The sequence below is a fragment of the Coregonus lavaretus genome (assembly GCF_964263955.1).
Source record: "Coregonus lavaretus genome assembly, chromosome: 37".
Lineage (NCBI taxonomy): Eukaryota > Metazoa > Chordata > Actinopteri > Salmoniformes > Salmonidae > Coregonus > Coregonus lavaretus.
Window position 1 is genome coordinate 20,230,692 of NC_140024.1, and position 102,144 is coordinate 20,332,835.

The following is a 102,144-nucleotide window of genomic DNA, read 5'->3' on the forward strand; positions in this document are numbered from 1 at the left end:
TGGCATTTTTGAACATATTCTGTATTTCCACTGAAGAAAGCAATAATTAATCAACACACTACTGTAAATAAATGGACAGGGCTGTTCAATGTCAGCAGCAATTTCCAGTGAGAAATGCTCAGTCTGAAGCCATTCGGCTATGGGTTTATTTACAACCTATGGGGTATAAGATGATGGGAACAGTGGCATAGGAGAGTCTGAAATGAATGAAATACCGTAACCCTAAGCTATGTTCAATGTCAGCAGCAATTTCCAGTGAGAAATGTTCAGTCTGAAGCCATTTGGCTATGGGTTTCACAGCCCTATAATAATGATACAAGTTATATCACCTTAACAATAGTTTATTTACAACCTCTGAGGTATAACATGTTGGGCAAAGTGGTATTGGAGAGTCTGACATACAGTTGAAGTCAGAAGTTTACATACACTTAGGTTGGAGCCATTAAAACTCGTTTTTCAACCACTCCACACATTTCTTGTTAACAAACTATAGTTTTGGCAAGTAGTTTAGGACATTTACTTTGTGCATGACACAAGTAATTTTTTCAACAATTGTTTACAGACAGATTATTTCACATTAATTCACTGTATCACAATTCCAGTGGGTCAGAAGTTTACATACTGTACACTAAGTTGACTGTGCCTTTAAACAGCTTGGAAAATTCCATAAAATGATGTCATGGCGTTAGAAGCTTCTGATAGGCTAATTGACATCATTTGAGTCAATTGGAGGTGTACCTGTGGATGTATTTCAAGGCCTACCTTCAAACTCTGTACAAACAATTGTACGCAAGTATAAACACCATGGGACCACAAAGCCGTCATACCGCTCAGGAAGGAGACGCGTTCTGTCTCCTAGAGATTAACGTACTTTGGTGCGAAAAGTGCAAATCAATCCCAGAACAACAGCAAAGGACCTTGTGAAGATGCTGGAGGAAACAGGTACAAAAGTATCTATATCCACAGTAAAACGAGTCCTATATCGACATAACCTGAAAGGCCGCTCAGCAAGGAAGAAGCCACTGCTCCAAAACCGCCATAAAAAAGCCAGACTACGGTTTGCAACTGCACATTGGGACAAAGATCATACTTTTTGGAGAAATGTCCTCTGGTCTGATGAAACAAAAATAGAACTGTTTGGCCATAATGACCATCGTTATGTTTGGAGGAAAAAGGGGGACGCTTGCAAGCCGAAGAACACCATCCCAACTGTGAAGCACAGGGGTAGCAGTATCATGCTGCGGGGGTGCTTTGCTGCAGGAGGGATTGGTGCACTTCACAAAATAGATGGTATCATGAGGAAGGAAAATTATGTGGATATATTGACGCAACATCTCAAGACATCAGTCAGGAAGTTAAAGCTTGGTCGCAAATGGGTCTTCCAAATGGACAATGACCCCAAGCATACTTCCAAAGTTGTGGCAAAATGGCTTAAGGACAACAAAGTCAAGGTATTGGAGTGGCCATCACAAAGCCCTGACCTCAATCCTATAGAACATTTGTGGCAGAACTGAAAAAGCGTGTGCGAGCAAGGAGGCCTACAAACCTGACTCAGTTACACCAGCTCTGTCAGGAGGAATGGGCCAACATTCACCAAACTTATAGTGGGAGGCTTGTGGAAGGCTACTTGAAACATTTGACCCAAGTGAAACAATTTAAAGGCAATGCTACCAAATACTAATTGAGTGTATGTAAACTTCTAAACCACTGGGGACGTGATGAAAGACATAAAAGCTTAAATAAATCATTCTCTCTACTATTATTCTGACATAAAGTAGTGATCCTAACTGACCTAATTTTTACTAGGATGAAATGTCAGGAATTGTGAAAAACTGAGTTTAAATGTATTTGGCTAAGGTGTATGTAAACTTCCGACTTCAACTGTATAACCCCTAACTTGACTTCAGTCTTCACCAATGAGAACCAAGAGGAGCCTAGCTTCATTCTTCATGATTGGGAAAGGCCTCGATTCTAGGCGGTAGAAAATCCTACATCCATCTCATTAGATCAGAACAGGATGGATCAACAGTGATTCATATTACCGGTTTGCATCCTAAAAAAGGATAGTTGTGTTTTGCTGCATAACACACTATTTGTCTACCCATATGATGTGGATCATTGTCAGGTTATTTGATATATAAGCTTCAGTAACAAAAGAACACCATGGTTGTAATAACACTTTAAACAGGTAGTTTGTAAATGTGTAGAATGTGTTTGTTTTGGGTCCACACTAGTAAATTAGACAGTCAGAGATTATTTTCTTCTGAATAACTGGTCAGGGGATAGCACTTTCCATTCAGCTTCAGGCAACTTTGATGTAAGGTTTGATCACACCTGTAGTGACTACTTCTATCCGTCACGCCCATTGCTGCTTATCCATTGTTCACTAAATATATCAATGTAATTATACGCGACACAATGTTGAAAAACATAATGCTTCCCACCACTAGATCACATAACTAGACGCAAGCTGGATGTGATCCCAATGCTGCCACCAATGTAGCGGAAGAGAGTGAAAGCTGCAACAGGCTCTAAGCAGGGCTCATACATGGCAAAGTGAGCTCTAACGGCCGTTGCCATGAAAGTAGGCCTCTGGGTAGAGGCAGTAGTCCTACAATACTGGCATATGTGGTCCTCTGTAGCTCAATTGGTAGAGCATGGCGCTTGTAACGCCAGGGTAGTGGGTTCGATCCCCGGGACCACCCATACCTAAAAATGTATGCACACATGACTGTAAGTCGCTTTGGATAAACGCGTCTGCTAAATGGCATATTATTATTATTATATGCCTTGTTACAGCCTAAGTATATAACATGATTGACACGACTGTAATAATCAAGCCACACAAAAAAGCATAAAAACGCACGAAATCTGCTGAAATACTTTTTGTACATATTTGCACGAATTGAGTGCCATATTGTGTTGCCCAGTTACAGAGGGTCCCTGTAATGCCACATTTCTGAGACCTACACACCTATACTATGCTGGCTACAGCTCTAAGATGTCAGAATTGATATCATTCAAATGTATCACGTGAACTTAATTGGCAAAACTGCATGCAATAGACTAATGAGAAAATGTTTATCCACTCAATCTTTGTTGCTCCCAGGAGGGATCTGTATTATGGAGGTATTTACACAAAATATAAACAATGTTGGTCTTGTCTTGATGAGAAAGACCTTATGAATTGACCAATTATGAATATGGTAGCAGAATGTCCTGGGAGTCATTGTGCATAATGTCCTGGTGCAGCAGAGAACACTAAGAACAGAGAGGGGTATGTCTGTGCATGCCACTCTGATATTTCCTGTCCCTATCTCCTGTATCATCTTGTCCTGCATGCAGGATTTAACACTACTACGTGACTACGTACCATGCATGCCCCTCCTGTGGCTAGAGAGAGAGCGAGAGAGAGAGCGAGAGCGAGAGACGAAAGCAAAAACAAATGTCACAATAGGCAAGCTGAGGCTGAACAGTAGCAAATGGGCATTTATGTTTTTGAAAGTGTTATAATTACAGCTGCTTTTAATTGGGAGGTGGCGGTTGGGAGCTGGCTGAGAATCAAATGGGAATAAACTGTTCACACCTGACAGCCAAGGTAGTAGGACTGTTGGCAGATTGATTTGTAGCCCAGTTTGATGGGACACTGGAAGGCAACATCTGAGAACTGAGAGTCCAGGGGCTTTCTACTCCATCACAATAGATACCTAATCGTATCTCTATACTACAGTGCAGTTAAAGCGGGTATACTCTGCCCTGTAACCATTATAAAGGGCTATGCTCTGCCCTGTAACCATTATAAAGGGGTATGATCTGCCCTGCACCTATCATGTTCCTCCACACAGCCGATCCCGCAGACAGTCGTTAACTAACTAAACATTACAACAATACTTACTTTTACTTTGCATAATCAAACTACTGGTTTGCTGCCATTCTTCAGCAGGTTGATACAGGGCCAGGACAGGGAGCACTGGTTTGATTGAGTGTATTCATCTCCTGTCAGGAGCAGGAGGCCTGTAGGGGGTAAAGTGAGGGGATGGTGCCAAGCAGTTAATTAGACAGACAAACATAACGTTGTCTCCCCATGTATGTTACTGTATAAGCTATTGGATGAGGAGGTGGAGGTTGTTTTTCTGTTTGGGATGCTTGCCTTGTAGCCCCTGAGCCAGAGAGAGAGAGCTGGGGTGGGGTGGGAGGATGGGGAACACCAGGGCCCTGCGGGGATGGTTGTTTATTCAGGACAGGCAACACCCATGGGCATACACAAGCACACCACAGCAGGGAGAGTCTATCTGTTTCTCACTCCCTGACTGTCACTCCCTCCTTCTCACACGCATACACATACCGACATCAGCTACCATACATAAACACATAAACACACACACACATACACAAACACTCAGTGAAGGACCGGGTATTGTGCCATAGCCATGTGTGCCATTGGCCTTGTGGCATGGTGCCCTCAGAGGTCGTGGCCCACGGTGCTGTGTCTCCTTAGTGGTTCCTTATCACAGCCAGCATCTTTAATCTCCTGCTGTGTGGGGCGGTAGAGGCTCACAGGCCACCGGATTATAGCTTCTCCTTCACACAGCACAGGCAGGACAGCGACTGAATTGCAGTCAACATCACTCTCTCTCTCACACACTCTCTCTGTCTTTATCTCTGTCTCTCTCCCAATCTTTTTTTCTCCCACAACATTATGCAAAGAAAAACTCATTCTGAGCATACACAGAAAGAAAAAAGAAAGTGCTGAACCAACATGCACTTGTGTGATAGGTGATTTGAAGGAGTCAGGCGCAGGAGGGTAAATCACAGAATACAGAGTTTATCCCGTAGTACAGAGTTACGCTGGATAGCGTCAAACAGTCCAGTGTGCAAAACAGTCGCACTGGAACAAAACAGGCACACGGGGAAAATATACCCCGGCAATACAAACTACACGTAGCTCAACCGAGCTACTCTCTCCTCACATTAAACAATCACCCACAAGGACAAGGGGGTCAGAGGGAACACTTATACATGTACTAATGAGGGGATATGAACCAGGTGTGTGTAATAGACAAGACAAAACAAATGGAATGATGATATATTGAGCGGCAGTGGCTAGAAGGCCGGTGACGACGAACGCCGAAGCCTGCCCGAACAAGGAGAGGAGGCAGCTTCGGAGGAAGTCGTGACAACGTGATCCGTTGACATCACGAATATTGTCACAGAAACCCTTCCCAAGTAAACCACATGATTATCCGGACCTGTGTAGCTTTGTAGTAATCACACAAAGCATTAGCACCTATCAGGTCATCAAGCTTCTATTTTCCCTCTGCGTGTAATGAATCCAATGTGTCTGAGTCTTGGCATGCACAAATGATTAACTGGTGGTGAAGACAACTGATTAAAAGATAATGTCACGGATTCAGCCGAGGCTGCTCCTCCTCCTTGCTCGGGCAGGCTTCGGCGTTCGTCGTCCCCGGAGTACTAGCTACTGCCGATCGATGTTTCGGTGTTTGTCTTGTTTGGTCTTTATTGTTTACACCTGTTTCCCATTATGTTGGATTGTATTCCCTATATTACCCCCTGTCTCTCATTGGTTATTTTGTGTGTGATTGTTCTTTGTCATTTCGGCAGTTGCTTTGTATTACGGGTATTTGTGTTTTCCTCCCTGTTTGGAGGTTTGTTGTTTTGAACGTTTATTACTGTGTTCAGTAAAGTACGTTACCAGCCGCTCTGTGTCCTGCGTTTGACTTCGCTGACCGCATACACGTCGCGTGACAGATAAAGCCTTGGCACACAATGACTTTCAGCACTACGTATGGTGTGTACCTGAGAGACTGGGGCCTCCTCACGCAAGGAAGATATTTACATTTTCAGTTAATTTCCCCCTTGCATCCTCACACACAGATATCCCACATTGCACCTCCTACAAGGTCCAAATGTGGAAAAGAACATGTAATGTCATGATGTGTGTGTGTCACAATTACATGGGTTACACTGGTACATTAAGATGTTCAATGAATGGTAAAGTTGAACCTATAAACATATTGCGTGCTGTTCTACCATGTTTGTTCACAACAACTTAAATGGAGTAAGGCGGTTATGAGAAATCAGAAACATGTGAAACCGAGAGGTGTGAGTGAGGGGCAAAGATGAGTGTCGAATTTTACAAGTGGTAACCAGTAAAAAACTATCACAAAACGCTCGTGTGAGGTGAGAAAATAATCAGCAAAACAATAAACTCATATTGCTGATGATAACAGTCAGGACTATTGTCAGGACTCCTCCTATATCTAACGTTACTGCAATCTATAGCTGCTCACCCTGGGGTCACATCCTTAGAGCTGGTGGTGGGGGACCCATAGAGGAAAACTGCAGCCCCTGACACAGTATAACAGATGTCAGGGGTTCTGACACAATGCTATTAAACCACATGCAATGACTCAGAAGACTGACTGTGTGATGATGGCCTTGATGATGGACTTAGTCACTTTGCTACCGCAATAGGAAATGTAGGAATGTTCCATAGTACACATCATTACTGATTGATCCCTTTGACAAGTGAAGCTAGACCTAGTCTCTCGTGATTTATTTGTTTGTCGGTGCAGAGATTAATCTACAACAACATTGCGAGTCAAGCCCCCCAACAGTCATAGCAGTGATAACACACATGTGAGTGTGTAGGCTGCTCACTGCTCGCACACATCCACCCACTCAGTTGCCAGTGGTGTCAGACATCCTCTCTCAGTAGGATGAAGGGTATTGTTATGCTTGAACCGGGTTCAGTCCATTACTCAACAGAGCACTGGTGATAAGTATTCTGTGCTGTCCAAGAAAAACACTGCATGGTGCAGATAGATGCCTGGCCACAACACAACACACTCTCTCTCTCTCTTCCACACACTGTCCCACAGACTGACAGAATGCACACAAGATGAAACAACTCAGACAATAGATTGTTTTGACCATCCATTATCACTCTTTCGGCTAAGCAAGAATGTTTAAATTATTGTAAGTAATTTAGTAACTTTTTTGTGAGAGTAAATCTGCACATGGCACAGACCTTAACAAATATTAACACTTAAAGTGTAGGCCTAATACCAAAAAAATATTAGGCATATTGAGCATTTGTGCTTCCAACATTAGTTAATCTATTTGTACAGGAATATCCCTTTTCATTGGCTTTTTTTTTTTTTACACAATGAAACACAATTGAACAATGTAGGGAGATCTTTCTCTAGGCCTACTTCCATATCTAACGATTTTTTTGTAAATATTTCATGTCTGTTTGTTTTATGGCCAAACACTGATTGAAATATGCATTATAATGCACTAGTTTCTATTGACGAAATCCACATTTTAGTCTGGCAAATCTGCAAACTTTTCTATTTACAGAACAGTAGCGTGCTTCCCAAAAAACGGTCGGTGACTGTTTTGATAAAATGGGTGACCCGCGAGGCTGGCTGATGCCTCCCCTGCTCTCTCTGTACACAACCTCACGACCCTTGGCACAGCCCGAGCAAACACAGTCTGCACGCAATGGCGGGGCTGTGGCACAATGATTAACCCGTAAATGTGCTGTCAACCTGCTCCGTAGCCTGCAAAGCCCGCTGAGAGAATTGGAGGGGGGCAGACGAGGTTAATTTGTTTCACGCATGGCTCGTTTTGCGTGTCAAGCATATCCATATCTTCTTTCACTATATGGTTGTATGTCTGTCTTTGTACACGCGTTTCATATTTTCCTTTCGTTATGATGTGTCCTCTGTTTCCTTTTTTCGCTCCCACAGTTTGAGTCAGCGTAAAAAAAAAAAAAACATGGTAGTATCGTGCGTGACAGAAAGATGGATGACCGAGATATTTCCGCACGCAACTATTGTTTTTCCCGGTGAGCATTTTGAACTTTGGCTTGCATAAGGACAGAGAGAGACCGGGACTGTTAGCTCAGTTACTAATGTGGTATTCACTCCGATCCGTGAGGGGAAGGTGATACAATACCGGGACCGGCCCCCTCCTCTCCCTGTTCCCAACCCCAGCATGCCTGTTTGTGCACTTCGAGCCGGCCGCGGGAGCGAGCGAGACAGAATGTTTCTCAATTACCGTTTGTGTATAGTGTAAGTGATTGCGTGTTGACTTCCTTAAGCCAGAGGGGGTTTGTATGAGGTCACATTCACACATTCATGAGTAGTGTCATGGCCTACATTCTTAGAAAAAAAAATTCCAAAATGGTTATTTGTAGAGGGATAGGGTTCTACCAAGAAACGTTTTCATCTGAGGAATGAACCCTTTTTGGAAGACAAGGGTTCTTTGTTAGGCAAAGAGTTCAACCTAGAACCTTTTTCATCCTAAAAGCCGATTTTGGAAGAAAGGGTTCTTTGATGATTCTTTGGAAAGCAAGAAGGATTCTTTGGGAGGCAAAAAGGGTTCTACATAGAACCCTTCTGAATCAGAATAAGCTTCTTCTATTTATTTATTTATTTATTTTAAATTGTGCCTGAGCAACAATGTTTACCTCGTGTTTAAACTTTAACATCAGGAGTTTGAGTAATCAGATACATTTAGAAAGATAGCTGTGATAATTGTATATGGGAATATTTATGCATGTACTGTATCTGGTATTCCCTTAATCATTTTACATATACAGTACTGACATAGTTGATATCTTTGCCATGATTTCTGTTTTTCAAATGAGTATTTTCTGTGAATTTATTGAGCAGAGAGTAGGAGAATAGAAGGGAGGATGAGTGAACCAGCAATGTATAGTATGGTACACAGCTTATTGGCCAGTTTTACCTAGTGTTGATTTTTCAGTCTAACATTTCTAGTGTTGATTCAGGAGTTACATTCAACACTCAGTGGTGTAAAATAACCCCTGTGTTGGTATTAATATACAGAGTTGAGTGTGATTTTGTCATTTTTATCTGTGTGGAGTAAAACACTCAAAACCACGCCCATCATGATCATATTTCCCAGCATGCTCTATTGCAGGTTGATTTTCACAATTGTTTGTTTCAAATCAAATCAAATCTAATTTTATTGGCCACATGCGCCGAATACAACAGGTGCAGACATTACAGTGAAGTCTGTAATAGTTTTCAAGCCCTGCCACATCCGACGAGCGTCAGAGCCGGTGTAGTACGATTCAATCTTAGTCCTGTATTAACTCTTTGCCTGTTTGATGGTTCGTCGGAGGGCATAGCGGGATTTCTTATAAGCGTCCGGGTTAGAGTCCCGCTCCTTGAAAGCGGCAGCTCTACCTTTTAGCTCAGTGTGGATGTTTCCTGTAATCCATGGCTTCTGGTTGGGGTATGTACGTACGATCACTGTGGGGACGACATCATCGATGCACTTATTGATGAAGCTAGTGACTGATGTGGTGTACTCCTCAATGCTATCTGAAGAATCCCGGAACATGTTCCAGTCTGTGCTAGCAAAACAGTCCTGTAGCTTAGCATCTGCGTCATCTGACCACTTTTTTATTAACCGTGTCACTGGTGCTTCCTGCTTTAGTTTTTGCTTATAAGCAGGAATCAGGAGGATAGAGTTATGGTCAGATTTGCCAAATGGAGGGCGAGGGAGAGCTTTGTATGCGTCTCTGTGTGTGGAGTAAAGGTGGTCTAGAGTTTTTTTTCCTCTGGTTGCACATTTAACATGCTGGTAGAAATTAGGTAGAACGGATTTAAGTTTCCCTGCATTAAAGTCCCCGTTCAGCCACGACTCGGTGAAACATAAGATATTACAGTTTTTAATGTCCCGTTGGTAGGATAACCGTAATCTTAGGTCATCCAATTTATTTTCCAATGATTGAAGATTGGCTAATAGGATTGATGGGAGCGGCAGTTTACTTGCTCGCCGTCGGATCCTTACAAGGCACCCCGACCTATGTCCACGATATCTCTGTCTCTTCCTCATGCGAATGACGGGGATTTGGGCCTTGTCGGGTGTCTGTAGGATATCCTTTGCGGCCGCCTCGTTGAAGAAAAATGATTTGTCCAATACGAGGTGAGTAATCGCTGTCCTGATATCCAGAAGCTCTTTTTGGTTATAAGAGACGATGGCAGAAACATTATGTACAAAATAAATTACAAATAACGCGGAAAAACACACATAATAGTACAATTGGTTAGAGGGCTGTAAAACGGCAGCCATCTTCTCCGGCGCCATTTCTTGGTGGTTTCTTCAATGTCTGTGTTTTGGCATGTACATTAATTGGTTGATTAATCTTATGCTACACAAAGACAAATAACATACATTTTTATAAACTAATCCAATCTGTTACTATTTGTACTTATTGCACCCGTTACTGAGATAGTTGTCTTAGTTTATGCACAGCGTTACATTTTTCAAATTTGTTTTTTCTTGTTTGTATTGGTCCCCGTGGGAATCGAACCCACAACCCTTGTGTTGCAAGCGCCATGCTCTACCAACTGAGCCACATGGCTGATTTCCCACTGATCAAGGCATCGCTCCCTGCACTTAAAAAGACTACACATTCTTCCTTCTTTGAGTTTGGGCCATCTTCAAGTCAAAAGGAAAGACGGAGGCAAATCCTCTCAGATGATCGTCCCTAAAACATCTGCATAGTAGGAGATGTCATTAGCTTTTTCAGGGTTTACATTACTCCATAGAATTGGTAATAACAAAAGTGGTAATAACACAGTAATAACATAGTATAAACAGTAATAACATAAGTGTTGTGTGCTTTGGCATTGTGTGTATGAACAATGGTGATATTTTCTCTCTCTTCCCTCCTGTCTCTGTTCATGCAGCTGTTTCATTTTCCTGAGAGTTCAAAGAAGACACTTCCAAACCTCTGGTAGCACAGATAGTTATGTCTAGTGTCTACAGACTAGAATAAAAGACTGAGAGGGGAATGCACCAATCTGACCTGTCACCTGAGTGGTTAATTGCTCTAACTACCAGAGTCTGTGTACAGGGGTTAGTTGACCTTCTCCATAACAAACTCACATCCTCATGCACACACAACAACACGCCCTCACACACATGCAAACCCACTCACAAAAAATTCCCTCACTCTCACATAAATACCTGGTTTGAAGGTGTGTGACAGGTGCTTGGTTATTGCGTGCCAAAGGACTGAAGACTTCAGCTGCCTTTACAGTCATTACTCAGAAAGGGAGATTATTTAAGGGAGTTTCAGTTTGATGTGGGCTAAACAGTGTTTTGGTTATGATGTGAGCTCTGTAAATGGGCATTCTGGATGTATGTGTGTGACATGTCATGGACCCTAACCTGACTACTTGAACATTTCCTATTGATATTTGTCACGTTATTGTCCTCAATTGAATTCCATGTATTTGCAACTGTGATTGTTAGAGGTCATACAAATTGTTGGAGTTCATTGAGCAGGTCACTAATGATGAGCAGGGAGTGGCGTGTTAGACCATAACAACATGAACAGAGAAGCCTATTTCAAACGGGTGTGATCCTGATGATGTTTACGTTGAATGCAGGACCTGTATGGAATGTCCGTCCCATGGCCTCTCACGCTATCGTCTCCCTCTCCTCTCACAATGCTGTGCGTAATGCTTAGTGTGATTATATACTTTATGTTTATGCTTAATAAATCAGCCTTTGACTGTGTCCTTCTGTACCAGTGAACAGTCTCATTTGGAGCAATTGTTTTAAGCAGCTCTTTGAAATGTCATAAAATGTTTTCCAAGTTCACACGCGAAGGTACCTGCCATGGTTGGCATTACCGTGACTATCCAGGGCAATTGGTATTTGGTGGATTTAAGCAGTTGACTTCAGCCAGCCAGTTGCATGCCTGCGTGAAGCCTGAGTGGTAGATCGCATGACTCCAAAGCCCAAGATCCTCGCATTTAAAAGAAGCTATAGCGCGCGAATATGTGCACCTCCGTGACCAAGAAAAAGTATCACGTCCTGCGCTCTTTGTTCTGCAGTGTTTAAGACCCTTGTGTCTTTCCATGGGCTGCTGCCTTCGCGTGACTGACCAAGCAGATTTAGGATTGTCCCGAAGACCAAGCCCACCCCTCCGTGCGGGAGCTCCGCTTTCTCACGCGAACTGCAGGACCAGGGACTCAACGCTGAGGGGCACGGGCGGCGAGTGGGCGAAAGCCCATCGACTGGCATTATCCATCATATTGAGCATGGCAATAATACGGTGTGTTTTTCTATCTCGGAGGAGAAAAAAAGAAGCAATTTAGAGCTGGAAATAGACTTTACGCTTTTTTTTTACTCTATCGTCTCTCAATATTATTATAGTGTTCATACGCCTCAAACAGTGGTAAATTAGTGTATTGTTTTTCATAATTTCAATTACACGTTGGCGTCTTTTATCTTAGCTTTGGAGTGATACTTGACTTTCCTCAAAAGCCTGCACATTTTCGGTTGCCTTCTAGTTGTAATCCAGGATTCCAGGAATGATCATCTAAATGTTTAAACATTTAGGAAACTAATGCCTCTTTACACAGTTGTAAATGTAAATGTCGGGTGATGCTCTCTAATAGCCACACATTCATACACTGAAATGTGCAATGAAATGTCTTGAGACATCTTCAAGTTGAAGTATGCTAATTATTTAAATTGAACAATAAAGTTAACCCTTTGTGAATGGTACAGTTAACCCAAAACAGAGTGTATAACACATGTATAACACATAGGCGGCAGGTAGCTCAGTGGTTAAGAGCGTTGTGCCAGTAACCGAAAGGTCGCTGGTTCTAATCCCCGAGCCGACTAGGTGAAAAATATGTCGATGTGCCCTTGAGCAAGGCACTTAACCCTAATTGCTCCTGTAAATCGCTCTGGATAAGAGCGTCTGCTAAAGGACTAAAATTTTTTTTTTTTTTTATGGAAGTTGAAATACAGGCATACTGCCAAGACAAAAAATAGAGGCATATTGTCAAGTAGACAAAAGTCAATGAATATAAAGCCATTTACATGTTAGAAATTATGATATAGAGAACAACTAAAATAAAACAACAAAGAGATCAATGCTTAAAATAAAGCCTAATTAACCATAATTGTCTTCATTAAAAACTTAATTAAAACATCCTTGCCTTTTCTATGGCCTATGCCTACAAGCCAATAGTAAACCATTTCAGCGTGTTTATTTGTATATGGACAGGCCATTGTGGCCCGAATAATAGAGATATATAATAACGCATGTCTGCGCGTAAATCCTGCATCGATAGGAGATTTGGTTAAATGTCTAATTACGCACATGGATATTAAGTTAGGATTTAGCCGAGTGAGATTGAAAAGCCCATAATCTATGACATTTTCCCAGCAACAAATTATGTTTATCAATCAAAGCATATTGGCTAACAGCCAGCCTAATATGATGCTGGTTAACAGGAAAAGCTTATATGCATCCAAAATACGTTGTTGAAATAAGAACATTTAATTCTGAGGAACAGATTGTGTGCATGGTGTCCATAACCATAAAGCTTTCTATATCAATGGTGCTTATAGTCAATAGGTCCTTTTCAGTCGATAGGCTCATTACCGCTGAGAATGTTTCAGTCTATGTTCCAACTATGTTGGAAATCCCTCGTATTGCTGTGCAGACTCGATATATATTCACTGTCAGTAGGCTATCTGGAATAGGATGTACATTTCCCAAAAGAAGAGAGACTGTAAGGGTAATGAACTCATTTACCCTTTCACCCCTGCAGTGCTTATAGAATACCCCCCCCCCAACCAAGGGCTGGGGAGGCGAGGGCTTGGCCAAAGCGCTCTCACGCAACTTGGCCAATCTTTAACTCGAGTGCTAACAGGTGCACGCACGCGATGGCATTTGAACGTTTTTATCACGACTTGTTTCAAAACAGACTCCGCTCAGAATGGTGTGTTGTGGGTGTTGAGGTCTAGACGACTCTATTCTAGGTATTGATACATATAACTTACCTTTGGGTAAGTCCCAATTGGGATATTGATTAACACAACAGTGATCCGAAGTCAAACCCTTTGGATAGCTTACACAAGCAGACAAGACAATATAGTCTCTTATCACAATCGAATGTTTTATCCTCCATGACACACTTGATAGGTAGGCTACATTTGTTTCCTATAAGTTAACAAGACGCACACGTCTTCCCATTGTCCTTATATACTCCACCGTTTATACTGTTGACAGGTTGAGTGAGATTTATCAAACTGTCAAAGATGTCTCTTGATTAAAAGTCCTTCGGGCTGTAAGTTATCCCGCCTGGGATAGGCTACACCTTTGCACGCTATCGAAATCTGTTGCAACGAGTAGGCCTAAAGGAAAGATTGCCAAAGGGTCTATGACTTAATAATGCATGCATAACAATTTAAAAAGTATTTAAAGAGGAAATGTTGATGTTTGCTAATAATTATATATAAAAATGAATATCACTGGAAACAGATCAGACACTGATGGTAAATTTACTTTTGAAAATAGTGATTACGTTTGTGTCTTTAAATTACTTGTTGAAGAGTTGATGTTCAATAGATCATTGAGAATACATATTTGGATCAGCCCCAAAGTAATGTCATCCTTATACAGTGTGCTTTATATAATTGTTTTCATGAATATGTTCTATATACTTTTAAGATAAATAGCTCATAACATGTTAATAAGGAGTGGATCAATTGCCTTTTTTTCAGTTGGCTTGTTAGCCTACTGCCTACCATAGCCTGCAATATTAGGCCCAATACCCTAACATTAAAGGTAATAAACAAATAATAAAATACATATAAATATATAGGCCTAAACAAATAAATAAAACAAAATATACAAATATAATTACCACATCTATAACATTATACATTAAGCATCTCCAATCCAAAGTTAAATCTAGAATCGGCTTCCTATTTCGCAACAAAGCCTCCTTCACTCATGCTGCTAAACATGCCCTCGTAAAACTGACTATCCTACCGATCCTTGACTTTGGCGATGTCATTTACAAAATAGCTTCCAACACTCTACTCAGCAAATTGGATGTAGTCTATCACAGTGCCATCCGTTTTGTCACCAAAGCCCCATATACTACCCACCATTGTGACCTGTACGCTCTCTTTGGCTAGCCCTCACTACATATTCGTCGCCAAACCCACTGGCTCCAGGTCATCTATAAATCACTTCTAGGCAAATCCCCGCCTTATCTTAGATCATTGGTCACCATAGCAACACCCACCCGTAGTATGCGTTCCAGCAGGTATATCTCACTGGTCATCCCCAAAGCCAACACCTCATTTGGCCGCCATTCCTTCCAGTTCTCTGCTGCAAATGACTGGAACGAACTGCAAAAATCTCTGAAGCTGGAGACACTTATCTCCCTCACTAACTTTAAGCATCAGTTGTCAGAGCAGCTTACCGATCACTGCACCTGTACACAGCCCATCTGTAATTAGCCCACCCAACTACCTCATCCCCATATTGTTATTTACATTGTTATTTATTTTGCTCATTTGCACCCCAGTATCTCTATTTGCACATCATCTTCTGCACATCTATCAATCCAGTGTTAATACTAAATTGTAATTATTTTCCACTATGGCCTATTTATTGCCTTACCTCCACATACTGTATATATATTTGCACACACTGTATATAGATTTTCTATTGTGTTATTGACTGTACATTTTGTTTATTCCATATGTAACTCTGTGTTGTTGTTGTTTTTATCGCACTGCTTTGCTTTATCTTGGCCAGGTCGCAGTTGTAAATGAGAACTTGTTCTCAACTGGCTTACCTGGTTAAATAAAGGTTAAATCAAAAAATACAATAAAAAATTGGATGCGTAGTATGATTCATACGTATGATAGTGATTATAGGTCTACATCTACATGGTTGTGCCTTTGATTATGATCATATATTATGGTTAAGTGAGGCTGATTGTATTTTTGTATTGTTATTACACAATAACACATTTCAATTGCTCTACTTCAATTGCACATTTAATTGGTGATCATTCCACAAATCAATGGGTCCTATATTCCTCTTACCTGTCTGGCTTCTTCTGTATAGTCTGTTTTATAACTCCCTCCAACAGGCTAATGAACATATGAAAAGCGGCTCATCCAATCATTCTGATGTAAACCTCAAATCAAATCTAAAAATGTAAAAAATATATACAATAAAAAATTGTGGGACTATTTGGTCCCAAGTCATATGAACGTGGAGGAGCCTACTGAGAATGGCTTGTTCGAAAAGAAAACATGCAGTCTATTGAATTTCTCTATGGATAGACATTAAAAAAAAAAATTATAACAAACTATATGAAATTGTATGTATATATTTTTTCAATAGGGCCCATCACTGATATATTAGTGAAAGCATGCAATCTTAGACGTTTCTTTTGATGTTTCCGCTTAATATTTTATTATACCTCTCCTTCAGAGAGAGCCGCTGCTCCTGGCAAGCCAAGAGAGAAAGAGAGAGAGAGAGGTTTCGTCACTCTGACATCAGCCAATGGAGCTGAGAAGCGCTCTATAAAAGAAGTGCCCATTCTTACTTCTAAGTACAGAGAAACGGAGTTCTCTTTTAGCAAGAGAAAAAGCTTTGTATTAATTTAACCTCACCTGCAAACTTCTTCGATCTCCCTGCAAGACGGCTCATTTGGCTCATAACGGAAGGTAATAAAAAGGACTAATTCTGCGTGTAATTTATTTACATTTAACTTAAGAACAAGTAAACAGATGTTGGAATAGCAGGTGTCTTTTTGTTGTGAATGAAGTGTCGAAATGACATTTATTAACTATTTTTCACATAATATTAGTACTGTTTTACAAAATAACAAGCTCCAAAACGCATTATATAATGTTATCTTGTACCGTTTATTATTGAGTCTTCTTTTTAGTGTAATCTAATCGAAAAAAATGGCACTTTTACGTACGTGTAGGCAATATAACAGTTAAGGGCTTTAAAAAATATATATATACAGACTTTATGTAGCCTATGTTTACGCGACTGGTAGAGTAGGGTGGCTTGCAAAGAGCGTGAAAGGTGTGAGTGCGCCATGCGTAAAGTACATCGGACTGTATGCGTAAAGCAATGCAGTCAGCATGGGCACACTCTTGCGTAATTCCCCCCAATGCAATTTTCGAACAATGTTTTCAAGCAATGTTTATTACTCAGCTGGAGTATCTTTCTTGCTCACTATTAATCACTAAAACATGTACCTCTCCTTCTTACAGATTGTGCAGAAGCCACAAAAAAACAAAACAGCAATATGGTTCTCATGATACTACCCATTATTGGCTCAGTCTCTGTGTCTGAGGGGCTGGTGGCCATGGTAACACTATGCCTGGTGTACATGTTCATGAAGTACATGCACACAGAGATCCCAGAGGGACTGAAACGGCTCCCAGGACCAAGGCCCCTGCCCATCATCGGGAATGTGCTGGAGGTGCAGAACAACCCTCACCTCAGCCTGACTGCCATGAGCGAGCGCTACGGCTCAGTCTACCAGATCCAGATAGGGATGCGGCCAGTGGTTGTTCTGAGTGGCAGCGAGACAGTCCGCCAGGCTCTTATCAAGCAAGGGGAAGACTTCGCCGGGAGGCCCGATCTATACAGCTTCAAGTACATCAACGACGGCAAGAGCCTGGCCTTCAGCACCGACAAGTCTGGAGTGTGGCGCGCCCGCCGCAAGCTAGCTATGAGTGCCCTCCGCTCTTTCGCCACCCTGGAGGGATCGACCCCTGAGTACTCCTGTGCCCTGGAGGAGCACGTCTGCAAGGAGGGAGAGTACCTAGTAAAACAGCTGACCTCCGTCATGGATGTCAGTGGCAGCTTTGACCCCTTCCGCCATATTGTCGTATCGGTGGCCAACGTCATCTGTGGAATGTGCTTCGGCCGGCGCTACAGTCATGATGACCAGGAGCTGTTGGGCTTGGTGAACATGAGTGATGAGTTTGGAAAGGTGGTGGGCAGCGGCAACCCTGCAGACTTCATTCCCTTCCTTCGTTACCTACCCAACCGCACCATGAAGAGGTTTATGGATATCAATGACCGTTTCAACACCTTTGTGCAGAGGATTGTCAGCGAGCACTATGAAACCTATGACAAGGTAAATAATACATTGCATCATGTTTCAAAGATGTTACATGTTTCATTCCATGTTTGATCTATTGCTGTTTGTTGTCTGTGATACTGATTGTCCATTGTTCTGTTTTCAGGACAACATCCGTGACATCACTGACTCCCTCATTGACCACTGTGAGGACAGGAAACTAGATGAGAACGCCAACCTCCAGGTGTCTGATGAGAAAATTGTGGGCATTGTCAATGATCTGTTTGGGGCAGGTGAGTTGAGTTAAAATAACGCAACAGTTATGCTGAGTCACTCCATATCATTGAAAAAAAATGCACATTTGGAGGATGTTTTAATTATACAATGCGGCTTCTGTCTCCCTCTCAAGGTTTCGACACCATCAGCACAGCTCTGTCATGGGCTGTTGTGTACATTGTGGCTTACCCAGAGATCCAGGAAAGACTGCATCAGGAACTGAGTAAGTTGAAACTTGCTGGTTTTAACAGATAGTTCTGATCCCTAAATGAAATGAATCATCCACAGAGAGATACTATAAATCAGTTCTATATGTAATTCTATGGAGTCATGATTCCAAATATTGTGACTTACTGACCTGTCACTACCTGTCCCATTCATTTTTGATAACCAATGTTCTCTATTGTCCTCCCAACAGAGAAAAAGGTGGGAATGAATCGCACTCCCCGTCTCTCAGACAAAACCAACTTACCTCTGCTGGAAGCTTTCATCCTGGAGATCTTCCGGCACTCTTCCTTCCTGCCGTTCACCATCCCACACTGGTGAGTTGCACTTGCACCTGCTCAAAACACACATTTACAATATCAGCCAAACAGACATTTACAATAAAAGCCAAACAGACATTTACAATATCAGTTACACATTATAGACACATGGTCTGACTCTGGTATTGTCAATATTTTTTCAGCACGGTCAAGGATACATCCCTCAATGGCTACTTCATTCCCAAGAACACCTGTGTCTTCATCAACCAGTGGCAGGTCAACCATGACCCGTGAGTAGGATTTTTTAACTAAAACTGCTCAACTCCATTACTATGCAACTACTAAACTACTTGTTACTGTAGTAATTACAGTGTTACTACACAGGTATAACAAGAACTTAATGTAAATTGTTACCTCTGTGCTCTTCAGGGAGCTGTGGAAGGAGCCTTCTTCATTCAACCCTGACCGTTTCCTGAGTGCTGATGGCACAGAACTCAACAAGCTGGAGGGGGAGAAGGTGCTCACATTCGGCATGGGCAAGCGCCGCTGCATCGGTGAGGCCATCGGACGTAATGAGGTCTACCTCTTCTTGGCCATCCTGCTCCAAAGGCTGCGCTTCCAGGAGAAACCCGGACACCCACTGGACATGACCCCAGAGTACGGCCTCACCATGAAGCACAAGCGCTGTCAGCTGAAGGCTAGCCTGCGGGCATGGGGGCAGGAGGAGTGAGGGCCATGGTCACATTTATGATTCTCAACATCACTATAACTGACTTATAGTTAGCCCTACATACTTGATGGCATGAGCTGAGTTCAGATTTAAAAGCCAGAGGGTACATTTTCTCTCTTGGAAAGACCGGGCTTGACACCTCTCTTAATTCATAGGAGAATTAACAGTGAGGGAAAACTGAGTCAAATTATAGACAATTTGAAATCAATACAATTATAATCTGAAACACGGGTTGTAGAGGGATTCCAAACAAGTGTTGTATTGGATAAAGGACCTTCACTAACTCGTAGAGTTGATTAGTTTCTATGACCAGCAGACTACAGGCCCTACTAGAGGTTGTCAGGTGTTGCTTCAGGAGATATCAGGAGAGACTATAGCTGTTTAGCTGCCTTTTTGTCTACATCATCATGTTGTACTCTTCCTATTGCCTTGATCACAGCTCATATACTGTATCAGATCGCTTTAAAGAGGATCAATCTATAAAACATACACATAAACCCATGGTGGAATGTTAAAGAGCATTGCTTTTTAGTAGCATTTTTTAGTATAATTTTTTGCTACAGAATTTTTTGAGTGAAGAATGTTACAACCTACATGATAAAGTGCCTGCTCTCATACTTTTGAGTTATTGTTCAGGTGGTCATAGATCACAGACAGTTGAATGGATGTATCCTCCCATTTCTAAGCTTGATATTTTTATTCCACTGAGTAAATATGTCAAATGTGGACACAACACACTGAAGCTATGTTTGTATCCCACCAAAATGTGATTGATTGTTGGTGTACATATTTAAGTCTAGATGTATTTTGGAAAGTCCTTTTTTGAAATGTGCCTAAAATGTGTATATATTGTGGTGACTTATTATGGTGGCTTTGTATGACTTTATCAGGATACCAAAATAAATTATGTATGTATTACTGACTGTGTTATAAATGTCAACATTTTATAATGTAACGAAGGACTCTTGTAGACTAAAACCCCAACTGTATACACTATGCATTGTGTTGTTGGTAGCTATCTGGGTAGCTATTGAAATAAAAGCTGAAAATGAAAGAAAATCAATGAACTATTTTCTTAAGTGTGTTGGCCTATCTCATTGGCAACCCATGCATGCATACACAAGCTAATACACACAGGCCTACCATTAGGAGAGGACGTCTATATTTGGCTGACCAAAGAGTAAATCTGTGACACTACTAGCTAGATAAGATAAGGTTGGATATCGTCACTTACCTGTGTAAAAGACTTGGACTTGGGGGTGAAGGAAGTGACGTTGTGACCAGGAAACAACACAACTCTTCGAGTTCAGAAAGTGTTGTTAGCAAACTAGCAAATTCATCACAAAAAACTATCATACACAAGAACAAGGTATATCATTTTCAATTTTACCTCAAAGCGTTTCATGAATAACAAAAGGGTGGAGAGGATGGATATATTAATAACCGACGTTAGCCATGATCTCTGATTTAGCTACGCCAACGTTATCTAGTTAGCGTTCACAACAATTTGGCAGTAGCTAGCTATTTAGTTAGCTAGGTAGTTAGCCAGCTTTTAGATTGGAACAGCTAGTTAGTTACGTTATGTAGTTAGCTAGCTAGATACCGATTTAAAACAAATAGCGATAGCTAACTAGGGTATTTGACAGCTACATTGCCAGCTTATTTCCTAGCTAGCTAACGACGTCATTGCCAGAGTAGGTAAGTGATGAGTGAGTAGACAGCTTACATTAGGTAGCTAGTAGTAAACTACAAAGGGCTGTGGTTACCCTCTACTGTTAGCCCATTGTATAGCCAATGTAACTGGGATGCAACTCAAATAATTTTAGACCTGTAACCAAGTCCTTAGACTGTTTTACACCGTTAATTTCCCCTTGATCAGAACGCTATGATGTATTTGTGAAGTTGTTCTCCGTCTTCCATATATGCCTAGATCCAGAGAGAATGGCTGCAGACTGGTTAGGCAGTCTGGTGTCAATAAACTGTGGACCAACCCTGGGCATGTACCAGGGAGAAGTGTCATCTGTGGACCAGACTAGTCAGACCATCTCTCTCAGACAACCTTACCACAATGGGGTCAGGTGCCCTGTCCCTGAGGTCACCTTCAGGTAAGGCTTTCACATGGTGAAGTACAGAAAGATTAGCCTGAGTCACAGTTTCGGGAAATAATTTGCGGTGACAATGACATAGGAGTTTGAGTTTGCATTTGGCAAGACGGCACACACAGACATACTACATTCTGTGCATTGATCTAGTTATTTCACAAAGACATAGGGGCCTACTTATTTGTTTTAAGCAATCTGCTGTTAACATGCCTAACATACCAATGTTTACATTCTATGCAGTGCTATGGACATCAAAGAGCTCAAGTTCCTGGATATCCAAACTCAAAGTGGTGGCAGCAGAGCCAGTGCTGGACAGGGTGTCTTGTCTGATCCAGGCGTCATATCTTCAGGGCAGAGTGGTCAGAATAGCAGAGGTGGTTACCCTGCCAACAACACCCATTCCACCACCGCTCCTATTACCATTTTACGCAAAGGTGAGATGAGAGGACTAGTTTGAGAGTTTTATTTTTCAAACTGGTTGCAAGGCCCCAACGCAACATCCCCTCAGTTACCATCAATTGGGCTGGGGGACTTTTATACAGCGGTAGTGGAACACCACCTTCTATCAGCAGTTCTCCAGAAGCCACAAAGAGTGCTGTCTGACTGAGTGCATTTGAATAGGCCATGGGCTTCTTCAGTGTGTTCTAAAATGGCCACAGCCTTTCTTCTTATGCATTCGGAAAGTATTCAGACCCCTTGACCTTTTCCACATTTTGTTACGTTACAGCCTTATTCTAAAATTGATGAAATTATTTTTTTCCTCATCAATCTACACACAATACCCCATAATGACAAAGCAAAAACAGGTTTTTATAATTTTTTGCAAATGTATTAAAAATAAATAACAGAAATACCTTATTTACATAAGTATTCAGACCCTTTACGCAGTACTTTGCAACCAGTACAATTTTAGAATAAGGCTGTAACGTAACAAAATGTGGAAAAAGTCAAGGGGTCTGAATACTTCCTGAATGCACTGTATGTTTTGATAAGGTTTGTATCACAGCTAAAGTGGCCAAATAACTTCTTAAAATGAAGCACATTCATCCGCGTTACAAGGGGTTTAGAGCCTAAATGGCATACATAAGCAGCGCATGAGTTTCAAGTTTGGATAAGATAATTTTCACCATAAAAATTCACCTTTTATAATAAAAGCGTTACATTCATAATAGCATTTGCAGTCACTTTTGATAATGGTGTTTTCCCGCTAATGGAACATTTGCGCTTATAGCCTACTGCCATGCGCGCATTGCTGCGCTTATAATGTGAAGATATAGCCTAATAGTTTATCAACATTTTAAGCTAAATGTTCTGATCTGTTGCGTCAGCCACATTGCTTCAAAACGTTTTTTAAATTTGGGATCTATTGCTTCCCACAACTGTCCCAGACTATGTTTGGAATATTTATTTCTCGCACAGAATAGAATAGGTCGACTTTTGTACTATGGGGGATAGTAGATTGACATAGGCTAGTGCTTTTGCTGTTCGTTAGGCCTACTCATCTTGTTTGCTGACGAAAAGTAAATGTGGACAGTTCTTCCAATATCCTCAATATGCACCTCGGAATTGGATAAGGACGCGCGCAGTTGCATGCCCGATGTGTCTGACTTCACTTGTAGCCTGTGAGAAAGACCCGATCACGTGATGGAAGAAGGGCACAACGGCCACTGGCCGCAATAGGCATGGATTTTTTTAGGGTGCATTACGGCCACAAAGGGGATGCCGCCGTGATATTCGAGGCATTATCAAGTGCTTTTCAAATTGTGAATGAGAGACTAATGAAGTGTGGACAGCCTGCGCTAAAAACAAAGCAGAGCTCATGCCTTTCAAGCGACTTTTTTCAAATCATCATTAGAGTTGCATCATGCAGCCTTACAATGTATTAAAAATCTAAACATATAGCCCAACGTTTGTAGAACAACTAAAGTTACATTAACTCTAAATTAAGCATATAGGAGTACCTATTTCTTAGTTAACCGCTCAACACGGAGTAGCTGCACGTGCGCACTCTCTCAAATCGTTTGGTGAAAACATGTATATTTTATTCAGCTTTGTTCAATTGTGTTCATCATACTATAAAATAATGCCACGGAATTCTAAGCAAATCTTGTCTGCTAAATGAACTAGTGTAGCCCACAGCCATTTGGACAACTCAGAGTATTCTATTCTGTTCTTCTGAAATAGACTACATCTTCTTCATATCATGCTTCAATAAATAATGGATTTATTGTGAAGGTGTAGGCGATATTACATGGATTTATTTGACTTTTTTAAAATGTAGTTGTTCCAAATGTCTGTATCAGTGGCTTGTAGGCTATGTGTGGAAGCCAGGAGATGCTAAATGTGTGTATGTTAATTAACGGTAAATTACTGTGAGACTGACAGTTATTTGCTTGACAATCACCGGCTGACTAAATTTTGTGACCGCCACAGCCCTAGTAACGTAACAAAATGTGGAAAAAGTCTAGGGGTCTGAATACTTTCCGAATGCACTGTATATTGCACCAGAATCTTACACCATCACACTCAATGACTACATAACTTGTATCTCTGCCTTTGTTGCTTATGAGTGCGAGATGTAGGCTAATACATTTGACCTGCACTATATTTAGCCACTTCAAGTGTTTACTCATTGAATTTGGTGCCAACTGTAACAGTTAGTCCCATTTAGAAAGTACACTCAACACATTATCACATTGTGAATGAGGCTATTTCTCAATTATGACATGTTTACATAAGACAGTTTAAGCACAGCCATGAACATATTTCTCGCTATCTGACTGTGATTATAGAGCAGAAAGTTCTCATTGTTGATCTTTTCCTTATTAAGTGACCGGAGGAAATGTGAAACTAAAAGTATCAGTGTCACATGTAACTCCACTCCCTAATCTCTAGGCTCTGCACATTTGTCAGCAGTCACTGAAGCCGAGCCAACACATTGCTTCATCATAGTAACATTTATGCACTTTTCTGAGAGACACCTAGGCTCTGTGGATAGGAAGGGAAAGGTTGCCTCTGTGCAAAGGTTACACTTAGTCATGTTATGCTTTACCTGACCGGCGCATTCATACGTTTAGGGCTTCTGTTTCTTTTGTTTGGTCCCTGCTCTGTTATTTCTGTTTATCAGACACAGAAATCCCTGCAGTGTTTTGGCATAAATGTTTTAGTAAATGATTATCCTCGGCTGTACTATGAGAATAGTTTTCTATCATTTCTGCCAGGTATAATAACCACAACCCATAAAGCAGCAACCCTTTTAAAATAGCTACGTAGTAGTTATCTGCTTAATCAGTCTAGTTTATTTCTGTCTCTCTGGTGAACCGGTGTCCTTTCCTCTAGTCTATGGTGTCACCGGGTTACTATTAACAAGCCTGAGCCCCAGATTCCCATAGCGTGCTAAAGGCTTTTACCAAAGTTCCTCTTTACAATATGTGTGTGACTAAGATCAATAAACATTCCCCCCCTCGCTGTGTCTGCTCCTAAAGAGGAGGTTATGCAAGGCCTGGCCTACGTGCCTTAGTGCCCTTCTGTTCTCCGTCTCGTCTCCCTCCCTCTCTCCTGCTCAGAACAGGAAACCCCCCACAGGAAGCCATGTTGTCCCAGTGGCAGTGTGCTTGGAAGGGGGCAGACCATATCAATTGTGGAAGCACTGTTTACCTTTGCATTTTTTATTTTAATCTCCAGATTCTTGGGCCAACAGCCAAGGGCGCTAATGCACAAATTGCATGAGACCAAAGTGCTGAGTGGAAGGGGTTGGGCTGACCCTTTCACACGCAATGCCATGCCCCTAACCAGCCCCTTAGTGGGGGGCCATAGAAAGAAAGGGAGGTGGGGTTAGGGACTACTTATGCAAGATCATGGGCTATACAAATTATTTATAATTATCTGACATTAATGTTTCTGGGAGAGTTAGGATAGTCCTCTGCAAATCGAGTGGATTTTCTTGGATCTAAAATGACCTTGTTAAGAGGGTAATTGGGGGGGGGAAATAGCTCTTATTTTTGCATATACAAATGTTCCTATGCATACATGCTGTCAGCTTAGAGTCCTTTGTTTTTCCTGTGCCTCTGGTACATACCATTAACTGTACAGTAAAGCTCTTCTTTCCTGTTCTTGATTGGACAGTGTCACACACACATACACAGAGGGAGTTGTTGCGGCTGACTGACATGTTTTCCTTCTGTCAGTCTTAACTTGCATGTGAACACATTTCCCTCCACACAGCAACATGTTGACAAGCCTCACATGCTGTCACAGCACACTGTCACTCACTCCAGTTCCTGTGTGTTTATCTCACCGTTGTCATAGTGATTTATTTTTCTGTAAGAGTATTGGCCAACATTTGCTTGTAACGTGTGTAACTTAAATATGGGTCATGTTTAATCATTCTTTGAAATGTAGTTCACCGTGTAGTTTGTCAATGATGTTTCACATGGCTCAAGTTCATGTTTTGTTCAAATATCTCAGCCTTCATTGAACATAAGATTCTTTCTGTTCTCCACATTTTCACATCACTTCTATCAGACACTAGTACTAACTTGGTGTTCATTATTCTCTGCTTGACTTGGAGCATTGCCCAGTGCATTCAGGTATCTGATTCACTGAGATTTACAATAGACCTGTAGGTAATAATACTCTGTGTGGTTTCATTGTAATATGTTTGCCTATGTTGAAAAGCTAATGCACACATATGAACAGATTTTTTTTAAAGCAGTCCCTCACTCCCCTCCATTGTCGAAAATACATTGATATAGTAGCAAGTCTCAGATCAGTCGGTGTGATCGGATGACAACGCCATTGTGACAACAACAGTAGTGTGTACGTGACTTGACTGAGAGTCTTGGTGTGAATCTTGCGTGAGAGCCCAAAGTACCTAGCTGTCAGTGTGACACTTGCGTGCGACTGTGCTCTCTCTCTCTCTCTCTCTCTCTCTCTCTCTCTCTCTCTCTCTCTCTCTCTCTCTCTCTCTCTCTCTCTGTCTCTAGGTTAGCGTGAGACCTCAGCACGGTTAGGGTTGAAGACCCGGTTTTTCCAGTTTCTCATCTTAGTTCTTTTTGATTTGTTAGTGCGCCATGCATGTATCTAAACGTTGTGTGTTGAGGATTGTGTGTTGAGGATAGAAAACTACTAGCCTATATTATTAATGTTCTATTGACGTTGCTTGTTATCTAACTATAGCTCCTGATACAGCCATAGGATAAGATCAGTATTGAGGACATAGAGAGCAGACTGGAGTCCTGACAGAGATTAATGGACCCCAGTCTGAAAAATTACCCTCTTAACTGGGATTTGGGCTTGTGCACCATAATTGCTAGTCAGGCTACAGGCCTATGTACTGTAAAAATAAATCAGAATAAATCGTCCTCCTAATGTCTTGATTTATGTTAATCAGGTCCTCCAGCATCATCTAGTAACCGAGCGCCAAACCAGGCCACGCCGAAGAAGAACGGAGTGAAGAACGGAGTAGTAGGAGGAGGGGGGCAGATGAGGATCAGGGACGACGAGTGTTTTGGTGCTGAGGTGGACGAGGGTCTGGACACAGACTTTGACTTTGAGGGGAACCTGGCACTGTTCGACAAGGCAGCCGTGTTCTCGCAGATTGACGACACAGATTGCAATGGGGCACGTTCCCGTGGAACGCACGGTGGCGAACGCGGTACACCCACACGTTACCGTCACGACGAGAACATCCTGGAGGTCAAACCAGTCGTCTACCGGCAGATCACGGTCCCACAACACGGGGGCAAGGAGTACTGCACTGGTAAGAGAGAGAGAACAGAACACCCTCCATTGGCTCCATTCACATCCACCATGGGCAAGAGAGCGAGAGAGAGCACCACCCTCCATTCACATATATCTCACACATCCACATCTAGAGACCTGCTGCCCTGAGGGATAGACAGATAGAGCACTCTCCATTCACATCTGTCATCACACATTCACTTCCAGAGGCCTGCCAGTGCCCTTAGGCCCTGAGTGTCTCTCACCACAGCCACTGCATCTATTGAGGCGAAAAGTAGACCCATGAGTTTGGCTAAGCGAGCCAGACTAGTGGAGAGACTGGACATTGTGTACAGTTCTAAAATAGGCCTTAAACAAACAGGCAAGAAGAAAATTGCCCCTGTAATCGGACGCAACCGTGAGGGATTACAACAGTGTGGGTATTCTCAGTGAAGCCCATCGGGCTGGAGATGAGATGGGGGAGAGATATAGGTTCCTGTCACAGCCCCAGCCCGTGTGCAGCGTGTGGTTAAGAGGTTACGCCAGGCTGAGGCTCTCCCTCTCAGTAATCACTGCTGGCTTCTCCCTAAGGAGTGACACACCCACCATTCACACACTCTCTCTCTCACACACACACACACACAACCCTAATGAGCTACACTTCTCTGTCCATACACAGACTCTTGTTTGTCTTTCTCTCCTTTAAGATACTAGAATGTTTTTCATGTAGCTCAGAGATGGGAAAACCGCTGTAGATTGGTGACCCATTCAACCAGAGAATGGGGATTTACCATTAGATTTGTGAAAATTAAAAGAAATGATGAACGACAAGTTCTACCATCAGGATGTTTTCTGTTGCATACGTGTCTTGCGGACTGGTGATAATGAGTGTAGTGTTTGCTTTGGAATGTAGTTGAATTCCCCCTCCATGTCAGTGTTGTTGACTTTAGACAGAAATAGTATAAGTTCTCAGAGTGACAGTGTGGGTCTGATGTAGGCCTACATCTTGTGCTTCTGTGATGCAACACTGAAGCTCTTTGCTGGGTGTGGGTTTGACTGTCTCCTATAGGCCAGAGAGGGCCACCTCCCACTTTCGCAACGTGCTGGGCTGGCTGGGATCCTACTCTGGTTACTCTTTTGATTGAGGCAGCAGGTAACTTTTGAGCTTTGAGCTCACTGCCCCACCACACCATGCAGTCCCAATCTGGGAAGAGGAGCCGCTCTCCCACACCTCAACAACACTCTTTATAAGTGTGTTACATAATTGGTTTCATACAGGAGATAAGTGAATGGCACGCTATACTAGGCCCCTGGCCTGGATTCCAAGGTGTGACAAGAAGAGCAGCACCTATCACTCTGCTGGGCGCTGCAGGACTCACTGTAGGGATAGGGGATCAGTACCGGTCAAATCTGGTTTCTGGTGTTGGCATAAAGTGATATGGGTCTAAGTGGAACACAAGCTCACGCGCACAAACCGGCTCTCACACACGCATGCTCGCTCTCTCATTAGGGAAAAGAGGATAGCAATGCCAATACCATCGCTATTAGTCATAGAATGCATTCTGTGCCCCCATGGAGATAGGAGTGTTATGCTTCTGTTGCCAGCTGACTAAATACTCCCAGACAAAGATACTACACTGATACACCTAGCTGGATAACTTAATCCACTACGTGAAATGACTGACTACAAACATGTGAGCCTCAAATAGCCCGCTACACTACAGTACATACTGTACTGACATACAGGTATGTGCAATGTGCAGCAGTTTTTAGAAAGGGTTATGACATGGCACTTTTTTCTAAGTAGCCTAACATGGCCACCAGCCAGTGTTACCATGGTGACAGCAGTGCGGTGACTATGATGATGACAATGCGGGCCAGGCGGCCATTAAAAGCCTTGCCCCTGGTGCTGAGAACTGGGAGCTGAATGTGGACGCTTTTGTCTCCTTTTACCGAACAGGCTGGGCAGGTCTGCTACCTCTGCCTCTCTCTGTCTGAATGCTGTCATGCAAAGCTCCATCCTCTGTACCTTGTAATTATCAGACCGCTCTGAGCTTTACATAAACAGCACCTCTCATAGTCACACACAGGTTACCGCTCAAATGGCACCCTATTCCCTATATAGTGCACTACTTTTGCCAAGGGCCCATAGGGAATAGGGTGCCATTTGGGATGCATCCACACTACAAGTGGAACAAACCCTTACCCTACTCGAGGCTGCTCTCACCTGAATCCATTCCTATCCACAGCACTGTAAACATTTTAAATCAACAATCTGAGACAACAGAAAAGGGGCTAGGTTTAACAAATGTCTGGCTGCTAAGGTTGGCGTAACATTGTCTGTCTGCACGTAGACAAGTCGTCTGTAAGGGCTATCTATGTGGTGCATTATAGGCCTAATTATTCCGTTTCGATGGAAAAGGCATAGGTCTACTCTCCTTTGCTAATTCCTATGCGTGTTAAACCACTCTTCAACTACACGTCACAGGAGGTTGGTGGCACCTTCATTGGGGAGGACGGGCACGTGGTAATGGCTGGAATGGAAAAAGTGGAAAGGTATCAACAACATCGAACACATGGTTTCCATGTGTTTGATGCCATTCCGTTTGCTCCGTTCCAGCCATTATTATGAGCCGTCCTCCCCTCAGCAGCCTCCACTGCTACACGTGTACTCAAATCTCTTCAGTGCAAACACACTAAAGCCACAGAACAAATCAAATCACGGCCCTGTAAAAGTGACAGGAGAGAGAGCTGAGGACGAGTATGATATTCACAACTATTGATTCACTTGGTCCGGTGGCATGAGAGCAAATGGAACTTTCTAATCAGTTGACCTGCATTAATCTTAGTTATGAGGGCTGAGGTGATGGAGTCTTAGAGACTTGCACCCCCTTGGTACTGCAGCAGCAACAGGCCTGTAGTCTGGAGGAGCCTTGTGAAGCTGTGGAACCACACTCCCTGTTCTCTCCCTCTTTCTCTCTCCCCCCTCCCTCTCTCAGCGCCAGCCCTAATCACCCATGGCCCGCTTCCAGCCTGTGTGTGTGTATTGATTTCAGCTTCGACGTTCTCGTTGTCATGCTTGAAGGATTGCTTCCAGCTCAGTTTATTTTACTGCCCCTGCATGCTCCTGGCTACCCAGTTGAGCAGGTTGAGCATTGCGTGTAGTGGAGTGTGTGTGTATGTGCTGTGTGTGTGAGTGAGAGTACACAGGATCGGGTGGGGGGGAGCTGTAGCAGGGGAATTCCTTACAAACGCACCTAGCTGGCGGGATGGTTGAAAAGCAACTAGATTATAGTGCAACTCCCACTTCTCCCTCTTATTGCCTCTCCTCAGCGGCAGGTTGCATGACAAGGAGCAGTTGACTTTGCTGTGTGCTTATCGCTCGCGTGATTGGCCGAGGAATGGCGCAGCAGAGTAGACTGGGTTTCTCCCACCCCACTGTAACATATTACCTGTCTTTGTACTGGAACAGTGGGAGGGAGGTGGAGATACGGACAGGGAAGAGATAAGGTTCATTTCACCCAGGCACGACATCCGTCTGTCTGCTGTTTGCAGGTGTGTGTTTGCTTGTGTGTCACACTGCGTGTGTTCTGCCTTGAGTGATATGCCTATGTGTTTCTGATAGCTGAATGTGTGCCTGCATGCGCAGAATACATGAGGAGGGAGGACACGCTGAGCACTCAGTTGCCAGGCCAACGCTTTGGAACAGGCCATTAAGGTCTTACCTGCCTCCCAGTGGCTTCACTAGCCCCTCCAGCTAGTCTTTGATTCCTCTGTAGACTGTGCCATGGGCTATAGGTAGGGATTAGCACAGGGCTCTTTAAAGGGCTCCATGAGCAGCTACCAGAATAATGACACAGTCCTGGCAGCACCTAGGAGCCATGTGCCCTGGGCTGGTCTTTCCTAGATATCTTCTACTGTGTTGACACACAGACCTGAGCAGAGCTCTAGATGGATATACAGTTGAAGTCGGAAGTGTACATACACTTAGGTTGGAGTCATTAAAACTTGTTTTTCAACCACTCCACAAATTTCTTGTTAACAAACTATAGTTTTGGCAAGTCGGTTAGGACATCTACTTTGTGCATGCCACAAGTAATTTTTCCAACAATTGTTTACAGACAGATTATTTAACTTATAATTCACTGCTCATGGGCGGCAGGTAGCTTAGTGGTTAAGAGCGTTGTGCCAGTAACCGAAAGGTCGCTGGTTCTAATCCCCGAGCCGACTAGGTGAAAAATCTGTCTGTGCCCTTGAGCAAGGCACTTAACCCTAATTGCTCATGTAAGTCGCTCTGGATAAGAGCGTCTGCTAAATGACTAAAATGTAAATGTATCACAATTCCAGTGGGTCAGAAGTTTACATACACTGAGTTGACTGTGTCTTTAAACAGCTTGGAAAATTCCAGAAAATGTCATGGCTTTAGAAGCTTCTGATAGGCTAGTTGACATCATTTGAGTCAATTGGAGGTGTACCTGTGGATGTATTTCAAGGCCTACCTTCAAACTCAGTGCCTCTTTGCTTGACATCATGGGAAAATCAAAAGAAATCAGCCAAGACCTCAGAAAAACAATTGTAGACCTCCAAAAGTCTGGTTCATCCATGGGAGCAATTTCCAAACGCCTGAAGGTACCACGTTCATCTGTACAAACAATAGTACGCAAGTATAAACACCATGGGACCACGCAGCCATCATACCGCTCAGGAAGGAGACACGTTCTGTCTCCTAGAGATGAACGTACTTTGGTGCGAAAAGTGCAAATCAATCCCAGAACAACAGCAAAGGACCTTGTGAAGATGCTGGAGGAAACAGGTACATAAGTATCTATATCCACAGTAAAACGAGTCCTACATCAACATAACCTGAAAGGCCGCTCAGCAAGGAAGAAGCCACTGCTCCAAAACCGCCATTAAAAAGTCAGACTACGGTTTTCAACTGCACATGGGGACAAAGATCGTACTTTTTGGAGAAAATGTCCTCTGGGTCTGATTAAACAAAAATAGAACTGTTTGCCCATAATGACCATCGTTATGTTTGGAGGAAAAAGGGGAAGGCTTGCAAGTCGAAGAACACCATCCCAACCGTGAAGCACGGGGGTGGCAGCATCATGCTGTGGGGGTGCTTTGCTGCAGGAGGGTCTGGTGCACTTCACAAAATAGATGGCATCACGAGGAAGGAAAATAATGTGGATATATTGAAGCAACATCTCCAGACATCAGTCAGGAAGTTAAAGCTTGGTCGCAAATGGGTCTTCCAAATGGACAATGACCCCAAGCATACTTCCAAAGTTGTGGCAAAATGGCTTAAGGACAACAAAGTCAAGGTATTGGAGTGGCCATCACAAAGCCCTGACCTGAAAATGTGTGGGCAGAACTGAAAAAGCGTGTGCGAGCAAGGCCTACAAACCTGACTCAGTTACACCAGCTCTGTCAGGAGGAATGGGCCAAAATTCACCCAACTTATTGTGGGAAGCTTGTGGAAGGCTACCCGGAACGTTTGACCCAAGTTAAACGATTTAAAGGCAATGCTACCAAATACTAATTGAGTGTATGTAAACTTCTGACCCACTGGGAATGTAATGAAAGAAATAAAAGCTGAAATAAATCATTCACTCTACTATTATTCTTACATTTCACATTCTTAAAATAATGTGGTGATCCTAACTGACCTAAGACAGGGAATTTTTACTAGGATTAAATGTCATGAATTGTGAAAAACTGAGTTTAAATGTTTTTGGCTAAGGTGTATGTAAACTTCCGATTTCAACTGTATATACAGTACCAGTCAAAAGTTTGGACATGATTCCATATGTGGTATTTCATAGTTTTGATGTCTTCACTGTGTGTCCAAGCTTTTGACTGGTAGTGTGTGTGTATGTGTATATATATATATATATACATATACATACACACACACACCGTGGGGGAAAAAAGCATTTAGTCAGCCACAAATTGTGCAAGTTCTCCCACTTAAAAAGATGAGAGAAGCCTGTAATTTTCATCATAGGTACACGTCAACTATGACAGACAAAATGAGAAAAAAAAATCTCCAGAAAATCACATTGTAGGATTTTTAATGAATTTATTTGCAAATTATGGTGGAAAATAAGTATTTGGTCAATAACAAAAGTTTCTCAATACTTTGTTATATACCCTTTGTTGGCAGACACAGGTCAAACGTTTTCTGTAAGTCTTCACAAGGTTTTCACACACTGTTGCTGGTATTTTGGCCCATTCCGCCATGCAGATCTCCTCTAGAGCAGTGATGTTTTGGGGCTGTCGCTGGGCAACACGGACTTTCAACTCCCTCCAAAGATTTTCTATGGGGTTGAGATCTGGAGACTGGCTAGGCCACTCCAGGACCTTGAAATGCTTCTTACGAAGCCACTCCTTCGTTGCCCGGGTGGTGTGTTTGGGATCATTGTCATGCTGAAAGACCCAGCCACGTTTAATCTTCAATGCCCTTGCTGATGGAAAGAGGTTTTCACTCAAAATCTCACGATACATGGCCCCATTCATTCTTTCCTTTACACGGATCAGTCGTCCGTGCAGAAAAACAGCCCCAAAGCATGATGTTTCCACCCCCATGCTTCACAGTAGGTATGGTGTTCTTTGGATGCAACTCAGCATTCTTTGTCCTCCAAACACGACAAGTTGAGTTTTTACCTAAAAGTTCTATTTTGGTTTCATCTGACCATATGACATTCTCCCAATCCTCTTCTGGATCATCCAAATGCACTCTAGCAAACTTCAGACGGGCCTGGACATGTACTGGCTTAAGCAGGGGGACACGTCTTGCACTGCAGGATTTGAGTCCCTGGCGGCGTAGTGTGTTACTGATGGTAGGCTTTGTTACTTTGGTCCCAGCTCTCTGCAGGTCATTCACTAGGTCCCCCCGTGTGGTTCTGGGATTTTTGCTCACCGTTCTTGTGATCATTTTGACCCCACGGGGTGAGATCTTGCGTTGAGCCCCAGATCGAGGGAGATTATCAGTGGTCTTGTATGTCTTCCATTTCCTAATAATTGCTCCCACAGTTGATTTCTTCAAACCAAGCTGCTTACCTATTGCAGATTCAGTCTTCCCAGCCTAGTGCAGGTCTACAATTTTGTTTCTGGTGTCCTTTGACAGCTCTTTGGTCTTGGCCATAGTGGAGTTTGGAGTGTGACTGTTTGAGGTTGTGGACAGGTGTCTTTTATACTGATAACAAGTTCAAACAGGTGCCATTAATACAGGTAACGAGTGGAGGACAGAGGAGCCTCTTAAAGAAGAAGTTACAGGTCTGTGAGAGCCAGAAATCTTGCTTGTTTGTAGGTGACCAAATACTTATTTTCCACCATAATTTGCAAATAAATTCATAAAAAATCCTACAATGTGATTTTCTGGATTTTTTTCTCTCAATTTGTCTGTCATAGTTGACGTGTACCTATGATGAAAATTACAGGCTTCTCTCATCTTTTTAAGTGGGAGAACTTGCACAATTGGTGGCTTACTAAATACTTTTTTCCCCCACTGTATATGTATAAATAATGTGTATGGTCCTGGACCTGAGTATTCACTCAACAAGTCAAGCTGCAACACTCCCTCACACGCTAGCCATCATCATTCACACAGGTGTACCAACCAGTACACCTTAAGCTCCTGTTTTGAAGTTTCCCCTTTGTCATGGTACCCCTATGTTTAGGTGGAGCGCTCTGTGAGGTGTGGTGGTAGTGTGTGTGGGCCCGGGGGGGTGCTGCTGCCGGTGTCTTGCCCAGCCCAAAGCTCTGCTTTTGGGGATGCTGAGGGAGCTCAGCACAGATGAGCTGGAGCGTGATAACCCAGCCCCTCCAAAAGGCCATGGGGGAAAGCTAGGAGAGGCGGCTCACAGTTTTCATCCTCATGTTTTGTAAAGGGCTGCCAATCTCTTCTTTGTTGCGGTGGACAACAGTGACAAATGAGAGAGGAAGAAGGGAATCTTCCCTCCGTGATGGGAAAGAGATCAAGTCAAGGGAAGAGGCTTTCCCAAGGGAACTGGCTTTCCCAAGGGAACTGGCTTTCCCAAGGGAACTGGCTCCTCGCGTGAGGGGATGTGCTGCTTATACATAAACTCTTACTCCCTGAAGAGTTCCTGAGTGTGTGTGTGTGTGTGTGTGTGTGTGTGTGTGTGTGTGAGAGAGTGCGTTTGTCCTCATTGTAAAAGTTAATGTTGTTGGTGTATTATGCCTTCTAGTTCCTTTTGGGAATTTCCAGTTGCACTGATGATGAGGATTCTATGCTGTTCTATTTTTAGTGCCATTTCCATATTTTTCTGGAACTTTAAAAAAACTTCTGACATAAAAAAATACAATCCATTAATGGCAATCTCTCTCATCTCATAGCTACATATATTATAGTCTGGCACAATAACAACTAATACATTTTTATTTTCCCCTCTTGTCTCTCTCTCTCCTCTGACTGTAGACTCGGGCCTGGTTGTCCCCAGTGTGTCCTACGAGCTTCACAAGTGTCTTCTGGCTGCAGCGGAGCGGCATGGCCTGTCTCTGGAGCGGAGGCTGGAGATGACTGGTGTGTGTGCCAGCCAGATGGCCCTCACTCTACTGGGTGGCCCCAACCGGTGAGTGTCTGGGTGGGTTCCCTCTACGGTGGTGACATCACATCACATGCAACAGGCTTCATCGATACCAGAGTCGTGTTCAATAGGCACGAAACTAAAGAAAATGGTTTGAAACTGAGAGGTACTACAATATCTGAACTTCCCCAATAAGAAATGCTCGTTTTTGTTTTCAGTTGCAAAGCGTTTTGCTACAGTGTGCCCTAATGAACATGACCCAGGGTTATACAAACATGCCTTTGTCCTCCTATTTTTGTCAATTTTTCATTGTTTCTTGTATTGTTGCTGTGGTGATATACTGTAGTAAGGTGTTTTAAACAGGCAATTAACCTTAGAGCGCTCCCTGTAAAGCACTGATTAATGATGTATATAAACTCTAAATTGCTGATGCTATGTATTAGCCAATGAGAGGTTTTGAACCCACCGGTCAGACATATTGTCAGTCCTCAGAAGAAGTAGTCCTAGGAATGAATGGAATTCTACATTTTTTGTAGGAAATGTTTCAAGGACAAAATCTGATGTGTTTAAAGCTGCAATATGTATATTTTTGTATTGTATTTGTTCAAACGCTCTAATAATTCTCTAGTGGTTATCCAGTGTTATGCAACAGTAACAGTATTGTACCTCTAGCCTACCTGAGAACCCCTGTATTCATTGGTTTTCGTTTTCCCTGTCGGGTCAAATGTTGTGCTGCGCATAATGAGTTACGTGTTTCCGTCAGTGAGGAGGCCGTGCCACAGCTCAGGGATATTCTAACAGGTAGCCCGTATGATAGCTAGCTAGCTAGCTGAGCCCATGTCCACACTTGGCTTGCAGAGATAGCTAGCTTACAGACATGGCAGACGTGAGGGGTAAACGACCTGACCCAGCAGCAGCTACTCCTCCATCTAAGCCAAAGAAACAGAACTTTGGAGAGCAGACAGGCGAAAAGGGAAAGCTATAGAGCCCGGGCCAAGACTAGAGTAAACCTCGGATTTGTGTTCACAGTGGAGAGAACTAAGAGAGTTGAAAGGATTCAAAACCGACACAGTTTGCATTTTTTCTCCTGAAAGGTAAGACTTTGCTAGGTAAATGATATACATTTAAATTATGGTTTTGCAATTTAGTTGTAAAAATGTATGCGAATGTTATATTTTGGATTGCTTGTTTTGATTGTTTTCAAGCCACACATCCAATAGTTCGTATTAGCTTGTGTAGCTTGTTAGCTGGCTTTGTCATTGCTGCTTTATTTCATTTGAATATACAATTTAGCTTCACTAGTTAGTCCTAACTAGCTACCTAACTTATGTGTATAACGTTACTTGACCTTGTGTTATATTTCTGTGGTCTGAAAGTCAAGCTGTGATATTGGCTAACTAGCTACTTCACACACTACTCTACTGGCACGGAATAGCCATGATCATAAAGCTCATTTCAGATACACAAGATGAGACCAGATGCGACGGTTTGTTTGATCTGAAGGGTCTAGTTTTCCAAGGTTCAACATGTAGGCCCTGCGACAAGACGGATTCCAAGATTCAACATGTAAGTCTTGCGACAATACATATCAATTTAGCCAATCAAAGAACAGTGCGCTAACCATAGAGATTTGATTAAGCAGCTAACTAGCTAGCTAAGCAGAGAGCTAGATAGCTATTTTGCTGCACATAGCTAGCCTAGCTTGCTGACAAGTCACAAAGTGTACCCTGTTTCTGGTGCATGTATGTCATAACACTTGTTTGCTACAACACCTTGCCACAACAAGTGGCAGCTTTGTTTCAAAGTTTCATCACGTCATTGTAAAGAGTTACAGAGGAAACGGTGTCAACTGCACGTCTCTTCTTTTTGATCTGAATGCCCCGTCTTTAGTCAGCTGTTGTACAACACAACATTCTAAAACTAGCTAGTTTTGCCTTATGTCGGCTGTTGTATCTGAACTGGGCTTCATGGCTTGACGTCAAAGCTCTCAAAAATATATTTGAACTTGATATATTATTTTTATGTCATGAAAGGAATAAATCGACAACACCTAGCAAGCCTGTTTCCAGCTCCACCATTGTTGAGTATTGGAGCAGAATCAGATCGGTAAGCACAGACTTTAGCAAAGTGTTTTTGACCATGTTGTATGTTCCATCATTGTGTTTCCCTTAGCTGGCCAAGAACAATAATGTTTTACCTAATAACAAAGTAGCATATTTTAATGCTAGGAATCTATCTAGCTAATCTGTTTAGGAAAATGAACTACCCAGGATTTACTTTGAGTATTGATGACATTCTATCCCAACATTATCCTACTGCACAGAGATGTTACTATGTTATTCCCCATTTGAGATGTCTGGATGAGATGGAAACAGACATAGGCCAAAAGATACAGATGGATTGGGTGTATAAGACTGCAACATTACATTATATTAAATTACTGGAAACATGAATTCCTCATTCTGTCTAATAGCCTCCTTCTCCAATGAATGTATTTACCCTGGAAATATATGACTGATGGTCATCAAAGCAATTCTGCCATAGTTGTAAAATTGTATTCCATATTGGGATTGATGGGCAATGTTTTATTTGTTGTCTATCTAGGTCAGGGATGGTCAACTCCAGTCCTCGGTGGCTTGATTGGTGACAAACTTTTGCCCCAGCTGACACACCTTACTCCAATAATCAACTAATCATGGTCCTTACCTCATTTCTACCAGCATGTCACCTGTGCAACTAGAGGTGGAAAACACTAGATATCCTTTACTCCACACACAGAGACCCATACAAAGCTCTCTCTCACCCTCCATTTGGCAAATCTGACCGTAACTCTATCCTCCTGATTCCTGCTTACAAGCAAAAACTCAAACAGGAAGTACCAGTGACGCGCTCAATACAAAAGTGGTCCGATGAAGCGGATGCTAAACTACAGGACTGTTTCACTAGCACAGACTGGAATATGTTCCGGGACTCATCCGATGGCATTGAGGAGTTTACAACATCAGTCACCGGCTTCATTAAGTCCATTGATGACGTCATCCCCACAGTGACCATACGTACTGTACATATCCCAACCAGAAGCCATGGATTACAGGCAACATCCGCACTGAGCTAAAGGCTAGAGCTGCCGCTTTCAAGGAGCGGTACACTAACCCGGAAGTTTATAAGAAATCCCGCTACGCCCTCTGGCAAATCATCAAACAGGCAAATTGTCAATACAAGACTAAGATCGAATCCTACTACACCGGCTCTGATGCTCGTCGGATGTAGCAGGGCTTGCAAACTATCACGGATTACAAAGGGAAACCCAGCTGTGAGCTGCGCAGTGACATGAGCCTGCCAGACGAGCTGTGAGTGCTACAGGGCAAAAGTAATTTAGGCAGGTTACTTTGACGTTCTTGTGCACGGGGACTATAGTGGTCTGCTTGAAAGAAATTGGTATTACAGACTGGGTCAGGGATAGGTTGAAAATGTCAGTGAAGACACTTGCCAGCTGGTCAGTGCATGCTCTAATTACGCATCCTGGTATTCCATCTGGCCCCGCGGCCTTGCGAATGTTAAGCAGTTTAATTCTTAAAAGTCTAAGCCGGTGGGGGTTCTAAGATGACATATGCAATTGTTTTAAAATCATTTACCTATTGGATTTTGAATTTTAAGACCCATTTAGGTATAAATAAAAAATTAATATTGAATTTGGCCTTTATTACTATAGCCCAGAGAAACGCATTGTATAACACATTCATAAATGGCAACAAAGACAGTCCAAAAATAAATCACAAGAAACAAGGTTTTGAAGTGTCTGTCCTATATCTTGGAGATATAAGAAAGCAATGGGGGAAATAAATGGTCCCATTTTTATGGGTAGGCACAGAACTACCTTCATATTTCCATTAATTTTTTTACAAACCGGGACCGGTTACCTTGAGACGAGTCCCGTGGGGGTCGTAGAGTAAAATGGAGACCACCATCGTTAGAATATCCCCTTTCCATAGAGTGGTCATAATAGTTTGTAGGTCAAACCGTTCGGATGCTACAGACGTTTCCGTGAGAAGACCAATTTTTGGGATGTTTTATGGTTTGATAAACACAGCTCTAGTTCTGATACCTTTCACCGCAGATGTGGAAGTGCGACATAGGCGGATGCGGTGGATTGAGACGCATCCAATGCAAAAAAACATATCTCACCAGTGCGTCAATCGACTCAAGGGGATTTTAAAGGTCTTACTCGATCAGCTACGGAGAGCGAGATCATACAGTAGTCAGGAACAGCTGGTGCTCTCATACATGGTTCAGTGTTGCTTGCCTTGAAGCGAGCATAGAAGGCATTTAGCTCTTCTGGTAGGCTCATGTCGCTGGGCAGTTTGCGGCTGGGTTTCGCTTTGTAATCCATGATAGTTTGCAAGCCCTGCCACTTCCGTAGAGCGTCAGAGCTGGCGTAGTAGTTTCCAATCTTAGTCCTGTATTGACGTTTTGCCAGTTTGATGGCTTGCCGGAGGTCTTTGCGGAATTTCTTATAAGTGTCCGGATTAGTCCTGCTCCTTGAAAGCGGCAACTCTAGCCTTTTAGCTCAGTGCAAATGTTGCCTGTAATCCATGGCTTCTGGTTGGGGTACGTACGGTCACTGTTGGGAAGACATCGTCGATGCACTTATTAATGAAGCCAGTGACTGATGTGGTTTAACTCCTCAATGTTATCGGATGAATCCCGGAACATATTCCAGTCTGTGCTAGCGAAACAGTCCTGTAGCTTAACATTCGCTTCATTGGACCACTTCCGTTTTGAGCGCGTCACTGGTACTTCCTGTTTTGAGTTTTTGCTTTCAAGCAGGAAGCAGGGAGATAGAGTTATGATCTGATTTGCCAAAGGGAGGGCATTGTATGTGTTTCTGTATGTGGAGTAAAGGTGATCTAGAGTTTTGTCGCCTCTAGTTGCACAGGTGACATGCTGGTAAAAATTTGGTAAAACGGATCAAAACCAGACTGTAATATTTTCAACAGATGTCAACACTACACTGATGGTAATGAAATTCTATAGACAAAATACTCACCAAATATTATTCTATCTTTCAGCTAAAGGAGATGGTGTCTACGCATTGAAAACTGCACAGGACTACACCTACATCCCAGAACTTCAGAGAGCAGTGTTGAAAAGACTCTCAATTGGGGCTAACAAGGAGAATGATCCTGAGATCAGATGACCCAAGACTCCCTGAAGTGCCACCACCAACAACGGCTGACCTGCTACAAGTTCGAGGAGATGTCGACACGCAACACAGGATGCAGTTAGCACACCTTTGAGCGGGGAAGGACCTGAGCTCTCCGTTTTGTCAGACTTGGTCGTTCCCAGGAAGTGTGTGAACCTGTGGAGTACTCAGAAATATTGTTGAAAGAGTTGGGCCTACAACCAAACATATATAAATCATATAAATAAGGGATGTTTGTGTGGGCAACAATAAACTTGTGTGAGAAACAATATTTGTGCATTCTTTATCTAGCAAATTGGCATCATTATGGAATGGTTTTAGAATTATTTACTAAACTGTTCTCTTTTCCTGGATATCTATGCTCTTGGCAGTTTTCACTTCAAATTAGCAGACCTACAGGTGGGTAGATATCCAGAAAGACGGCTGTACCACCCTGGTGTAAATACAGTACAAAACAAGTCGGTCCGATTACACAGATCAGGTCAAATAAAGTTTTATTAGGGAGATTAACAAGCATATACGGTATTATCTTTCAACTTCCTGAAATAACAAAAGCACAGTGAAAGGAAAACATTCTGATAAAGTACTGAACTGGTAAAGTACTGAAGTGATGTCACCCAGACTAAGGACAAAATCACAAAAAGATTACTTACAAAGATCTCACCAAATGGAGTATTTTTCCTAATTGGGAAAGTGTTCCGTAAACATACTTGGTAATAAATCACTGAAATAGTGCAGTGGTGAAATGGCAGTGGTTGTGTTGTATGCTGTAGGAGTCTCCCTGCAATTTAGGCAGGTGCACCAGCAAGGCTGTCCGCGATGTGGGATGTCTGGAGATCCTGGGATAGCTCTCCGGTACTCCATGATGCCAAAAATCACTCCAGTTAGATTAACTTAATTACAGCATGCAGACAAATGTTGTGTGATAAGATTTGAATGTTGTGAAACATGTATACAGTACCACAGGTGAAAGATTTTTACTAACCTTAATCTCGGCCAGCCTCTCTTCTTGCAGTTGGGCAGATCTTTTCAAGTTCTTCCTGTCCAATTCTTTCTGCAGCCCTGCCTGTGCCCCTTATGGCCCACGGCTCTTCATTACTGGAATCCTACAGGAAATAAGATGTACACAACACTGTTATTATGATTGTATTGTAATGTTCACTACATGGTCTTTTTATGTATAACCAATATTGATTTTCATGCAGAAGGGTCGAGTATCACACTTCTACAATCACTGCACAACGTCTTCATATGTAGCCATAGCTCTCGAGAATCAAGGGGCCATCCCAGTAATATTATTAGCTAGCTAGTATAGGAGTCAGAAGGGCAAATGACTGAATGCATGCCAAAGTTATTTTACATGAATGCAGATCTATGAAGTCAAATAGCTAATTTACATTTTAATCATTTAGCAGACGCTCTTATCCAGAGCGACTTACAGTTAGTGAGTGCATACATTTTCATACTGGCCCCCCGTGGGAAACGAACCGACAACCCTGTCGTTGCAAGCGCCATGCTCTACCAACTGAGCTTCAGGGGACTAATGTACTAAGTTAGCAATCTGACGATAGCTATCAAGCTATCTAATATTGTATCAGGCAGGGAAATTCACGGTAGCTATTCTCAACCATGTAGCTAAGTTTGCTAGCTAGCTACCTTGACATTGCTAGCGTTAGCTACCTTTCTGGCTGACAACAACGTGAATATTTTTTATTAGAATATAAAAAACGAGGATTATAGCCGGCATATAAAAAGCCCCCAGGGGTCCCAGGACAAAGTTTGGGAAACCCTGCACTAGATAACACAGCCATAGCGGCTGTTGATGCTAAGTCATCCCATCGGCGACTACCAATGAGAGATGGGGTTTATGGGAAATCGTGTTCAAATCTAGAACAAAATACCGCATTCTTGCCAGAGGGATCTCCAAAAACATCTGTACACACATAGTTACGCAGTGAAGCTTTAACCATTTTTTTGTTGTTGTAGTGGGTACATTAACATTAGTACTTTCTAAAAATTATACTTTAAATAAATGTTTTTGGGGTTTTTTTTAAATATTTTTTTTGCTCACAAAATATAATTACAAAATATGCATTAAGGTGTCTGTAATAGAATAAACATTGCAAAAACAAATGTAGACATTAATTAATGAATTTTTTTGTGTAGCTTCCCAAAAACAATTTTTTTACAACGTGGAGGGAGTACCAAAATGGAGGCGTGGTAGCTTCAAAACAACGCCCCCTGTACGTCATCTAGTGTATATTCAATAATTTTACTGATTCTCCCTGTTAAGTCAGGGAATGTCTGACAGGCTGTGAATCTCCCATTTCCCCTCTGCTTCAGGCTTTTCTCTTTGTGCGTGTGAAGGAGTCAGTGCAAACGCCATAATTATGATGAATAGACGGTGGCTTTAGCAGTTAATCATGACAGAAAGCCAATACTTTGAATGGAAAGGTGTAGCAGCATATTGAAAGCATGAGGTGTTTATGATCGACAGGACACAATGCTCCACTGACCTTGATTACAATGACTGCAGATAAAGTCTTCCTCTGGTGTTTATGCTGTAGTTGAAGAGTAGTGTTTTTTATAAGAAAGGGAAACCCTTAGTTCCTAACTTTAACTTGCACAACAACCAGTTTTCAATTCATTATCTCAATTAGGACATTAAAGTTTGTCTAATCTACCGGTAATCAAATATCACAGGCCTTGGCATGTACTCTTTGTACTGATAGCCTAGCGGTTAAGAGGTTAGGCCAGTAACCGAATGGTTGCTGGTTCGAATCCCCGAGCTGATTAGGTGATATCTGTCAATGTGCCTTTGAGCAAGGCACTTATCCCTAATTGCTCCTGGATAAAAGCGTCTGCTAAATGACTAAAATAAAAATAAAATTTAAGTACAATGATAAGAAATCAAAATAAGACAACAAAAAAATCACAAATGTCTCTTGGATGTCCCCAGGCTGACCCCTAAGAATAATCACCAACGTCCCACGGTAGCCCTGCTGTGCGGCCCCCATGTCCAGGGGGCCCAGGGCATCAGCTGTGGACGGCACCTGGCCAACCACGAGGTGGAGGTCATCCTCTTCCTCCCCAACTTGGTCAAGATGCAGGAGTCCATAACCAACGAGCTCGCCCTCTACAGCAAGACCAGCGGCAAGCAGGTGGCCAGCATCAAAGGTACCGACTCATGCTGACTAACATAGATTTGTCCTCTGTTCACAAATATTATCTGCTTTTGAAATCATTAGATGTGATGAGACTGTAGATAGAAAGGTAAATGGACTGTAGGTAGTGAAGATAGTGAATCCACTTCCTTGTAGTGTGTTCTTTTGTTAGCATGAGCTGTATAAAAAATCCATTGTTTTCTAATCTAGAGTAGACACTTCCCTCTGTTATATTCACAACAAGCAACAATTTCAAAGATTTTACTGAGTTACAGTTCATTAGGCCCTAATCTATGGATTTCACATGACTGGTCCAGAGCATCCAAAACATGCTAAATGGGTGACCTGTCTGAGTATGTAGGCCATGGAAGAACTGGGACATTTTCAGCTTCCAGGAATTGTGTACAGATCCTTGCGACATGGGTCTGTGCATTATCATGCTGAAACAAGAGGTGATGGCGGTGGATGAATGGCACGAACATGGGCCTCAGGATCTCGTCACGGTAACTGTGTACATTCCAGTTGCCATCGATAAAATGCAATTGTGTGCGTTGTCTGTAGCTTATGCCTGCCCATACCATAACCCGACCGCCACCATGGGGCATTCTGTTCACAACGTTGACATCAGCAAACCGCTCGCCCACACAACGCCATACACGTGGTCTGTGGTAGTGAGGCCAGTTGAACGTACTGCCAAATTATCTAAAACGACGTTTGAGGCGGTTTATGGTAGAGAAATGTACATTAAATTATCTGGCAACAGCTCTCGTGGACATTCCTGCAGTCACCATGCAAATTGCACGTTCCCTCAACTTGACATCTGTGGTATTGTGTTGTGTGACACAACTGCACATTTTAGAGTGGCCTTTTATTGTCCCCAGCACAAGGTGCACCTGTGTAATGATCATACTGTTTAATAAGCTTCTTGATATGCCACACCTGTCAGGTGGATGGATTATCTTGGCAAAGGATAAATGCTCACTAACAGGGATGAAAACAAATTTGTGCCCAACATTTGAGATAAACAAGCTTTTTGTGTGTATGGAACATTTCTGTGATCTTTTATTTCAGCTCATGAAACATGGGCCCAACACTTTACATGTTGCGTTAATATTTCCGTTCAGTATAGTTAGACACATAAGGCACAATCAGCTAGACACTGTAAAATCAGTGCTTCTTGTCTGCTTTTAACAGTGGTACACTGAAACAATGTTGCCCTCTGCTGGAGGTGTAGCTACTCGGAAGCTTTAAGTTCAAACCCTGATCTCTGTCCCGCTCTCTCCTCCTCCTCCTAGACCTGCCGGTCAGCCCAGTGGACCTGGTCATCAACTGTCTGGACTGCCATGAGAACGGCTTCCTGAGGGACCAGGCCTGGTACCTGGCGGCTGCAGACTGGGCCAACCAGAACAGGGCTCCGGTGCTCAGCATTGACCCTCCAGTGAGTGGCCAGAAGCAGGCCGTGGAGGCCAAGTGGACTCTGTCTTTGGGCCTGCCCTTGCCTCTGGATGGTGGGGAGGCTAGGGTCTACCTGTGTGACATTGGGGTACCCAAGCAGGTGTTCCAGGAAGTGGGCATCAACTACCATTCGCCCTTCGGCTGCAAATTCGTTATTCCTTTACACTCTGCATAGCAGGACCTCCTACAACCCTGTGTTTTCATTCTAGTGAAATACAGAAGGACAATGCACACAGATATAGGACCAGCCTCAATTCCTGCAAGTCCTGATAGTTAGAGACTTCCAGGTGCAGTGTCAAGGCCTTCTTAGAGGGTGATGTGTACAGTTACTGAAAATAAGTTGTGGGGGGATTTCTTAAAACAGAATGTGCACTTAATTGTGTTGCTGGTTGGTATTTGTTTTCCCTTTGCTCCTGGTTGACCCCTGGGAGTGTATCGCGTGCCGTGAAGTACCACTGGAGAAGGGGAAAGCTCTAAGAGGAGGGCTTCCTGTCTTGTTGGGCTTTGTGATAAGGGCTATGTGTATGTATTGCCCACCTCTATCAGCCAGTCTGAGTATGTTATGTTTACAGAGAGCTGACTGACCGCTATGAGTCAGTCTCTGTCTATGACCCCTGACCCTGACCGTGTGACCAGCCCTGGGCCTGAGACACACATCCTGTTTCCTACCGTAGATTGTGTGTGGACTGGAGACAACGGGACCTGGCTGACCCAGTGCCCCACAGCAGAGCTCAATCTCTCTGGGAAAATCCCTATGATCTGAATTTGAGATTTTGGTTGAAATGCCCTGACTCTCACTAAATTAAATTGGTGTGTTTCTCTTAAATGTGACTTTTTGGTCAGCATCGATTGTAGCGATTTTCAATTGAAATTTGTAATTTAGCTAGCACTGGTATCAACTAGGCAAAAACCAATTTGTTTGTCCTCTTTTCTCAATTATCTCAGAAGAAAATGTTTAAGAATTTGTTTGTTTTTGATAAATAGGGAAGATGTTTTGCCTTTGTTTGAATGCATATATTTTCTAAACTGCATCTGGGCTATATTTTTAACAACGCTGCAAAGAAAGCTGTAAAGTGGTGCTCAACACTTTTGTTTCAGTGTATTGGTGTTACCATAGAAACAAATAGTTTCTGTCTTTTGCACTTCTCATATGAAATAATATCTTTGTTTGACACCTGTCAGATAAGGCCACATACAGGCATATAATAGTTTACAAGGGTATGCATATTAATCTGTTAAGTAGCTATACATGGTAGCGAGGTACACATCCTCTGTTGCCGTGGCTGTGTTCTTGCTTCAGGTTTTGGTAAAGTGTAATTTGCCAGACAGTACCATTTAGTTTACACTTAGTATTACAGCATTTGTCAAGAAACATAAAGGTCAAGTTAGTTTTTCTAGTAGTAGCCATTCTACCATTTAATTCACTTTATGATAGGATTGGGTTTGTATTTCATTTGTATAAGCAATATGTCAATTCAATTCCAAACACAAGCCTTAGATGTGCAGCTAAACAGAGTGGCCACAGTAGATAATACTTATTTTTTTACTTCCAATCATTTTGAAAGCGGATCTTTAAATGCACTTGAGCCAGAATTGGATTTGTGTGAGACGTTCGGTGGTTGTGTAAACAGATCTGTGATTGCAGGCCTATTTGGTCACGTACTGGCCAGGATGTCTGAATTATGTTTGCAAACGATGAGCAATTTTTTAAAACACTCGGTGCATCTTAGAATGGTTGAGTTTTGCTCTGCTGCAGAGTGCAGACATCCTGTTTTGGGGAGTTTTTGTGAATGGGTTAGATTTAGGTTTGGCTATGTTTCTCCCAGGGCAGTTTTCAGTCACTGGGCAGTCATTGAGGCTGACTGCTGTGTTGAAAACTGTATTTTACTCTTTTTTTTATTCTAAATCCAATTATTGGTGTGTTTGCACATCTTCATGGGTAGTCTATGAGGATTTATCTGAATTGATCGGGTTACAACTTTGCAAACATTCATATGACTTGGAAATACTATCTTGTCTGTGTATCAGCTCTGCTCTACATTTCCAAACGACCAAATCAGACTATTGTTAATAGTGCATTAAGTGCATACAGCGCATGTTGCTCCATTTCAAGGTCATGTAATACAGTGAATCAATGGCATCTGTCGCCAGTTGTGTTCTAGCTGGTAGGACTCTTTGAGTTTTCATTTGTTTTTGTTTATCTCTGGTAATGTTGCTCAATAATGCTGTGTTTCTCAACAATGTGTCGCAATGAGCTTTCTCACTTATTACAAGTGTATGTAGCCTATTTTTGTAAATGTATGCCATCTCACTTGCAGTGTCTGTAGTTGGCACCTGCAGTATCTACATAACATGTTATGATGTGAGAATAGAACAACACAATGTATCATTATAAAGCATCCAAGACACGTATTTGAGCCTAGTTGTTGGGCTCCTTGAGGCTGCTGCTGTTGTCAGCTTTGAGAGGAATGCCATCAGATGGCCTGTTCCTGCATGCGATGCCAGAGAGTTATGGATGCTGAGGTGCGAAATCTTACAGGAGATGCTTTTTTTTTGTCACCTAAAAGTGCTACTTTCAGAAATTTTTCCCAGGGAATTATTGTATTGTATTGTGACACTCCAGCCCAGACAGATGTGAATTTATTTTTAAGTGATTTATGGTCATATTGTTACAAAAGATTTGCCAGAAAACAGGCCATGTTTTTGCACAGACAATTAGTCATTTTCTTAAGGACTCACAGTAATTGTTTTTGGGAAGTGTCCTCGTGGTAGCTAGCAATGGGATAGTGGCTAATCTCATATGATGTTATGATGGAGGAACTAAACCATTTTTGTTTGATCATATCCTTACAGATTTCATCTTTTTTTTTTTTTCTTCTCTTGTTTACTTTAGTTAATTTTTTGAGGAATTGGTGTGTAACCTGGAATAATAAACGTTATCCTTTATCATAAAGGAATTTCAGCAAGGCAGATGTAGCATGTGACACCACAAGTATTTGTAACTGTGTATACAGGTATGGTCCAAGTTGACACTGTTCTGTATACTGAGATCAAGCTTGAGAATTCATGACTGGTAAACATTAAATGTGAAACTGCATAGAAAATATTCAATTTTTTAAAAGGCCTCAATTTTTCAACATACACTTCCATTTCAATTGCTGTTGACCGGTTTGTTGTAATAAAGACCACTTCATCCATTTTGATATAGAAAATACAGGGGGGCAAAATGTGCCACATGCACTACTTCTGTAGGAATTGAATCTTGAGAGCACACTTCATTTATTTTATTTGAGTTATAGCTATCCCACAGACCACAGCTACAATTTTGTTTTTTTTGGGGGGGGGACGTTTGTTACAAGATCATGTGTGGGAGTGTGTATAGTAATTGTTAAAGTTCTCCAAGCCACACTTTTTATGAAGCTGCAGCAAATGTACAGTGTTTTTGTTTATTAACTGGACGTGTGGCTACTCCGCATGTTTGTGTTCACATATTATTTGTATGGTGGGGTACTGAGGATGCATTTTCACAGGTTGTCCACCAGATGGTTCTAAGTAGCCACAACCTGCTGAAGCTACAAGGTAGCCTATGTAATATAATAATATAATAATGTGCTGGGGTGATTGGGCAATGTCAAAAGTTTCCCTCTGTTTCGCTTTTTTTTCATTTCTAATGGGAAACCCAGCCATTTTTAATTATGCTTAGTCCTGGCAGCTTTGAGATGAATGCATGCAATAGGTGGCGAAAGTCATCAGAATTGATACTGCCTAGGAGAACATTTAGCAAGATCAGGCATTTCATTCAAATGGTAAATTAATGGCATATCAGTAGCGAAGGACCATAGCATTAGGTATTCTTCTCTCTCGACATCTTTTTCCTGCAAACTGCAACTTGGCCGCATTTTGTTAGGGAGATATTATTTTTGCTTCCACATCACTGGTTTGACCACAAGGTCGTGCTCAGAGCTCACACTTCTTCAGTCAGCTGAAATGTCCTTGTGTGTTGCTGCAAATAAATTAGCGCATGCGTACTGCTGCTAGTTGGAAGGAGGGGGAGACCATCCATTTCCTTTACTAGGCCTGTGCGAACTCCGCATAGAGCGAGCGGCCAAACCTCAAATTGGGATATCTTCTTTTTACGGCAGACAAACTGAATGCTCGCAATAACAGACATCATCTTCATGGTCTGCCACGTAAAGTTGTAAAGACATCTGGTCAACCAACATAAAGCGTTATTTTACGGTGAGTTGTTGCACACTCAAGCAGTGTCTCTGGCGCTGTGCTGCAACACCATCTCAGCACAGGAAGCGAATAATTTGAAAGAAAATGTATTTTTGTAATGATTTTCTTACCACCGTTATAGCTACATCTATTAGCTAAATGTAATTCCAAGTTGTTTTGAATGGCTCAACAAACGGCTCCACCTAGTTAACCGATGCTATTAGCTAGCTAGCTACACTGGCGACCTCCGCGTTCCTTCGTTCAGTCACATTGGCTGACTGATGCCGCGACGAGGAGGGTCAGCCAATTGATGGAACAACGGGTTATTTGACGGGTAGTTTGTCTGAGTTTTCTGTGTTGTTGTGTCCGCTGACAGCTCAGTAATAACGTCAAGGAAGGCAGGAAGTAGGTATGTTACTGTCCGCAAGGCAAAATGTGTTACTGCATGCCTGGATTGTATTGTTAATCGCCTATCCTAGTGCACAGCTCAATCGAGTTACACTGTGTTGTGGGTCAATATTGTTCTGTGTTCCAAGCTAATATCTGTCAATTTGTGATTCGTTCATTGTTGTGATTTAGGTTTGTTGTGGTAATCAAACCTCTGTCAACATGTTTTGTAACATTGTTGTCCCTATCGTTACAAATGTTGCAATGTAACCCCATGTTATCGCGTACTGTGGCATGCCTGTCTGAAACAATTTAGCCTCACCTCACTGTTGCCACACTTAGCTACAGCCTTTGTCATTATGAGCCGTAACGATAATCATAAGCTAGAGCATTTAGCATTTGGTTGTTTTGGTTGTCTCTTCTTGTGGTATTAGTTAGGCTATAGGCTTACATGCATTGAAAGTATAATATTGTGAATGTGAGAGACCACCAGAATATATATTTTTTTACTTTTTTTTGGGGGGGGGGGGGGGGGGGTCACTGATAGTAGCATGTCACATGAACATTTTGGACATCACTGAGGAGGAATGAACAAAATCTCTTCTCTGCCCAACAAATGCCCCATCTTCACTATCTGGGTATTAAGTGCAAAGTGTAATGTAGTATGATACTGTAGCTTTGGGTTTTCCATGAGAAAAATCTGTTATCAAGATAGTGGGAGGAGATGATCCTGGCATCCATTATCCCCTGAGGTATTTGTAAACCAGACTGCAACATGTTCGGGATATGGGCCTTCTACTGCCATGTTGGGGTGTCCACCCGGTGAATGGAGGCTGAGTGAGTGGGCGCGTCCCAATTATCCCAGTGTGTGCTCTTGTGCACTCTCCTCAAAGTAAGTGAACAAGTGCACACTTGTGGCATAAGGGTAGGCTGTAGAATTGGGATGCAGTGAGTGAAGACATGGCTGGTCTCATCTCTATCTGTAAAGGCAAGCTGATACCCTGATAAAAGCAGTTGTCGAAAGGCACTATTGAAAATAAACTATTTTTTAAAGTGAACTTCCATTGTGCTACCCAGAGTTGCTGAATAGACGGGTTAGCTGACAACCTCACGAAAATGATGTGCGTGCTTCCATGGGGCAGAAGTCAGTGTGTTGTTGTGATTCTGGATGGCCAGATTGCTAGCAAGAATTTCAAGAAACTGCCATTTGGGGAATTGTAAGTGGCTCATTTCATCATGTTATTGATACCATGTATTGTTTTGAGGTGTTTTGCCTGATTTCATGTCAGTGCTAATATGGCTGAAATTCGCTTGCTAGTGAACCAACAACTGTAACAATACAGTGGGGGGGGAAAAGGATTTAGTCAGCCACCAATTGTGCAAGTTCTCCCACTTAAAAAGATGAGAGAGGCCTGTAATTTTCATCATAGGTACACGTCAACTATGACAGACAAATTGAGAAAAAATGATTTTTAATGAATTTATTTGCAAATTATGGTGGAAAATAAGTATTTGGTCACCTACAAACAAGCAAGATTTCTGGCACTCACAGACCTGTAACTTCTTCTTTAAGAGGCTCCTCTGTCCTCCACTCGTTACCTGTATTAATGGCACCTGTTTGAACTTGTTATCAGTATAAAATACACCTGTCCACAACCTCAAACAGTCACACTCCAAACTCCACTATGGCCAAGACCAAAGAGCTGTCAAAGGACACCAGAAACAAAATTGTAGACCTGCACCAGGCTGGGAAGACTGAATCTGCAATAGGTAAGCAGCTTGGTTTGAAGAAATCAACTGTGGGAGCAATTGTTAGGAAATGGAAGACACACAAGACCACTGATAATCTCCCTCGATCTGGGGCTCCACGTAAGATCTCACCCCGTGGGGTCAAAATGATCACAAGAACGGTGAGCAAAAATCCCAGAACCACACGGGGGGACCTAGTGAATGACCTGCAGAGAGCTGGGACCAAAGTAACAAAGCCTACCATCAGTAACACACTACGCCGCCAGGGACTCTCATCCTGCAGTGCCAGACGTGTCCCCCTGCTTAAGCCAGTACATGTCCAGGCCCGTCTGAAGTTTGCTAGAGTGCATTTGGATGATCCAGAAGAGGATTGGGAGAATGTCATATGGTCAGATGAAACCAAAATAGAACTTTTTGGTAAAAACTGTTTGGAGGACAAAGAATGCTGAGTTGCATCCAAAGAACACCATACATACTGTGAAGCATGGGGGTGGAAACATCATGCTTTGGGGCTGTTTTTCTGCACGGACGACTGATCCGTGTAAAGGAAAGAATGAATGGGGCCATGTATCGTGAGATTTTGAGTGAAAACCTCTTTCCATCAGCAAGGGCATTGAAGATGAAACGTGGCTGGGTCTTTCAGCATGACAATGATCCCAAACACACCGCCCGGGCAACGAAGGAGTGGCTTCGTAAGAAGCATTTCAAGGTCCTGGAGTGGCCTAGCCAGTCTCCAGATCTCAACCCCATAGAAAATCTTTGGAGGGAGTTGAAAGTCCGTGTTGCCCAGCGACAGCCCCAAAACATCACTGCTCTAGAGGAGATCTGCATGGAGGAATGGGCCAAAATACCAGCAACAGTTTGTGAAGACTTACAGAAAACGTTTGACCTGTGTCATTGCCAACAAAGGGTATATAACAAAGTATTGAGAAACTTTTGTTATTGACCAAATACTTATTTTCCACCATAATTTGCAAATAAATTCATTAAAAATCCTACAATGTGATTTTCTGGATTTTTTTTTATTCTCATTTTGTCTGTCATAGTTAACGTGTACCTATGATGAAAATTACAGGCCTCTCTCATCTTTTTAAGTGGGGGAACTTGCACAATTGGTGGCTGACTAAATACTTTCCCCCCCCCACTGTATATTTGAGACCACAAGTGCTCATTGTGTAAATGTATTACTTTTTTTCAATAAACATTGGACACGAAATATACATGTCAACAATCTAAGCCAACCCTGTCTGTTTTGCCCCGTAGTTGACCACGCCTCTGTTTGTTCCTAAACAACCAACTTGTCTATCTTTCACTTTGCTCCACTATTCATGCACCTTGGTTTGATAGTGAGACAGCGACAGCATTTCTTTTTTTTCATACCCCATCTACTGAGGCAGACCAATGCAGGTACGGAATACATCGACCACACCAAACCACCAATACCCCTTCCTCTGCTCTTTGTCAATAGCTCACTCTGCAGTATTGATCGACTGATTGATTGACTGATGGTAGATTGCATTAGCCACTGAGCAGGGCAGGCTGAAGAAGACTAGAGGTGTCAGCTGGAGCTAATTTCTGCTCTCCCTTGTCTCTCTATGAAGTATTTAGTATCTCAGAGCTCAGCTTACACACTCAGCAGGAAGGGAGGTAATGGCTGCTGCTGCTCTCTGTCTGCTGCACACTGTCTCTCATTAGACATCTTAAGCCTGGCCAACAGGCCAAAGACCCTGACATTTAAACAATTGCCACTTTCTATTCTTTCTTTTCTCTTCTCAAATGTATTCTTTCTTTTCTCTGGAATGCATGTTCTATTTCTTTTGTAGATGTGTGTAGTCCTCAATTGAAAATGGTATTAAGATGATCTGGTTGGCACTAGACTAGCGTACCTAGATGTTCCTGTTTTCATTCCCTTTTACCTCTGATCATCACAGTCAGTTAAGCTGGCTTGGCAAAGTTGTTTTTAGAGCAGCAATGTAGTTTTGAGATAACGGAGTTGGTTAGTTGTTGCGTGTGTCTGAGCGTTGCCTGTGTGGGTTGTTTGGGGCTGAGAAGGAAACATTTTTGCCCCACACCTCCTGCTGTCTCATTCAACAAGGCACTTCAGGGGCATGCATTCAAGCAACATTCTTGAATATCTAGCACTAGCAGTAAGACGGCGAGAGAAGTAGCCTAGGCCTAGATGGTGTTTGTTGAGATGCAGTCTGTCCCCTGGCATCGTGCTGCACCACCTGTATGTGTTGGATCATGCTAGGATCAATTTAAGTTATCCAATCAGAACCATGTCATACCACCATAACATAACACATGTTTTAGTAGCACCACCACAAGTGTACTACAATGCACTATAATTATTTTCACACGCTGCAGTCAGTGTGCAGATTTCACAGATACCGGCCTGGTAGCCGTTCAGCTTCATATTATTCCATGTCATTAAAACAACCCTGGCACTGTGTGGTCTCTATGTAACATGGGAGTGGAGGTGGCAGAGAGCCATATTAGCCCTGCTCTCTCCTCTCCCTCTGTTGCACCCTTGTCTCCCTCGCTCTGTTCAGCAGCTGTGGAAGGAAGGAGCAGTGTTGTGTTGGGGCCCACAGGGAGGGCGAGGGCCCCCTCCAGCCCTGCCTACCGTCCAGCAGAATGGGGGCATTGTGACGGCAGCCTCGGGCACAAACACAGTGGGTGAGCATCTCCATCTGGGCAGCGGCTGGCCAGGCAGGCAGCTCCTTGAGAAGGGCATGGATCTCCTGCTACTGGGCCTGCCAGACAGCCACAGGGACCCTCACACTTATTTTAATATTTTTATAAATTTTAATTTAATTTTAATATGCCATTTAGCAGACGCTTTTATCCAAAGCGACTTACAGTCGTGCGTGCATACATTTTTGTGTATGGGTGGTCCCGGGGATCGAACCCACTACCTTGGCGTTACAAGCGCCGTGCTCTACCAGCTGAGCTACAGAGGACCACTTATAAGGAGAGCACAGCCGCTGGCCTGACACACACACACACACACACACTGAGACCCAGTGAGACACTCACTTCCTGCTGAGAATCATTTTACACCAATCTGACCTAAAAACCCTGATTTAGAATAACTGCTTAAGCCGCTATTTGTTCATACTGTGTAATTGAGTGTTTGCGGGGCTGTGTAAGAGCACACATCCTCTTGACTTCTATAAAAGGTCCTACACGGATTTTGGTAGAATGTGGTTACCGTTATAAGACACTCACAGGTGCACAGGCTAAGAATCACACTCACACCACTACTTTTAGTAACTGTGGCCTTCACAGGTCAACCTCAGTGTGTGTACGTTGACATTGTGAGAATGCGCCCAGAGGTGAGGGGAGTTAACTTGACAAGCCGACAACAGCGCTGCCTGCCATATCTGAGAGCTGCTGCAACCTAAATCTTTATTATCTCAGTAATCACTATCAACAGGAAGTGATGCTTTAAAGACAGCACCGAGAGACATTCCACAGCTCAATATAGTAGACAGATTTATAGGAGAGGTGACTGAAGCTCAGTCACTGAATGTAATGTAAGTTCAGTCACTCAATGCTATCTATCCCTTGTTGCCTTTCCCTCCTATGTTTTCAGCCTGTTTTGACACAAACCTGCTTTAGAAAACCATTACAACCCCCTGTGGTGTGAACCGTCAGGTGGCCACGGTTAATTATTCAAATGTTGGTCTTTGGACGGCATCAGTCAGGGTTTTGTGTTTGTGGGAGCTGATTTGAATTAATGAGCAAAAGATAAATGTTGAGCCGATGGGAACAGAAGATCACTTCCTCCTCCAGACAGAGCCATGCAGAAGAGCTCACATCAAGATACTTTGTTGTTATATACTGGGCTGGCTGTGGCTGACTAACCTGACTGTCTATTACACTGGTTAACCTGATGAGGATAATGGCTGACAGGATGACGGACTGACCCTTGTTTGGCATCATGAACTCTGATCATGGCATTTGAAAGGCTGGTCATGGCTCACATCAACACCATTATCCCAGAAACCCTAGACCCACTCCAATTTCCATACCGCCCCAACAGATCCACAGATGATGCAATCACTATTGCACTCCACACTGCCCTTTCCCACCTGGACAAGAGGAACACCTACATGAGAATGCTATTCATTGACTACAGCTCAGCGTTCAACACCATAGTGCCCTCAAAGCTCATCACTAAGCTAAGGACCCTGGGACTAAACACCTCCCTCTGCAACTGGATCCTGGACTTCCTGACGGGCCGCCCCCAGGTGGTAAGGGTAGGTAAAAACACATCTGACACGCTGATCTTCAACACGGGGGCCCTTCAGGGGTGCATGCTCAGTCCCCTCCTGTACTCCCTGTTCACCCATGACTGCATGGCCAGGCACGACTCCAACACCATCATTAAGTTTGCCGACGACACAACAGTGGTAGGCCTGATCACTGACAACGACGAGACAGCCTATAGGGAGGACGTCAGAGACCTGGTCGTGTGGTGCCAGGATAACAACCTCTCCCTCAACGTGATCAAGACAAAGGAGATGATTGTGGACTACAGGGAAAAAAAGAGGACTGAGCACGCCCCCATTCTCATCGACAGGGCTGTAGTGGAACAGGTTGAGAGCTTCAAGTTCCTTGGTGTCCACATCACCAACAAACTATCATGGTCCAAACACACCGAGACAGTCGTGAAGAGGGCACAACAAAGCCTATTCCCCCTCAGGAGGCTGAAAAGATTTGGCATGGGTCCTCAGATCCTCAAAGTTCTACAGCTGCACCTTCGAGAGCATCCTGACTGGTTGCATCACCGCCTGGTATGGCAACTGCTCGGCCTCCGACCGCAAGTCACTACAGAGGGTAGTGCGTACGGCCCAGTACATCACTGGGGCCAAGCTTCCTGCCATCCAGGACCTCTATACCAGGCGGTGTCAGAGGAAGGCCCTCAAAATTGTCAAAGACTCCAGCCACCCTAGTCATAGACTGTTCTCTCTGCTACCGCACGGAAAGCGGTACCGGAGTGCCAAGTCTAGGTCCAAAAGGCTTCTTAACAGCTTCTACCCCTAAGCCATAAGACTCCTGAACAGCTAATCATGGCTACCTGGACTATTTGCATTGTCCCACCCCGCTGCTGCTACTGTTTATTATCTATGCATAGTCACTTTAACTCTACCCACATGTACCTATTACCTCGACTAACCGGTGACCCCGCACATTGACTCTGTACCGGTACCCCCTGTATATAGCCTCCCTACTGTTATTTTATTTACTGCTGCTCTTTAATTATTTAACTTTTTTTACTTATCTATTTTTTACTTAACACTTATTTTTCTTAACTACATTGTTGGTTAAGGGCTTGTAAATAAGCATTTCACTGTAATGTCTACACCTGTTGTATTCGGCACATGTGGCAAATCAAATTTGATTTGATCTGGGAGCGGGCATATGATAGAAATGTCATGTCAGTAGCTAGGCCTAGCCTACACGTCAGCCATATTGAGTGTTTTGTTAAATTGCTGTGGTCTGGGGGGCTTTGCCTGTTTTAGTCATTCTATTTCTGTTGGAGATGTGGTATTAATAAGTGACCCTCATTGTCTTGTCGAACACAGGGCTGAGGTTGTTCTGGCCCTGTGGTCACCTAGCTAGCAGGAAGTGTTGTGAAGTCACTGCAGGGAAGAGATGTATGCTGCTCGCCTGTCCTGTATTTTAGCCTGGGGTTTCCCCTGCTTTCCCTGCCCTTCCCTAGGAGCAGCTCTATGGTAGATGGCTAACTTTGGATTTTATGAGCCCTCAATGAAAGGGAGAGAAAATTGTTGGTGGTTGTGTAACTGTGATGGGGCCGTGGGGGGTAGACCCATATAGCCTAACTATACTGTTGTTGTTGACGTGACTGACCTGTTTGTATGGAACACGGGATAAGTCCTAGATGATAAATCTGTCTCAGTGGGGAAGCGATCTCCTACTTTCATCTGCTGTTTGATGGAATTTAGTCCAACTTGTACAAGCTAACTTCAAATAACAACCAGCATCAAAGACAGGAATTCTCAACAATGGATCAGTAGACACTTACAAAAGTCTAGATTTTAACTGTTTTATCTGACACCTTCTTTGAGCTCTTTGATGATAGGTTATAGGCTAGGCTTACTTCCTGAAAGCAGATAGGCCCATTTGTCCTGATATGATTTCAAGAAGGATTTGATCAGCTTACAAGTCACCTCTGAACTTGATGATGTAGCACATTTGACTCATCAGCTGTCCAATCAGGCCAAAGGCAGCCCTCATCCAAGGGCTAGCTGGCCAATCAGGATGTACCAAGACGAGCTCAGACATGACAACGGTTTCTGGAAAACAAGAGGAACTTGCATCAGCTATTGATTGATACTAAAGGAGGAGCATGAATAGTGATGTGCTTGTCTGCAGTCTCTGTCTTTCAGACTACTCTGCTATGGTGGGGGGACTGGTCATGTTCTCTGTGAAAGCATACCACAGTACAGCCACGTTGTGTTATCACACTTATTACTAAGAAAAGCAGCACTAGTTTAATTATCTCAAAGCTCTCTTCAGTCCTTGACTGGGGTGCAGTGTAGCTACTGAGTGTGTCAACTAGCAGTGTCATTAACACTGCATAAATAGCTATAATTACTATTTGCAGTAATTGTTACTACTTCACACTCAACTCCTGGAACATCTTCAATTTTGAGTATGCCAATTCAGTTTCCTGTATCTAAAAATAGTAGCTTCTGGAAGTGAGCTGACTGTCAGACACTGCTCTTGTTGTGGTTTATGTCTGGTATTTGACAGGCCACCTAGGTGGGATGGGCGCTGATGTCCAGTCTGAACAGTGCTGCTCTGCTCTTTACACACACACACAGCATTCTGCTGACAGGCTGCCTAGCTGCCGTGTCTCTCCAGGCCTTTGCCTCAGGGTCAGCTTTGGGGAAAACAAACCCCTGCCATCGCCAGTTTCTCCCCAACCAACTCCTCTGTTATAATGTGCCAGACAGTCATTCTGCATGTTCTGACCCTGGTTGGTTTGTTTTGCAGCATTAACCTCATTGTGGTGAGGCAGGGACTCTGTAGAGTTTGAGTAAATGTGAAAAAGCTCAGACACACCGGTAGGATTGTCAAACGTTTGCCTGCCGACAGTACTTAGCACCTCTGAACAGTGTCAGCAGTCAATCCATTTTTTGTGTTCACACAGCAAAGACCTTGGTAGTGGTCAGCAGCTCAGCCTTGTTAAAATACTCCAAACCAGAAGGTTGCAGTAGCGTTGTTTGGCAATGCCTATCCGTGCGTATTGTTTATGGTCTAGATTCCAAGCTATCTGCGCTAATGTTGCTATTTTGTAGAAATCCCTTGTTGATACTAGCCACATGGTCACAGCTAGATAACGACCTAGGAAGATGAAGACGAAACAATTTCATTCACTCTCCATAGTCTCATACTGCCAGTGCCAGCCCATAGCCAAATGTTTATCTAGCTAGCAAACGTTAGCATATTCGCTAGCAAGCACAACAGTGCAGTGTCCTTAGCTAGCTAACACGGGCAGCCGTTTAATGGAAACTTGCTAATCCATTGTGATTTAATTATGTCAATACTAGCAGCAGTGGTTAGCTAGCTTGGAGGAAGTAGATAGTGTTTTGTGCATTGCGTCTGTGCGCTTAGCTAGCTACCATCCTATAGCCTACATTGCATATGAAGTGTGACTGGCTCATCTGTAGATGGAGAAAATGCCCCCCTCCCCCTTTTTTTGTTGTTGGCTCCCCCACGTGGAGTTTTGTGCTCTTTGATTGGCTCAAAGTCAAGTTGTTGGCCACTGACGAGCATTGCGATTCTACAAGTAGAATCGGTAGGTTCGTCGCTATCGGGTCGGCACGCAGCAGGTACCGCTTTGGTTCTAGCAAGAGAAGGAACGGTGTCATAAGTACCAATCGGCAGTCTATCGGCAGTGAGATTCTGTGTGTTTCATGCTTTAGAAGTAGCTCTTGCCTTCATGTAGCCTAGTTGAATGGTTTCAGATGGAATGGTGTATTAGAGGTCCTCGCAGTGGGATGTACCCAGATCCCTTTCACTTATCTATCTCTATGGATCAATATTGTGATTTAGGGTTATCCTAAATAGATCCTACATTTGTGTAAGCTAGGGTTATCAGCACCCCAACCTCTGTCATGCGATGCTACTCTTTGCTCCCGCTCCATGGCTCTTTTCTCTGGACTTTGACCTCTGCTGGGCCTGACGTGGCTGGGGTGTTATCATTAGTCCAAACAGTTGAAAACGTTTTGCAACGAAAACTAGAGTTTCTATTCAGGTAAGCGCCCTCCCCGTTTTATTCCGTTTACTTCCGTTTGGTTCCTGGTGAATACACCCCTGCTCTCTGTCCCTATAGACCTTTAGTATGGCTGCCCTTTACACATTGCACCACTCTACATGGACCTGCATCAACAGGTAGTCTAATGTGCTATGTGTCTGCATTGAAAAGAGAGTAGAGATATACCATCTAACCGCAATGCAATGCTTTGTCTTGCGCTGTCATGCATTGCAAAGCACATAGCTAACAGCAGTCTGAAGCTATGGTTCCATCATAGACATGGAAATGCCAATGGCCTGTACGTGTTTATGTTAAGTTTAAGTCTGGACCAATGTTTGTGCATGAGGTTATCTTCACCCTCCGTATGTTAGGCTATTGTACGGTCATAAACAGAGCCTGTTGGCCTGTTCTCTCTGCTCCACAGGGCTGCCTGGCTGCCTGCAACTGCTGCCTCTGCAAACATTTGCTGTTTACTTTGCAGAAATCCTCTCTGAGCATCTCTCACTAGGCCTATGATCTCATTGATTCTCTGTCTCACACACACACACACACCTTATCTCTGATGGCCTCTTTTTATGCAGGTCAGACAAAAAGAGGCCTCTTTGTGCTGCACACACCCCATTTCTCAGCCCTTCTTCTGTCTTAATGGGCTCAATTCTGCCTGCAACTCTAGTCACTTTATAATGCAGTCAGTGGGAGTAGGATACCATGGCTTTCATTTTACCACTGTTGGGCATGTTTTAAGTTCTCTCCAACCCTACTTGTGTCTTCACACCCTTGAGCATTGAGGCATCTGCTTGCTTTCTTGCCCTCATTCTGTTAAATGTATTTCCTAATGTTGGTTGTTTGAGATTCTAATGAAGACTAATGAAGACGCCACACATGTCTTGGCACCTCTGTGTGAGAGGGAGACTGCATGCAGACCCGTGTGGTATTACCGTATAATGTAATTGAGAGAAGGATTCTTTATATCAGTAATGATGAATGGTTTGCCTCTGAGATGAGCTCTTCACTACTCCGCTCATACAAAGTCGGTGTTAAGAAAAGAACTGAACATAAGCATATGATGCTCGTGTGTGTTCTGGCTACATCTTTGTGTGCATCTTTCTGGCTGTGTGAGACTGTGTATGGTGAGTGTGATGTGACTTGATGTGGGCTATGTGAATCTAGGCCATATGTGGAGACTAGAGGAGGAGATCAAACACACTTCAGCACACAGTGCCCTGACCTGGAGCTCGAGGACTTGCAGTCTTGCACTCACTAAACCCTAATGTCTGCACCATGTGACCATTTTCATTTCCCTATCAAGAATGCGTTGCCTTCATTACAACGAAGGATGTTTGTTCATTCTGCCTTTTCATTTGTTGAATATCTTTATTGACATTTATCTTTGTCTCACATAGATTATATCAGAAGATATGAAATGTATTGTAGCCTACCACAATTGCCTTATTTTATCTCATCAGGAGCCTATATCTTTAAAGAGGATATATGAGAAATAGAATTCAACTCCACTCTCTGAGTGTACATTTGTATCACTGTGGAGGGTGCTAATGGAAGTCTGTGGTTAGGGATTCATTATTCGCAGGCTAGCTGTGTGTGTGATTTATTCGCTGTGCTGGCTGGTGTACAGTAGGGTCCGATGGCCGCGGGGGTGTGGCTCCATTATTCATGTTTAGTGTCAGAGTGAAACAACTCCCACAGGGGACCAGTACGGTAAAGTATGAAAATGTATGCACTCACTACTGTAAGTTGCTCTGGATAAGTGTGTCTGCTAAATTACTAAAATGTAAATGACTCACTGTCACTGCAGCAGGGAGCACCTCTCCTTTCAGCCCTAGTCAGCCCTGAAGCCTTTACCACAGCAGCACAGGACAGGCCTTAACCCCGCAACCTCTCTTCTCTATGTCCATCTCCCTAACTCGCCTCTGTTCTCTCCCCCTCCTCTGTCTTCCCTGTCACACTCTCCCCCTCTCCGCTCTGTCCTTCCTGTCACTCTCCCTTCTTCTCACTCTCCCCTGCCACAGAGTCTGTCAGTTGGAGATGTGTAATATGAAGATTTTTGTACCAGGACCCTGCTCTGCTGAACCCTCTCATTGCTGTGTGTAATGAGGCTCTTTGTCGCCTATTACTCCTGCTTCTCCTGTAGACTGAGGGGGGAGCTGTGCAGTGCAATGAGGCACATTGATGTAGGCAGGCAGGCAGACAGACTGCTTCTCTGCGTGTTTAAGACACTGCAGCAGTCTATTTGGCTACTAGTGCCGGTACCTTGCTGTCAGGATTGAGCAGTCACACTCAGCCTCCCAAATCCCTGTTCATGGCTCAAGCTCCTTCTTCCTCGATTTGTCTCTGTTCAAGGAACTCCTTCGTCACCCACTCCCCTCCTCTCCTCCTTAGCATGCATTCCTCCCCTCTGCCTCCATGCTGCTTCACAACCCCCCCCCCCCCCCCCCCCCTCCCTTTCCAGCTGTCCGCCCACCTTCCCCAGAAGAATTTCCTTTATAGCGTCTCTGTTGACAGCCTCTGCTGGGCGGAGAGAATCCCCTCGTACGTACACACACACACACACAGCCAGCTAATGTATGCAATTATGAAAATTAATGCAGTCTCACTTTGCCTGGATATGCAGATGATATAAATAGCATGATATTAGCAAATTGCCTCTGTGTGCTGAGATTGAGACCACAGCTAAGAGAGCTGCTGTGCCTCTGCTGCTGCTAACACAATAGACGGCCTCTCCACTCATCTGCTCAGCGCTCCCTCTCTACAGCTTCTGAAGGGAAGGAAAGGGGATTCTTAGTTGGACTACCATTTTGTTTTTGAACAGGACAATAACCCAAAACACACCTCCAGGCTGTGTATGGGCTATTTGACCAAGAAGGAGAGTGATGGAGTACTGCATCAGATGACCTGGCCTCCACAATCACCCGACCTCAACCCAATTGAGATGGTTTGGGATGAGTTGGACCGCAGAGTGAAGGGAAAGCAGCCAACAAGTGCTCAGCACATGTGGGAACTACCTCATGAAGCTGGTTGAGAGAATGCCAAGAGTGTGCAAAGCTGTCATCAAGGCAAACGGTGGCCATTTGAAGAATCTCAAATATAAAATATATTTTGATTTGTTTAACACTTCTTTGGTTACTACATGATTCCATATGTGTTATTTCATTGTTTTGATGTCTTCACTATTATTCTACAATGTAGAAAATAGTAAAAATAAAGAAAAACCCTTGAATGAGCAGGGGTGTCTTATCGTGAGTTCCCTGGCAATTCCCAGCCTTAGAATTTATGGTGTTTATATTGGAGGTATTAAATGCCCAGTGTAGTCATAAACATGATTTTCCTGTGTTAAATCTACTGTATATTTCCACACTATGAGGTTGGAATAATACTGAAATTGTGAAAATGATGAATGTCCTTTTTAGTGTAGGAGCTGTTTGAAAATACCACCTACATTGACTCCCGAGTGGCGCAGTGGTCTAAGGCACTGCGCTACTAGAGATCCTGGTTCGAGTCCAGGCTCTGTCGCACCCGGCCACGACCGGGAGACCCAATGGCTGCGCACAATTGGTCCAGCGTCGTCCAAGGTAGGGATATGGGTTTGTTTCCCGGGGGGGGCCAGTATGAGGGAAATAAACATAACAAAAATGCATTCACTAACTGTAAGTCGCTCTGGATAAGAGCGTCTGCTAAATGACCTAAATGTAAACGTACATTTCTGGCAATTTTTGTGGGATGGAGTTTTGGCCTGCCTGTTGACATCACCAGGCGGTAAAGTAGTTAATTGATCAATAAGAAAGCGTTCCAAACCTCTGCCAATAACAGCTAGTTTTCTGTTTTCCCTCCCCACTCAGAATACTCCTAGACAGTCCTAGCAAAATTAGAGAAATTGCTCTTAGCTAAGTAGCTATTTTAGTTTATTTTTGACCATTTTGTTTGAAAACGTAATGTTATCCAGAAATGATTTGATATTTAGATCAAAATGGCTGCATTGGGCCTTTTTTAATGGTAATATGGTGAAGGTCTAATAGTGAGTATTTGTATGGGCTTGGAATACCTGGTACTGCTGGGCCTAGATGAGATCCAGGCTGAGGACTGAAGGGGTCAGGTCAGGACCTCAGGGGGAAGTTGAACACGAGCTCTCTCTCCCCCTCTACCTCTCCTCTCACATGTAGTCAGCCTGTTGTTGTTCATCTGTCTGTCCCCCTGAAATGAAGAGTAGGAGAACAAGATAAACAACAGATGGGTCCAGCCGTTTCAGTGGGACTGTGAAGAACGGACCAGCCATTTCAGTGGGACTGAAGAACGGACCATGTCTAAAAACGGAGAGAAGCAGCGCTAGATAAAAGGTGGCGTGCAGCAGATGGTAGAGCCAGGCTCTGTTTAATGAGGTGGAGGGGAGCGCTACGGAGGGATGCCCACATACCTCCCTCTCTCTTTCTCCCTCTATTTTCTTTCTCTTTTCCTGTAGGCCTATCTCTCCTAATTTTTTTTCCCTCTCTTTTCTTTCTGTTTTTTTCTTTCTCCCCCTATAGCTGCTCCACATGACTCTTGAACAGAGGAATCCAGATCTAGGCTGATCACTTCACTCAGATATAATAATTCTGTTCTCAGAATGTAATGTTGCACTTGTTCCACTTTTTGTTTTGTGTATTCCCCACAATCAAGGGCTTGTGTATTCTATTTTTGTACCGAAACTAACCCAATTGTAAGTATAGTGTGTGCCTTATGTAGACTTTGACAAACACATTTACATTTACGTCATTTAGCAGACGCTCTTATCCAGAGCGACTTGCAAACACCTAGCGTGAGGGAAGCTTGCCAGCACCGTGGTTTAATAGGGACAGCATTTAATTGTTTTGCCAGAGAAAGTGCCATGTGAGATATTCGGAGTCACCTGTGTCTGTCTGCTCTGTGCTAGGGGTGCTGACCTGGTCCCGTCGTGGAAGTATCATGTGACTCATGAGCCCATGTTGTGCCATTTGTCTGTTATTTCTGCTCTGCAGTGCTGCTGGGGCATCGGGACACAGGGTTAGGGCAGACATGAAAAGAACAGAAGGGCTTATTAGACTCAGGGATCCAGGCTGCTCTATCTCAGGGCACATCGTGTCTCACTGCGCTAGCACTAATTGTAGCCCACTTCCTGGTTCCTGCTGCTAGGGACTGTAGGAGGGAGGCAGTAGACAACACCGTGACAGCCAGGCCTGGGCCTTGTGTCTGACTGCAGCTCACTGGAGCAGGTTAGCCCCTGATACTGTCTGTCAGGGCTCTGCTTTAGAACTGCCAACAATCCTAACAGGGCACAATGCCTCAAACTTCCACTGTGCACTCCGCTCTGCAAGGGAGGGTCCATGTTCAGTTCTCCTCACTCAGTTAGGCTGTAGAAAGTAGATGCTGTGAGGACACAAGTCACAACACTGGACTCACTGTCCTGGTCAGATAGGATTTTTTACACTATGCCTCTGTGCAGAGAGACTAATGAGATCTCACTTGTGTGCGTAGCACTTGTGATTTCCATACTCTATGCAATGACATCATGTTTCATAGTTGACCTATATGTTCTAGGTTATATCTTTTGCATGAATCATCACATGTGGTTATGATTTTGGTGTGGTTAGGCTAATTAATAGTGTAAAGAATTTTGCACATTCAAAACTAAACTATTGAGTCATCTGTTGTGGACAGTTATGCACTTGTTGTCTCGTCAACATCAGACCACTCCACTGAGCTGTGAATGTGTGAGCTGTTGCTTTGTATTTGCATAGTCAGTAGGTCACATTTCCTCATTTCACCCCGTCCCTTTCTTTGCTGCCAGAAAATACCAACTCTGTGCTACAGGCCCAGCACACACCAACACACCTGCAACCTCTGAGCCTACCATGAAACTCCTTCCAACATAACATCAACATGTCACCAAATTACTGTTTAAAACGCACTGTTTTGCAATGAAGTTCTACAGTAGCCTCAACAGCATCCGCTATGGTAGCACCATGGTGTAGCTGGAGGACAGCTATTTTCCATCCTCCTCTGGGTACATTGACAAAAACAAAAAAAATTGCCCACTCCCTTCCATAGACTTGCACAGTAATTATGATGACTTCTGGAGGAAGTCATCCGACCTATCAGAGCTCTTGCAGTATAAATTAACATCTTGTCCATCCAATCAAAGGATCAGAGAATTAATCTAGTACTGAAAGCATAAGCTACAGCTATCTAGCACTGCAGTGCATAAAGTGTGGTGAGCGTTGACTCAGAGAAAGATGATAGTTGAACAGTTTTGAACAAATTCATTTCTTCAAATTAAGTAGAAGCGGCAGAGAGGGAGAGCTAGCTATATATTTTTCTTAGTTTACCTTTTAATTTACTTACTAATGCAGTTTTAATTTAAGCTACTCAACAACCTGACTCAGAGAGGAATGCTATTTATGTTCGCTAGGTGGCTAAGGCTATCCAACACTGCAACTTATTTATTGCCACCGGGGCCCGCCGGTGTAACTGCTAAACTGCTTGTTGTACACTGTACTGTGTGATTGTACACTTGGATTTGACTGTGGGATTACTAACACGTAAGTTCTAGTTTGTTGACTATAACGTTAATATGGTTACAACTAGGGCCGGGATGATACCAGTGTTTCGATATCATTAGTATTGTGGCAAGGAAACAAAGCACGAAGCGGATTTAACTTCTTTAGGAAAACATTGTTGTCATCCAGAGTCACATTTTATTTATTTTCCAAGCTATAGAACACACTATTTTACATACAGCAGGTTTTTAAAGGACCAAAGAATTTGGTCTGCTTAGTATTTTTATTTTTGCCATGAAAAAAATATTGCGTCCCGGCCTTAGTTACAACGATGTAGGCTGTGTAGCGGTTTGTGGTTATGGTATGAAGGTTTGGCTTGGAAAAGTATTTGCACCTGGTCACAAACAGCTGTTGTGTTGTGCACTGAAGTCTACAAGCCAAGGTGAAAGGAGGAATTATACAGTACAACGCGCATAGTGATGATGCTGTATGTGGCTGCTATGAAATGAACTGTGTGTGATGGTAATGGGGTGTATTCATTCTGCCAATTTTGTTGCAAAACGTTTCTTAAATTGAAGCAAACGGAATGAAACTGGGAGGGACCTACCTGAATTTGTCCAATAAACTAGTTTTAGTTGCAGCAACTGTTTTGACTAATGATTACACACCAGATCAGCTAGATTCAGGCAAGTGTGTGCAAGGCGGTATTGAACGTGTCACTGTCTCACCTTGATTACGCCAATTTTGTCTCTTGACCTGTGCACCTACGTTATAAACTTTAATTTGTAGGCTACGTTGTAGCAACCTCATGATGGATATAGGGCAAATTAGTCTCATTTTAGGAGCCTAAACCTATCGATGTTACATTGATATGGAATATGAATGACAGTCAGCCAATATGCTTTAATAAAAATAAGGCCATGCTCAGTTAAAAAAAATCATCCTCCCTAATCTTGAACGGCACTGACCACCACTGCCAGACACTTGGGTCATGTGAGGTAGTTGAGTTCTGAAATGTGAACTCACCTCTGTGCACCATCCATGTCTAACTGGAGCAACCTGTCATGCATAGGCTGTGGAGAAACATTAGCTTACTACTCAGAATAGAGTTTTCAGAATGTGGCACCTACGCAACGCTCTTTGTCTCTCACTAGCATAGTTGTAATATACTGTAGGCCTAATCATGATTGTGTGTGTGGTTGTTTTTTAAAGGAAGTGTGAATTACTGTTCACTTCCTACCAGCTGCAGCCATGAAGACTTCAGCCAGCACAGGAAAACAATCAGTAGCACACTGACTGCACAAGCAAAATGATCTCACTGTACACCTGAAGAAGACTTCACATGTAGCCGAAGCAATGCTATCCATCTGGGGAGGATCTTCTGGCATATATATATATATATATATATATATATATATATATATATATATATATATAACACACACACACACACACACAGAGTACCTACTTGCTTGCTTAGTGGTTGTTGACCACACATAAGCATAACATGGTAGAAATAGTAGATTTACTATGGCTGTCAGTAGTGTTCATTCAACACTAGATGGCTAGAGAGAAGAGGACTATGAGAGGTTTTGGATTGATGGTTTTCCTTTCAGAGATTTGTTTTCTAAACACTGGAGAGTGGCGTAAAGTTTTTCTTCCAACTAGATGGCTGAAAGTGGAGATCTATGCTTGTAAAATGTAGTTTATGGATGGTCTGTAGTACGGTGTCTCTTTCTCAGCAATATTTCTTGGCTCTGTGACTGGATTGATGTAGACCTAGTGTGAATGTAGTCTAAATGGTGCACATAATGAGTCATTGAACTCAGCGGAGAAAGGAGTGTCCCGCTATATGAAGAGGCAGTTATCATGGCTGCATAGTGTGTGTTACATCACTCAGTGGGTTTCCACGGTAGCGATATCAGCAGGGCGCCTGCGACAGCTGAAAAGAATAGAGGGGATGAGTGAGTGGGAAAGGAGAAGATTACGCTCGGAGGTATAGAGCATCACTCACATGGCTGCGTCTGTGTGTGTGTGTAGGCAGCTCAGTGAACTTGACTTGCTGAATGGGCGCTAAGCATCTCTGTCTTTGACCTCAGGACGTCAGCACTGCTGCTGGAATTGAGCTCATTTCTCAGACATAATCCGCCGCCTTACCTTGGTTCAGAAACCTTGCCTGGATTTCCTCACCAGCTCTGTGTTGAATCATCTCCTTTCACCAGCACTATAGGAGCCATGGATGATGGAATATGGCTGTTTCACACACACATGCTGACTGACACTGAAGTGAGGAGGATATTCAGTCCCTCTTGGAGGACAATGGAAATAGGCTAGATTAAAGAAATGCATCTTTATTATTAAAACCAACAGGTTTTGGCGTGATGCTTTCCTTTTGCACTGACTGACACTAAGAATGGCAAATAGAAAAATGGGTGCCCTCTGGGTATACCAGAGCTGCTATATTTGGCTATGTCAGTTTGCATACAGATCTGCAACAGTCTGCAATTAGCCAGCTTCCTGTTTTAACACAGGATATAGGCCTAGCAGTGCTCTGGGTCTGTTGTGCTGTGAGGCCATTGATACACTGTAGTGGCTGTATGGATGAGACCAGCCAGCCCACCTAGGCCTTCTGGACAGTGGACATGCATAATTGAATGGCTCTAGAATTCTACAGTACATTTATGGAGTTCCAAAAGCACCAGGTTACAATCAGTATCTGGCTGGGTGGGGCTGCTGTCCACATAACATGGACAGGCTGGACACTACCACAGCCAAACGGCAGCACTGTAAAGTATGTTGCCAGTGAATAGAGTCCCTGGTCAGAGTGCCAGTGCCTCCCACTTCGCTACAGACAGAGCACCGATTTACAATAGTGAGAGACATTTATTAGAGCCTAATGCCCCCCATCCCCCCCACCACCAAGCCGTCGGAAAATACGAGTCAGCCATTTCCACTTCTCAGTTCCCCCTCACTTCCTGTTCTCGGGCGGTCTGAAGTGAGATGCAGTAGATAGGGTTGTGAGAGAGGCAGTAGATGAGGTTGTGAGCGAGGCAGTGGGTTGACTGGTGAGATACTGTACTGGCCCTCCTGTCGTGATTTGACCTTGTCGTGTGCCTCCAGTCTTTTCTCCGGCCTCCTCGTTCTCATCCTCAGGGACAGAGCACAGAGACACGCTTCAGGCCAGGCATCTGCTGTGTTCTGCCTGCATACTGTAGCCTAGGTCCAGCCAATACAGATCATACTGCTCGCTACTGTAGCCTAGGTCCAGCCAATACAGATCATACTGCTCGCTACTGTAGCCTAGGTCCAGCCAATACAGATCATACTGCTCGCTACTGTAGCCTAGGTCCAGCCAATACAGATCATACTGCTCGCTACTGTAGCCTAGGTCCAGCCAATACAGATCATATTGCTCGCTACTGTAGCCTAGGTCCAGCCAATACAGATCATACTGCTCGCTACTGTAGCCTAGGTCCAGCCAATACAGATCAATACTGCTCGCTACTGTAGCCTAGGTCCAGCCAATACAGATCAATACTGCTCGCTACTGTAGCCTAGGTCCAGCCAATACAGATCATACTGCTCGCTACTGTAGCCTAGGTCCAGCCAATACAGATCATACTGCTCGCTACTGTAGCCTAGGTCCAGCCAATACAGATCATACTGCTCGCTACTGTAGCCTAGGTCCAGCCAATACAGATCATACTGCTCGCTACTGTAGCCTAGGTCCAGCCAATACAGATCATACTGCTCGCTACTGTAGCCTAGGTCCAGCCAATACAGATCATATTGCTCTCTCAGAGCTGCCTGTATACTGTAGGCTACATGTAGGGTAGAAACACTGTAGGGTAGGCTACCTCCAGCCAATACAGATCATTCCGCTCTCACAGCACAGAGCCCTGCCTGCCACAGATGAGCTGAGATAGTGGTGGGTTTAGCTTTAGAGAGCAGAGCAGCAGACAACAGGCAGAGGGAGGCAACTGTTCCTTTGGGCGGATCAACTCTCCTGCATTCGCCTCGCTCTGAAGGTCATAGTGGACAGAGGAGTAATTATTAGCTCTTAGAAATGCTTATTAGCATAAAGGAGTCTTTTTTTCTGGGGGCTATATTTGACTCATTCTGGTACGTAGGCTATTATTGCAGTTTATAAGAGCACATTAAGCTTCTTTCTTCATCTTCAGCTTGCTCCAGTGTTCATGCGCCTTGGTTGAAAAGCAAGGTAGTGTCAGTAGGCTATTTTTTTCCCTCTGCACATAAATCTTCTTCACAGCGACTGAGTTGACAGAAAGGAAACTGCAGATTGGTTAGTTTCTGTTAAACAGATTCAGAGTAACATTTGAATCTGGTTCTCTTTTTCTTACTGACCAGACCACATGATGTGGTTCTCTACCTGGCCTATTTTGGCTGAGCCTAGATCCTGTCCCAGTGTGATGTTAGTCTGTCAGCGGTAACCACAATACATGGTGATTGACTGTCTATCTTCTCTTCTGTTGTCCTACAGCTCTGATGGTACCAGCTGACCAGTGACACCTGCCTGAGGACACCTCACCTGCTTCCCCCCTCCCCCACCCCCTTTACCATGTCTGGGATCCAGGTGAGAGGAGAACACACCTACACACGCACGCTAGTAGTGCGCAGGTCAGCTGTTTGTTCATCCCTGCTTGCGATTGCTAATAACCCATCCGCAACTATATGTGAAAATCTGAGGCCCACGACTGACCCTAACCCTCTAATATAGAAAATGCACTTTAGGCTACAGTCAGACAGAGCGGAACCATTTGTTGGTAGGGGGTGCAGGATTCTTTTGGTAGGCTATTAGTCAACTAGTCTATAATTACATACCTGCAGCTTCTCTTCTGTCATTATATGTTGCCTTAGAACAGTGGTTCTCAACTGGTGTGGCATCTGGACCCAAATTGAACCAGGTTGTCTCAGTCGTGACCCAATATTGGCATCGCAAAAAATAATCGGCAAAATACAATCAGGAAAAATATTTGTAATGCCAGATTGATAGTAAATGTAGCAATTATTTGAGAAGGGAACAACATTCCCACCTCTTTCATTGTCAATAATAAAATGTTGCGCATATTCTTGATGAAGAATGTTAATAAACTCACTGGTTTGAGACCACAAAATCAACCAAAATAGTGCTGCTAATAGCGCTGTATTGAAAATGATGTGATTGAAGAAAAACAAATCTGATATTAAATTATAAAAAAATAAGTTCATTATAATTTCTACACACTTTCTACCTGGTCGTTTACGTTTGTTTAGACTGGACTATTTTTTAATAAATGTTTTAATTAATTTATTAGATTTTTTTTTTTTGGGGGGGGGGGGGACGACACCTACAACCCACTCATAACCACCCATCAGTTGAGAATCGCTGCCCTAGAATACTAAATATATCCTTGCTCACCAAAATGTAATAAATCGATAGAATTAATGCTGCAATCTAGTTGACATCGGTAAAGTGCTCTGTCATCTCTGCTTCTTTCGCGGAGCAAAGATGTTTAGGGACCGGCCGAAAAAATTCAATAACTCTAAAGAAACTGGGAAGATTTTCTGTGCAAAGTTTCCAAATGACATCAGTTTGACTGGTTGTAAGAAAATAGAAAGCTATTAAAACGACCCAACATGTTTCTGATAAGATTTCAGTTCTGCTTGGATGCATATTTTATGTGGTTGAAATACTATCAGGTTTTATGATGCCAATAAAGATAGATACCGCATGTAGAGGTGTTAACACTGCATTTGCATTCTCTCAAGATGCTGAAAGAAATACAGAATATTTGCCTACATTTGGTGTATCATTTTACTACAAGAAATGCTTAATTCTGCAGGAGTTAATATTAAGGCTATGAGAGAGGTTATAGTGTCCAGATTTCAGTTTCCATTTAACCCATCTGAACAATAGGCTGCAGTTCCCTTGACGTGCCATAGGCCTATTTGAAGTCCCCGTCTTGTGACTGTCGAATTTGTACAGAGCTTCACAATCATCACACATAACACTGCAATCATCCTCTTACCACTTCACCAAATCTTTCCAAAACATGACTTTTCTGGCCTCCCTTCTCTTTATTTTCAAAAGCATTTTGTGATTGGCGTGTAGGCTGTTTGCCGTACGTACAGTTGCGCCCTAAAGCCCAGGCTGACATACTAATGTCAGATAGCCTAAAATAATGAAAGAAAAACCTCAATGTAGCCTATAGATATAAGTTGCACAAGAATGATATACTTTTTTAAAGGTATTGTTTTCTCTTTATTCAACCCACCCGCCCTTCATCCACACAATATTTCATGACCCTAAACGCGCCTGCCCCGCAGATATAACCGCTGGGACTGAAGGTTATGAGTCAACCCGCGCATCACCAATGCACGAATACTACTTACACACACACATTGTAATGTGCCCTGCCCCTTTCAGAAGTGTCATATTTCCCAACTGACTGACATTAGTGCTTCTGCTTATCATCTGGCAACAGCTGCATAGGATGATTACCACCCCCCTGCATCCCCCGGCTTCACATTTGCTTATCAACCCAAATTATTTTAATATTTGGCACACAACAGTACATAACTCTCACATCGCTCCCTCTGTGACGCTCATCTCTCTTTGACTCCTATCGTGAAATGATTGAGGGATGTGTCCAGATAACGTTATCAGACACACAGAGCTGTGCGTAGTGCATTGCTTCAGGAATACACCAGGTTATATGAGGATAGTGGCTGCGTCCCACCCTATTCCCTATATAGTGCACTACTTCTGTCTGCGTCCCACCCTATTCCCTATATAGTGCACTACTTCTGGCTGCGTCCCACCCTATTCCCCATATAGTGCTCTACTTCTGGCTGCGTCCCACCCTATTCCCTATATAGTGCTCTACTTCTGGCTGCGTCCCACCCTATTCCCTATATAGTGCTCTACTTCTGGCTGCGTCCCACCCTATTCCCTATATAGTGCTCTACTTCTGGCTGCGTCCCACCCTATTCCCTATATAGTGCACTACTTCTGGCTGCGTCCCACCCTATTCCCTATATAGTGCACTACTTCTGGCTGCGTCCCACCCTATTCCCTATATAGTGCACTACTTCTGGCTGCGTCCCACCCTATTCCCTATATAGTGCTCTACTTCTGGCTGCGTCCCACCCTATTCCCTATATAGTGCTCTACTTCTGGCTGCGTCCCACCCTATTCCCTATATAGTGCTCTACTTCTGGCTGCGTCCCACCCTATTCCCTATATAGTGCACTACTTCTGGCTGCGTCCCACCCTATTCCCTATATAGTGCACTACTTCTGGCTGCGTCCCACCCTATTCCCTATATAGTGCACTACTTCTGGCTGCGTCCCACCCTATTCCCTATATAGTGCACTACTTCTGGCTGCGTCCCACCCTATTCCCTATATAGTGCACTACTTCTGGCTGCGTCCCACCCTATTCCCCATATAGTGCTCTACTTCTGGCTGCGTCCCACCCTATTCCCTATATAGTGCACTACTTCTGGCTGCGTCCCACCCTATTCCCCATATAGTGCTCTACTTCTGGCTGCGTCCCACCCTATTCCCCATATAGTGCTCTACTTCTGGCTGCGTCCCACCCTATTCCCTATATAGTGCACTACTTCTGGCTGCGTCCCACCCTCTTCCCTATATAGTGCACTACTACTGACCAGAGCCTCTAGGGAATAGGGTGCCATTTCGGATGCAGCCAGTCTGTCACACACCTGCTGCTTTGTACTCTCATTGCCTCTAACCGATAACATACAACCATGACTCCTATGAAGATATTGTTAATTACAACACTGATGCCACAACATCACCGGTTAGACATAGGAGCCTCACAGTTAATGCCTAAGAATAGGCCCACAATTCTATATGGGCTAAACAGCATATAGGACAAACCAGTCAAGCTACCATTGAATTGTAGACCTTTATATGCTTGTGATAATGTGTTATTGTAACCCTAGGGCAATTGAATTTCTCCCTGAGTGTCAATTACGTAAATGCAAGTCACTCGTCCAAGCTATGACTATCTGTAACCTTCAATCTCAGTTATAACAGCTCCTCTCCTCTTCACTCGTGACCTAGGTGCCATGGTTGCCTGGCACAGAGTGTGTAGCCAAGTACAACTTCCAGTCGACGAATGAACAGGACCTGCCTTTCTGTAAAGGAGATGTGTTGACCATCATCGGAGTCACCAGGGTAAGCAAGGCTCACCTTTCTTTACTGAGGAAATGGCATTCCTATGTCAATGTAAAACCGTTATGGTGCTGGACTTTTATACAGCTGTGGTATTATACAGCTGTGTTAAAGGGTGTTTCTACTGCTGTTTCAGGATCCCAACTGGTACAAAGCGAAGAACACAGTGGGCAGAGAGGGAACCATCCCAGCTAACTACGTCCAGAAAAGGGAAGGGGTCAAGTCAGGGGGAAAACTCAGTCTTATGCCGTAAGTACACAAGACAGTACCTTGCTGCTCTGTCACACAGGATGTGCTTTTACCTGTGAGGAGTTCCCATGTTTCACTGTATAATAAAGGTCTGAATATGGGGCTTAGTTAATCAGAAATGGAGTGTTACAAAGGCCTGATAGGAGACGTTGGTAATATATTTGGTACCTATATTATATTATTATTATTATTATTATTATTATTATTATTATTATTATATTTGTTGTCTTTTGCCTCCTCTGTCCCTTCGCTGCTCTCTGGGTGGCTGCCTGCCACTGTGGGTGGGGCTAACTGGCGCTGCGATTTGAATCGGGCTCTTTGAAGGGACAGTTATTTCAAAAGAGGAAAAAAACAAAAGACATATGCAAATGGAATAAAACAGGAGGCCAGGAGGAAATTGCAGAGTTATCTCTCACACACACACACACACACACAGGACAAGGCTGGGAGATGATGCCAGTCAGGTGGCTGAGGTTGCTGCACTCAAACGTGCTGGACCAAAACACACTGATGGTGTGTGTCTCTCTCTCTCTCTCCCTATCTCTGTCACACACACACACACACACTGCAGACTCTCTCCCCCACCATCCCCATCTTCTGAGCTTAACCACCCAGCTGAGGAGAGGAAAGCTCAAGCTGTGTGGTGAAGGGCGACCAGTCAAGTGTTACAAGGAAGGACAAAGGCAAGGCTACTCCACTGGACAGGGAACTGGCTGGAGGGAGAGGGTCTGCTGTCCTTATGAAGTAGAGGTCACCAGTGGAGGGACCGAGCAGAGCCCACTGTCCTCCTACTCTCCTTCAGCTGTAAGAGAGCAAACTCTCTGTAAATACAGCCAATGATACATCCCCTCAGAGAGGAGTGGTTAGTGGTGAGAGTCCGAGGGGGGGGGGGGGGGGGTTGTTATGATGTTATGAATTGGTAACAGTGTCAGCTGTGTTCTTGGGTCTGTTGGTCTCCACACCCTGAGAGATGCTGCTCTCTGACCTCACAGCTCACTGCTGTCACCTGCTGGTAGTCATCTACTCCTGTTGGTAGGGAGAGGGGATACAGTACCACCCTAAAGAAGACTGACAAAAGGCCTCCGTCTCCTGCTCACTGCAGTTTCTCCTACGTCCTTCCCCACTGTCCTTCCTTACTCCATTTTCCCCTTACTTCTAGCAGCCTGTTTTCCCTTTCTCCCATCGTATGACTAATGATAATGAGTAGCACAAACTGCAACATATAAATGACACATATTACATGCCCTGCTTCCTCATTACATGGCCTGACTGGTTGCTCCTGTGTGCTCCTCCTGTGTTTGACTGGTTGGTCATATGTTTGGCTGGTAGCTACTGTGTAGCTCCTGTGTGCTCCGCCTGTGTTTTGGCTGTTGGTTACTCAGTATTTGGCTGACTTCTGGCTTACTGGCGCCTGCTCTCAGATTAATGGGAGTTAAGGAGGCTGCTGTCCATGGAGAAGCAGCTCCGCTGATCTAATCAACTCAATCCTCCCTCCGCATTAAGCCGCTTTGCACAGCACAGGCCCTGCTCTGTCTGTCTGTCTTGGTGCTGGGCAACGGAGGGAGGGAGGGAAGTGTGTAAATCTATTACACACTTTGATTACCCTTAACTCACCAGCCCCCAGAGACCCCTGTGGACCTCAGTCCTGCTGCTACTGTTTACATACTGCTGGGGGATTCTGTGTTAGGTTCTACTACATGGGTGGAATAGATAAGAGATACATGATCTTAAGGAGAAAGCCAAGCAAGGGGTGGGGTTTATCCAGTAAAAGCCTATAGATGTTATACATGAGAGGTGAGGTAGGGGCCGTGTTTAATAGCTTGAGCTAAAACAAAGAAGGGAACCACATGTGTTTTCCCTAAGAGAGCTTTATAAAGCCAGTGTTAGTCCAGTGTCCTGCAGCTTGCCTTGCGGTCAGCCGAGGGCAGGTTTCATAGACTGTGTTCTGAGGTGAGGAGAGACGCTGTGCTGCTCTTTGTGTGGTCTCACCTCCCTGTGAATGGAGAGGTCTGGCAGGCCCTGCCCTGCGTCTTGCCTGCCCTGAGCTGCTTTGCATTTTCCTGTTATTGCAGAGCCTGTGTCAGTTTCCGACTCTGCCTGCCCCTGTGTGTTTGTGTGTAGGTCGGCGTTTCCTGTTTATGCCAAGGCACTTTCTCACTGGCTCCTTGAGACACAGACAGGCTCACTCCACTGCTCTAAGCACAACCGCCTAGAAATACCACTGCCTTACATTATGCTGAACTACTGCTATTGTCCCCTTTACCTTGTGTCTATGGCTGACTGTTTATAAACTATTTTAATACAGGGCTTTGTATGGGTATTACATGGCCAACATTGCATGCTAGCAATAATAATGAGTAGATCTCCCCTCTAATTATTAGCTTGTCTTTTGACCCTTTATGTATTTTGATGACATTGGTATGGTCATTTCTGTAGTCCATTAAGGCCCTATCTCTGTCCTGTCCGTCCCCCTCTCTCCTCCTCCTGTCCCTCTTCAGATGGTTCCATGGTAAGATAACGCGGGAGCAGGCAGAGCGCCTCCTCTACCCCCCAGAGACGGGTCTGTTCCTGGCGAGGGAGAGCACCAACTACCCTGGGGACTACACCCTGTGTGTCAGCTGTGAAGGCAAGGTGGAGCACTACCGCATCATCTATCACAACGGCAAGCTCAGCATCGACGAGGAGGAGTTCTTCGAGAACCTCATGCAGCTGGTGGAGGTAAGGCTGTGTCAGCCAGTTAGTCCGAAACACTCCCTATTTCTTAGTGTTTAGGCTACCCCCTCAGCTCACACACTGCCTATCCTGTACGGTGGTAAGGTACTCGTCAATGACGCTTAGTCACATAGTTAGAGAAGGCAAAGGGGGTGGAGGGTGGGGGGAATCAATATTATTTTGGACAATATTATATTGATACTTTGACTCCAAGTATTGATTTGTAAAAATAAATAAAAACGTATATTTTTTTGCTAGCTAGCACTAGTTGGCTATACCTGGTATTTTTCATCCTATAGCTTGTTCAGTCTTCTTTTTAAATAGGCAGCCAACATGTTTTCAGCACTTTTATTTCCATGACTGATCAAAACTTTTCTCATGCCCTCTTGTCTCTCTGCAGCAGACATATAGTGAGCAATATGTTTGGAACATGAAATCGCAACAAAATTGCAGTATCGAATCGCAATACATATCGGATCGGCACCTAAGTATCATGATATCATATCGTGAGGTCCCTGGAAATTCCCAGTCCTAGTGGAGGGAGACTGCTGCGTGGTCTATTAGACAGCCTCTACCACAGCAGTAGGGCTGAGTCAGTGTTTTAAGAAAGGGAGGAATTGGGCCATGGTGGGAAAGGTCTCTCTTCCCCAGAGATAAGATGCTCCATCAGGCTTCTAGCTAGATTGTTTGCAATCACACTTTTAATTAACGCTCATCTCCTTCCCAGCGGCGCTGCTGGGATTTAGGCAGGAATCTGCACACTGGCACCGAGGACCATCTGTCTAACCAGCACACCCACAATCCTCTGCTTATTCCTTCTGCGCCCCCCCTCTCTCTCGCCCCCCCTCTCTCGCCCTCACCCCCCCTTTCTCGCCCACTCTCTCGCTCTTTCTCACCCCCTCTCTAATAGCGCCTGTGACTGGATTTCTCACATTCCTGTGTGATTTCTAGCTCGTTCCTTTTCCCCTTGCTCTGACTGGCCTGTCACAACAGGCTCCACATGGGAACACACACGCATGCCCACGCACACACACAAGTTGCCCTTCCCTGTCAATACACCCACATCCAGTGGGATTTGTGGTGTTAACCACACAATAGCAATCAAACACTGTTGCATTTAAGGGATTAGGCATGCACATGTTAAGTACTTGGGTTGTTGTTATGGATAGGGGTGCTAATGTGTGGAGATTCAAGTGTGTATTCAGGCACATTGAGTATTTTTACATTATCCAAACAATCAGTTATATAACCTTGGTTTCATGACCGCAAATATGAAGAAGTTTTGTGTTAATTTGATAATGGGTCTTTAAAGCTCAAATATGGTGTTGACATGACTATATTTGATCTATGTTTAGTAGCTTGTAGAGGCAATAGTTCCTGTACCGTGCTGCCCTCTGGTGGTTGTGAATGCTACTCGCATGTAAAACAGACCGTGGCAGTCAGATTACAGTCAATGACTGGGTGCTTCTCCATTGTTTAACAAACTAATCATACATCAAAAAGATGGGCAGTGTGTTTGTGACTGGTTAACCTGATCACATGAAGATCAGTTGGTGTCGACAGGATTATGTGAGTGTGTATCTAAAGTGAAGGTGCAGTTAGTGACCTCTCTCACCACCAAACACACAATTCCCATGCTTCTCCTGTTAATTAGCAGAGTCCCCTCTAACCCTCCAATCCCAGCATCCTTTTCACCCCAGACTGCTGAGACCCTTCTTGACTCCCGCTCTTTGTTGTCTATCTTTGACATACGGTTGACATGCAGTTCTACCACCTCATTGTGACTATGCAGCTACTATTGATATACACACTACCCAACTCACCAGGTACTGTCTCTCTCCTCTCTCCATTCAGCACTACACCAAAGACGCCGACGGCCTCTGTACCAGACTCATCAAGCCAAAGCTGATGGAGGGAACGGTGGCCGCCCAGGATGAATTCTCCAGGAGTAAGAACACTTTACTAACCTTGTGTTTCCATTCTCTTGAGTCACTCTTGGTCTGTAAGAATACACACAGTGACTCAGTCTTGTATCTTCTGTAGTACAGTAAACCTGGGCTTAATGACTTGAATCAGCGGTAAGTCTTTAACCTTGTGCTCTGTGCTGAAGTGCTTTGCTCTGTCTGGGGAAGGATGCTGTTTCATTAGTACTGCTGGAACCAGTCTGACTTTCTTTCCATCTCTCTTTCTCTCTCTCCTCCTCTCTCTGCCACTGCTCCACAGGCGGCTGGGCCTTGAACAGAAAGGAACTCAAGCTCATCCAGACCATTGGCAAAGGGGAGTTTGGAGGTAAAGACCCTAACTGAGACCAGTACTTATAAAGAGAAGTGTCTCTGTCCATCCCCATGTGAGGCGTGTGTGTCGTTGTCCAGTGTTACATCTATGTATCTGTCCTGTTCAGATGTGATGGTGGGGGACTACAGAGGGACCAAGGTGGCAGTGAAGTGCATCAAACACGATGCCACGGCCCAGGCGTTCATCGCTGAGGCCTCCGTCATGACGTAAGTCTCAACCATTCTGTTTTGTGGTCTTACGCACTTTCTTTAATACCTCATGACTGTGTTTCTGTGTCTGTACACCTTAGAGTGGCTGTGTCACTAAAAACCCTCTCTCTACCCTGCAGGCAACTGAGGCACAACAACCTGGTTCAGCTGCTGGGGGTGATCGTGGAGGAGAGGGGCAGTCTCTACATCGTCACAGAGTACATGGCCAAGGTACTTCAGTCTACTGTATTGCTGGATCAGGGACTACTGTATCCACTGTCTGGAGTCCACTGTCCCTTTATGATAGTGTCTGTTCCTACTTCCCAGCTTGACAGCCATCCCCCTCTCCCCCTCCCCCCCACCACAGGGCAGTCTAGTGGACTACCTCCGTTCTCGAGGACGGACTGTGCTGGGAGGAGACTGTTTGCTCAAATTCTCACTGTAAGTCATCCACAGGAAGTTTTGCAGTATTGGATGTCTTTATTCAATTATAATGTGATTTCCCTGGAGAGGAAGCCAGAATTCAAAGTATTTTAAATGGTTATTGGTATCACTTATCTGCAATGAAATGAGTCATTTGTCTTGGCTGAGTGATCCCATTGTTTCTCTTTTTGTCTCTCTCACATCTCCATTTGGTGACCCCTTCTCTCCTCGCTCTCCCCTGCCGTGCAGTGACGTGTGTGAAGCCATGGAATACCTGGAGGCCAATAACTTTGTGCACAGAGACCTGGCGGCCCGGAACGTGCTGGTGTCTGACGACAACATCGCCAAGGTCAGCGACTTTGGTCTGACCAAGGAGGCCTCGTCCACACAGGACACTGCCAAACTGCCCGTCAAATGGACCTCCCCCGAAGCCCTGCGAGAGAAGGTGAGGGGGAAAAAGGGAGGAGATTGGACGAATGATGGAGGGAGCGTAGATTGGAGTATGCTCATAGTGTATCCTAAGCTCTGTTTGTCTTTGTGTCTGTGGTGTCTTGTGTAGTTGACCTCAGTCTCTCCCTTTGCTCCCTCCAGAGGTTCTCCACTAAGTCAGACGTGTGGAGTTATGGTATCCTGCTTTGGGAGATCTACTCCTTTGGGCGTGTGCCTTACCCCAGAATTGTAAGTATGATATTGTAAGGTGACTCCAGCAGGGGGCAGCAGCCTTATCTATATTGCCTTCTCCAATGTGAGGCAAAAATAGAGATCTAGATGTGTGATGTATTTCATATCATTTGATAGATATGAAATTTGTGCACATGCAGATAAGTTGACACCACTGTTCAGACAGTGAAGGATGTTAGAACATACAGTGCCTTCGGAAAGTATTCAGACCCCTTGACTTTTTCCACATTTTGTTAGGTTACAGCCTTATTCTAAAATGGATTAAATAGTTACTTTTGTTCATCAGTCTACTCACAATACCCCATTATGATAAAGCAAAATGTTTTGCTAATTTATTCAAAATAAACAACTGAAATATAACATTTACATAAGTATTCATACCCTTTACTCAGTACTTTGTTGAAGCACCTTTGGCAGCGATTTCAGCCTTGAGTCTTCTTGGGTGTGACACCTGTATTTGTGGAGTTTCTCCCATTGTTCTCTGCAGATCCTCTCAAGCTCTGTCAGGTTGGATGGGGAGCGTTGCTGCACAGCTATTTTCAGGTCTCTCCAGAGATGTTTGATCGGGTTCAAGTCCGGGCTCTGGCTGGGCCACTCAGAGACTTGTCCCGAAGCAACTCCTGCGTTGACTTGGCTGTGTGCTTAGGGTTGTTGTCCTTTTGGAAAGTGAACCTTCGCCCCAGTCTGAGGTCCTGAGCGCTCTGGAGCAGGTTTTCATCAAGGATCTCTCTGTACTTTGCTCCATTCATCTTTCCCTCGATCCTGACTAGTCTCCTAGTCCCTGCCATTGAAAAACATCCCCACAGCATGATGCTGCCACCACCATGCTTCACCGTAGGGATGGTGACAGGTTTCCTCCAGATGTGACGCTTGGCATTCAGGCCAAAGAGTTAAATCTTGGTTTCATTAGACCAGAGAATCTTGTTTCTCATGGTCTGAGATTCTTTAGGTGCCTTTTGGTAAACTCCAAGCGGGCTGTCATGTGCCTTTTACTGAGGAATGGCTTCCGTGTGGCCACTCTACCATAAAGGCCTGATTTTGTGGAATACTGTAGAGATGGTTGTCCTTCTGGAAGGTTCACCCATCTCCACAGAGGAACTCTAGAGCTCTGTCAGAGTGACCATCAGGTTCTTGGTCACCTCCCTGACCAAGGCCCTTCTCCCCCGATTGCTCGTTTTGGCCGGGAGGCCAGCTCTAGGAAGAGTCTTGGTGGTTCCAAACTTCTTCCATTTAAGAGTGATGGAGGCCACTGTGTTCTTGGGGACCTTCAATGCTGCAGAAATGTTTTGGTACCCTTCCCCAGATCTGTGTCTCTGGCTCTACGGACAATTCCTTCGACCTCATGGCTTGGTTTTTGCTCTGACGTGCACTGTCAACTGTGGGACCTTATATAGACTGGTGTGTGCCTTTCCAAATCATGTACAATCAATTGAATGTACCACAGGTGGACTCCAATCAAGTTGTAGAAACATCTCAAGGATGATCAATGGAAACAGGATGCACCTGCGCTCAATTTCGTGTCTCATAGCAAAGGGTCTGAATACTTATGTAAATAAGGTATTTCTGTTTATTTTTTCTGTTTGCAAACATTTATACCAACCTGTTTTTGCTTTGTCATTATGGGGTATTGTGTGTAGATTGCTGAGATTTAAAAAAAGAAATCAATTTTAGAATAAGGCTGTAACAAAACAGTCAAGGGGTCTGAATACTTTCCGAAGGCACTATAATAGTACAGTATGTGGTTGAGTTGATAACACCCTCCTCTGCTCCTCAGCCCCTGAAGGAGGTGGTGCCGCGGGTGGAGAAGGGTTACAAGATGGATGCACCCGAGGGCTGCCCGGTGGTGGTGTACGACGTCATGAAGCAGTGCTGGACCCTGGACGTGGGGCTGCGGCCCTCCTTCCGCATGCTGAGAGACAAGCTGTCGCATATCAGAGCCAAAGAGCTCTACCTGTGAGGGGCAGGGAGGGGAGACGCAGCAGCCTAGAGCGGAGGGAGGGATAGCGGGAGCGGCCGGGCCGGGCTGGGGGAAACTAACTGGAGCAGGACTGGAACTCATCTGCCTGCCTCACCTGTGGACCACACCCTACCTGAGACCTCACCTACACCTGTTTTCCTCTTGGACTGTAGTCAACCCTCCCCTGTGTTACCTTCCCCCTCTACTTTTCTGAAAGAAAGGAACAGAAGTCCTGTATGTGTTGTATAGCTTTCTACTGGCTGGTTCTCTTCCTCCTCTCTCCAGTCCATCGGCCTCCCTCTATCCCCCCCTCCTCCTCCTGTTCTCCCAGTCTCTCCACTGGCTTTGTCCTCTCCTTGGAAACTCTTTTCTGATTTTCTTCCTCTCTAAAACATGATGATAATGGGGGAGGCTGGCCTTTTCCTCAACAAGTTTGTCAGATGCTCTCAATCTCTCCTTCCCTCTATCTGTGCTCTGATCATTCCTGTATCTCTGTTGGTTGGTAGTGTGGCGCTGCATGCCCTCTGTCCCTCACCCTCCTGTGTGTGTCCGTGTGTGGGGCCTTGCTTGGGGCCTTCGCTCTGTGCCAAAGTGCCTCCAGTATACAGAGCTCCAGACTCCCTCAGCCTCCAGAACCTACTTCTCCAGTCGGACTAATCAGTTGTTTTTTTTATTCATTTTTTTAAATAAATATTTTTGTTATTTTTCTTTCTCCGGGGGGTTGTTGGTTCATTTGCTTTGTGCTGTTGTCTCCCTCGGCTCCAGAACAGGTTCTTCTATGTCCGTTAAAGAGAAGGTGAACATTTGAGAGGACAAGAGGCTAGAACACACCCAGGACATAGGAGCTTCCCAGCTGAGACTCTTTATCTCCAACTCAACACAGGACTACAGAACAGGGGAGGGAGGGGCAGGTCTCAACATGGTAGATTCATCATATGTGGGCTTGTTTTATATTAAAATATATTTAAAGGATTAAAAAAAGAACACAAAAATGAAAAGATGAGAATCTAAAAAGGACAACTTAAAAGAAGGAAGAAGCCAAGAAAAGAAAGACTGAAGGATATAAGAATGTTTTAGTGTCCGTGTGAAGTGAAGGCTGGGGTTGGGTATGTGCATGCCATGCGAGAGGCCTTGGGTTTAACTGTCAGTGCTTTCAATGTTCATTGTTTTATTATGCTACCATGATTATGAATAAATCATTCCATCTGACCAGTGTGGAAAGAACGTCAACAGTCAACACTATGACATCACAGGGAGAGGGGACTCCCCTCTGAAATCACCTGGGTACCATTCAATCATGTGCCTGAGTGAATGTCCTGGATGATAGAGGAAACAGCAGGGCAGCGGGCCACTGGGGATGCCCTGGGTGTTTTTTCCATATGAAGTGAACCACTACTCATTATAATGCTATTACACACAGTAAATGTTCATTTACACACAGGTAATACATCCATTCCGCACACTTTACATACTGGGTTCATACATACTTGGGCCAAATAACCTTATTTGGCTGAACTGTGAATAAGGCATTCAAACTGGATTTATCCTGCAGTCTTCAGAACTGAAGAACCTGTGACTTCACAGATTGAGTCTAAAATAATCCTCTCTCATGCAGCTCTGTTTTAGAACGTAGAAGTGTTATGAGGGTGACAACAGATCTAGCTGAAGTGCCAAAAGAGTCTTCAAGGTGTGAAGCTTCAGGGTTCTGTATCAGCTGATCTGTTTCCATTTCCAGTGGTCAGTCAAATAGACTAAAGCTCCTCTCATCATTCAGCCTCTTCTCCATTCTCTCCTCTGTGGAGTGGCTGTTCCTCCACTCGCCTCCAGTGATGTTCTGCTGCTAACAGGGCACACACAGAATGACTCGCAGCCTGAACCGGGCAGAGCACACAGCCCAGCTAAAATCGAACTGCTGTAAGGGCCTTTTCTGTTCTGTCTGTGTGTGACTGTGTATTTCTCATTTTTTTTTGTAAAGTGGAAAAAAATACATTTGACTCAATTATCTTCAGCTTTTGTCTCTTTCTTTCTGATTCAAAGCCTTCCTCCTTTGCCCATGTGTGTCTTTCTGTTTCCATCCATCATTCTGTCTCGCCAGCCCTGTTGCTTGCTACACATAAGGAGCCAACAGTTGTCTACGTCCCTGGCTGGCTGGCTCCTTTGATTCCTATGAATGTTAATGGCGCTGACAGGCCGGGGTGGCAACAATGGGCTGGTTACACAACACAGGGCACTCTCAGCCAAGGCTGTGCCTCTGCTCAGCTGTCAGGACCCATCATTACACCGGGCCGTCACTCCAACTCACATTTACAATGCTGCTGAAAACACTGGAGGAGCATTGCTGGAGAGGGATCTCTCAGATTTAGATGCACGTTTTGATGTGTGCTGTCTCTGTGGCTTAGGCTACTGCAAGAGTGCAACAATTCATCTTACTCACCCAGTCATGTGATGGTTGGATCACCACCAGCTGGCACTGTGTAGTTTGCTCCAGTAGAACTCATGGATAGATGGAGATAAATAGGTTACATCAGGCCGTCATTGGAAATAAGAATGTGTTCTTAATTGATCTGCCTGGTAAAATAAAATACATAAATAAAAAGGTCCGTATGTGATATACTGCTAGTGTTATAGTGGTAACACCATAGTTAGTCACCCCTCTTGTGTGTTCAAATATAGCCACATTTGGCTACTTGTGAGGTATAGAGATGTCATCCTTTTGCGTATGATTCTATCTCACACTGACTCACATTTAAATGCCACAGTCCTGTCAACTACACACACACAGTTCTGTGCATGTTCTTCACTAGCACAGACGAGTGGAGGAGGATGCATCATGTTTTAATCAGCTTTTGATAAGTTGTATCTCCTAAACCTGTTATTTCTTGACAGCAACAAATTAAAACCCACCATGAATTAATCTGATTACGCCAACTATTTTTGTTTAATTCAGGAGGATTCTGATGTTTGTAGACTAGAGGCTAGTGTGGATTGTGGAGTTAGCATGTACATTGTAGTGCCTCAGCCTCTGGGCCATTTGGAGTAATTGAGTTGACAGATGTACATGTGACAGAATGTGGCGAGGTCATACATCTTTCTTCTACTCCATGTACTGCAGCTGTCTGCTATGACAGGAAGCCATATCTCATCATGGGTACCTCATCCAATTCGACATGCTGCTGTGATCACACTCCAATTATAAACTGGGTGGTTTGAGCCCTGAATGCTGATTGGCTGAAAGCTATTGTATATCAGACCTTATACAACGGGTGGGTCTAATCCTGAATGCTGATTGGTTAAAACCGCATTCCAGCCGGTGTCTATTCCACAAGTTACCACCAGCTAAATCTATGATGTTAAAATGCCTATTTACTCTGTTCCATCTGACTGTGCAATCCACTGTCTCATCAGCGCAGCCAGGCAATTTATAAACTTGATCTCCACTATAAAAAGCATCTAGACATTATCTCACATTTCTTTTAGACTAACATTTAGTTTTCAACAGCGGAGATTTGTATAAACCTAGCTGTCTGTCTCTCCGACTTTTGCAAAATTGTTTCAATATTAAAATTCGATCTCCAGCTGTCGCATAGTAATGAACATGTCGGGAGTCAGGAGTTGGGACGAGACAGACAGGCAGCTTTTCTCAACCAGTCGAAATCATGAAGCAGCATAATTTTATGGATATATACAAAGAAATATCAATAGAAAACAGGCCTGCTAAATGATGTAAATGTAAAACAAAACAAAGTGCAGCTAGTTTGCAGTCTTTCCAGCTTCAGTTTGAAGTGATTGTGTTAGCTGTGTTGTTTGCTAGCTCCTGACCAACAGTGTCCTGACATAGAGAGCACATTTTCTATGCCAGGTGAAATCGTGCATCATTAGCTCATTGTTATGGATGTATCCAAATATTTGTCACTAGAAAACAGCAAATGCAGCTACTTTGTTGTTATTCTGGCTGCACTGTTTGACATGACTGTAAGTTAGCCGTAGTTGGCTAGCTAGCAAGCAAAGGATAAGAACGTTGCCAGCCAGTATGGCAATAGAACATTTAGAACGAACAACTGGGTCGCGTCCATAGATACAGAACAAAAAGACTGAACGACTGGGTTGCGTCTCTGGCAACCAAACCGATAGAACGAACAACCAGCTGGCTTGGGTAGCAACCCTAGATTTGTGTTGGGACTATATCTTATGGAAGGATTAAATAGTATGAATAAATTCATCAAAATAACCTTTTTTATAAATATGTAAATCATTGTTGGTAACTCGTTGTATAAAAGTGTAAAAGTGATAATGCCTGAGAAGCCGGTGTTTGGAGGATATATTGGCACAGTTTGCCGGCCCTCGACTTTTCTCAGGCCTAACAACACCCGTGCCAATATATCCTCCAAACACCGGCTTCTCGGGCATTATTACTTAAGTATACCACGGTTATGACAAAAAAATACTAATACTAATTACATTGGTAAAAGCAATAAGGCACCTCGGGGGTTTGTGGTATATGGCCAATATACCACGGCTAAGGGCTGTATCCAGGCACTCTGCGTTGCGTTGCGCTTAAGAACAGCCCTTAGCCGTGGTATATTAGCCATATACCACACCTCCTCGGGCCTTATTGCTTAATTATATCACCTGATGTTGTTGTCGTAACTCTCAAGACTGGAGACACTGAACATGTTCTAGAACATAGAAATAGAAGCCCTAGATCAAATACATAATCATAATTCTATGCTTTATACAGCACAGAGGAGGTTATTTAACTGGGAGAAATATACAGAGAACTAAGACACTGATGCCAAAAGGGGATCATTTGTACTGGCACAGCAGCAGGACATGTGGGGGAGTTTTCCCATTCCAGCCCAATTCGGTGATGGCAGGAACTTAGTGAGCAGTGAGGTGATTGGAGCTGAAGGGAGTAGTCAGGCCGATGTCAGGCCGATGTGGCTGCGATGTGTGGCTGTCTCAGCTGTGCACATGAGCCCACTGTGCTCCCCACTCCGCTCCTCCCTGCTCCCTGACAAACCCCCTTCCACACATCTCCATCACTTTCCTTCCTTCCCCTTGGTCTGCTTTGGTCTGGGATCAGATCTCTCACTCCACTGAACAGCCCCTCAAAATAAACTGTTGCTTCAGCTGACGTCTCAGCAGCAATTAGCTTCTATTTGGGGCCATGCGTGTAGACATCTCAGATAGCTATGGGTGTCACTGTGGTCCTGACTGTCTGGCCGGGGCAATGTTTTGTGTCTGCGGAGTGGGAGGTTTATGCCCAGTGGTCTACTGGCTCGGCAGCTTTTTGGCTTTGTTATAGAAAGGCTTAATGACGCAGTTCTTGGTGTCTTTTGGCAGCCTTGGTTATTATTAGTTGGTTGTAGTAGTAGTACGACAGCCTTTATGCCACATTAGTGAGTGCAGATGGTTGTTGAATAATTTTTCTGTAATCACATTCTGAGCTGGTTGGATGGGCTAATGGGCTGAATAATATTCTATAATGCTATTCAGTGGTTTGTTATTGTTGTAATTGTCCTCTTCAGTATGATGATTCTTAGTTGTGCCGACAACTGAGTCCCATATATTTTTCAGGTCTGACTGCAGAAGGCATGACCTTGCCATCACAGCTATTCATCGACCCACTAGACCAGGCAGGCGGGCAGAGCCATTTCTCAGTATCCCTGACTCCCCATACAGTATATGACAATGAGGACTGAAGACCATGTCTCGGACCCTGTGACCATGTGACGTCACTGAGCTGGGCTGGCCCTGGCCGGGTCGGTCGTCAGCGGACATCATGTACTGAGAGAGAAACCCGTGAACTATGAATCAAATACAAATGGCAGTGCAAGGCTCACCGTTCGTTCGTACGTGGAACCACAAATCATGGGTCACATGGACGTCTGAACAAAATAGGTTACAGACAGACAGACTCACTGACGCGTGGCATTGCAGATCACGGATAGGATATGATCATGGCGAGGTTGAGGTTCAACCAAACGGCATGTTATGGTGCTCATGATGATGGATCTGATCTGAGCATACAGTATCGGAGATGACTAACAGGAATCAGTTTGTAGTTGTTTTATCAGCTCTGCCGCAACTCCAGATGGCCGATTTGCATCTAACCCTAACCCATGTGTGTAGAGCTCCTCCTGTGAGACAGAGATGCATAGAGAGGGAGGGAGGTGGAGCCCTGAACCGGAGAAGACGGATAACAGCAACAACAAGGGGCTGTGATGATGTAACGCTAGCTGGGCTGTTTTTTTGGGACTCTTTTAAAAATAACCCAATTGGAGCCCAAGGCACTGCATGGCTGATATGTTCGTTTGGCTTTGTGAAATAGCAAGGTTCCCAGAGTCAGAGAGAACATGTTTTCTGCACCAGTTGTCAGGCTGGATTTGCATTCCGTCTGTGACATTTCACCCTTCTGCCCCAAGCCCCGTGCCCACTGCCTGCCGGAGGTGCGTGCGGTGCCAACACATATCTCTCTCAGAGCAGGGTGAGGAGCCCCTGAGCCCCTGGAACCACCATAGACCCCATCCTCCTCTACCCAACCCCCTCTCCTGGATCCCTTTATCCTCCATCCTCCCCTAGTTAGCCACATGAAACATCAGTACATTGAATACAAGGCGTGGCTGAGGCTGTGCAGATTAACTGATGCTTTAATGAATCTAGATGGGACAGTGGTTGACTCAACACTGAGGACTAGATTATGTTGCCCGTGCAGCCCGCTGCCCTTGCTGTCATCGACTAGTGGGTCCATGTTATCAGCCTGCTGACAGTCTCCCTGAACTAGCAGCTTCTGTAAGGCAAGCTTTTCTCGCGTTCCATGTTGTGCTGCCACAAATCTACAGACCAGGGTGAATGGGCAAGACAAAATATTAAATGCCTTTGAACAGGGTATGGTAGTAGGTGCCAGGCACACCAGTTTGAGTGTGTCAAGAACTGCAACGCTGCTAGGTTTTTCACGCTCAACAGTTTCCTTTGTGTATCAAGAATGATCCACCACTCAAAGGACCTGAATGTCTCCCTCTGGTTCCACATACACTGATTCTGCCTGATGGTCCCCTCCCTCAACCTGGTTCTGCCATCCTCCACCCCCTACTGTCCCTGTACTGTCCTGGAGGACCACACAAGTCTGAGCAGTGTGTGTCCTGGGTAGCAGGGCAGGCAGGGCGAGGGCAGGGGGAGAGAGGAGGATCGAGCAGCCCAGACCCTGGGCCCTGCTGACAGAGATGAGGAGTGAAAGCCAGGCGGACTGGGATCAGACCCTCTCGGACACATTGTGGCTGATGGAATGCACCAAGGAGTGAGTGGCTGTGTGTGGCTTTGCACTGCATGGTCCAGTCTGCATTCCTCCAGTCTAGAGAGAGGTCTACACATTCACACACACAGCAAACACACAGTTCCTGTGTGTATCTCAGGCTGGGCCGTATGTGAGTAACAGCCTCTTTACCGTCCATGGGCAGGGATGACTAGCGGCTCCTCCAATACATTCACATTAATGAAGATAATGTGTTGTGGCAACTCACATGTGAAGAGACATATGTAATCACATAGCCTTAGAACAACAAGCTGTTGCGGAACAGAGCGTGAAAAACCTAGCAGCGTTGCAGTGCTTGACACACTCAAACCGGTGCGCCTGGCACCTACTACCATACCCCGTTCAAAGGCACTTAAATATTTTGTCTTGCCCATTCACCCTGGTCTGCATGAACACCAAGAGGACTCTGATTAAAAACAGGAGAGGAGAGGAACAGAACGGACTCTAGTTCCAGTCACCATGCGTTATGTGTCAGTATGGACAGAGAGATGTACTGCTCTGCCCCTGCCTCCTCCTGCATGGTATACAGATAATGGATCTTCATTTGATTAACCTGTTGTGTGAGAATGTTCCTGCACTGCAGGAAATGCAAACCTGTACTGTATTCAAGGTTTTAAAAGGCTTCTAAAGTTTGTCATTTCTACTGTAACATTTCAGACTTGATTTGCCCTTACAAAAAATGTATCAATCAACCCCACATAATAATGAACATTTCCTGTTGCTGCAGGATTATTTTCCTGCTGTGAGAAACTAGTCAAATTAAGATCTAACATCTGTAGCAGACCCTATGGAGGGTTTGCCAGGGATACTCCTCACCCTCTTCTTCTCCTTCACTGGATCTATTTGATATGAGCGACTCAATGGCTTGTAATGGTCAGGGTCTTTGTGAAATGGTTTGGTGCTATTATCTGTATTTTACTGTCATGTTGGATCTGAGTCTATGGAGAGATGGTTTCCCCTTTTAACCATAATTAGATTATTACAACAAATGGAACTGAGATCATGTTAATGATCATCACTGTGCTTCTCCACATGAAGCGCTGACAATAAAAGGCGTGTGTGTGTATGATTGGAGATGCTGTGTGTGATTGGAGATGCTGTGTGTGATTGGAGATGCTGTGTGTGATTGGAGATGCTGTGTGTGATTGGATATGCTGTGTGTGATTGGAGATGCTGTGTGTGATTGGAGATGCTGTGTGTGATTGGAGATGCTGTGTGTGATTGGAGATTCTGTGTGTGATTGGAGATGCTGTGTGTGATTGGAGATGCTGTGTGTGATTGGAGATGCTGTGTGTGATTGGAGATGCTGTGTATGATTGGAGATGCTGTGTAATTGGAGATGCTGTGTGTGATTGGAGATGCTGTGTATGATTGGAGATGCTGTGTATGATTGGAGATGCTGTGTGTGATTGGAGATGCTGTGTGTGATTGGAGATGCTGTGTGTGATTGGAGATGCTGTGTGTGATTGGAGATTCTGTGTGTGATTGGAGATGATGTGTGTGATTGGAGATGCTGTGTATGATTGGAGATGCTGTGTGTGATTGGAGATGCTGTGTGTGATTGGAGATGATGTGTATGATGAGGGATGTGGCAGTGTTGTGTTTTTGCCAGGGCTTGCTCTGCCTGTCTGTCTGTCTGTCTGTCTGACCTCTCTGGGTCAGCTGACAATAATGGCCTCACTGCAAGGCGAGGCCGGGACCCTGGGCCAGATTACTCACCACCCTACTGGACCCAAGGCAGACACGGGAGGCCGCTGACGTGCTTGACTCACGTTGCTCACTCTCTCTCTCGCTCTCCAGATAATGTTTGCTTTAACCCTTCATACTCAAGCCTATACCCAGACAGTAGAGCATAGAAGCAAGCAGCCAAGCGCTGATGTTTATTTACAAAGCAATGTTCCGGTGAAGGACATTGGTTAAAGCAGTAAGCCTTGCCCCTGGCCCCAGGGTTGTTGATGGAAGAAAGCCACTGATGGATCCATCCCTTGATGCACATTGTGTGTGTGGGTGGGCTGGGCGTTGTGACTGAATGGAGCGTTCGTTTCCTACCCTGGGGAGACTGGAAGCTGAAACCTGTGGCATTCGTAAGAAACTACAGCAGAGAGAGGTGGTGTCATCTTCACTGACCTGTGATGAGATTGGTTCTGAAGGCCATCAGTCACTTCCTTCCTGACAGCTCCACGGCCCTATGTGTGTATGTATGTGTGTGTTTATATGTTGGAGCGGGACCTGCGGGTTGTGCAGAGGGGTGAAGAGAATTCTGGGATCCCTTAGAGGAAAGAGTTTCACAATAAGTTAAAAAGGCAGCCATGGGCCTTTGAAAAGACCCTCTTCTGTTGATTTCCTCACACAAAATCCTACTGGCTCTAGGAATGTATATTCTCTTATTTGACTTGGAGGTTTCTGGAGGAGGTCTGTGGTCAGCTGAGTCCCATGTCCTAAATCCATTTTAAGTTGGACATGACTGATAACAACCCATGCAGTGGTGTTTCAGGTCAAGGCTTATGTTCTATGCGAAGGCTTGTGTAACCGCTCTATTTTCTCCAATGATGTGTGTATGACTTGTCCGCCAAGTGAGGCGTTGTGTGTTGGGTGTGTGACAGGTTGTAGTCTGGGGGGGATGTACTACACTGGACACCTGGTGATGTCTCTCGACCCTAGCCGTGTGATGGTGGACTGGGTACTGTGACGTTGTGTGTGTATGTGTGTGTGCTTGCGTGCCTGCATACATGCACATGTGTTTGTGTGCTTGCGTGTGCATGTGTGTGTGACGGTCTTTGGTGCCGTGTAAGAACGCCCATCACTCAGTTTGGGACCTGAGGCCCAGAGATGCTAACGTCTCCAGGCAGCCTGCCACATAAATCTGTGGTCTCTGCCAGCAGTCCTGGGAGTTTGATGGCTCCTGGCTGCAATCGACCTCCTCAGCCATCACCAGCCCAGTTTGGGGCTCACCTGGCCTTCACCTCGGCCTGGCCATGACGCACATCACAGCCTCTTTGATTGGGCCAGTAGTAATACGTTTGGTGATTGAGGAGAAGATGGGGGAGGGGAGGGAGAGTGGAGGGTAGAGGGGGAGTGAGAATGGGAGAGGAGAAGAGATGGAAGAAGAGGAGAACGGGAGAGTAGGGGAGAGGGAGGAGAGGGAGGGGGGGGAGAGGGAGAGGGAGAGGGGGGAGAGGGGAGAGGGAGGGGAGAGGAGGGGAGAGGGAGAGGGGGAGAGGGAGCGGGAGCGGGAGAGGAGGGGAGAGCAGGGGAGAGGAGGGGAGAGGAGGGGAGAGGGAGAGGGGGAGAGGGAGCGGGAGCGGGAGAGGAGGGGAGAGTGGGGGAGAGGAGGGGAGAGGGAGGGGAGAGGGTGAGGAGGGGAGAGGGTGAGGAGGGGAGAGGAGGGGAGGGGAGAGGAAGAGGGGGAGAGGGAGCGGGAGAGGAGGGGAGAGTGGGGGAGAGGAGGGGAGAGGGTGAGGAGGGGAGAGGGTGAGGAGGGGAGAGGGGGGGAGAGGAGGGGAGAGGGTGAGGAGGGGAGAGGAGGGGAGGGGAGAGGAAGAGGGGGAGAGGGAGCGGGAGAGGAGGGGAGAGTGGGGGAGGGGAGAGGGTGAGAAAAAGAGGAGAGGAGGGGGTAGACAATCCCTCCAGTGATGGAGAGAATGACGAGTGTGCCCAGGGGATAGGCCTGATTTTTCAAGTCTAGTTGGCAACAAGCGTCTGAGTCGCTTTCAGTTGTCCTCTACTGAACTCATCTCATGTTCACTGGCCTGGACGGACTGACTGAGGCAGGGAGGGAGGGTTTGTGTAGTCAGGACAGCAGCCAGACAGAAGTCTGTGTGTGTGTTGTTGTGTGGTCTGAATGTTGTAGGCCTACATTAACATTTATAAGTGTTTGAAGGCTCATCGCTGGGCAGTTAGTTAGTCAGCTGTGCAGATGTGTGTGTGTTGCAGTGGAGGCTGGTGGGAGGAGCTATAGGAGGACGGGCTCATTGTAATGTCTGGAATGGAATTAACGGAGTCAAACGTGGTTTCCATACGATTGATGGGTTTGACTCCGTTCCATTCATTTAATTCCAGCCATTACAATGAGCCCATCCTCCTATAGCTCCTCCCACCAGCCTCCTCTGGTGTGTTGTTGTGAGGTCTGACTGTTGTAGGCCAGCCTACACACACATCTATAAGTGTGTCCAGACGTTGGGCTCTGGGCTGTGGGCCAAGAACCTGAGGAGGCAGAGAAAGGCTGGATGTGACAGGATGGGGACGAGAGGACGAGAGGCCTAGAGGCTAAGATCAACACAGTTGCTCATCCTTCCTCCTGCCACAGGAAGTCAATACAACACAGAGCTCCGAACAGGAACCTCTCCTGCTCCCTTTCCATAGGACTACTCTGTCACACAAAGATGTTTGTGTTCGCCTGTGTGCATACGTGTGTGTATATATAGTGATAAGGTATCTGAGGACAACTTTATTCTGTGAGGTATATAAGGACAACTTTGATGTATATGCAGTGAGGTGAAAGAGCGGGAAATCAGATCAGGTCATCAAGGATGGAATGCTACCATCGCTATCCTCATGGCCACAGCTGTACTTTGAGTCAGCTGTACAGAAGTCAAATCAAATGTTATTGGTTGCATACACATATTTAGCAGATGTTATTGCGGGTGTAGCAAAATGCTTGTGAAATACTGCAAAGTTGCTTAGGAGCCAGGAACAGGGTGTCCATGTCTATTGGCGCCATCTTGTCATAGTGTGTGTGTGTGTGTGTGTGTGCATGCGCGCATTAATTTGTGTATTTAGGAGGATGTTGACACGTGTGTGTTTGGCAATGTTCCCTGACAGTGTTTCATACACTCTCCTGGTGAATGTCTGTGGGCATGACTACCTCTACACTGTCCATATTACTGTATCACTCCTCAGTTCGTTATATAGCAGACTCCACAGGGTCTCATATTTACACTTGTTCTTTTTCACTGCACTCCGTTTCAATGTGTCTACTGGTAGTGGGTAAGCATGAGTACCCACTCAGAGCACTCTCTCTCTCTCTCTCTCTCTCTCTCTCTCTCTCTCTCTCTCTCAATGAGTGACTAAAACAGTGAATGGGAGAGAATTCCTCAGCGGACCATTGTGCAGACAAACACACACATACACATACACACACATGAATAAAAACACAACCACCCATTTAATATTAGGCTGGAGCCAGGGCTTGGGGCAAGCTGCTTGGGTCAGTGTGGCAGAGCAGAGAGGAGCCTCATGATGAGAACAGAGTCTGCAGACCGGACGGACCACGCCCAACCTCTTACATCATCCTAGTTCTCCCAAGCCTGGGAACCGACTGCTCTCCAAGGCAAAGACTCTCTCTCTCCCTCCTTCGGATCCCTCGCTTTGTTTTCTTTTAATCCTAGAAATTCCTCTTGCACTGAGAGTGGGCCAGTCAGTGTAGTGGAGTGGAGGGGCCCTAACACGGGCATGTGAGGACACTTTAGCTGGGAGGAAGTCCGTTCACATCATATAAACATGCAGGGACACTGTTTATTTGAATGTGGAGAGGAGTGTGCAAGGCTCTGCCATGACTCAAGCATACGTCACTTCATACAGGGATCTTTGTCATGGTCTTCGTGACAGTCTTAATCTGGCCTGCCTGCGTGTGTATGGGGGGGGGGTAGAATGAGGAGAGGGCTACAGACATTGGGCCATGCGTCCATACAAACGTTGGCTACAGCTTACGTAAGACAGAGGGGGATGTTGGCATGGGGAGGTGAGGAGGAGGGGTGAGGAGGGAAGGGGTGGGTGAGGAGTGGGGGTCTAATGCTGCAACTCCACACAGGAAACAGTCGGAGTGTCTAGCCTGGGGACGGGCCTTTGGGCCAGGTCCAGATGACAGGATGTAATTGGAGGAAATTGACTGCTGCTTTTTTCTTTTTTTCAGCATATTGAACAACTGTAACTCACTAAATGGGACCTTCTTTATTTTATTTTTACATATCCTAAGTGTCGAAAGGATGTCACTATGTTTCTAGTTAGAATTGCAGCATAATGAATATCCCATACAGAGTTGAACAGACCCCTCTTGAGGATTATGTGTATTCCACAACCATGCATAACCTACACCCATTACCACCACTTTACTCCATACATACATTATAGTGCATCACTCCTGCTCCTGCCCCCCCGTCACCTCTGACCTTTCCCTTATCCTCTAACCCTATTTCCTCCACTTCCTCTCCTCCCCATCCTCATTTCACCCCTCCTCCCTTCTCCCTGTCTCACCCTTCCTCTCTTTTCACTCTCTCATAGCCGATTGTTTGCAGCAATTCAGATGAAAGAGAATCTTCCGGTTATTGCATCACATTTCACCACAGCCAGCACTACCCTATTGTGCTCTGCTATCCCTCTCAGGCAACTGGACCACATCAGGAAAATACAGGATGGAGGGAGGGAGAGATATAGAAGGGGAGAGAGAGCATTGGAGAGATGGGAAGGGTGGGAATGTGTGGTAATGGGAGAGAAGGGGACAGAGAGACAGGCAGAGCGAAAGAGAGAGGTTGAGGGTGAAAGGTAATAGGTTTAAGTGAATGGGAAGCTGGTATGGACCAGTCTTGTGTTGCCTTATATAACTTACCTTATGCTCATATTCAGGATATCGGGCGTATTCTAAGCAAAAAATATATGACCATGTTTTTCTTTCTGCTTGCATTTTGTATTTATATTGATGTGTGTATTTTCTGTAATTTATGTCATTCAGGGCTCATCTGTAAAAGAGACCTTGGTCTCAGTATGACTCCCTGATAAAAAAAGGTTAAATATATATATATTTTTTTTATAATTCCCAGTGGCAAGATTCGTATCCAATCTACATGATGATGCCTATGGTTTTCTATTCATGTTAAAGCCTCCTGACCGCTACACTTAGAATGTTTTCATACTCATGCTAAGCCCCAACATAATGTGTTGCTAATGGTAGACAGTGATGTAAGTGGAAGGATCAGTGTTAGCATTGTGACCCGGAATGTAGTTTAGCACCTAAAAAACTAACCTAAGGGGTGTCAAACATGCTGTCCATGGGCTGTGTGCAAACTGCCATGATGTAACGCTAACACCAAGCAACACTTGCCTCTTGGATTATTTCAGAAGATTTGATGTTGGAGAAACAACACCACAAAATGGATTTAGGTCATTCCTAGATTGTTTTGTTCAAGCACCACAGGTGAAAAGTGAGTGACCCTCTGGACAATTGTTTTCATAGAAATGGTCCCTTAGGCAAAGTAAGTGACAGCCCTGCACTAGCTGATGACCGCATATACTCATCGCTGTAGAGCTCCTAGCAAGCAAAGCTCCCTGAACCATTCTATTGTGTGCTGCTGCAGTCAGTATTTACATGAGGATTTTAAGCCCTCGTCTGAGGAAACAAAAGTGTGACAACTGTTGAGGATCAGAAGGGATGGCTGACACCCAGGAGTCTCTATCCCACTGTGTGATCATTCTAAACACCACCACCACCTGACTAACCCGGGGAGATGGATGGCATGGTGCTCTCTGTCATGTTCACTCACAATAATCACTGGAAATGCTCCAGTCACATTTAGTGAGCAGCACATTTGTGAGTTCTGCTGGTGAGTTCCTTCCTGGAGGATAAGGATACTCTGTGTGTGTATTTTCACTGGACTAAACAGTACCACTTAATCAGAATATGGGAAGTCAGAGGGGAGATGGTTCCTTGGGTCCTACATCTACCCCCTTCACACTGAACTGGGGTTATGTCTCAGAGGTCACAGCAACCAAGCCCCTCAGCTACAGCTCCATACGCTACACTGTGACATACAAACACAGAAATAGGCTGATCCAGGCAGGCTGAGGCTGAGGCAGGGCCAGCTGTGCACTCACCCAGGCAGGCCCGCACAGTTCTGTTGGGGTTTGTGTGTAAAGTGCTCGTCCATGCGTACTCATTATATAAGGGTTTGTGTAAGGCATTTTCATTAATGCACTCATGCGTCACGTGTATGCTTTGCATATAGTTCCATTGGTCATTTTCATAGAACATTCTATCTAATGGAAACATTTGAGTAAATGAGGGATACAAAGTATATTGAAAGCAGGTGCTTCCACACAGGTGTGGTTCCTGAGTTAATTAAGCAATTAACATCCTATCATGCTTAGGATCATGCATACAAATGTTGGGCAGGCCATTATTTTGGCTACCATGGCTATGCCTCCATAGCATGACAATCCCTCCATCCACAGGGCACGAGTGGCCACTGAATGGTTTGATGAGCATGAAAACAATTTAAACCATACGCCATGGCCTTCTCAGTCACCAGATCTCAACCCAATTGAACACGTATGGGAGATTCTAGAGTGGTGCCAGAGACAGCGTTTTCCACCACCATCTACAAAACACCAAATTATGGAATTTATTGTGGAAGTATGGTGTCACATCCCTCCAATAGAGTTCCAGACACGTGTAGAATCTATGCCAAGGTGTATTGAAGTTGTTATGGCTTGTGGTGGCCCAACGCCCTATTAAGACACTTTATGTTGTGTTTCCTCTATTTTGGCAGTTACCTGTATGTAAGAATATGGTGTGCAGAGCAATGAATATCTGTTTTTTCATCATCTAGACTAAAATGAACATAAAATCGCAACCTATTTATAAAACTAAGGATTTTCGGAATAATTGCCCCAATGCATTATTCTAATCAGATACAGTGCCTTGCAAAAGTATTCATCCCCCTTGGCGTTTTTCCTATTTTGCTGTGTTACAACCTGTAATTTAAATGGATTTTTATTTGGACTTCATGTAATGGACATACACAAAATAGTCCAAATTGGTGAAGTGAAATGAAAAAAATAACTTGTTTCAAAAAAATATATAACGGAAAAGTGGTGCGTGCATATGTATTCACCCCCTTTGCTATGAAGCCCCTAAATAAGAGCTGGTGCAACCAATTACCTTCAGAAGTCACATAATGGTGCGTGCATATGTATTCACCCCCTTTGCTATGAAGCCCCTAAATAAGATCTGGTGCAACCAATTACCTTCAGAAGTCACATAATTAGTTAAATAAAGTCCACCTGTGTGCAATCTAAGTGTCACATGATCTGTCAAATGATCTCAGTATATATACACCTTTTCTGAAAGGCCCCAGAGTCTGCAACACCACTAAGCAAGGGGCACCACCAAGCAAGCGACACCATGGTGGTGGCAGCATCATGCTGTAGGGATGTTTTTCATCGGCAGGGACTGGGAAACTGGTCAGAATTGAAGGAATGATGGATGGCGCTAAATACAGGGAAATTCTTCAGGGAAACCTGTTTCAGTCTTCCAGAGATTTGAAACTGGGATGGAGGTTCACCTTCCAGCAGGACAATGACCCTAAGCATACTGCTAAAGTAACACTCAAGTGGTTTAAGAGGAAACATTTAAATGTATTGGAATGTCCTAGTCAAAGCCCAGACCTCAATCCAATTGAGGGGGGGTGAATGGTTATGCACCCTCAAGTTTTTTGTTTTGTTGTCTTATTTCTTGTTTGTTTCACAATAAAAAATATTTAGCATCTTCATAGTGGTAGGCATGTTGTGTAAATCAAATGATACAAACCCCCCCAAAATCAGGTTGTAAGGCAACAAAAAAGGAAAAATGCATACCAGTACTTAACATTCAAAGATTCAACAAACTTATTTGTCTGTTTGTCTGAGCAGATTGGTGGTGATTCAGTCCTTGGGCAGGGAGAGAGACAGGAAGAGAGAGATGCACAGGGAGATCGAGATAAATCTATATCCTCTGTCTGTCAGAGTCATCAATTATAGAGTAACTGTATAGGCCTATGTGAGAATATAGAATGTAGAAAAGCTGAGCCACCATGCTGTATCAATATCAGTATCCTCCTCACCACCACTACCACTCTCATGTGACATGGCCTGCAGTGGAATGGATGACCCTGGAGACCCTCAAACACCCTGGTCCCACTGGTATCTGCAGTCTCGAACTATACTGTATATCTGTATCATTGACATAATGTATATTAATATCAGTCTGTATGCAACCTCCTTATCCAGGGCTGAATGGTGACTCATGAAGAGCAGTGTGTGAGACAAGACGAGACCTGAGCTGTGAACAGAGAGCAGGTCCCAGGAGAATAGAGATCAAATGAGAGAACACTTGTGCTTTAATAAGAAACATCGCCTCAGGGTGCCAATTCTTCAATTTTACACAGATTACAATTCGATCATACTTATTTGGAAAGTTATAATTCAATTTACTTTATGTAGAGGAGGCTTTGAAGTTTGGCAGCCAGGGGATTTGAAACTACCCAGGTGGGTCTGTTAAGCCTGTGACAGAGTGCATTGAGACATGATCTGTCTCTCCTAATCCACTGGAAAGTAGGCCATGCTTCTTGGTGGCAGGCGTGCTGCGCACATCATGATGCAAAAGTTGTTGATTGAAGATGCGCCTCATACTATATCTGTGGAAAGTATACATTTCACATTTCTGGGATTTAAGTAAAAGAGAGAGAGGTGGGAGAGAGAGAGGGGAGCAGAGAGAGGGAGCGAGGGGGAGGGAGAGAAGAGAGAGAAAGATAGGATCTGTATCCAAATCTTTAAATAATATTGTCTTAATGATGACCCCTACAGTGTAGGCCTACAGACACACTTCGTCCTATAAATGGACCCATTCTGATCTCTAATTGGTCTCATTGATTTGTAACACCATAACCTTTTCCTGTACTGTGGTGTATGGTGATACAGAAGGTTAGGTGAGACACTGTTAATGACCTGGTGGTGAAGGATCAAACAGATATAAGTGATGTGAGTGTGTGGTCTGTATGTAAACCATAAAGCAAAATAGCCTTTATTGAGGCATGAACAACTGTTTATTGAGGTTTGTGCAGCATTCCTTTCAAATGCAATTACACACCAGTTTGCCTGCAGGAGCTGCTCTCTCTCTCTCAATCTCTCTCTCTCCCTGAGCAGCAGACAACTGCCCACACCCACCCCATATGACACACATGTTTATGTGCGCTCAGTGGAAAGCAGATGATATTCCTTCATCCACATTACATTTTAATAAAAATAGTATTAGACTATACTACACAGGACAAATGATGCAAAATTAATGATAGGTTATGTATAACTCCAAATTGGATCAGCTTATTTCATATGACATAAGTGCGTTTGGAAACCCTGGAAACAAAATGACCCCAAAGACGCACGGGCATCAAAACCATACAAAAACAGATAGTAGACACCGTAGTTGACTCGTCACGTGTGTCTGTCCCTGCCGGAGTCCGTTGTGAATGTGAGGAGCGCCTGTCTGACTCAATAGTGAGTTATAATCAGAC

General features: G+C 44.2%; 3 protein-coding genes and 1 long non-coding RNA gene across 4 annotated transcripts; all 4 read left to right on the forward strand.

The window, feature by feature from the left end:
• The first annotated feature begins 16,440 nt into the window (after positions 1–16,440).
• LOC311111113 (cytochrome P450 1A1-like) lies at positions 16,441–20,357 on the forward strand. Its single transcript, XM_084153786.1, has 7 exons — positions 16,441–16,569; positions 17,131–18,005; positions 18,115–18,241; positions 18,358–18,447; positions 18,643–18,766; positions 18,913–18,999; positions 19,139–20,357. Exons 2-7 carry the CDS (start codon positions 17,166–17,168, stop codon positions 19,437–19,439), a joined length of 1,569 nt encoding a protein of 522 aa, XP_084009912.1. The 5' UTR covers positions 16,441–16,569; positions 17,131–17,165; the 3' UTR covers positions 19,440–20,357.
• A 331-nt stretch (positions 20,358–20,688) lies between these two features.
• LOC311111827 (enhancer of mRNA-decapping protein 3-like) lies at positions 20,689–46,719 on the forward strand. The gene is made up of 7 exons (XM_084154698.1): positions 20,689–20,808; positions 21,370–21,544; positions 21,782–21,975; positions 26,934–27,302; positions 35,703–35,856; positions 43,974–44,191; positions 45,474–46,719. Exons 2-7 carry the CDS (start codon positions 21,381–21,383, stop codon positions 45,806–45,808), a joined length of 1,434 nt encoding a protein of 477 aa, XP_084010824.1. The 5' UTR covers positions 20,689–20,808; positions 21,370–21,380; the 3' UTR covers positions 45,809–46,719.
• LOC311111828 lies at positions 36,817–40,890 on the forward strand. Its single transcript, XR_014610794.1, has 3 exons — positions 36,817–36,905; positions 37,845–37,917; positions 40,881–40,890. It is a non-coding gene; the product is annotated as an uncharacterized lncRNA (long non-coding RNA).
• A 2,986-nt stretch (positions 46,720–49,705) lies between the features above and the next one.
• Positions 49,706–84,720, forward strand: LOC311111219 (tyrosine-protein kinase CSK). The gene is made up of 13 exons (XM_084153931.1): positions 49,706–49,872; positions 71,306–71,398; positions 74,896–75,009; positions 75,143–75,255; positions 77,754–77,973; positions 79,822–79,915; positions 80,191–80,256; positions 80,369–80,468; positions 80,591–80,681; positions 80,818–80,891; positions 81,123–81,318; positions 81,465–81,551; positions 83,329–84,720. Exons 2-13 carry the CDS (start codon positions 71,384–71,386, stop codon positions 83,509–83,511), a joined length of 1,353 nt encoding a protein of 450 aa, XP_084010057.1. The 5' UTR covers positions 49,706–49,872; positions 71,306–71,383; the 3' UTR covers positions 83,512–84,720.
• The last annotated feature ends 17,424 nt before the right edge of the window (positions 84,721–102,144 follow it).

Excerpts from the sequence above, each read along its gene's own strand:
- LOC311111827 (XM_084154698.1), top strand. The coding sequence starts at position 21,381 with ATGGCTGCAGACTGGTTAGGCAGTCTGGTGTCAATAAACTGTGGACCA. Across the intron at positions 21,545-21,781 it reads GTCCCTGAGGTCACCTTCAG|TGCTATGGACATCAAAGAGC; the intron begins GTAAGGCTTTCA and ends CATTCTATGCAG. Across the intron at positions 35,857-43,973 it reads CTACTGGGTGGCCCCAACCG|GCTGACCCCTAAGAATAATC; the intron begins GTGAGTGTCTGG and ends GGATGTCCCCAG.
- LOC311111219 (XM_084153931.1), top strand. Across the intron at positions 77,974-79,821 it reads ACCTCATGCAGCTGGTGGAG|CACTACACCAAAGACGCCGA; the intron begins GTAAGGCTGTGT and ends CTCTCCATTCAG. Across the intron at positions 80,682-80,817 it reads TCACAGAGTACATGGCCAAG|GGCAGTCTAGTGGACTACCT; the intron begins GTACTTCAGTCT and ends CCCCCACCACAG.
- LOC311111113 (XM_084153786.1), top strand. The coding sequence starts at position 17,166 with ATGGTTCTCATGATACTACCCATTATTGGCTCAGTCTCTGTGTCTGAG. Across the intron at positions 18,006-18,114 it reads ACTATGAAACCTATGACAAG|GACAACATCCGTGACATCAC; the intron begins GTAAATAATACA and ends TTCTGTTTTCAG. Across the intron at positions 18,767-18,912 it reads CCGTTCACCATCCCACACTG|CACGGTCAAGGATACATCCC; the intron begins GTGAGTTGCACT and ends ATATTTTTTCAG.